General features: G+C 37.8%; 2 protein-coding genes and 1 long non-coding RNA gene across 8 annotated transcripts; 2 read left to right on the top strand and 1 right to left on the bottom strand.

Annotated features, from left to right (window-relative positions):
• The first annotated feature begins 1,641 nt into the window (after window positions 1–1,641).
• CNN3 (calponin 3) lies at window positions 1,642–35,214 on the top strand. 2 transcript variants are annotated; one of them, XM_039339777.1, is made up of 7 exons: window positions 1,642–1,844; window positions 28,077–28,198; window positions 28,819–28,885; window positions 29,826–29,963; window positions 30,629–30,745; window positions 32,381–32,527; window positions 34,086–35,214. In XM_039339777.1, the coding sequence occupies exons 1-7, from the start codon at window positions 1,788–1,790 to the stop codon at window positions 34,431–34,433; spliced, it is 996 nt and encodes a 331-aa protein (XP_039195711.1). In that variant the 5' UTR covers window positions 1,642–1,787; the 3' UTR covers window positions 34,434–35,214. The 2 variants fall into 2 exon arrangements, with proteins under 2 accessions (XP_039195711.1, XP_039195712.1); XM_039339778.1 differs by lacking the exon at window positions 1,642–1,844 and adding an exon at window positions 3,985–4,003.
• A 3,473-nt stretch (window positions 35,215–38,687) lies between these two features.
• Window positions 38,688–79,926, bottom strand: SLC44A3 (solute carrier family 44 member 3). Of its 5 annotated transcripts, none has more exons than XM_039339776.1 (17): window positions 79,581–79,926; window positions 76,868–76,975; window positions 74,334–74,476; window positions 72,402–72,538; window positions 71,827–71,920; window positions 70,873–71,042; window positions 69,019–69,108; window positions 65,650–65,774; window positions 63,791–63,977; window positions 61,032–61,197; window positions 49,294–49,450; window positions 46,554–46,637; window positions 42,384–42,521; window positions 41,288–41,524; window positions 41,040–41,109; window positions 39,929–40,024; window positions 38,688–38,922 (listed from the first exon to the last, which is right to left on the bottom strand). In XM_039339776.1, exons 1-16 carry the CDS (start codon window positions 79,605–79,607, stop codon window positions 39,975–39,977), a joined length of 1,983 nt encoding a protein of 660 aa, XP_039195710.1. In that variant the 5' UTR covers window positions 79,608–79,926; the 3' UTR covers window positions 38,688–38,922; window positions 39,929–39,974. The 5 variants fall into 5 exon arrangements, 3 of the variants coding, with proteins under 3 accessions (XP_039195710.1, XP_039195708.1, XP_039195709.1); XM_039339774.1 differs by lacking the exon at window positions 79,581–79,926 and adding an exon at window positions 79,338–79,540; XM_039339775.1 differs by lacking the exons at window positions 41,040–41,109; window positions 79,581–79,926 and adding an exon at window positions 79,338–79,536.
• A 53-nt stretch (window positions 79,927–79,979) lies between these two features.
• Window positions 79,980–111,618, top strand: LOC120306477. Its single transcript, XR_005556303.1, has 3 exons — window positions 79,980–80,081; window positions 109,418–109,588; window positions 109,700–111,618. It is a non-coding gene; the product is annotated as an uncharacterized LOC120306477 (long non-coding RNA).
• The last annotated feature ends 10,278 nt before the right edge of the window (window positions 111,619–121,896 follow it).

The raw sequence follows: 121,896 nt of genomic DNA, 5'->3' as shown, positions 1-121,896 counted from the left end.
AGGCTGTATATAAATTCTATTCACATGCAAGACGTTTTATGGCAGCTGACCAACAGGGACATAATTTAGAACTTTTTAAAAAAATTTTTGACAAAAATCCAATATCCAAATTATATGCATCTAAGAGATGCAGCAACAATCAGTTATGCAATGGATTTCTGTCAGTCAGAAGTACAGAAACCCTGCTAAAAGGACAAAAAGACATAGCAATCTTATTTGTAAAACCAGAATTCCTGTGATCCAGGCAAAGGACAGCCTAAATACAGAGGCATTCACATGTATCGTGTATGCTTAGTTTATATACAAATATTGTATGTTGGGGAAAAAAGCTAACCAACTATTGATCTAGTTGAGAAACTTTTAAAAAGATTCTATCCCTTCTGTAGCATGTGTTAAAAATTAGTGGCCATTTTAGGATTCTTAAAACAAAGTTTCCTGCATGTTATTTTTCCATAATGCTGCTACAAAATTCTGAACAGCAAGTAATTCCTTCCTGCTTTCTTTGATGTTTCTCTCTTCCTTGGCAGAAGTGCTAAGCAGACTCCCTTCCAGTTATTAATAACTGCCAATTCTCCCTCCAGCAATGATCCAAATGTACAGCTCTCAATATGTTTTCATAATAACTTTTTCCAATTATCCATAAGAAAATGTTATCTTCTATTCCACTGTACCCTCTTTCTCCCAGCAACATCCCAAAATTTCCAACAGCCCCTTCATCTACAATACAGCCTTTGTTAACCCATATGGCTTTAATTTATAATATGAATTTGGAGGAAGGAATAATTGCTCCAAGAGATGATAGATAGATAGAGAGATAGAGAGACAGACAGACAGACCATGTATTGGTGGATGCATGGCTAAAAGAGAATGAAGCACATATCACTAAGCACAAATAATATTTCACATGTTTAATTGCCTCCATGTGCATTTTAAAGACTTCAAGCGACCACGTTTTCTATAACTTAAGCTAGTTTAGATTACTAAAGGAGCAATCCTAAACACACTTGTTAGGTCCTTGCTCCTTCTGAGTCAAAACGCTAAGGAATTGCCTTTAGGATTAGAAGAATAAACAACCATTCTTTTAATCTTTGACAGTTTTCCCCATCAGGTGCCCTCCAGTTTGGTGCTACACCACAACACCGATCCTTCCCAGTCCATCTGCCCAGGCAAGCCACTCAGGGTAGGATTATTAGCCTACCACCCCGAGCTCCGTTTGGGATGGGCGGTGCTGTAATAGCGCACCCATCCTTCAGCGAGTGAATAACCCGGCGCATCATTAACGAGCGAACTGCGGTTGGTAAATTAGCGCGGGTCGTAAAGGGATTTATTTGACACGAGGTTAATGAACGGGCTTCCATGATTAAGCCAGCATTATAAGGGGTTTGTGTGAAGCTCACGCAGGCGAAACGGCTAGCAACTGGCCGGTCCTTGAAGGCTTTTCTCAGGACTCCAAAAGCGGGAGACTCGGCAAGCGGAGCGAGAGACCGCCTGACCAGCTGGGCTCCTCCCGCGGCAGGGACAGGAATGGTTCTTGGGCTGGGAGAAGGGGCGCCAAGGCTGCTCTCTGGGCCGGGGCGGGACTAGAAGTTTCGGAGGCCGTCTAAGCCGCAGCGGGCGCCGTCAGCCAGCTTGGCCCACGTCCCTCCCTCTCCAGCCCGGCCCGCCCTCGCGCGCTCGCTCGCGCCCCACTGGCAGCCCGGAGCATCCAGTCGAGCGCGCAGACAGGAGAGCTTCAGCCGCGTCCCCACCTCGGGCACCGAGACCGACCCGGCGCCGCTCCCGCCGCCATGACTCATTTTAACAAGGGCCCCTCTTACGGACTCTCCGCCGAGGTGAAGAATAAGGTAAAGCACCACCGAGGAGAGGAAACTGGAAGCGCCGAGGTCAAAGCCCTCCCTCCCGCCAGCCAGCCAGCTAGCTCCGCGGCTGGCTTTCTCTCCCGCTTTGTTTGCGCCTCGGAGGGGGAAGGCGTGGGATGGAGGCAGGCAGGCGCGGGAAGAGTTGAGGGAAGGAAGGAAGGAAGGAAGGGGGTCGTCGCGGCGGCTCTTCCCTGCGCGCTTCGTTGAGGGAACGGAGTCCGGCTCCTGCGCCCACCCCCCCCTCTTTTCCCACATAGTTTCAGGTTTTTGGAAAGCCTACTCCTGTTCTCAGCGTCTTTGATTTTCCCCGCCTCTTCTATGACTCCCCCCGCTCCATTGTTTGGTTTAAGTGTGTAGGGGAGAGTGCGCAAAGAAAGAGTAGCTTCAGAGGAAGATATTTCTCACGTCCCTAACCTTGTCCTTAAAGAAATTTGTTGCTTCGGTTTGGGGTGGGGGGAGAGGGAATCCATCCCGGTCTTATCCCGTGGGCTGGAACCTCGGCGAGAAATGCTCCTCACGTCTTACTCGGTTTATGGGGAAAAACATTAACGCAGACGCTGAGGTACGCGTCCCGGGGTCACAGCCTATGCAGAAAAAAAAACCCCTCCAAAACCCGGGCCTTTGAGGCTTCCACTCCTGCACCAAAACATGGGCTCCCTTGTCTCTTCCCCCCTTTTATTTCCCCCCCCCCCACAGAAACCCTACCGGTCTTTCTAGTTTGTTAGACATTCTCCCTACGGGGTTTACTCATAAGCGATGTCCAGGCGCACACCTTTCGCGTAAAAAGATCCCGGACACCCATTAGGTTCCACACACACTCCTCCTCCTAAGAAAATGCATTTGTCCCGCGTTTCTCCTGGCGTCCCCTCGGTCGCCAAGCTCCCTTTACTCGGCCTTCTCTTCCGACCCTCCTCGCCGCCCGCTTTTCTTTTCGGTCTCGGGGGGGGGTGCAGAGAAGGATTTAGGATTAGGGTCCCCTCCCCCGGGAGATTTCTGTTGGCTTGAGTGGCGTTCCTCTATTGAGGCTCGCTTTTCCTCGTCCTTCTGCATCGGCTGGAGGAGACCTGCTCGTCGCTTGCCGGGTCGACCTGAGCTGGGGGAGGCCTCCTGCTTCCCTTTAACTTTTCTTGGCCTCTGCGCTGCCTTCCCCTCGGAGTGGAAAAGTACTTTCCCAGAAGGGGAAGACGGGGAGAAAGGGGCCTCCCTCTCTTCCTCTCTCTCTCGTACCCTCCTTTCTTTCCAACTACTGTACTGCAGATGCCGAGGTGAACCTCAGTCCGGCGAACCGCTGAAGGACAAGCTCCGACTGCTGGAAAGAACAGACAAAGGCAGCAAAACGCTGCTGCCCGGTGGCTTTTTTGCTCGGGAGTTGTGCTCTCTTGAGGAGGACTTGACAAACGGAACGGGGGGGGGGGCGAGGAGGTTTGGGGTTGGGACTGGCTCTCCTGCTGCTGCCTGTGGGACCCACCCAAGCTCGGGAGATGGCGGCAGCCTGGGGGGGGGGGAAAGAGCGGGAGGTGCTCCCAGCCTACGTGGCTCCAATCTAGCGCTAGCGAGCGCCAGGCGAGGATGGTGCGTCGGGGGGAAAAGACGGATGCGCGCCTGCCTTTCTGTCCCTTCATTCTCTCTCTCTCTGTGCCGCAGCGGGCTTTCGCTCCAGGAAAACGATAAAACAAACAAAACGGAAAGAGCAAGCTCCCAAAGCCCACAACAGTGATTTGAAAAGCCCCAAAACAGTTGTATTGAGGGCAGGCTGTTTTCTCCTTTTGAACCATTGTGGTCTCAAGACTGCTGGATTAAAATGCCAACCCAGAATAAAGTAGGATGGTTGCTGGAAACTAGTAGAGGATATCTGCAGAAAACAGCAGGACACAGAACATCCTGCCTCCCCACTTCCCACCCCCCCCCCTCCAGCATTGTAACTCATTTAAATCCTTCCATCGTATCCTGCTAGTTTAGGGATAATTTTTTTTAAAACCAACCCCTGCACTTTTATTTGATATGTTGCCTAATTTATATTCATTTCCTGTCTTAGGCGGTCATATTTCCCCAGATAACAGTGATGTACTGATTCAGGAATGGGGAGCCCTGTCTCAGGTTTTCAAGAGGAACCCTTCCATCTTAAATAGAAAGTATAGGAAAAGGTAATGAAAACTTGGCAGATTACTGGCTCTGTCATGTTAATTTGCTGAACCTCTTTAGTTTGCCAAACGGATGAGAAGTGTCATCTCTGTCCCCTCCCAACACTTCCAGCTCAAAACCCCAACACATTCCAATTGCATTACATCATAGGGTACTGGGGAGAGACCAGCCAATCCATGTGGGTGTTGTGCACAGAATATTCATTGTCTCCGTACTGCTGCTCTGAAGTCCAAAGTAGTGGGGAGGGATGGGGAAAGACATACAAAGGAAGCTTCTTCTGCTTGGGCTTAAGTTTCTCTTAAATCTCCTGGGAAATGAAGTATTCTGAAATATTCCCACTCTTCCTCCTGGAAAAAAAAGTGCTGTGGTGGTATCTAATTCCTACATTGTAATATACCCCTGTCATAACAGCAAGGTGACAGTATGACTTTAACAAAAGTTTTTTAATGTTACAAAATGCAAGTTTTTGGTGATAGTGGCAGAAAACTAAAAAAAATACTTACTTTATGGTTCTTCAATACTGCTTGATCCATCTTGTTTAAACTTGGATCACCCAATTCTGTGCATGTTTATTTGTAATTAAATCCCAGCTATTTCAATAGGGCTTACTCCAAAGTAAGTATGGATAAATTCTATTTCCTAATTAAACTTCCCCATCTGGTTCTGTAAATTGTTACCTATCTGTGATAAGCCATTTTTTGTTCTTGGCATTTGCTTTCTGAACTACCTGTTGGAACAAACATCACTTCTGCTATTGCTAAGATGATACATTATTTCTCATTTAAGTTTTTAAAACTGCACATAAAATTGGTTTGTTTCAAATAGTCATTCCCAAATATAAAGGTATTTTAAATAATTAGTAATGTAGTCTAATAAACTCTTCATTGAAAAATCATTTGTTGGCATGTATTGGAAAAAGAAAGATGTATACTCAAAACACTTCTTAAAGGTTAATTCACTTCTGAGAATTGAACGATCACTCTTCTTTATTATGTGTAAGGAAGTATCTAATACATAAAACATTTAGAAAATGATATATGTAGTATTATATTTCTCCTTTTACCATCAACATAGAAATTCAAAGCAGCTACTACAAGAAATATAAAACACAAGTAGGTCAAAATAGACCAACCTATAAGGTCTTTCTCTCCTATAGACAGATGGACAGATAGTAAAGCTAGGACAACTACTCAGAAGAAAGTAGTTCAAGCTTTCCCCTTTTTAATTTGTGGGGATGGCAAGATAACAGGGCTAGAAAGGGTTCCTTATGCTCTAGATCAGGGCTGTCAAACTTCCGGCCCGCGGGCTGGATGCATCACCAGGAAACCGCGCCCACCCCATTGCCGGCAATGGGAAAAAAGCTCCAATACATTGCGTGACGTCACGAGTTTGACATGTCTGCTCTAGATGCTTTACCACTCAATTACATGCCCTATTTTCTCCAGTAGAATTCATAAGATTAATGTGGTTGGCAATGCATCACTATATTTAAATACAATTTTTAATAATGCATGTTTGTGTTTAATCATTGTAAAACATTGAAATAAGAAAGCACAGTATGTGATAATCAGTTTTCTTGTCTGCTTGAAAGTAGCAGCACAGCCCAATATTTTTACTGGTACCTAAACCATAACTGAAGTCTTCTCGTACTGAAAAATATTTTGCTATGTGACATAAAGGGTTGCACTCTTAAGAAATTCAGCTTAACTGGTTGTGCCATTCTGACCGTATTTGTTGCACGAGGCAACCTTGTTAGATATTTTATACAAAGGATGTCTATGGAGATTCTTAGTCATCCAGGTCGTAATTATCCCAAAGATGCTTTTTCAGGAGGCAACTGGACTTTCTTGTTTTTCTTTGAAGACGTTTCGCTTCTCATCCAAGAAGCTTCTTCAGCTTCTTCAGAAGCGAAACATCTTCAAAGAAAAACAAGAAAGTCCAGTTGTCTCCTCAAAAAGCATCTTTGGGTTTGTAAAAGAACCTTTCCCATAATTTTTAGTTTTGAATAATATTCTTGATAGAGTAAGAACTATGTACAGGTAGTCCTTGACTTACAACCACAATTGAGCCTAAAACGTACGTTGTTAAGTGAGACATTTGTTAAGTGCCCCATTTTACGACCTTTTCTTGCCACAGTTAAGTGAATTACTGCAGTTGATAAATTAATAACCTGGTTGTTAAGTGAATCTGGCTTCCCCATTGATTTTGCTTGTCAAAAGGGGATCACATGACCTTGGGACATAGCAATGGTCATAAGTATGAAACGGTTGCCAAGCATCTGAATTTTGATCACATGTCCATGGTAACTGTGAAAAATGGTCATAAGTCACTTTTTTCAGTAGTGTTGTAACTTTCAGCGGTCACTGTTGTAAGTTAAGGACTAGCTGTATTCAGGCAGGAACATTTTAAATATCCTCTTGCATTTTAACTATGGCTTTTCGTATTCTAACATTATGGATCACTCCTGTAGTAGATCTCTTTATTTCAATGGAGTTTATTCTAAGAAGAATTTTGAATCCCAGAGCCAATGGATTTACTTAGAAATAAGTCAACAGAACTTAGAAGTAGGTGTGCTCGAAACTATAGTCTTAGTGGAGTTTATCATTTTAATTTGTTAATACCTATGCGTGTAATACTGACCTTATTCAAGATTTGTCCTTCTATAGTTAGTTTCTAGTAACATGCAATACAGTGCAAAATCAAAGGAAACAGGAAGAGACCGGCAAGTTATTGAAGAGTGAGAACTATATCCTCTCGAACTCCTTTCAACAGAAAATGATGTCTAGCCAGATTCCTGTCTTTATCTATTTGTAAAGGCTCCTTCAGCAGGGTAAATGTATATGCTAAAGCAGAGATGTCAAACTCAATTTCATTGAGGGCCACATCAGCATTGTGGTTGCCCTCGGGGGGGGCAGGTGTGTGTGGCCAGGGTGGGTGCAGCCTACTGAGTGGGCATGGATGGAGTGGGTGTGGCCTACTGGGTGGGCATGGCCAGCTCTACATTGTTCGCGTCAAGGGTGCCTGTGGGGGCCTGGGCAGAGTGGGACAGATCTGAGGGTCTCTGGCAGAAGGGGGTGGGACTGGAGCAAGCGCCAAGGCATGGTCCATTTCTTCATTGCTCACAAAGGGTGGCACCTCCCCAGCATGCACCCAGGGGGCAGGGCCGACACAGCAAGGGCTGGTTCTTCGCTGTTTCTAGATGGCCTTGTGGAGCTAAGACTGAATGCGTTTCAGCATAGATGGCCACCACAAAATTGTACATTGGCTCCCGGCTGGCTTGGGCCAGGGCCAAGGCAGCAGGGGCTGTTCCCTCACTGTTTCCAGAATGGCTTCGTGGGCCACATGAAACCACTTCGCGGGCCGCATCCGGCCCCCAGGCCGTGTGTTTGACATGTCTGTGCTAAAGCAACAGTATGTATAAACCAAAGAATAATTTGAAAAAGAAATCTAATTTATACCTTAAACCAGTGATGGCAAGCCTTTTAGAGACCAAATGCCCAAACTGTAACCCCAAACCCACTTATTTATCGCAAAGTGCCAGGGCCGCATCAGCATTGTGGTGCCCTAGGGAGGGCAGTGGAGAGGCATGGCCCACTGGGTGGGTGTGGCTGCAGTGGTCATGGCAGATTGGGTGGGCATGGCCACCTCGATGTTGCTCATACGGGGGACACCTATGGGGGCTGGGCAGGATTGAGGGAGATCCAGGGGATCTCTGGTGGGTGGGGTGATGGGCAGGAGGCTTTTCCTGCAGGGTGAGGCAGGGGGTAGGGCGGGGGTGCCATTGCTGCAGGGCAAGGCAAGGTGAGGCAGGGGCGGCTGCTGCCTAACACCATTGGCCCCTGCACACACAGGCCAGTGAGCACATGGGGGCATGCTCTACCACTTCTACTCAAGCTTGCTAGCTGGCTGCTTCGCCTCCTTTGTGCTGGATGGGGCTATTGCTCCGGGTGCCAACGGTGGCCTAATGGACCTGCTGGTGGTGGCGGGCGTGCCCATAGAGAGGGCTCTGAGTGCCACCTCTGAGGTCCGCCATCATTGGCTTAAGCCAATGCAGACTGTGATGTGCGGAAATCATTAATTTCAGTAACATTAGATAGAACCCCTCTGTTAAACAGTTGCATGAACAACTAATAGCTGTTATGATATGTGATGGTAAGGGCTGGTTAATAATGGTTTACTGCCGATCTAGGAACACTTCACTAATCTCTCCCTCTCCCTCCCTCTCTCTCTCTCTTACACACACACACACACACACACACACACACACACACACACACACCAACCACAGAAAAGTCTCACAAACCCTGTCCAAACATCTCATAACTTCAATAATTTGGAAATCCAATTTCAAATATTGTTACAAGGATATTCAGTTGAAGTATGGTTGGGAGAATATAATGTTAGGTCGTATTGTCATAAAAGCCATGGTGAATCCAAAAAAAGAATTTTACACGATGTAGGTTGGAGGTTTTTAGACTGAACTGTGTGTCCAGCTGTAATGAGCATTTAAAATATTTTTAGGACCTTCTTCTCCAATAAAATCAGTGTGTCCAAGTTGTTTTTCCCTAGAGAAATTGCCTCTGGCTCTTTAGTGAGATGAGGGAGAATGAGTCCCAGTTGTGCTTCCTGTTGTAATTGCCTTCCTCCAGCAATTAGATAAGTTTTTGACTGTCTTCCAGAAAACGTTGAAAAGAGTTTTTCCAGAGTGTTTTCACAATAGGATGACACCATCTCTGTATTTTTTTTGTTGCTGAAGTTCTATTATATTAATTTTGATTTGAACTCTAATGTAATTATGTTGCTGTTTCCTGCAGGTGTTTTTATTATCTTGATGTACATATGTAATTGTTGTTAACTGTCAGGAGTCCAAGGCAATTGTGGCAGTTGCAAGATTGATAAATAAAAACAATAATTTTCTGATATAACATGAAATGTTGAATATATGTGCAAGTCAATAAAATACCCAGTACGTTTAAATAATTGTAATAGTAAACTAGGACAGGGCTTTTCAACCTTTTCACCCATTGTACCACTTTTAGGATATGGCAATATCTGAGTACCACCAGTCGCCTAGCAAGGTTTCAAAAACTTGATGACCCCCCCAAAAAAGGAAAAAAAGTGATAAAGTACAGGTAGTCCTCGACTTACAACAGTTTGCTTAGTGACTGTTCGAAGTTACAATGGCACTGAAAAAAGTGCCCCCCAAGCCACAGCCAAGCAAGACACCTGCCTGCCTACCCGGCGGTGCTCTTCCTCCTGTTCAAGGTTTTCATTGTTGTGAGCATTTCTGTTGAGGATTGGCAGCGGGGGTAGGGTGGGGGCTGTTTAGTTTTTAGTCCCCCCGTCTGCTGGGTGGTTGCAGCCGGTTTTGGTCACTTCACATGACCCTGGGACATTGTGACCGTCATAAATATGAATCAGTTGCCAAGCATCTGAATGTAAATCACAGGACCCTGGAGATGTTGCAACATTCCAAGTGATCGGTGCTTCTTCTGGGCTCAGCAGAAGGGCCAGAATCAGCGCCGAGCTCCAGTCATCTCTAGCTCAGGCTTGTGCGGTGCTGCCACCTGTTCAGCTCATTCCCCTCCCCCACTTTTCTAGGATGGTTGCGTACCATCTGCCAGGTGCCAATGTACCACAGGTGGTACCCGTACCACTGGTTGAAAAGCCTTGAACTAGGAAACATATATAATGTTGTCTCATTAAGGAACTGAGGTTTTTTTTCAGAATCTAAGTAATACGGTGCAATACGGATGTTAGGGAAAGTATTAGCCAGCAACTTATGAGGGCACTCTAACATTGTTCAGTTGAAACTATATATTTAACTATTCTTTTGATTGGTATAATACCCAATACTTGGACTGATGATTATGTAGTTCTTTCTCTTTTTATATGTCATAGTTGAAGCCTTCTGCTTGATCATCATAATAAGACCAAATATCAAAAATAATTGTAGAATTAAAAAGGATTTAAAGTCTAATAGTCCATTTCAACTGTATTATAATGTACAGTGAATGGAGAGAATCTCATAAATAAATGGAGTGAGAGGTTTGTACTAGGAAACATCCCACAGTATTTGCTCAATGGAATAACAAAGGAATGTCTTCCATATTATTTAATAGGGCTCTATAACAGTAATGGCGAATCTTTTAGAGACCGAGTGCCCAAACCACAACCCAAAACCCACTTATGCATCGTTGGGTGCCAGGTGGGTGTGGCCCATTGGCTGGGCGTGGCCCATTGGCTGGGCGTGGCTGCGGTGGTAACGGCAGACTGGGTGGGACTAAAAAGTTCAATCAATCAGTTCCAACTTTGCAAGATTTTTTCTCCCACGAGAAGTTGAAATTGACTGAATGATTGAACCTTTATTTTTTTTTGCACATGGTGGCGGAGGCCTAAAGCGAAAAGGTTTTATAAAGCCCAGCTGAAGGCCTAGGACTGGGGCAACAGCGCGCGTGCCCACAGAGAGGACACTGAGTGCCATAGGTTCGCCACCACTGCTCTAGAAGGACCATGTCACTTGCTTGTGATTAGATGTTTAACCAGAAGAAGCTGAGACTAGATTATATCAGTTTAGGAAGTAGCCTGTCCTAAATTGTTTCCAGTTTAGGAAGTTGAATCCAGAAAATTGAATTCTACTCGCAGAACTTTTTTAAAAAGCCTTTCAACCTAAAAAAGAAGAAGAATCTTGTCAGGATTGTGTACTTCTTCTTTGTTTTTTAACTGAGAAAATAGCCAAGCTCAGGCACTGATAGGCCACCAGGTCCCTTTTCATTCCCCCCTCCAGCACATACATACATTTTGCCCAGCAGCCAGCTCTTCAGAATTTCTGTAAAATTATTTTAGTATTGAGATCCTGATCTGGAGTTTTCTTTTTACCAATTGTCTTTTCTATATGACTCTGTAACCTTACAAGTTCCAAGTCTGTATAAGCTGGCCATTTTCAGAGGGAAGGAGCAAAAATGACATTATGATACCACCTGCTTGTTGTTCTCACTTAGGAAACAGTATAGGGTTAGGATTAGCACTTAGACTTAAATACCACCCCATAGGGCCGGGGTAGGCAATCTTGGCTCTTTTATGACTCGTGGACTTCAACGCCCAGAATTCCTGAGCCAGCCAATTCTGGGAGTTGAAATCCACAAGTCATAAAAGAACCAAGGTTGCCTACCCCTGCCATAGGGCTTTACAGCACTGTCTGGGTGGTTTATAGAGTCATCTTATTTCCCCTAACAATCTGGGTCCTAATTTTACTGACCTCAGAAGGATGGAAAGCTGAGTCAACTTTGAGCCAGTCGAACGCCTGGCTGTGGGCAGAGTTAGCCTGCAATACTGCATTCTAACCACTGTGCCACCAGGGTATCCCATATCCCCAACTGGATGTTGTTCTGACATAGAAGAAAATAATCTTGCAGTGTCCAACCCAGACCATGTCCCTTTTTTTCTCCATATGGAAAACAAATGAAACAAATATATGGTACCAGTTTAATAATTATTTATTTTCCTCCAGTCAATTGGTTGCTTTTTAACAATTGTCTTTCTGTGCCTGGAAGGACTGGAAATACTGTAGCACCCATTGTGTGTAGAGTACTGATCATATCAGAACATGTCTAGATAAATTTGCCACTTTTAAATCTTGTCTTCTGAAGGTTAATATTGAGTAGGACATAAGAAATTGACTATAATGAGTGGTTGACTCCAACTGGGAGACTCATAAGATTCAAGTCACTAGTCAGTCATGAAATTCACAATGACTTTGAGATTGGATAAGAGGATAAAATTAGAGTGGGAATATTATGTGTGTTGCTTTTAATTCCTAAGGAAAGGCAGGATATAAACACAACAAATAAATTAGCTCATTAGAGAGCCCAGATTATATCCTTCTTGGACATGCCTCAAGAATTTGCAATTACATAAGCTGTCCTCTGGCTAGAACTGCTCTTAACGGTATTATTAAATTGCTATCCTATCACAGTTAAGCTCCACCACATTTTGGACACACACATGTTAAGGGAATAAATAACTATTCTTGTAGTTTCAACTGTGCATTTAAAACTTAGTAATGATAACCTTTTGTAGTTTCAATCTTCATATCTATATACATTTACCTCTGGGAAAATCTTTGCTCAGACTTGAGTTCTAAAGGTATTTTGGTTTATTCCCACCCAAAACGAGGGAAAACAGAATAATAGAATAACAGAGTTGGAAGGGACCTTGAGGTCTTCTAGTCCAGCCTTCTTCTCAACAAAACAGAATAGAAAATGAACTTCCAAGACCCCAACTGGATTCTGAAACAATTTCACAAATCGTGTCCCAAAAGGAAATTGCTTTAGGAAGAGAGACTAGTGAAGAAGGATCAATGATGGACTTGTATAAAAAAGAAATCTCTTTATATACTTCAATCTCACAGAGGGAAAATACAGAAGCAACACTATGAGGGGTGACTATAGGCAGTCATAATGATGATCATTCTTAGTAAACTTTTCTTCTTCAAAAGTCCTATGTGAGCATATGATCTGAATCAACAGTCATGGTATATATTTCCCTCTTGAAGAAGGAAAGGGGGAAAAGAATGGGTGCTAACTTGATTTTACTTGTTTACCTCAGGACTGCAGATTTATTTATGGGAAAATAAATAAAGATTCAGGGAAATCTATAAATGCTAGACAGGAAGCAGTTCTGACAGCCTAAACTGTTAGTTCATTCTGTTCTATGTTTGGTGCTTATCCTTGGTGCACTGCAGGGGGCACACTAGCTTATACTACAGTAGCTGACTAGCAGTGCTCAAGTCGCTGGTTCTTCCGGCCTCCTCCATCAGTGTCACATTGCCTTGTGTTGCATTGCCTGGCACCCAGCCAAGTCCAGTGCTGGCTTCTGTTCTCTGCATACATGAATGCAGGATTTTCCTACCAAAGTGGTACCCATTTATCTACTCACAATATTGCATGCTTTTGGACTGCTGGATGGGCAGGAGCCAGGGAGCAAGCAGTGCAGACCGTTTCTGGGTGCAGTTCCAGGATCATTAAGCCACTTGCACCATCGCATCCCCTAGGACAGCGGCTCCCAACCTTTTCTATCCCCCACACCCCTAGAACGCTTCTGATATATTCTCGCACCCCTTACAAAAGTTCGAAATAACGGCAACGAATTATGCATATACACTATAATTTTGAAAACCTCAAGTTTTCGCACCCTCTGGAATATCGTCTTGCACCCCCGGTTGGGAACCCCTGCCCTAGGACTACAGAAAGCAGCCATTAAAGACAGTATCTCTTCCCTCAAGAGGTACTTTGTAGATTCTAAAAAGTACAAAATGAAGACAACAAGGAAGAGCAGCATGTTCCAATTATCCTTTTGGAACGACATATGATTTGGGAATTACAGGGGCTCTGTGCTTAATGTGTAATTTACAGATCTGATGTCTAGTGGGTGGGGGAGAAAGGGGTGGGTGCTAGTTTGCAAAACCCTATAATAAGAAGTGAAACTTCTGTTACAGCAACCAACCAGCAAATCTTAATTCAGTTCTCTTCCTTTTCTTTTCCTATAAAGTAGCTGTTATTTCCATTATCTTCTCTTAAGCCAGTGAAAGCCATCAAGCTTCAAACTTAAAAGAGCGTAAAGGTAGTCTTCAACTTACAATAATTGAGCCCAGAATTATATTCATAACTTATGGTAGTAAGTTGAGACATCACATCATTAGAACCATTTTTTAAATATTTTTTGCAGCAGTCATTAAGCAAATGCATTTTTCCCAATGGGAATTTTTATTTTGCTAGAAATTGGATGCAAATACCTGAAACTGGTAAAAAAAATATTGCAAATTCTGGTCATGTGACTGTGAGACAATGGAAAGATGAACCAGTTGCCTAGTGCCCAAAATACAGTGATGAGAGAGTAGTCATTGTAATTGGAGAGTGCAGCCATTTTTAATTTCAAAAATGGGTTACAAGTAGCTCTGGGGAGATCTGTTGTAACTTTGAGTAGTTGTTAAGCGACAAGTCATAAAGTGAGAATTACCTGTAGTTCATTCCAAAGCCAGCGGTTACTTAACTTTGCTTTGCATAGGAGGCACCAACAGAGAACATGCTTGCTTTGTAATCAGGCAAGTGTAGACAGCTACACTGATTCCCAGTGCTCCCTCTGACATAAGGCAGGGAGGTGGATTTTTAAATCTCTAAACATTTGAACTCAGTTTATGTATAACACATCCTAAAAGAAAGAATCTGTCAATAAGAGCTATACATAAATAAAAGGAATGCATTCTGTCAACATGAGTGACAACCCATGAGTGGCTCAGTTAAATTATTGGTTTTACTTCTACTTGGTGACAGTCACTAGTGCTTGATTAATGTGGCCACCGTGCTGCAGCTGACTCAATGGATTACAAATTATGCATACCTGAAATATAAGCATAAGCCTATTTTACCAAGCAGCAATTTGTAATTTGTAGTTATCAAGATAATTGTGAGGTTGCCTACATGCAGTAGTGTTCCCAAGTGCATTTGCTGTGCATCTGCATATTAAAGGGATCCCATTTAACTAGATGCCTTCTGTAATAGTTTTTCTGTGTTGTTGAAGAGAAATACAGTTTGATTCTGAAAGGACTATCCCTCTTGAACTGTATTCTTTTAAATAGCAGTCCTATGCCTGTTTATGCTACCAGTTATTCAGGTTTCCCGAAAGGTAGCAATGAGTATGTCTACAGTGTTGCCAGTTTTTATACTTTCAGTGTAGCTTCAATACAGACATTTCAAAATTAAGTCTCACAATTAAATAGAATGTACAAAATGGTAAAAAAAAGGCATATCTCAAATAAAATGTTACTTCCAAAGTCATGATGTTGCTTGATTACAGGAGCTGAAACGCACTGTATTGTTACACTAAAATTATTTGATGTTAGAACAGTAAGTTAATAAAATACATTCTGCTTTGCCCCAGTACAGGTCGTCCTTGACTTATGACCACAACTGATCCCAACATTTCTGTTATTAAGTGAGACATTTGTTAAGTGAGTTTTGTCCCATTTTACGACCTCTCTTGCCACAGGTGTTAACTGAATCACTACAGCTGATAAGTTAGTAAACGGGTTGTTAAGTGAATCTGGCTTCCCCATTGACTTTGCTTGTCAGAAGATCGCAAAAGGAGATCACATGACCTTGGGACCCAGCAGTGGCCATAAATATGAATTGGTTGCCAAGAATCTGAATATTGATCATGGGGATGCTGCAAAGGTAACTGTGACAAACAGTCGTAAGTCACTTTTTTCAGTGTGTTGTAACTCTGAACAGTCACTAAATGAACTGTTGTAAGTTGAGGATATCTGTAGCTCATTTCTGTTCTTTATATTGCAACATTCGTAGACTCTGTTTCATGCCTATTATGTGAGCCAAAACATCATGGCCAGCTTCTCTTCTGCCCTCTTCTGTCTCTTCCTTATTCAGTCCAATGAAGAGTTTTTTCTTGTTTTGTTAATTTAAGCTCATAAAAATAAGGGTGAGAAGAGCTAGTGTTGTTTAAGTGTTTAAGGTACTTGACCAGGATTAAGGAGATACAGGATTAGCTCTGCCTCTCGGCCATGGACATTTTGGGCTATTCTTGGTCAAGCCTATCTCACGAGATTGTTGCTCCTATGTAAAAGACATTGTGATATACTTTAGAATTATTTAATAATAAAACGTACAAAAAAGTTGCAAGAATTCAATTACTTGTCTCTGCTTTTATGATATCTCGACTAATTTTAATAAAAATTTCCCACTAGATGTTTTTCAGTTGATTCCTATGAACAACATAGTTAGGAGAATTTTGTGTAATTTATCCAAGTTTGTGTTTCTTATTTACCATTTTCTTTTTTTCTTTTATGATTTTATTTATTTTGGGTGCTGATAGTCTTATGTAGAACCTTCGTTAACTTTTCTCTTGCTATTATTCAAGTTGTGATTAAGAGATGAGTTTGAGGTAGGCAATACTTCTAATTCTGACTTTTCAGAGAAGCCTCAACTATAAAGATAGATCAACCTCAATTTCGTTTTAACATTTCAAGTTAATTTTCTAAACAAACGCATCCTTATTTTTTTAAAAGTATTTTTAAAGTTTTATTACAAGGTTTGGGAGGGGTTTTTTAATAGTCTAAGTAGTCCACCAGTATATTGGTGAAGTACAGGTAATCCCCCAGGTACAAATGTTCATTTAGCGAGTTTTTACAAAAACCAATTTATTCAGAAAGGGTACTTACAAGTTTACATGGCTTGCAAACATTAGAAATTCAAAATTGCGATTAAAAAGAGGCCTCGGTAGCCATGTGACTTGGATTCAATCACTGCTGCAGTGGCGGCCATTTTTAACTCTGTGACTTGCCTGTGCTGTTCGGTTACCCCAGGGGTAGGCAACCTTGGCTCTTTTATGACTTGTGGACTTCAAATCCCAGAATTCCTGAGCCAGCATGGCTGACTCAGGAATTCTGGGAGTTGAAATCTACGAGTCATAAAAGAGCCAAGGTTGCCTACCCCTGAAGCCAGAAGGGTTTGGGGTTTTTTTGTTTGTTTGTTTGTCTCTGGTCACGTGGCCAAACAACAGCCAGTGATTTTTACAGCCAATGCTGCCTAGACTTGAGGACTGGAGTGCTAGAATTGCTTCTGTCAGTATTTTAAAATATTTTATTTTGGTTACTGTATAGTGCAGTGATGGCAAAACTTTTAGAGATTGAGTGCCCAAACTGCAACCCAAAAACCAATTATTTATTGCAAAATGCCAGGGCCGCTCTCGGGGGGGGGTGGGCCCACTGGATGGATGTGGCTGTGGTGATCACTGCAGACTGGGTGGGCGTGGCCACCTTGATGTTGCTTGGGGGGGATGCCTGTGGGAGCTGGGCAGGATTGGGGGAGATCCAGGAGGTCTCTGGTGGCTAGGGCGGTAGACAGGAGGCTCGTCCTGCAAGGTGAAGCAGGGGGTAGGGCGGGGGTGCCATTGCTGCGGGGAAAGGTGAGGCAGGGGCAGCTGTTGCCTGACATCATCGGCCTCTGCACACAGAGGCCAGCAAGCGCATGGGGGCGTGCTCTACCACCTCTACTCGACTTGCTAGCCGGCTGCTTCACCTCCTTTGTGCTGAATGGGGCTGCAACTCCAGGTGCCGGCGGTGCTAAATGGACCTGCACAAGCTGCTGGCAGCAGCAGCAGGCATGCCCACAGACAGGGGTCTGAGTGCCGCCTCTGGTACGCGTGCCATAGGTTCGCCATCACTGGTATAGTGTTTCCTGCCTACTACTACTACTATTACTACTACTACTACTACTACTACTACTACTACTACTACTATTAAATTCAGATGTTTGATAACTGACTGATATATATGATGGTTGCTCTTCTTTTTAAATACTGTACTTTGCAAACTATTCTGTTTGTAAGTTCAGTACTTTGCAAAGATAAAGGTTGTTTGCATTGTCCTTCAAACTGCTTGTAGAAATGCTAGTCAGCATCTACACACAGCATTCTATAACATTGTGTTCCCTTGCTTTTATTTTGGAGATTAGCATATATTACTGTAGTTTGTAGGTTTTAAATTTAAATTGCCTCCAGAAGTTGTGGGTGCCCCATCACTGAAAGCTTTTAAGAAGAGACTGGATAGGCATTTATCAGAAATACTCTCTAGTGAGAGGAGTGGGTTAAATTAGATGACCTCAAGGTCCTTTCCATCTCACAGTTCTGTAAACTCCTCCCCCATCTCCCTCTGGGTGCCTGGTTGGAGACTCTTAAGCTAATTAGTGGCAAGTGATTTTTTTTTTAAAGTAGACTAACAACAAATGGGTTTTTTAAAAAAAAATGTTGCACCAGAAACAGCTGATGGGTGGTCACAGGGGAAAGCCTCTCAGTTCAGGCAGCAATCAATTAACAAATAGGAAATAGTAAGTCAGATCTTCGTTCATTTAACAATCCATTTGATTCAATTAATGAGTTTGATTTTAAAATTTTGTAAAATTGAGTCTGATTTATTTAACAATTTTTTTGACTTAACAAGCCTAATGGGCAGGCTCCATTAGGCTTGTACCTCAAGAATTACCTGTATTTTTTATTATGTCAAACATGAGCCTGAAACTAATGTTACACCCCCCCCCCTTTAAGAGTCACATTAAATGCAAGCTGCTTTATTGATTTGGTTCATTAAGGAAGTACAGTCTTTTTCTCAGGCTTATTTAAAAACTTGAAAGAGACCTGCTATAATGAATAGCAGGGAAATGCTATGTTCATGAAAGAAAGTTCAAAGAAATTCTTCCAAATCATTTTCAAAGTGTGCCCAGCCTTACTGCCTGCATCATTTTAACAGTGTTTTTGGGTTTGCATTTCTTCATATTGATGTATTTGGAAAAATGAGTGACTATTGTCTAGTACAAGAATGTCCAACCCATGGCAGGTGTGTGAGAATGGGGCTTTCTTTCCCATTCTTTTTGGAAACTACAAGGCCACAGAAGAGCATTTGCTGAAGTTCCCAGGCTTCATACAACCAAGAACTGCCTCAAGCATATTAAAAATATTTACATTTATTTATTAAATATATTTACATTTATTAAATAATAAATTTTAACAGTTTAATTTATTAATCTTCACTGTGAATTGTTTCTCTCTCTCTCTCTCTCTCTCTCTCTCTCTCACAAACACACACACACAGTGTGTGTGTGTGTGTGTGTGTGTGTAAGTGTGTGTGATTGGACAAAAATGGGTAAAATGGAAAACTGATTGATGGGGGAAGATGAGAGTTGATTTTGGCCGATCCCAAATCAAAGGGATTAAATGGTCTGGTTCTAATTGTTTTAATTCAGTTGAATGCGTACGTACATTTTGTTAATGTATTAGTTAAACTGGCAGATCAGGGCATCTCAGTGTTGTTCCTAAATCATGTTTAATTTCCAAAGCCAAAACCTCTGTAATTAGTGCTTGCAGACAATATTGACATGAATTTTGTCTTTCAAGGACCTGTTTGGCAAAATCATGTTTTAAAGTTATCAAATGATCTGATCTTGGACATTCCTACCCTATATGTGATTGTCAAATTGTGAATGCTGGTTCTTGTGGATATAATCCAATATCAGTCTTCATTTTTGATTTTGATTAAATGTTAACTTTATAAGAAATTGTCATCTTTGGATCTTAGGGAAAAAAAGGAAAGAACTGAATTCAGACTTGTAGCCCCTATGTTTAATTTTTAATTAAGTGGTGATTTTTGCCCATATTTTTAAGGTCTGTGTGATTGATTATGTCATAGTGATCCTTTTTTGGAGCCAAAATGACAGATTTTCATTTTAGAAACCTAGATATGCTTCCTGTACTCTCTTCAACTACTTGTGTTTTGTATCCTCTTCCCAAAAATTCCAGTACTATTGGCTGTTACTTCATATTGATTAACGATACGGGAGAACCTATGTTTGAGACTTTATAAGACATTGCTATTGAGTGTATCTCCTCCACTTAGTTTTAAAAATTGTTCTGGAATGCAGTGTTAGAGATGAGATTTGAAATATTGAGACTTCACCTCAGATGCTTTCCATTACTTGACAGGCACACACATACAAACACAGAGATTCCATCCAGCTGCTTGGCAGTTTTACAAGAAGAGATTGTTGTTTACGTTATTTTCCTTTTTCACAGGCAAATTAACAGAAGTGGTCATTCTGTTACCTAGTTACATGGCAACTACCTCATATGTTTTTAACAGGATTATTTTGACCCTAACTCTTCTGGATGTCTGTCCATTTGAGAACAAAATTGTATGAGAAAAAATAAAAGGGAAAAATTTGAAATATCATACTTCGGTGTTCGGAAATATAATATAGAAAGTGGATTTTTCCTTCAATATTTTCAAGCTCTGGTTGACATTTAGATATGGAAGCATTTGACTAGAAAGAAACAGAGTCCAGCCTGGGAAACTCAAACTTGAAGAAACTAATAAAAAGCAATTTTATTGTTTCCTTAGGCACTTTTAAAAGAGGAAGGAGGCAGATCTATTTTTCTTTTAGATTTTAGTCATGTTATGTTGTGCTGCTGACTACACCAGTCCTGGAGATTTGCGCTGCTTTATATACTCCTTATTAGATTTGTGGCTGGATTGAATCTGAAACAGAACAGTTTTTAATAACATATATTTTCACTGAAATCTTTAAAAAAAATTTCACCGAATGCAGTTCTTTTGCAAATGTCATCAGATACCAATTGGCTTAAAACTTTTTTTACAAAGTCTGGAATGATATGGCTGGCAGCTTTTAGGTGAAGTAAATGTGTAGTATTAATAATAATTTATTAAATTAGTATGCCACCTGACTTCCAGCAACCCTGGGTGGGTTAAAATTGTTAAAACATTTAAAAACAAAGAACAATGCAGAAAAAATTGTAAAAATAGCAGAACAACAATGGTGAAGAAAACAGATCTGGAGGGGACAAAAAGAAAGAAAAGAGCATCAGTTGGGAGGTGGCAACACTCAGGATTGTGAAGCAAAGGATGACTTCTGTCTAAAGGAGTCAGAAGGGGACAGCCAAAGCAGCACCCCATTTCAAATATATATTGACTGATGTTTAATAGAAGATATAAACTATTCCATAGTATTTGTCATGTATCAATTTCTTCTTAAGCATCTAGGCAAAAAAATAATAATACAGGTAATCCTCGACTTAACGACCACAACTGAGCCCAAAATTTATATTTTAAGTGAGACATTTATTAAGTGAATTTTGCCCCATTTTATGACCTTCCTAATCACAGTTAAGTGAATCATTGCAGTTGTTAAGTGAATCTGGCTTCCCCATTGACTTTGCTTGTCAAAAGGGGATCACATGACCCCAGGACACTGCAACGGTCATAAATATGAACCAGTTGCCGAGCATCCAAATTTTGATCACATGACCACAGGGATGCTGCAATGTGATAAGCGTGAAAAATGGTCATAAGTCACCTTTTTTGGTGCCGTTGTAACTTTGAACGGTCACTAAACAAACTGTTGTAAGTCAAGGACTTTCTGTAACTATCCACAAGTACCCGGGCAACCATTAGATGATACTAGAAAAGATACAGAAAAAGCTGTAACTTTGTTGCCATTTTAAAAAGGATTCTCTAGATTTTTGCAATCCAGATCTGATAGGCTGAAGCTTCATGGGATCAAATAATCTCTTTTGTGTGCTAAATCACTAATTACCTATCATTGTACACTAACTATAATTGCATGCAATGCAACATTTAATATGCAAAATAATTGGTATTTCCTATTTTTTTTAGCCTGGCAAAATCATGTTAGTTGTAGCAGTTGCTCCATCAAATTTTTAATAAAGTCTCTGTGTGTGCTTCATTAAAAAAAAAGAAAGGTGGATATGGTAAAGTTTAAGGATTTACAATATCAAACAAAGGAGGAGTTAAGTGCATAACTCTTTTAGCTACTGATTAGTACTATTGCACATATGTAATACAACCCAAATGATGTAATTAACACACATGATACAGATATTCAGAAGTCATGGACACTTGCTTTACATATCTGTGGTCTGGTAAAGCAAGAGTTTATTGTATTTTTAGATAAGTGTTATCTAAAATATTTTTATCACTAGAGATAATGAAGAATTCTTCAAATAACAAAACATTCTGGCTTGAAGGTAGCCACCTTGAATGTTCTATCTAGTGGAGTGGTGGTGCTCCAAATGTTATGAAATTTTTTTTCAATCTATTTTCGACCTCACCAGCATAATAGTAGGTGCTGTCTTGTCCCTGTTTTTGCTTGAATTGCTTGAATGATTGATAAAGGCTTTGAAAGAAACGAAGCAGTTAAACATATGGCTAGATTGGAGAAGGCTGCTTACAGTTCCATGCTTGCCAGTTTGGCTGGCTGAAGATCACTGTTAAAGCAAGTACAGCTTCAGATATGAAAAAGTTAGAATTTATGTGGATGGATGGGCTGCAAGTGTTATGCTGTGCTTTTTTTTCTCCAGGCAGAGAGTGCAAAGATGTTTGCATGCCTACACTACCATATTTCACACTCAAGTGTTGCTAGGCTGTGTATGTGCAGAGTTACTAGACTAGAGTGTTGGTTAAATTTTGAAATGCATGTGACATTTCTGCATGCTTTTGTATTAATTGGATATTGAGTTTCAGAGTACGTTAAAAATACAACGAAATACATCTATAATGAATTGAGTTGGTTTATTGAGATGCATTAATAGAAAAGAATATTAAAGTCATAGCTTGTTCTCTAATCTGCTAGCTGAGTAACCCAAAGGGGTTCTTTAAAGAAACTGAAAAGCTTGCCTTCTGTTGAGAAGGTAGGGAAGGAAAAATTGAGAACAGTTTCTGATCCCAAACAGATGGTTTCACTATGGTAAAGCAGAGCTGTATTAATATTGTAATATGATTATTGTTTTCTATGGGAGTCATTTTGGTGTTCAGAAATGTTTTTAAAATAATCCCTCTGGCCAAATTTTGTGATTTTCATGATTTGCAGTGGACTACAATTCCACCTACTGTTTCACCTAGTGCAGGGGTCGGCAACCTTGGCTCTTTTATGACTCGTGGACTTCAACTCCCAGAATTCCTGAGTTGAAGTCCACGAGTCATAACAGAGCCAAGGTTGCCTACCCCTGACCTACTGTGAATACAATGGAGCTGTAACTTGCCCCATGTTCCTATTTCTTTCACATGGAACTCAAAATTGTCTTCCCAGTATTTGTGAGGTACGCAGAATCCTATGAACAGAACTAAATATGTTTACTTAAAAAAGAGAAGGAGGGGTCTAAGAGGAGACATGGTAGCAATCTGCCAATATTTAGCCATCCCTGGAAAGAGAGTGTGGATTTATTTTCTGTAGCACCTGAGGGTAGGACAAAAACCAGTGGGTGGATATTTTCCAGAGATATCCAAGCTCAAAATAAGGAGTAGTTTTCCAATCATGACTACCTTCTGGAATTATGGGTGCTGCTCCACTGAAGGTTTTTCAAACAATGGACAGTCATTTCTCTGTGGTGGGCAGGGGGCTGATTAGAAGATTTCCTAGGTGTTTTTGACTCTATGGTTTTGGTTGGCTGATCCTGAAATAAATGAAGAAGAATTTGGCCTTGGTTAATACCACCATAAATTCAGAGCTGTAGATTAGAAGAATCCTGAAAAGAGCCAGTACTTAATCATTTCAATACTGTTGCCAAGAACACAAGATGGACAGACCCAATTTGTCAGTGGGAATTTAGGAATTTAATTTTTTAATGAGAAGATTAACAAAATATGCTGGCTACAACAGGGCAGCTGTAGTGTAGCTAATCTATGACATTGCCAATAAAGTAGAATTATGCAGAATAGAAGGGAATAATTGTAGCTCAGAGTTAAATTGTGTGGTCCTTGGTGCTCTCTGAACTTAGTTGTTTTCTTGCAGATATTTCATTACAGACCAGGTATCATCATCATCAGTGCTGGAAGAGGGTGCAGTTTGCTCCCCTTCTTCTAGCACTGATGATGTTACCTATTTTGTGTAATGAAAAATCTACAAGAAAAAAAAAAACCTCAGAGCACCGAGGACATCAGGCAGATTTATTTTGCTTGTCTTTTATAACAATAAAATCATGTCATAATAATCACATTTCCAAGGGCTTCAGCTTAAACCATACCTGCATGCTACCTGTTGAACTTACAATTTTTTTCTATCAATGTCCCTGCTTAACATATGTGGACTGCTTTTTGATAGGCATTTTAACACCATTGATTTGAAATTTGGGTCCAATATAGAATGACAGTCACTTAAGTCTAAATTGAATAGGAATGAGTATAGTTTCAATGAAATATAAATCTGCAAAAAGATAGCAGGATGTTCTAATTTGTATGAAGAATAATTGAATAGTGCTACCTGCATAATTCTTGGAGACTTTTAAAGAAGCCTGTTTTAAACATGTTAATTTTTCCTAATGTAATCTAGTTTTGGTAGCAATGAAGACAAAATAAGCTTAGAATTTAGTGATCTTGTGCTTTTTCAGACATTGCAAAGTTTCTCAATTGCCTGAGATTACTTTACCCCTACTTAGACCTTCACAGAGGGGAATTCCAGAGAGGAGATAGAAATAGGGCTATGTCTACAGTGTGGTATATCTTGCTTATCCTGTTAAAACAGGAGTGAGCAACCTATGCTCCTATGTTTTTTTTTTCTTTCAACCTCAAATCACTCTTTAATTATGTGGAAAACTGGTAGCAAACCTTTCAAGAAATTGGAGACATATGGTGGGTGCCCAAAAGGAACCCCCTAAATGTTCCCTGAAACTATGCCCACATAAGTGATGTATTCCTACCCCCTTTTTACCCTACCCACCTCAATTTTAAATTTGATCTTTGGCCACCAAAATTGCTTCCTTCTGCTGTTGCGTATCTGTAACAATATCCAAATAGAGCCTTTTTCAGACTCCCACAGGATACAGTAGGAATCGGGGAGAGCAGCTTCATTCCACTTTGCCTCTCTTCAGTATATTCACTATATGCACACAACATGCTTGAAATACTTTTATGTAGTTGCAATCATAAAATATATAAGCAACGAAAAATAGAATTTCAGGTTTTGCTCCCCTCATCCCCCCCCCCACCCCGAGAAATACAGCATTGTAAGCAAACCCATAAATTAAAATGCCATTTAGGACAGCCATTCACTAATTTACTGGGGGAGCTTTCCCTTAGTTTTCTATCTTATATTGAATCATGAATAAATACCCCAGCCTGCTAAAGATGATGTAATCCCACACTGTATTATATTTTTTATTTGCAGATTAAGCTTCTTGGTAACTTCATGATCACATCCGTTCAATATATCTGGGAATATACTGAAATTCCAGTATAACTATTCTTTTTTTAAAAGATCTTGCACATGTATATGAAGCATCCGTGCATTGCTTCGGACAAATAATATATTTGGAAGAAAAGTTGAATTAGGTGGGACAAGTACGGAGAAGTTTTGCATGTATGTTGTCATGACATAACATAACAACAATGTGTCAAAACAGAGAAAAGTATCCAAAGAAATGATGAGCATAAATGGGAATAGATGGCTTGGATATTATGTTGGAATTTTAGAGACAGGAAAGCAGCAGACATAATAATAAACACATCCTATGCCTACACAATTATTTTGTGTATATTGGAGTCTCTGAAGCTCTAATGTACACATTGAGAAAATTTAGAAAAATGAGTGAAGTTTCATAGCACAATTTGTCTGATACTTCATTGGAACTACAATATAAATCCTTTAGAAACATTTCAGCAATATTGTAGAAAACAAATTTCATATATAAAAGTAAAATACATATTTGCAGCTTTTGGTAACATTCCATATGTTTAGCCCAGTATTGTTACCTTTATTTTTTTAAGTTTTATTAATTTTATTGTAATTTGATAGTTGTGAGCCATGTAGAGTGATTGAGAGTAGGATAGCATACAAGTTTATTAGACTACTATTATTGTTGTTATTGTTGCTGGAACACTGATGATAAATGCATCTCAAGGCAATAAACATTTTATTCCATAATGAAAATATTGAAATTCAGATGTAATACCAAACTAGCAAAATAAACATTGAAAAATTTTCATTTTCCCAATAGGTAGGGAAGTATGTAAGTAAATAAATAGGGATAGAATTCGATTGCTGGATTTGCTTTACTAACTTTTACTAATATTGCTCTTTGTGGTCTTCAATGTAGAATTCATCTCCTTCAAAATGTCTCTTGTGTTGGCATTCTCTTTTAATTCTATATCTCTTTTACTAAGAAAGATTCCAAGCTTGATAAAGAAATAATGAGCTCAAAGTATATTTTTAAAGGCATTGATTTATAAAAGAATTATACAGTGTGGTTCTGTACTACTGCCAAAACAGAAACAGAGATTCATTGACTGTGAATGTGTTTTTTTAGTTTCTATAGTCACCCTTTTTTGTATTCACTGACTGTTTTTCCTCCCATATCTGTGCATGTAGAGGGAAAGCTGGTAATGGCTCCTTTAAAAGCCAAAGTGAGTTCAAGATCAACTGTAGAGAATGAAAGAAATAAGAACTTAATTACTTGTGGGACTTAAATATGAACAACTGGCTTGCTTGTTTTATGCAATGTATAGGAGGATACAGTTATAATGAAATGCTTGAGTATAATGGCGGGGCTGTAATTTACTCCCACAGAAGTCTTGAGTAGTGGAGGAGTAGAAGGTTTCTTTTTGGCTCCAGTGAAAATCCATTTTGTCTGTGCAGTTCACTGAGGAAGAAGTTTTGTTGTAAAGATAGCTCTTCAAATACTTAGCATTTTAACTGAATTATTTTTTTCTTAGGCACTACCCATAAACTTAGATTCAAACTTTTTAGTTTGCCATGGAAAAGACATCTTAGCTTGGGAGTAAGTTGGCAGAATTGCCAAGAGCAAAAGGTGTTGATTGCTATTATGCACATACCTCAGTTGTGTATTAGATTAAGGTTGTGCATTTTAATTTATGATAATTTCAAGGTGAGATAGCAAAATCTGTGAACCCAGTAGGGGATCTCCTAATTTGCTCAATCCAACTTCTCACCAACTACAGAAAAAAAAAAAATACCAATCCTGAGCCATTGTAACAACAACCATGATGTTCAGTCGTGATATTTGGAATAGTATTGGATTGTCACAATAGTTTGCAGTGACATCTTGTATTTAGCAGATTTATTTTTTTTAAGCAGTCAAATTCTTTTTCACTTTTCAAAATGGTCTCCTACATTATCGTTTTTTCTCGTGACCCAAGTTTAAGCATTGCCAGAAATAGAAAGTCCTTCAAAGGTTCTGTTATATTTTTTGGCCATTTCTTTTATCTTGCTGTATCCATTGTGCCTGGCATAGACTGTCAGCAGCCTGTTTGTTTGTTTTACTTATTGAAAACCTGCTGAGTTCTGGGCCTAGTTTTGTGCAGCAGGATGTGATTTAATTGCTTTTTTTTCTGTTTCTTTTGCTGCCTGCTACGGTGCTTTTCCTTAGTGTACTATAATGATCCTGGGAGCCAGGAAGGCAAATCATTACAGTACTACTTAAATTCTTAGCCAATAATCGTGTTTTGTCCAGTTTTCCATCAATTTAAAGCAGATGTTTATCTCTAGGTTCTCTAATATTGTTTAACCTCTGCTTGGTTTCCTCATCACTGAAAGCGTTGAAAGGGATAATTCTTTCTAAATATAATAATTACTGTATTGCTCTCAAATATGGTTGATCTCAGATAAATATTGATTCTAGAGCCTATATTCTAGAACTGTGGGTAATTAGCATTGCCTTGATAGTCATTGGAAAGGGGAGACAGATTTCCACTCTTTTTGATACCATCTTTATGCCTGAATGCTTTGTAATCCTCTGTTGTTTTCTCTCCTCATTGCTCTTATGCAGAAAAATAAGAGTCTTATGTAGCAGAAGAATGGCAGATATTTCTCATTAATTTAACTCAGCTTAAGGTTGGAATTGGTTATTCAAATAGCCACTTCCAATTTATGCACACCATCAACTCTCAAAGCCTTAGCAAAAATACATGGATTTCATTTGATAGTAGTTTTTATTTTATTTTATTTGAGAATGGTGCTCATGCAACCTCTTGAGAATCAGACATTTGCCTTGGTAAGAAGAAGAGATGAGAGCCTCTGATTTTGCATATATTAAGCTAAATAAACCACAGGCAAAGCCATATAAGTTTGTTAGTCAGGCTTGCCTGTGACAGGTTCCTCTGGGTGTACGGTATTTAAAAGACTTACATCAGCATAATGCAGACTGGCTCATTATCATACAGTCTAGAAAATCTGATTAAGAATGAAGTGAAAGGGAAAAATGATCCGTGGTGATTTAAACTCTTAAAAGGAAGTCAGCACATACATTCTAAAATGTCCACTAGTTTAATTCCTAATTTAGAAAAAGCTTTAGAGATAATTACACATTTATTTTTATATGGATTAATAATAAAATCAATGATTAAAATAACATCCATTCCTAAAGGGGGTGTATCTCAAATATAATTGCTTAAGCAAATGTGAAATTAATTAAAATTTGAGAAGAGACATTAATCCTTTACTTTTTTTTTTCCTTTTGGTTTTGCAGATTGCGTTGAAATATGATCCACAGGTAGAAGAAGATCTCCGCAACTGGATTGAAGAAGTTACTGCCATGAGCATCGGCCCAAATTTCCAGCTGGGCTTAAAGGATGGCATTATACTATGCGAGTAAGCAACACTTTTTAAATTTTCCTTCAGGTAGATCTGTTTAAGTCTGAAACAGCAGCTGTCGGGCACAGATAAAAATGTATTTTTGAAACGTTATGTACACATGTCTGTGTCTCAGAAAGGCTATATATGTTTTCCAGAGATGTGTATATTACGTAATTGTCAAAAGTGCAGGGTTGAAGAACTGAATCTACCAAAATAACTCTGCAGCTCTTAGAAACAACAGAATAGCGTTCCCCTTTGTAACTGTCTCTTTAGCTGAATTAACATTATCAACGTTTTGTGCATTTTTTGTTCTCAACGAAATAAGCTTGCCTATTACTAAAATACCCTATAATTTTCATGTCAGGTTTTTGAAAATTGGAACTTTAAGAAACTTCTTATATTTTGCATATAGGAAAATGCAATATAATGATTGAACAAAATTATAAGATAGCTCCATAGAAAATGTAAAACTTATGCAGCTTGTACATAAGATCATTTTCTTGTACGAAGAAAACATGAAATGCCTTTGATAGCAGGATTAACCCCCTTTTTTTAGCGTGGTGCTAAAATAGATTATGGCTTTGTGAAAAGAAAGGAAATAGAAAAAGGCCCTTTATACTTCATCACTTTTGCAGGCTTATCAACAAACTCCAGCCAGGATCAATAAAGAAAATAAACCAGTCCAAATTAAACTGGCACCAGGTAAGCTATGTTTTATTTTTTATTTGCCTTTTCTTTAAGGAGAATTGTAATGAATAAAAGTTAATGGCCCATGGTTTTCAAAAAAAGACCATTCAAGGTTTATTTTTCAAGAACCACAAATGGTTTACAATATTAATTACTGTTCAAACGACAGGATTACTAATTTTAGTAATTAGAAAGTATCATCCCTGTATATTTATTTCCCGCAAATATAAAAGCAAGGAGGAAGAGAAATCAGAGAAGCAGAAGTTTTGTTAAAAGCTTTCTCGGGATGGGAGAAATTTCTATCTCTTGGCAGTTTTTTTCAAAATTTTGATAGCTGAATGAATCTGATACTGTGCACTCACTTTCCAAATAAGGGGTCCCCGTAGTAGTACAAGAATGAAAACCAATAACGGCATCTCTTTTAAATTAGAAGTTTGCCCCATTTTCTAAAGGAAATGATTTTTCACATTATACTGTATGTATCAGGAAAGATTAAAAGGATGTATTCCCACATCCAACAAAATAAACCTTCAAGTACAACATATGCTGAAGCAAAATTATTTTTTGAAACTGTGGTATAAATATGGGACCATATTAGTTGAGTAAAATAAAATTGCACTGTTCTGATGCCATGTTAATCAATGAAATATTCTCTTCCTGTTTTCTGTTACGCTTGATTTGCAAGCTTCATTTAAGTACCATTTTCCTCAATTAAAAATATCTTATTTACAAATATGTGTGCCTAAATCATAACTGTCATTAAAAACAGCCAGAACAATGATTTGAAGCAGGATGGTGGCAACTAGCATTTCTCCTCTCCAAGTAAATTCCACCTCATTTTGCTTTTCTCAAACAATAGCCCTCCACAATTATTGGTTTCAATATGTATAGCTCTACTTTAAGTAAACAAAAGTTAACAAGTCCTAAGAGTGTGACTTCCTACATTTGTTTTTAGCTGGAGAACATTGGAAATTTTATCAAGGCCATACAACATTATGGCATGAAACCACATGATATTTTTGAAGCAAATGATCTCTTTGAGAATGGAAATATGACACAAGTTCAAACATCATTGGTGGCACTTGCAGGCTTGGTAAGTATATTGATCTATGGAATCCAATGCACAATTTACCATTCTTAGTAAATAACAAACCTTATAACATTGGTTCACATCATTTGTTACCTAAAGAAATATACAATAGGCTTACTGATGAATTTCATAGTTTGAGTTTGATTTTTGTACTAAGGTAATGGATGCCTTAAGAATTAAATTAATGAATCCCATTAATTTGTCTGCACAAAAATCATCACTGTACCATCTAACAAAGCAATAGTTCAAAGTGTCAAATCAAGGATCTGATAACTAATTTTGAATAAACATGATAAACCTTCATTTTTTCACATGGGCTGACAATCATACAAATGCCATGCCAGAAGTTGGCTGTTGTGAGACCAGGGTGTTTTGGGGGCATTTGCATGACACCATGATTCTGTCATTATTGCAGTTGGTTACAACCACCACTATATTGGATATTTGTATCTCAATAATAAGTGATTAGAAAAAAATGCAAGGAATACTGAGAGGTCCTTGGTGCTTTCTGAGCTTGGTTATTTTCTTGCAGACATTTCATTACCCAAACTAGGTAACATCATCAGTGCTACAAAAAGCCAACCAAGCTCAGAGAGCCCTCATTTCAACCCCGAATTCCAAATTCATTGGTGCAAGAAATACTAAATGTAATTTTCACCTATATCTAGGCAAAAACCAAGGGATTCCACACTACAATTGATATTGGAGTTAAATATGCAGAAAAACAAGCGAGAAGTTTTGATGCTGGAAAACTCAAGGCTGGACAAAGTGTGATCGGTTTGCAGGTAAGCCAAAAGAATAAAAGGTACTAAATTAAAATACAGAGCAAGCCTTTGGGATTGTCTATGATTTATACCGTATTCTAAAAAAAGTAATGTGATTTACATTATCACAGAGTGGTTTTCCAATAGTTCCAAGCTGAACTACTTTTAAACCGCACTTGGCAAGAAGGCAATGTTTTTTTAAAGGCGCTCCAGGTAGAATCTTCATCTCAGAAAAGACATGCCATAGTAAAGCAGCTGTTTGTTCCAGCATAGGCTACTTTATTTGTTACTGTCAGCCCTTCAAGATGAGATTGGGAATTCAAAGTTATGGATACTAATACTACTATTATTATAAAATTACAGTAATAGAATCTTGCACGTTGTCTCCCCACTTATCTTCATGAGAACCAGGGGTCATGTCTGAAGCACTTTATGCTCCAGACTCAAATTTCTGTCATCCGAACAGGTTATTCCTTATGCTAGTTGCATTTGCAATGATGTTTACCAGATATATGACTCTTTGCATATGTAAGATTTTTGGGGGGGGGGGCAGAAAAGACAAACTGTGTTTACAAGGAGACAGTTGTCCAGTCCAACATGGCTTTTGCTTCATATTGGATGTATAGATATTGCCAAAATATATCCGAAGCGGATTTTGCCATAATTTGGAAGAATTCCAGCATCATCACAGAGACGTGGATGTTGATGGTTTTTTTGTTTTGGTATCATTAAGTAATGTTTGCCCATGAATACCATTTTTGTAAGCTAAGCACACAAAATTAAGCTGAATATAACTAAAGCCAAGGAATATTAACTGTACAGGGAACAGAAAAGCTAATGGTGATGGTAATGAGTGATAGCGTAAGGCTTTGAGGTAGAGGTGAGAACATCCTGAAATTTTAAGATGGTGGATATGGCAAGGGCAGTTTTTGTTTCTGGTCAGTACATCTTGTTCTAAGCCTTATTAAAAAAAAATAATAAGCTGGGTTTAGTATATTTTTTCTTTTTTCTATATTTGGCATCCATGATTATTTATTTTGGTTCTATTACCATATGCTTGTGCATACTTTTTCTAAACATCAGTTTCTGTTAGATGAATTTTTGGGCAAGGCAAGTATTTTGGTATCATTTGGGGACTGCGAGCCCCCCCCCTTCCATCTTAAGGTCAAGTTCCTTGGCTTCAATTGTTTTAGCTATGCAGGTAGTCCTTGACTTACAGCAGTTCATTTAGTGACCAAAGTTACAGTGGCACTGAAAAAAGTGACTTATGACCATTTTTCACGCTTATGACCATTGCAGCATCTCCATGGTCACGTGATTTACATTCAGATGCTTGATAACTGGTTCATATTTATGACAGCTGCAGTGTCCAGGGGTCACGTGGTTGTCCTTTGCGACTGTCTGACAAGCAGAGTCAATGGGGAAGCCAGATTTACTTAACAACAGTGTGTTACTAATTTAACAAATGTGGCAAGAAAAGTCATAAAATGGGGAAAAACTCACTAACAAATTTCTCACTTGCCAACATAAATTCTGGGCTACCTGTACTACTTTATTCTCTGTAATAGATGCTTATTTGGATATTAGTCATACCTATCACAACAAACATTTGGGGAAATTGTTTTCTTTTAAATTGTATTCTCTAATTGATTGTAGATGGGGACTAACAAATGTGCCAGCCAGGCAGGAATGACAGCTTATGGAACTAGGAGACATCTCTATGATCCAAAGATGCAAACAGATAAGCCATTTGACCAGACAACAATCAGCCTTCAAATGGGGACTAATAAAGGAGCCAGTCAGGTAAGAAATATCTACTCTCTGACCTAGATTTCCAAACTTCCACTTCTGAATTATATTTAATAGTCTAATTATTGGAAAGGTCGGACTCTGGTTTAGTCTCAGTACATTTTTGACCCTTCAATTAAATCTTGGGGAAATGCAGAATATCCTGAAGACTTTTCTTTGTGTTTTTTGCATTATAAGTACTGAAAAAGCAAGATCCAAATAAATTAGTTCCCCCATTCCACAATCTGCGTACAACTATTGAACAACACTGTTTAATGAACCTTAGTTTTTCAGTCTTTCACAGGTATCCTAGTTGTACTATTTACAGATACAATGGTTCCTTGGTACTCGTCATTAACTGGTTCCGGGGGGTACGATGGGTACTAAAAGCGAGCACCAAACAAACCACATGACTTACCATATGACCCTTTGAACTTCCTGTCTGTCCCTCTTCCTATGTCAGTGGCAATTCCAGCATAGCTGACTTCCTGTCTGCCCTCTTCAGCCATCCCGTTTCCTTTTGCAATGACCTTCCCACCATGGACAACTTCCTGTCCGTTCTCCGCAGCCGTCCCCCTCTTCCGATCATAGAGTGTCAAGTACTAAACAATCAACGAATACTGGGACATTTTTGCATCAAAATACGTTGAATACCAAATTCAGCGAGTTTTGAAGCAGTTGAGTACCGAGGTACCACTATAGTCCTCAAGTTACAACCACAATTGGGACCCAGATCTCAGTCAGAGTAAAATGTCACATGATTGCTTCATTCAGTGACCACAATCTCTGCACTCTGTATTGTGGTCATTAAATGCTGTTGCAGATTGTTAAGCGTAAGGAATGTGGCACGCCTTGGAGGGTGGGAGAAGCCTGTCTCAGGCCTCTTGTGAGAAACTTCCTGCTGAAACCTAAGCAGAACTTTCAGCCCAAGCAGAGACATTCACGTACAACCTGCACTGGATCAGGAACTTCTTCACCCTCTAGAGGCACCTCACACGCCTTACCATACCACCCTGCCTCTCCACTCAGGCGCTGAAAATCCTCCCCACCAGCCAAGCAGGATTTTCAGCCCAAATGTAGCGATTTGCACACATCTTGGGCTGGGCCTTCCCCACCCAGAAGCACCCACATTCCTTACCTTAAACATGCTTCTCCACTCAAGGACTAAAAACCTTGCTGATTCCAGCTCACTTTTGTCTCTGAGGGCTGGCTGAAAGAGCACCCTGTAGGATTTCAGCTCTGTGGCTGCCTGGATTTGGCATGGAGGTTTTCAACCAGTCGCCAGAGAGTCCTCTTGGCAGGTGGCAGCAGCTTGCATTGACTTTCTGGGGAAACCAGAAAAATTTGCAAACGGCAATCACATGATCACGATGTGCTTGGCAAACAATCAGAAATGCCAACAGGTTGCCAGGCACCCAGATCATGATCAGGGAGGGGATGCAGTGCAACATTTTGCGATGGTCAGAAGTGCTTTATAGGCCTTTTCTGAGGCCATCCTTAATCTGAGCCAACCTTAAGCGGGCAGTCTTAAGTACTAACTATATAATCGCTAAAGTTTTGTTTTGTTTTTTAGGCAGGGATGCTTGCACCAGGAACAAGGCGAGACATCTATGACCAAAAGCTCACGTTACAGCCCATTGATAACACTACAATATCACTACAAATGGGCACCAACAAAGTGGCTTCGCAGAAGGGGATGAGCGTATATGGGCTTGGACGTCAGGTGTATGATCCTAAGTATTGTGCTGCACCAACAGAACCTGTCATTCATAATGGGAGCCAAGGAACAGGAACTAATGGCTCAGAAATCAGTGATAGTGATTATCAGGCAGAATATCCAGATGACTATCACGGCGAATACCAAGATGAATATCAGAGAGATTACCACGGTCAATACAGTGACCATGGCATTGATTACTAGATTGGCCTCAAAAGCTCAGTATTAGTTTATTATTTTATTCAAGCAAAAAACGAAACTAGCCTTGTGGAATTGTTACCCATCCTTTTACACATTATGCTTCATGTACTTAAGGAAATATTGCCTTAACATTCCTTTTTTTTTTTTCCTTTCTTTGCCCTTTTCTTCTCTAGTTGCCTTTAGTGCTGTAACATTTGCCGTCTACAGCATAACCAATAACAGCATTTATGAAGTAAAAAGGAATACTGTGAAAGGGAACTTCTTGTATACAGCCAAGTCTTTTAATAATAAGGAACTATGCATTTTTTTACACTCTTGTTCTGAAATAGGCATTTTACGTACTATACCGAGCTCTTCCTTTTAAACTTTTTTTATTTACAGCTCCATTCTGTGGAAGACTGTAGATGCTTTTATTCACAAAGTTAATTCTGGACCATGCCATCAAAATAAAGGTTACAGTTAATAGTTTAAAATGTTGGTTATTTTATAAGTACTTGCTTGCTTATCTCCTGAAGTCATAGTAGAAATAATAAATGTGCATTTGTAATTGTGTATGTTTCATCACAATGTCTAAATTCACCAAAATTATAGGAAAAGCTTTCTTTCTTAGAAGGGAACTAGTATTAAGTTCTGAGCCCACAAAAATCTTTACATTTTGAAGGTCATTGACTTTATTTTCTGTGCCATAATATATCCTTTCCTTTGAATTGTATTTATTGCCACATTTCTCATCATCAACTGATCTTGTTGTATTTTTTATAAATAAATGTTGTTTTCTTCAAGACATAGAAGAACCTGTATTATTAAAAAAACCTGATAGTCCCAGAATTATCAAGGAGTCAGATGCAGCCACGCAGCTCCAAAACCAAATTAAATTGTAACATACAAAACAGTAGAAGGCAACTGCCCATAGTAACGGTGTTCAACATGAAAACTAGAAAAGTAAAAATTCTACATTATGTTAATACAACAGCAAAATAGGATTTTATTTAACATTGCTACTGAGTAAGAGGTCAATTTGCCTATTACAAAATACAATTATTTTCTACTAATGTTGGATGTAGAGGCCACACAATCAAACTTTGTATTTCCATTTTCTATTGCTGCCAAAGGATTTTTCCAGCCTAGCAGCCATACTTTAGATTCAATTGCAGGTTTAATAGAAGACACATTTATTGGAGTCTATTGGTGGTTTTTTAGCTTGCTTATTATATTGAAAATCTGAAACTAGTATCCCAGAATTTCTACACCAAGTACTAAAGGGCTACAAATACCTACTTCAAAACTTTAATTGAAGGGCAATTTTGATTGTCTGGTCTTCCAAATAAAGCAGGGTCTTCCAATTTAATCCCCACCTATGTTGTGTATACACAAGTATATTTTCTCCATATCAAATCTGATTTGACTCACACAGCTCTATAAACCCATCTTTCTTACAGAAATTCAAGAAACGTTAAAGAAAATGCTATCAATTCTCTTCAGACTTTATTACAAGTGTATTATTCACTTTATCAGATTGCACAAGGGGGGAAAATTGTCAATCTGTTGGGAGGAGGGGATTGTGGACTTATGAAAACATACCATCCGGTGTGTATATCAGAAATTACTCATTACTGCTTTCTTGTTCAGTTTATCACTCTCGTTGTCAGGCACACTTCCAAATATAGTAAAACCTCAGTATAATGGACCAGTCACAGGAAGGATATGTAAGTTAACTCTCTGTGCGTATTAAACATAACTTTGTCATTTGCTTCAATTTATGTCATTGACCGAAGTATGTGGTTGAGGTAAATAGTATCATTTGTACTAAAACTTTTATGTAAAAGGCAATGCTTTCATAATATCTGAAATCTGCTAACCCAAGGTCTAAACCAGTGGTTCTCAACCTGTGGGTCGGGACCCCATTTGGGGTCGAACGACCATTTCACGGGGGTCGCCAAACAACGCAGTCCACCATTTTTTTCCCCTTTTCCTTAGCTGTGCTATTCCCTTTTATTCTATTGGCTTTTGAAAGCCAATAGAATAGACTCTCTTGAATAGAGTCTAATTCTATTGGCTTTCAAAAGCCAATAGGAATTGGCCAGGCTGTCTCTGCCCTGCTGACCGCCAAAAGTCCCATTCTGCAAACGGTGCTGCACCAGTTGAGTAGTCCTCGACTTACGACCGGTTGGGGGTCGCGGCATTAAAAAGGTTGAGAACCACTGGTCTAAACCAAGGATTTATTTCAGAGAACTTCAGTCATCCATTCTTTATTTCCTGTAAATAACTTTGGGGTCACCAAGAGTCCCATGGGCATTTCTGTAAAAAGTATCCTTGGTATCATATCAGGTTTCCATTTAATTTATTTATTAAAAAAAATTCTTACAATACACAGGCAACCCTACCATAGGCATTTCTACAGTGTGAAAATAGAAAATACTTGTAGCTCGAGTTTTAGATTTTGGCAGTGGTTTGCTCTTCGAGCTTGTCATTTAACTCCTGAACGTTTCATTACCAAGTTAAGTAACATCACTAGCAGGATTATCAAAGTCCCATTGATGATGTTACTTAGCCTGGTAACGAAACATTTGGGAGCTAAATGGCAAGCTTGGAGAGCAAACCACTGCCAAAATTCCTAGTGTCAATGTACTCTCAATATACATTTGTACACTATTTTTGCAATTCAGCAGTTTCTGGTGCTTCTGTAGTGTCTTTGTTTTTATTAATTTTTTAAATACAGTTCAACAGTGCTTATTCAACAAACTAATCATTCATCATTCACTAATGCAAATTAAATTCCTAATCCCTGGTTCGTTTCTCCAACCATTGGTAAAATAAGTCCCAAGTTTGAAAATATTGTTTCTTCTTTTTCTTTCAATCTCAAAGTTTTATGTCTGTCCGTTTTTGCACAATCTAGTATTTGAACTTTGAACGCATTCCTCTTCAATGAATACAGAGTTAAGGAATAATCGCACAATCATCTTGATTCTACTTGCTGCTTAACAAGTTTTGACAAGGGCATTTTTTCCCAAATCAATTTTTTTAATCCAAGTAATTGTAAATACTGTACATACTGTATGTGAGGTGGGCAACTCAAGGGGTATTCCCAACCACATATCCCACCATTTTTGATGTTGCCTGACCCGTCAAAGAACATTGCCACTGATACTCAGCATCAAATCATCCATTTTTTTTGTACTAAGTTATTTTTTAAGCTTGTATGTAGGTAAAGGGTTGAAAATTCCATACTCTCCAAAGATATCCCAAGTGTCCCAAGACACTTATGATCCTTAGAAACATAAGAAAAGCTGTCTACTCTTGATCCATATAGAGAGCTGGATTACTTTGTCTGATTTCTGCATAGTTATAAATAAGAAACATTGTGTCTCTCTCATAACCTTGAAAACTGGGATTTAAGTTGAAATTAATAGTGAAGTACAGGTAGTTCTCTATTTATGATCCTAATGGAGCCTGCTGTTCATCTCATTGTTCGGTATTGGTCATTTTTGCCAAAGTAATGCTGATTTTCCGCAAAAACATGAAAGGAGGCCAGTTGCCAAGTGTCTAACATGCAGTCACCTGACTGGGGTTAATAGCCATCAGAACTTCAGAACCAGGTTGTAAGTAGCCCTGGAGAGGTCTGTTGTAACTTTGAACAGTCTCTAAATGATTGCTCATAAGTCAAGGATTACTATTGTACAGCTACATCTAAATACTCAGAAAAAGAGGAAAATAAGTAAACATTACCTTTGTGATATGAGAGGACACAATCCTCTCTGTGCAATCTTTGTTCATAAGATCTGTAGCAAGGTGGTTGTTTTCTATAAATGTTCCTCAAATTTACTTACATTTGTCCAATTTATATATCTGTCCACCTCACCAAACAAGTGATTCTGGGGAGATAATACATTCTTGATTTTTAACATTAAAAATCTCTGAATTATTTGTTTTCATTTTCGGGATGTCTGAAAATAAAACCATAATCTTCAGGGTTCCTACTGAGCTGCTACTGACAAAGGATGTGCAACAAAAAAAACCCCTACATGATCACCTAAAAAAACATCTTGATTTCCCAGTGTATCCTTTAGAGAAATAGTGTATCTGAGAAAACTGCAGAACTTGTGTAGCAACACGACCCCCTCCCCTTACGCACTTGGATGCAACATTTCAACTGAAATAAGAGGGGGCCGAACTCGTGACACTGGAACAGATGTGCAGTCATTTTGGCAATGTGGCTAAGAATTGATGCCTCAGATCCAAATGAAACCATAAAATGGACACCATAGTTGATCATTACTTTAATAAAAATACCTTAAATAAAATTTTAACAAAATCATAAAAGCTGAAGACATTTTTTTTAACAAAGTGAAAGTGGAACAAATTGTCTCTCTTAGTGCAAAATATATGAATCAATTCAGAGAATTATTTTTTCTTAAAGTACAGGTAATCTTCATCTTATCTTTGCTGCTTGTAGTTTGCTGCTTGTAGTTTTAAAGCCATCTCGATTTCAACTCTACAATAAGGAAAATAAAACATGAAATTAGCCATATTGATAAAAACGGGGGGGGGGAGTTTAGTATAACAGTATTTTTGCATTCTATCACTGCCTGTGTAACTTTTTGAGGATTTTTTGGGTGGAGGCAGAAATGCACAAAGAGCTGCATATGATGAAATAAACCAAGCAGAGGCATATATAAACCTAATCAACTTAAAACCACAGATTCTCGGCAGCGCAACCCACCTACTGTATACTATTTCCAAACTTCTAAAATAGACACAAGGACCTACTAGGCCCTCCAGACTGTGCAGCATGAATAAAAAAAAAATCCAGAAATATGATTCCTACGTGCAGATTTTCTTTTCTGGCATGAAGAAAATTGGCAGAAAAATGATGGCTGCTACTGTTAAATCCCCTGACAGCAAAATGATACTTTGGGAAGCATCACAATGACTTATTTTGCTCAAATGCCAAAAACGCTGCACAGATGTTATTTTAAAGATTGTGTTACTATTTTACAGTGAAATTACGTATTTGAAGTCGACTTTATGACACTTGGGAAAAGATTAATGCAGCCAGCAATGCAGTGATCATAGCAGTGTTAATTTTAACAACTTGATACTACTGGAGTCTTGTTATTTTGTGCCTTCTTATATTAATATATTTGTTATAACTTTCCAAGTAACAACTTGTCAAACTTCCCAAATCCCCAGGGAATTTTGCTTTCAGTTCATCCCAGTGGGAATTCTTTCTACCAGATACTTAGGTTTGGTTATTCTGATTAAAAATGTATACTGGAACGATTTATTTAAAAATATACTCCCATGTTTTGTTCTGTCCAGATTTTAGATGAAGGGAGGTTAACATCATACTCAAGAACAGATATTCTCATCTCCTCTCTGTTACTGACCCACATTTGGTTGAGGGACTGTCTGTTATCCAATGTTTAGCTATAAGAGAATAGTACAACACAGTGCAATTAGCAGTATCTACTGATGTTTAGAATTGGTTTATCTCTTACCATTAGCTGGAGTTCAATGCTGCATTCATTGTTATAAAATATTCTTCTATTTCTTTGTTTGGTCTTTGCAAGCTTGCTGTTCTGATAGACAAAGCTCTGCAAATAATAGCAGTTCATTATTCAGACTTATTATATTTAATACTATTATTATTTGAGCAATCTCAAATCAATAGATTAAGATTACCAAGCAAGGATTAAATTTTAACTCTACTTTAACCAAAGGTTCTTTGTATTCTGGGTGAAACACATATCCTGTAGTAAATAAAAATTATATATTCTTGATGGGTTAAAAAAATACATGAAATAACAGTAATAGAATTACTTTCCTATAAAAGGCTGTTTTATTTTGCCCTACAAAACAATTACATATGACATATTTTGTTGCACAAATTTAAAACTAAGATAACTTTTCATCAATATAGAAAATATGTAATTAAACCACAGTTCTAAGTAGAATGATTCTGAGCAACTGGTCTAGGGTTGGGCTTGAAAAAAGAAATTCTAAGTATTATTAAAAGAAATCCCCCACTTAGTTAAATGAAACTTATATCTAATTAGCAATAGCACTTAGACTTATATACTGCATCATAGAGGTTTACATCCCTCTCTAAGCAGCTTACAGAGTCAGCATATTGCACCCCCAATCATCTGAGGCCTTCAACCTCAGAAGGATGGGAGACTGAGTCAACCTTGAGCCAGTCAGGATTGAACTGCTAAATTACTGGCAGTTGGCAGTCAGCAGAATTAGTCTGTAATACTGCATTCTAACCACTATGCCACCATGGCTCTTTTATCTATTTACCACTGCATTATTATCTTGCAAACTTTAAAACAGATATGTTTAGAAAATCACCTTATATGCTTAGTTATAAAGACATAGCATTTGACAGCAACAGGAAAACCCTTTTCATTAATATATTTTTTTAAAACAGTTTTAATAAAAATGGCTCAGTTATCTGAAGAATATTAAAAAAATGTTATAGGACAATGTTAAACTTTAATTTTGGGGGAAATTATTTAAAAGAATATGAAATGAGAAGAAAATAGTTGTGACAATTGTAACATGTTTTTTTAAAAGCTGTAGTTTAGTGGGGAAATTCTTGAAGCTTACCTTTATGACAGTCACTGAAGCATCTATGAAATTCTGAAAACCTAGAATAGATTCTTTCTAATAGATATTCCTATTAGAAAGCGGAATAAGTTTCACAATATATTTGCCACCATATTTAACTGGAAAAAAAGAATACTAAACTACTTAGGAATACAGTTGTTTCTAAAAATGTTACTATCAGCATTTGACACAATTACCTCATTTTAAAGAATGAAGGCATTATGTAAAGTGCTTTTGGGAGTGCTTACCATTAAATCTTGATCCATTAGGTAGGGTTTATCTGAAGAGCCATCATTTGTTTCTACATCAACAGCAAAGCAAAGGAACAGAACATCCACTGTGGTCTGAAATACTGATAAGAAGTTATGGGCAATGAAATAAGCCAAAACAGCAACCAGCAGCAATGGCAAGGCCCAAACTTTTAATTCCTGGTGGTAGTTAAATGCCATCAAGCCCCCAAAAACGGTGAAACATGCTACGAACACCTATATTAGAATAAAATCAGATATATTTTAAAAGGTAACTCATCCAAAGAAGGTACCAACTCTACGTAAATGCTTAGTATTAATATCAGTATTAGGGTTGCTTGGATAGTGAGATTGGGTGACATATAAATTTGAATAAATAAGTAAATAAATTAGTATTCAGATTATGACTGTTTTCAAAAATCTGCTGGGACATTTTCACCTAAACCTTCTGTTTTGTCTCAATAAATATTGGTTGACTATTTTCTTCTCTTTTGTTTGGCTTGTCAGTCCTGCCATATGTTGCTTTAAGTTAACGGAAGAAAATATCTTTATTGTTTTAGTTCATTCCATGAATGAATCTGGGTTTCCCATTAAGAGGCATCTGTTCTTTCCATCACTTGAACAATTGGTTATCTTCTTTGAACTCCCGCCCCCCCCCCCCCCAAATTCACAGATTGCCAGTGTGATGGAAGCAGCTACACTGTGGTGCAGGAACTATTGTCAGACCCCATTGGATACCACAGTCAACATATGTATGTACCAACTGTTGTAGGTCTAATCTAGCTACAAAATATATTATGGTTAGATGAATAAAAAAAAATTAAGGGGGGGGGGAGTTCTGACAATAGGACCCAAGACTAACATAACATCCCAATGCATACTATACTTTGACATAATTACCAGCACAAACAATGCTTTTTTGCTTGCTCAGTGATCAAGTCCTAAATATGGTGATGGATTATTATATATATCTTCTACTGGCTTCCAGAGAACAATTTAACTTCCATAAAAATTTGAATTTAACCTTGAATCTGACTGATGCATCATATAGACTAAACAAGATTTCCAATGAGAAAAAAAGTTAATAAATCTTTACCTTTGAAAGAAAGACAGCAAAATCACTGAAGCAGTTGATTGCCATGGTGTTAGTTACGTTTTTTGATAAAATAACACTGGCATCTTTAGCCGAGGTACAAAAATTTGTCCCATTTATGATAGTTGCCGCATATGCGTTCTACAATCAGAACGTTAATTGGTAAAATAGCAGAAGTAACAAGGCAGAAAGTAGGAGGTACTAGGCCAAATTTACTTTTATAAATATATTTTATCATACTGTGGAAATGAAATTATTTGCTTAACTTTTAATCTATTGTCAAAACCTATATTTCGTTCAATTAGAAATATTTTTTACTAGGAGGACAAACTTTTCTCTAGTTTTATTTAGAACTCTGGAGATCGGTAACCTTCATTCCTCAAGAACCAAATTAATTAAGTATCTAAACAGGAATATACAAAAATCTACAATTACTTTTCCCAATACGCTATAAACATCCTTATTTTATATAATGAAAAATGAGCCATTCTTGTCCTCTTTAAAAGAAGAATATTCCCACTGACATATTTAATAAGTACCCAAATCTGCAAAAGTTATTCTTAAAAAGAAATGTTTTGTCTTCTAATGCTCAATTTGTAATTAAAATTCTGATTGTGGCATGAATGGGTCTGAAAATGCTCACAGCATCTGTTTAAATACATCCTTCAACAACCTAAGATTAATACTCTGTTTTTACTTGTTTCCTGTGCTTAGACCTTTGTAGCCTATGAAAATTAAGTCAATGCATACAATGATTTATTTTCATAAGAGAGTTCGGAAATATTAATACAGAAATATAAATCCACATGTCTATAATAAATCATACTAAAATATTACACTGTGAAACACACATACATGAAATCAATTGTAACCCATGAAACTTCTACATAATATTTATGCTGCAGTGCGGGGGGTAATATGACAACGCCTTCCTAGACATAGGATACACACAGCATATCTTTCTTTAATTCATGCATCATAGCTAAATATCTTGATCAAGGGAACATTACAAACCAGTCAGCCTTCATTTGTGACAAACCAGTAAGCTTCAGATATTGACCGTTTATATTTGGATTTCACTCTGGGCTTTTCTGCATTAATATGCATGGGAACCAAAGAAACAGATAAATAAGGAATGGGATTGTTTACATACTTCAAGTTTAGTAGGCAAAGAAAATGTTTAAGGAAAAAAATACATCTATACTTCCCAACACAGACAGAATGTCAAAGGTCTTGAAAAACTGTCCTGATAGCTTCATGAGAAACACTATATGGCACAGGTCCAACCCTTGAAAAATCCTTCTTGTGAAAAATAATTGTACTTGGCATAATAGCCAAATTCTATCTTCCATTCTAAGATTCTAAAAATTATCCCAGTAAAAGGAACAGCACCATAGCAACAGAATCTTCTTTTGAAAGAAACCGAAAATAACCCAGGCATAAAACTACACCCAGCTTCCAATCCACAGCCTGCCTGCATTTTTCGAGTGGTTGGCTGTCTCCCACTATATAGAGAGCTCTCCCAGAGACCTAATCCTGCAGCAAAATGAAAAAGTAATGATCCAGAGACTGTGACAGATGGAAGCTGTAGAAGGAAGTAGGGTTTTTTTTTACAGCAGGAAAGGAAGATATTAATGGGATAATAACACAGCCTCTTTCAGATTATGAGCAGGGAACAAAACGGCTTTAGCGTGAAATAGCAGGATTAATTGCCCCTGCATATAAGGTAAATATATGCAGCCCAATGGCCTGTTCTTAATTGAATAATGTGGCTTCTTTCAAGTGTCCTTCCTTGAGTTTGTAGAGATGCCAGAAAGTAGACATATTTGGAGTGTATGACGTTGGACACCGGAAAGAGTACAGCTTCCCCAGAGTACTCATAAATTGTTAGCTAGAACTGAAGCAATACCGCTAAGAAACCCGTCAAATTAAGAGAGAACATAACAACTGTATCTCTAGAACAGAAGTAGGACAAAGTTATGCATGACTTACAAGGTAACAAATTTCTGCTCTAATCCTAAGTAGGCAATTATTTTCCTCTTTTTATCTTAGCAAGCCTCCGATACCTTCCGGACATTTAATCATCATTAATGTGTAACCTTCCCTTGCTGATGACCAAACTAGGCAATTCCAGGAGCAGATGGAAGGGCTATAAATTAAAGTTTCCCCTTTCCAGAGAGACTCTCTACTGCTTGGACTCACTAGATTGGGATTTGGAAGGAAACCTGGCACTATAAGAAATTATCGTGAACAGTTTTATTAAACAGGATTCAGTTTATGGCAGTCCTAGTGCCTTCTTTGATGTCTTCCGGCTTCAGTACCTGTTCTGCAAATTCTAAATTTTCCAGCAACACAGGAAATTCAGAAAACAAGATTAAATGATCTAACTCACTGAAGTAGGCAGTCTTGCAGATATCCACGGTCTCAACCACAAAGGGATTTATAGGGTAAAGCCCATCACCTTAAATTGTATCCAGAAACCAACGGGTAAAGAATGCTGGATCTGCAAACTAGGTGGTTATATACTCCCAATGGCAGCAGCCAGGAAGCATGCAGGCCACTATGTTGGACTAACTGTGGGTTCCAAGTAGTTTTTAAAGGCAGACTCAAACAGCGCACTTTACTGTGGTCAAATTAGGTGGTTATTGTAGCCACATGTTTACATAAAATCCTATGAAGATGGACCTAGAAGTATCCCCAATGAAATGTCTTCCTTATTGATGAGGAGAACAGCGGGAACCACTTTATAAAAAGCACCACTCCTCCACACAAACCACCGACTAACTGAACTCCTTATCTGAACCGAGTTTTAGTTTATTGCCTTTTATAACACCTATCACAGTGGTGGCGAACCTATGGCATGGGTGCCAGAGGCGGCACTCAGAGCGCTCTCTGTGGGCATGTGTACCATCGTCCCAGTCCTAGGCCTTAAGCTGGGTTTTATAAAACCTTTTCACTTTAGACCTCCGCTGCCGTGTTCAAAAAAAAAAAAAGTTCAGTCAATTTCAACTTCTCACGGGAAAAAAAAGATCTTGCAAAGTTGGAATTGATTGATTGAACTTTTTAGTCCCACCCAGCCTGCCGTTACCACTGCAGCCACACCCACCCAATGGGCCACGCCCACCCAATGGGCCACGCCCATCCGGCACCCGATGATACATAAATGGGTTTTGGATTGCAGTTTGGGCACTTGGTCTCTAAAAGGTTCACCATCACTGACCTATCATATGGTCAGATATTAATTAACATTTCTGCTGCTTCAACTGAAAACACTGCTTTGGAATGAAGGGTTGGGCTTCCCCTTTCACGGATACAGCTTGAAATTCCTTCTCAGCTTGCCTTCATATTGCAATTGTCATCTCCCCTATTTTCCTTATTGCATTAAACAAGGAAATAATGTTTCACCAATGCAAATCCTGCAGATGCTGTTTCACTGATTTTTAATTTCTTTCCTGCCAGAAAAAGCAACGTGAAAATGTTTCCTGTATATCAAGGAATGGCAAGCAGCAATCTTTAGTCAAAATAAGCGGAAGGCTTGCAGCCAGCCAATGTGCCCACTTGTAAAAATCAGGACTCAAGGCATTAATTATATTATTATATTAATTGGCATTCCACCAAAGTCTAAAATAATTCTGTGGAAACACACACCTGACAAAAATGCATGGAATAATAATACATATTCCCAGGTTTGAACAGCTCAGGGTTTTATAGAAACAATGCCATGAATGACACTGATTCCAGCCAAGAGGTTTTCTTTTAGATTTTTACAGAAACAGATTATATTCTCATTTTGTGGACTATAATTCACTAGGTGCTTATGTCTGGCAGAATGAAATAATCAGATTTAGATGTATTCTACTTTAGTCAGGTTAGTTAAGTCAGTCATTATAAATCAGAGTGGCTATTCTATCCCTATGTATCTCTTGAATACATATACTGAACTCAATGTGATTTATTTCAGCTAAAATTTATAGCACAGTACTGCATGCTTTCTATAAAATCAGTTGGAATGAAAAGGGTGACAGGTTCTTAAATAAAGACAATCCTTCTTTGCTGATTGCCACAAAACAGGGATAGTAACTGCCTTGGAAACATTACTCATCAGCATAGCATTTCTTTTTCATACAACTTTCCTTTTTAAGCATGTGATAGTATCCAATTTATATAATATACCTGGTTTAAATATCCAAGAAATCTTTCTAGGCACCAGAAACTGCAAAAACAGCATTTGTAAATACACTTTGCACACGTGTTCTCCTGGGGAAAAAGCACAAGTTGTAATTAATCACCAAAGATGCCAGAATTTAAAATGCAAGGGTTTCACATTCGTCTAATATTTCGCACTTCCCATGCACAGAATAGAAGATTCATATTCACCAATTATATTCATAATTCATGAAATATCTTGAAAAGACTTTGGAATTTTGGAATTAAGGCTCTGGTAATAATAGATGGCATCTTTGGTTTTTATTTTATTTTAGAAACGTAAGATTCAATCTTGCAAATACTTGTAATACCTAGGATTTTTAAATGTAATTTCCCCTTAGTTCAGGACCATTTTCAGTGTCACATTTCTGACATACATACATACATACATGGCTTTTTTTCTCATAGAATGCCTAGAACGGAGTTCTGGCACCTTTTTTGGATGGAACCTTGTAGGGTAGGCAAGGCGGGTTGTATGATGTGTGTGAGTTCCGGCACTTTTTTTTTTTTTTTTTTTTAGAAAAAAAGCACTGCATACATACATTACATTCCTGTCCCATCCATCTCCCTCAATGAGGGAGTCATCATCCTCTTTACCATTCATCAATGTTAAATTACCCAAACTAGGCATGTGTCTACCTGGCAGTCATACCAAAGAGGCTTCTGTTTTAATTTTTACATTAATAATAAGCTTTGAAGTATAAGATAGGATATTTCCCTTTTCTCAATGAGAAAATTCCTTCTTTTTGCCCTGTTCACTGCCACTGCTTTTCCTGTCTAGAGGTGCTTCTGCAACATTTGCCTCTTTTATTTTATTGCTACTTTCTTCTATCTGGGGAAGTAAGATAAGCAATTCTAGGCAAATAAGTAAGTTTAAATGGAGTAACAAAGTCAGATTTAATAATGGAAATATCACTGACAATGATCAAAAAGGCGACAGAATACTAAACAGCAATGTATATGAACAAATAAACAAGTTCACAGTTATGGCTGAAATATATTTAAGGGATCTTTGAAAAGTTCCAGCACTATAGGGAATAATTTTGGTTCTTCTACAAAACATTTCACTCATTTGCTACTGAACCAGAATAAAGGAATATAGTTATCTAAAACACCACAGGGAGTCTCTGAGTTAGGACTGTAATGGAGTCTGCCCACTATGATCATACGTAATGATCATAAAACGGGTCATTTGCGTGGTCAACCCGATTTTTACATTATTTGCAGCAGTTGTTAAGTGAATGTAGGGTTCATAAAACGAAGACCATGGTCATTAAATAAACAATGGTTCGTTTATGGGTGTGGTTTTGCCAAAAACCAGAACTGCTGGTTTTCAGCAGAAATGCCATAAACATCATCCAGGATGTTAAAAACAGCCATAAATGTTTACATCATGGGGGAGGGGAGAGGAAGACCTCATCATCAGAACTTCAGATCTGGATGATAATTCCCCTTTTTTGGATCCATGGTAATTTTGAATGACCGCTAAGCAGCCAACTGTAAATCAAAGACTATCAAAGAGTTTATATGTAACTCACTTTATGAAGGGTTATGAACCCAAAGAAATACTGGCCAAGGTCATGCAACGCATTTATTTGGATTTAGGCTAACCAAATCCATGGAAAGCAATAATCAATAAAAGATAAACTGCTCATTGTCCAGCCCACTTCTTCCTTTCTGGCATCCGAATAAAAACTTCATGAGCTCCATTTAGCAACTGTCCCCACTTAAGTTTTTTAAAATCTTAAGAAAGAGATCCAGAGAGCCCTGATTATGGCCAAAATTAGCAAGAAAGGAAAGTAAATGTCTATCTTTCCTTTACTCTTTTTTTTTTCCAATTTAAAATTCCATCATATGCACATGGAAAATTTCAGTATGATAAAGGGGAAGAAGTGGTTCTGGTTTGTCACGCAAATACTGTACATCCAATAAAATGGTATAATCGGTTTTCAAAATATTATCAAAGCATACTTGTCTTTCCTTGACACCTAAATTATAGCTAAGCACAACATGAATGAGCAAGATGCAAGACTGCACATTTTCCTGTTACTTTCTGGTTAGCTCGATCTATGGGTATAAACTTGATATTGCACATGCAAGCTAGCTTTCCATTTCAATATATGAAGTTGTAAAAATCTTTCTCATTATGTCTCACTGGAACCTTAAGAACTCAAGGGGCATGAGAGTTTACAGGTGTCAAACTTGCCATGTCATGTTATGTGTTGCAACGTATTGTGACCTTTTTTGCATTGCCGGAGCTGGGGTGGGCATGGCCTCTGCATGATGCCACCGGCTGACAGTTTGACACCTCTGGTTTATATGAAGAAAGTTGAAACATCAACCCACATACCCTCCATTTCTGATGCACTCATAATAGACATTTTCATCGTCTCCTCAAAGGTAGTTAGTCCCTTAGTGTAAGCAAACTTTGTAGTCTGTGCAGTATTTTTTTTTTCTAGTTATCAGGGATTAGGAGTAAATCATTAGGATATGAATCCTTTTCATAGTAAGCCTGTTACAATGGAATTTATTGTTTTTTTAAGCTGTTGCCTGCTCAGATCCTTTGAATAACGCTAAGTAATAAAAGTCCAATATAAAATTAAGCAAATAAAGACTGCACTTGCATTTCTTACTCAGATATTAAACGTCTACATTTGTTTGCTCGATTGCTATGCTATGGTGTTAGAAAATGAAAGTAGGAGCCTACCTTATTTTTCAGAATGTTATAAACAGACAATAGAATAATTCTTGGGACCCTCACGATTGGGATTATCAGGGATCCTTTCACAACTGTTCCCAGATGATAACAAAAAAGAACTGATATGGAACATAGGATTGGATGACTTGGTAGTTTACTCTTATTTCTACAATGAAAAATAAGCAAGCATGAAAAACTGTACAGAAAATGAAATATAAACACAATATAACTATCAGAATCTTCATCCAATATTGTTTCCAAGTGTTTACAGTACTCCATTTTTTAATGCATCAAGAATGAATTGGGGTTTTATCTTTGCAAACCGCTTGAAGTCACTGAGAGTGAATTGGGTGGCCATATACATTTTGTTAATAAATGAATAAATAAAATATCATTTTTGATCAATTTAAATTTTGTGTAATTTTATTATTTCTGTTCATTCAATCAATTCCATTTCAGAAGCTATACTATATAATGCAAGGACTCAATTGCATTATGCTGGTCTTTGGCCATAATAAAGTTTTTAATCTGTTGGACTCTGTTGCTCTCAAAAAGCATGTGTATGATACCAGGACACACTTAATTTCAATATGTGAATTTTTCTTTATTTAGATTCATAAGATTCCACTGATTTAAAAAAACCTTTGGTTTAACTACTACTTACACATAGCAATCAGGGAAAATCTGAAAAATGGCTACTTCAGTTAACCTTTTCTCTTAAAAAATCTACATGCATTCCTGCTGCACTTAATCATGATATGAACATTACCTGGAAATAACCGTTTTCTACAATTATTTTCTTCATGAAGCTGCCTTCATTTCATCCCCATCCCCATCCCCATCGTGTTAGACAGCCTTAGATCCTCCTTAATTAAAGGTAGTCTTCCACTTACAATAGTTCATTTAGTGACCGTTCTAAATTACAATGGCACTGAAAAAATGACTGGTGACCATTTTTCATATTTGCGACCGTTGCAGCATCCCCAGGGTCACGTGATCAAAATTCAGATGGTTGGCAACTGGCTCCTATTTATAACAGCTGCAGTATCCTAGGGTCACGTGATCACTTTTTTTTTTTTTAACCTTCTAACAAGTAAAGTCAATGGGGAAGCCACATTCACTTAACAACCAGCCGGTCAGCCAGCTATGAATCCATCTGGTGGTGATACTGTCTAACTCATATTTTGCTAACTTATCAAGTAGTATGTTGTGATCTACTTTATCGAATGCCTTACTAAAGTCCAAGTAAATTATATCCACAGCATTCCTCTGGTCTACTAATTTTGTCACTTGGTCAAAGAATGCAGTAAGATTTGTCTTGATCTGTTTCTTACAAACCCATGTTGGCTTTTAGTAATGACTTTATTTGTCTCTAGGTGTTCACTGATTCGTTGTTTGATTATCTTTTCCAGAATCTTCCCAGGTATTGACGTAAGGGTGATAGGTCTGTAGTTTCATGGATCTATTTTTTCCTTTTTTTGAAGATGGGAAGCTCTTTTCCAGTCCTCTGGTAGTTCCCCAGTGCTCCAGAATGTTTGAAAAAATATATTTCAGTGGTTCTGAGATCACATGTGCCAGTTCCCTGAGAACCTTGGGGTGTAATCCATCTGGTCCTGGTGACTTGAACTCGTTTAGGCTGGACAGGCGCTCACTTACCATTTTCTTGCCTATCTTGTGTTTCTAATCTGGTTTTTATGGTACTGTTTTTGATAGGTTGAACTGTTTTTTCCCTTTGTGTAAAGACAGATGCAAAACCCGAGTTAAATAGTTCTGCTTTCTCCCTGTTGCTTGTCACCTTCTTGCCACTTTACCCCACTAATGGACCAATGATTTACTTAATTTTTTTCTTGTTTTTTACATTTTGAAAGAAGCTTTTTTTGTTATTTTTGACTTTGGTCACAAACCTTAGTTCATTTGGAGTCTTAGCTTTCCTCACTTCATCTTTGCAGGCTCGAGCTATTTGCTGATATTCTGATTTAGTTATGTGCCCCTCTTTCCATTTTTTATACTTGTTCTTTTTCTTTCAATAAAAAACAAATGCTTTTCATACCTTCCCTGGACTTTGCCTGCATCTCCTCAAAGCTCACAATCTGGGAAAACCTGCTCTAGAGACTATTTTCCCATAAGAAAAGGAAACTATTATTGAGCTGTAAGGAAAGAGGAGAATAATGTAGACTTAAATTCTGAAGAATTCTGAACAGAAGAGAGCAGGAAACTAACAAACTAAGATGGAGCTAGACCAGTGGTTCTCAACCTGTGGATCGGGACCCCATTTGGGGTCAAACAACCATTTCTTGGGGGTCGCCAAACAAGGCTGTCCGCCATTTTTTCCCCTTTTCTTTGGCCACGCCCCTGGCACCCGGTGATATATAAGTGGTTGGGGGTCACCACAACATGGGGAACTGTATTATGGGGTTGCGGCATTAGAAAGGTTGAGAACCACTGAGCTAGACAATACTGGTTGTTGAAGATTGACTGGGAAAAGATTGACAAATTATCATGGGAAAAGATCTACTCTTTACAGACAACCTTCATGGAAAAGCTGAAAAGAGGGAAAAAAGTAGCCATGTGCAAAGAGCAACAGCCAAGCCAAGAGAGAGAAAAATGCAAACTATTGTAATTTCCTCCCATCTGTCTCCAAGTAATCTCACCTTAGCCATGAAACTGGCTAGGTAGCTATGAGCCAGTCATTCTCCTCTCAGCCTAACTTACTTCACACAGGGTTAAATAGGAGAAGGAAAGAGCATTAGCCGCTCAGGGTTACCTTGAATAGCAAGATGGGCAGCTATTTAATAGTGGATAGGAAGACCAGAAAAATAATGACAATGAAACATACCCTTCATCCTTGCAATGATGTTGACCGTCTCTACTTACAAAAGAAAATAGATGGACATGGAATGTTGCAAATACATCAGAAAATAGAGTAACAGAAAATGAAGAAGCTAAAGTGCTTTGGGACTTTAGAATTCAAACAGACAGCACCTGCCACATAATATCCCGGACTTAACAACTGTCAGTAAGAATGAGAAAAACATCTGGATAGTGGACATGGCATTACCTGGAAACAGCAAAACAGAAGAGAAAGAATTGGAGAATATCACAAAATACAAGAGTCAAAAAAGAAGAGGCACCAAGTTTATAGGTGACAGGCAGGGGGAAAAGTTCCTAGTCACTTTTCTTTCTCCTCCCCCTATTCTCCCCTCCAAATCAGAAACCCCAAGGGAAATCTTACCAGCCTACACACAACATAGAAATAGATTTGACTGTGGCAAAAGAAAGCAAAGATGGTACCCATAGCAATATCAGGCTGGGTGGTGCAGGGGTTAGAATGCAGTATTGCAGGTTGATTCTGCCCACAGCCAGGTATTCAATTCTGACTGGCTCAAGGTCGACTTCGAGGTCACTAAAATGAAGAGCCAGATAATTGGGGGCAAGATCATTGTGAACCACTTAGAGAGTGCTATAAAGCAGTGGTCCCCAACCTTTTTGGCAGCAGCGGCAACGGGGGCAGGGATGATTCCGTGTATGTGCAAATGAAGCTGCCTAATCCCGTACGTGCGCAAATGAAGCTTCACGTGCTTGTCTGACACTTGCGAAGCCTTGAGGCTTTTTTATAAAAATGGTAAAAAAGGAATAAATTAAATAAAGTAGGAAGAACAGAATTTAGAATTAACCACACTCCTGTTTAGCCAATACTGAATACTACAACATACCAAAGTAGACTACACTAGATTCAAGAAACCTTATTTTGTCAGGACACCCAGTAAAATGCCTGTTACTTTTTATTTTAACATAAAATCCCAAGGACTCACAAAAATTTCTTAGTGCTACATTACAGCTAAATGACTGTACTGCATTCCTGTGTTTTAGTATTTTCAACAGGAAATACCATAAAAGTGGTATGCATATATTTTAGTTATTTCAGGTTAGAAAACTATTTAAGGGTAACGATTGGATTTTTGTATAAAATAACTATCATACTTCAAAGGATTTTAATTTTCTCTGTCTTAGATTTTTTTTTCTAAGTTTCAATTGAGATAAATCAAAATGTCTCTTGATCAGCACTCACATTTGAAACTTCACATTAACATCTGAAGATATTATGATCTGATATAAGAGGGATTATGCATTCATTTGTAGTTAAATTACAGACATTAAAAGAATTAACTGTCTTTGCTTGATTACCTTTTACTTGTAAGAATAAATAATTAATGTGTGCAAAAGGTCTAGGAAAAGGTCTAGAAATTCTTTAAGTGATTCTCACCAATAATTTCCTTTCCTTTTTCTTGGCAAGGACCTGATATTCTTTGTATCTACAATCAAACTAAATATACAAAAGGAATAAAGCAAACGATCCTTATCAAAAGTAATAGGACTTAAAGAATGCCATAAGCTGGTCTACTGACACATAATCCTTTGTAGAATTACAGATTCAAGGTCATATAATATGCTGAAGCTAGAAACTAGGGCAATTCTCATGGTGTTTCTAGTAGTGCAATCATGTAAATATTGTATGACATTTAAGAGGGATTGAAGGAAACATCACTATGAGAAAATGGTCTTGGCCTGCTCTTAGCAACATATTCCTGAACTGTCTTTGTGATTGATATAGTATAACTATTCTTAAACGCGCTCTATTGTTCTTGTTGTTATGATTTTAAAAAATACATTAATAACATTTTCTCTTTATTTGTTTAAATCTGAGAAGTACTTAGCAGCTTCACAAATTTAAAGCTAGCTTCCAGTATTCCTATTAATGATTTTAGTAGGAGAGAATTATATAGTGCTAATTTTCCTCAGAGATCCTTAACAGTCAAGCAATATTTCTGCTACAAAATAATACTGGGAAGAGCATAATTCAAATGTTAGAAACAGAATAGTGATATAGAATAAAAGCCTTCCTCCCAATGAAAATCAATAAGTATGATGGCTGAGTTGGAATTTCAGTGCATGTTTACTGAAGTCTTCTACCAATCAACTGAATTTCCAAAAATGCATTATCTATTAAGGTAAAAGCTATATATTTGAATACGCAGAGCCCATTTGCACAAGCTATATGGCACGCTGTTATCTGAACCTCTCGTTTTCATTACAGTTTCTAAGGAATGCATCTTTCATCAAAAATAAAAGAAAGCAAAGCATGTTTCATTATTATTGTTTTAGGTCAAACAGATGTCTCCTGAATAAGTAATCCAGCTGAAACAACTCACAACCGTCCCCAGTTTAATTCTGCTTAGGAGAAGACAGCAGAGTGCCTAATGGACTATGTAGTAAGGAAGCAGATTTGCAAAATTGAAAGTCTCTCCAGTTTCCTGTAACTCCTTTCTAGCTAAAAAGGAAAGCTTTACACAGACTACAATAAACAAAGCTCTTGTTCACGTCACTCCCACTATGTGAATAACAGTTGTTTTTCTTTTCTATATTTATGACATTGTTCTACTGTATCGATTCATCTCATTTTCTACACGCTGACCAAGCAAATAATAGGAAGAGAGGTCAACACCAGGGGAAGTGTAAGGTTTTCAATTCAAATGTCTATCACGTAACTTTTACAATTATCAGTGGTATTAAGATAGTCAAGTTTAGTTCTGACATGATACAATCATATTTGAAAGAGATTACTGTAATGCGCTCTACATGGGGCTACCCTTGAAGAGCATTCGGAGGCTGCAGTTAGTTCAGAATGCAGCCGCGAGAGCGATTGTGGGTGCACCAAGGTACACCTACGTGTCACCTATCCTCCGCGAGCTGCACTGGCTTCCTGTGGGTCTCCGGACGCAATTCAAGGTGTTGGTTATCACCTTTAAAGCCCTTCATGGCTTAGGACCAGGTTACTTACAGGACCGCATACTGCCGCATAGTTCCCAGAGACCAGTGAGGTCCCACAGATTGGGCCTCCTTCAGGTCCCGTCGGCCAGACAATGTCGGCTGGTGGGCCCTCGGGGAAGGGCCTTTTCTGTGGTGGCTCCGACCTGGTGGAATCAACTTCCCCCCAAAATTCGAACTACTCCCACCTTGCTGGCCTTTAAGAAAGCCATTAAAACTTTCCTGTTCTGGCAGGCCTGGGGTTGATGTCCCCCGGGGGGGGGGGGATACGATTGGGACATGCTGTATGAATGCACTTATTTTACTGTTTTATTGTTATATTTATTGTTTTAATTTTGTACGCCGCCCTGAGTCCCTAGGGATTGGGCAGCATATAAATTTTATTAATAAATAAAGGTATTCGTTAGAGGACATATTGGTAAAATCAACATTTCCTACTGGAATTAAACTAGTCCACAATTATTTATCCTATACATTCTGGTTAAAAGGATGGTAATAGGATACAGTATTCAAAATTAATGTTTTATGAAAACTTTGCTATAATTCTGTGTGTTCTAAAAGTATCTTAGGCAGTATTTGTCTTGTGTAGATGCTCAGAATCCATAGCTATGTTCTAAAAGAATACGTCTGAAAAACGAAACTGTTGTTCAGACAGGAGACATAATATTTGCATTACTTTGCAAATTGAATACAAATCTAAATTACATATTTTCTAGTAAGACAAAATTAAAATATTATGCATCACTGGATATAATTACTGTGAATGCTTTCTTTCTCCTCACCAAGCTACTGAAGTAAAATAATCACATCATGTTGATGTTTTATGAAAATTATGAAAGAAAAAGAATTTAACCAAAATCCTTCATATCCAACAGGGGTGAGACATCCTTGCTATAAATAGAATTGAAACCTTATGAAGTAGTGATTCTGTAATGCATGAGCTCAACCAAAATTAGTGGACCAGAGGAATGCTGTGGATATAATTTACTTGGACTTCAGTAAGGTATTTGACAAAGTAGATCACAACCTACTACTTGTGAGATAGAAAAATGCAGGTTAGACAGCATCACCACCAGATGGATCCATAGCTGGCTGACCGGCTGTACTCAGCATGTGGTCCTCAACAGAACCACATCACATGGAAGGAAGTGTGTAGTGCGGTGCACCAGGGTTCTATTCTGGACCCAGTGCTCTTCAACATCTTCATCAACGATTTGGATGAGGGGATAGATGGGGAACTCATCAAATTTGGAGACGACATCAAGCTGGCAGGAATAGCCAACACTCCAGAAGACAGGCTTAGGATACAGGAAGATCTGAACAGACTTGAACACTGGGCGCTATCTAACAAAATGAAATTCAATGGTGAAAAAAGTAAGGTTCTACATTTAGGCAAGAAAAACCAAATGTACAGGTATAGTATAGGGGGTATTTTGCTCAATAGTACTAGCTGTGAGAGGGATCTCTGAATCCTAGTGGACAATCATTTAAACATGAGCCAGCAATGTGCTGCAGCTGCCAAAAAAGCCAACACAGTGCTAGGCTGCATTATCAGAGGGATAGAATCAAGATCACGTGAAATATTAATACCACTTTACAATGCCTTGGTAAGGCCACACTTGGAATACTGCATCCAGTTTTGGTCACCACGATGTAAAAAAGATGTTGAGACTTTAGAAAGAGTACAGAGAAGAGCAACAAAGATGATTAGGGGACTGGAGGCTAAAACATATAAGGAACGGTTGCTGGAATTGGGTATGTCTAGTTTAACGAAGAGAAGGACGAGGGGGGACATGATAGCAGTGTTCCAATATCTCAGGGGCTGCCACAAAGAGGAGGGAGTCAAGCTATTTTCCAAGGTGCCTGAAGGCAGGACAAGAAGCAACGGGTGGAAACTAATCAAGGAGAGAAGCAACCTAGAATTAAGGAGAAACTTCCTAACAGTTAGAACAATTAACCAGTGGAACAACCTGCCTCCAGAAGCGGTGAATGCTCCAACACTAGAAGTTTTAAAGAAGAAACTGTGGAAGTTTAAAGAAGAAACTGGACAGCCATTTGTCCAAAATGGTATAGGGTTACCTGCCTGAGCAGGGGTTGGACTTGATGACCTCCAAGGTCCCTTCCAACTTTTTTATTATTATTATTATTATTATTATTATTATTATTATTATTATTATTATTATGGATCATCACACAGTCAGCCAGATGTTCAGACTGGATTTGGCATTTTGTCTACCTATCGAGTCCTTACCAGGACCTGGGATAGGCAGATGTGGATGTTTGATGATATTACAGATATCGTCGCAGGATGGAAGCAGTTCCTTAGTAAGGCCGCCTTTTGCAATTGACTAATAGCGAATTTGTCAATGCCAATGGTGTTCAAGTGGTGCTCCAGTTGTTTTGGGATTGCACCCAAGGAGCCTATTACTATTGGTACTACCCTTGCTTGCTTTTGCCACAGTCTTTCTATTTCTATTTGTAGGTCTTTGTATTTTGTTATCTTCTCCAGTTCTTTCTCTTCTATTCTGCTGTCTCCAGGCACTGCCACGTCCACTATCCAGACTTTTTTGTCTTTCTTATCGACAATTGTTAAGTCTGGGGTGTTATGTTGCAGGTGCTTGTCTGTTTGAATTCTGAAGTCCCAGAGCAGTTTAATTTTATCATTTTCTATGACTTTCTCTATTTTATGATCCCACCGCCAGGGCCTTTTGCACGGGAAGCAAACAATAGCAACAATACAGAAGCACTTTACCAGGGTCCTCTTCTGCATCTTTTCTAAACTTTCCAAGCTTAGTTTACATTCCTGGGATTGATTGGAGATTCCCACTCTGGTTACGAATGAGTTATTGGGGCCGTTAAAACCCTCCTGTTCCGGCAGGCCTGGGGCTGATGTCCCCGGGGGGCCGGGATATGATCGGACTCGCGGTATGACTGCTTTATTTTATTCTTTTATCATTGTTTTAACTTTGTACGCCGCCCTGAGTCCTTTGGGATTGGGCGGCATATAAATATTGAAAATAAAATAAATAAATAAATGTAAGAATATTTAAAAACAGAACCACCTGCCAAATGAAACTATAGTGTTCATAATCCAACAAATCACAGACTACCCATTCTGCATAAGCCAGGCAGGTTAATTCAAACAAACAAATCTGTTTACCTATGCAAGAGGATGAGAACTACAGGAGAAACTCTAAACCTATTAATACAACTCAAAGCACATCGCGCTATTAACCAAATAGTAAAATATAAAAATTAGAATTCCCAGTTCTAATTGTGGATAACATCAAAGTTTCATGAAAACAACAGAAAACTGTGAAACCTTTGAGGGTAGAGAATATTGCACGTTTACAATATTTAATGAAAAAGAAGCTTTTAGGGACTGTCTCTGATAAATCCTTCTGATAGTACAGATAGGCCTTGACCATAACTGAGCCCAAAATTTATTTTGGTGAGCAAGACAGTTGGTTAAGTGAATGTTGCCATTTTACAAGCTTCCTTGCCACAGTTGTGAAGTGAATCAGTTCTTTCCACAGTTGTTAAGTTGGTATCACGGTTGTGAAGTAAATCTGGCCTCCCCATTGACTCTGCTTGTCAGAAGGTCCCAAAAGGTGATCACATGACTTCAGGAAACTGTAACCGTCATAAATGCACGCCACTTGCCAAGTGTCTGAATTTTGATCAGTGACCGTGGGGATGCTGCATGCTGGTCTTGTGAAAACTAGTCATAAATCACTTTTTTCAGTGCCGCTTGGAACAGTCACTAAATCAGGGGTAGGCAACCTTGGCTCTTTTATGACTCGTGGACTTCAACTCCCAGAATTCCAGAGCCAGCATGGCTCAGCTTGGAAACCTTCATTTTTCCTCAGCATGGCTGGCTCAGGAATTCTGGGAGTTGAAGTCCACGAGTCATAAAAGAGCCAAGGTTGCCTACCCCTACACTAAATGAATGGTTTTAAGTCAAGGACTACCTGTATTTCTTCCGGGCTAAAACTCAATAAATCTTGCTTGATGCCAGAGGCACTGATGCCTTTCTTCCTTTCTGACAGAATTTCTAGAACACAGAGCCTTATCACCCACATTCACTCTCTAATACATTATACACATATAGCTAAAAAAAAAACCCAAGCAACTTATTATACATTAAACAGACCATTAGAAGTAATTTATTTATTTAGGCTTTTATATAACTCTTTTAAGGTATTAAATGTGTTGGGCATTCTGTGTCCTGTTCATGCATAATATTAAGCTGTAATATTAACTGATTTGTTTTGGTGTAATGTGAACCAAGCTACTATGGTTTATTCAAAAAAAACCATGTTCATAAAGTAAATACTGGTTTAATGTTATGTGTGAACCATGCCATATCACCCTAATCCCAACAAATCTTATAGTTAAGTATTACCGTATTTTCCGGAGTATTAGACGACTCGGCGTATAAGACGACCCCCGACTTCGGAGCCGATTTGCATGCTTTAGAAAGTCATCTTATACGCCGGAAAATACGGTATTTCAAAATGAAACAAAGCAAGCTTGATTGATTTAATTCTAAATCACTGCTCAGTATCATTTGCAAGTCTGATTTCTCACGTGTAAGTTAAAAGCATCTACTTTGGTTTTCTGCTAGCTCTTGTGTTATGTTTCAAAAAACAATATGCAATTATTTTGGATGATAAATAAGTAAACATGAATGGCTAATTTATCGTCCTACTAGAGGTTTCTCAAGAGAATGTAAAATAAACTCAGACGATTTGACAATAAAAAGATTACTTATCAGTGATCTTATATACAATTATCAGAAAGATCTGAAGTGGATAAAAGATGTTATTGTTTGAACATAGGACTGTGTTTGAAACAGAACTATGTATTAATGATCAAGATGCTATTGCTAAAATTTATAAACTTTTGTTGAAATATATGACAGAAAAACAAGTAAAAGAATGTATGCTAAAATGGATTAAAATTTCTGGTTATTATATATAAATAGAGCATTGGGAAAAATGGGTCATTGAAAGGAGTGGAATTTATCTGGGGGACATGTAAAAAGGCTAAAAACGTTTAGATATAAATAATAATTAATTCAAAAGATTTTAAAGATTAAAGTATAGCTGAAGCCAAAGGCAGTAGCTATAGTTGACTGGAAATCCTTAATAGATTTTTTTTTTTTGCATGAAACAAATTGTGATTTGTTGTTTTAATTAGAAATAATGGGTAAAAGAAAAAAGTTAGCTTTTCTTGGTAACCATACAGCAGAAGAAATCAGAAGCTTCCTTGTCTGTATTTTTGTTTTTCCTCCCTCTCTATCTTCTCCTTATCCTGTATCAGTTTGTTGGTTTTTATATTCTTTTCAGTTTTTTAAAAATTAAATTTATATAAAACACAATCTGCAATATTTAATTACGGTTTAATAACAGTCTTGGATTACAAAACATGATTTGAGCTTTCTGGATGTAAACAAACCATTAATTTAAAGCCAGTTCTAGTTTTCTATCCAATGGAAAACTGCTATTAGTTGAAAACACCAAATGTTTCTAATCTTTTCCCCAAAGTCATGCCAGAGTAGCAGAAGTAATGTGGGAAAGTCTAGAAGTCTGAATCCTGTTGATGTACTACTAAATTATAGATTCTGTTAGGCATGAATGCAGCCATTGAATTAATGAGACAAGCAAGATTTGAAAGAAAGCTACTTAGTTCACAGAATAGAACATCAACCAGTAAAGATCAACTTCTCTCATCACATTCCTCAATAATTATATAATCCTGTTTATACTTACACAGAAAGGAATCCATTGACTTCAAGAGGGCTTGTTTATATATACTTAAGAGGATTGTTTGATTTTTTTTCCCCTAATCCCTTAAAAACACAATAAAAGCAAGCTAAGAAACAAGTTTCTGGCAATTAGTTTAACTGTTGTACATACCGGTTGAAGAAACAGGTAAATATAGTCCCAGCCACAGTCATTTGCTGACATGCTAGAATAAATTCAGTGGTCCAGATAAGCCCCAGTAAATGATACCACCACATGTAGCGGATTCCAAATCGAAATTTGTATTTCACTTGGCCCCCAGAAATGACTTGCGCATTGCCTATAAATTTAAGGCAAAAAGAATAGACATCAATATTCTTCTAATCTCCTTTTTTAAAGTTTGGCCAGCTGTTATTCAACTGTTTACCGTATTTTAGAGACAATTTATAATGAAGATATTTGGAACTGATTATAGATTAAAAAAATAAGATAATAAAAACAAGACTAAGAACAATGTTCATGCTAAAAAAAATAAAAACTAGGGATAGATTAAAAACAAGGTGCAGCCCCAAAATGTTTAAGTTACATCAAAATAAGATATAGTATAACTATAAACTTTTAAAACACCGAGACAGCTTTGTATATACAGGTAGTCACAATTGTGACTAGCAATTATTCCATTATTAGGTGAAATGGTCACTAAAGTGAAACAGCAACTGTTCCTATGATCTGGATGCAGCTTTCCTTTGCTTTACAGACCAGTGAAGGATGTGAGGATTCATCAGAAAGTTACTTTTTCATATACCATAGTAACAGTCGCTAAACGGACTGCCTGTATCAATTAGAACTTAAGGTATTAAGTTAGCTAACATAACTTCAACATTCCATGGAGAGAAAACAAAGATTTACAAAATTAAAAAGATTGCAAAAGGAGATAAGAATATGCACCTGTACTAGAAAATACGTACATATAGAGAAAAGGGTAATGTATTCGTGTCATACTCTATTTTTTTTTCTTTCCCTTACCATGGGAAAGAAATGCAAAAGGAAACTTTCTAACAGATCTAGTGGCTGTTACCGTTCTATCAATTTCAGACATTAACATGTCCATTATGAATTAGAACCTCTAACTGCTTCTAAATGGATGGCTGGGCAGGGACTGAAAGAGAAAAAACTTTGTAAGTATTCTAAGTGAAGCACATTGTCTAGGAAATATGTGACCTTCAAATCAACTCCTACATATAAAGGCGAGCTAGCTGTCTTTTCAAGGTTATAGAAAGTGTTTCCTTGCAACCTAACAACACATTAGCTAAGGTCAGCTAAAGGAAAACTGCACATGACTACTGATAATGCCAATTTTCTTTTTCACTCACACTAATTTGTATTTTCATGTTAAAGCGATAGAACACAATAAATAGAGTATTAAATAGTCATTTTAAAATATCTACTAGAGGTTTAAGTGGTAGAACAGAAAGAGCAGCATTTAATGTCAGCTTTCAGAATCCCCCACTTCAAGCAATGGTTTGGCTTAGATTCTCATACAGGGAGGAGCAACTCACATCCATTAGTTTTGCGGCAATGAATCCAGACTCCAGACCTACTTGAATCCTGAAACCTAAACCAGCATGTAATTAAATTTAGATTGCAACAGAGCAAGGTCACTTGAAGATAAGGCTCACATCCCACTAAATGACTAGCATTGTGAATCAAAGGCCACTTTATTTTTTCAGGAGGATGGCATCTGCCAAGGATACCTATATCCTGTAAATATAGGTTTCACTGTAATATGGAAAATAAATCATGCTATTTTTTTTACACATCACCCCGTTTTCATTACCTTAATTGGCAGACTATAATAAAATTAATTATAATGTTTCGCTTCAATCCATAGAGTATTCTATAATCATTTTTAAATATCAACAAATAATTTCCCTCATGGCTTTATTCTTGCAGAATTGTCTTATTATTTAAATTTGGTTTTTAAATCCTAGCATTGGCATTCCTTTTGGAGAGGGGCACAAATGCAGCATATAAAACTAAGCTGCATGGATACATCAAGTTCTATCTCACACAATGTAATTTTAACAGAAAACCTCATACAGCAGAAATATTAATAGGCATTATCTGTTTGACTGCAAAGTTTTGATAAAAGAAGAGAGTCATTTTCACTTTATCCCTCAATGTTCTTGTTTTTTTTAATTTGGGAAGGTTTGGGGACATATCTACCTCAACTGAATAGTTTTTTCAATTACTTTTTCATTCTGAAATTTTGCAAATAGAAACAAAATTAATAATGGTTCCTTCACACTAGAGAGGCAACTAGCTGGCTGATTGTTAATTTCTGCATTGATAATGTATTCTCATACCATTGTACTCATACTTACCTTACCTTATGTGTGATCTGTGGACTTTGACACTCTCCTTTATTTCCATAGTAGAAACAAAACACTGCCTTAGCAGGTGTATTAAATCATACAATTAAAATTAAGTTTTCTTAATTCAAGCAAATACTATGCATTTTGAAGAAGTACAGGTTCACCAATTTTACCATCCTTGCTCAAGACCATAATCATCCAGGCCTCCTTAATTGCAAGTAAGAGAAAATGAATATTCTTTTTGCAGGAAATGCTGTTTTTATCTTAAGGTCAAATAAGGGGAGACCGAGAGAAGTAAATATACATGGCTAGGATATGCTGTTCATAAAAAGATAACTTAAGCCAATATCTATGTTAATCAGATAAAACCAATTTAGGGTCTAGCTTGATTGGTTCTAGATCAACAGTAAAGTAGATCCAGATACTAGAAAACAAAATAGCTTGTGTAACACTCACGCACCAACATACTTACACACCTCGACAATTTTAAAAACTTTTGATCATCAGGGGAAAATGATATATTTATGTAGCAAAGAGGATTGTTGTAACATTACTGACCTGCAGTTCCTAAGCTCAGGAGCACAGCCACCCAGTTCATCCAGAACAAAATAAGTATTACAAACGTCCAGATAGGTTGAAAATACAAAAAAGGGGCCTTGCCAATTATTTTATTGGCAGCCTGAAACAGCTGAATAATCAAATGAATCTTCTTCCTTAATAACACTATCAGGACAATTAGGATCACCTATAAAAAAAAATAATGCAGTAAAATGGTTCTATTGCCAAATGAGAAACAGTCTTTAGGAACTGAACTCAATAATTTTGAGATGGGTAATCTTACAAATCTACTTTATAAATACACCAACACAGAGAGTAAAATTTCAATGTCGTATTTCAAAATCGTACAACACGCCTGCCCAAGAAAATGTGTAGAAGATACACTATAAAAACCACAGCTTCTACACAGAAAGAGCTCAAATATAACTTCAACAAATAAGGGTGGTTTTTTTTTGTTGGATCCTTTTTTAAAAACTTTTTTTTAAAACTTTTTTTTAAAGTTTTCTTACTGATCTAAATATAAACAGCTACAATTATACAGCAGGAAAATGCAACATGAAGACCAGTCATATATATGATTATATGTATGATTAAAAATGAGGTGCAGAAAGATCTCTGTCTTAACAGTACAATGTTAAATGTTAAGCTTATTCAAAATATACTTTTGTGTATTTTATTGTTAATACAGCTCTCTTCCTCGATGTATCTGCTGCCCCCTTCTGCCAGCAACTGGGTATAGTAGTTAATGAGGCAAAAACATTGCTACTACTGACTCTTGGGGCCCCCAAATCTCTATTAATTGAATCTGATGATGGACACAAAAGCCTAATTCACATTGGTACAATGCACATGTACAGCAACCGTGCGCATTCTCTCCCTACAGCTTAAATATGTCCTATTCCACTGTAATCTGATATTTATTAGCTGGTACAAACTATCAAGTAATTTGATTTTAAAAATGAATACATTCCGAGGCCTATACTACAAGGTTTGAGTCAGTCATGTTGAGTATATTTTATATCAAGGTTCCAATTGGATCTTCTAATTGTCTTCACTAAAGATTCTGAAAAGTATAGATCAATTAAAACAAATATGTTGTATCCAGGCATCCCTGCAATCTGACTTATTTGGATATTATGACTGATGCTATTACTTTTCATGTATCAAATTCTGAATGTCCTTAAATAAAATCTTAGCAGCAATTAATATAAGAAGGCTTTAGTGAAAAACAAATGTGTCAATCAAATATAATTTGAAAAGTTTCAGATTGATAAACATGAGATGTGTTTATGACTTAAAACAGCAACACCTTAGGTGGATCAGCTTTTCACAGCAAGATCCAAGGTAACAGGATAGCCCCTTATCTCCTAGCATTCATTAGTGTGCATGTTTCTATGTTATTGTTGTCCAATAATAGCCATATCAAGGAAGGATAATTCACCTGAAGCAAATGCTGATTTGTGTATGTTGCTTTTTACAGGTTATGTATACCTACTAGAAACAATTTAATTGCTAGAAGCAATTAAAAATTTATTTATTTATTTATTTATGAGACTTATATACCGCTTTAAGTGCAAGCACTCTCTAAGCGGTGTACACCAGTAAGCAATGTATATATATATATATTTACATTGCCCCCAACAATCTGGGTCCTCATTTTACCTACCCCAGAAGGATGGAAGGCTGAGTCAACCTTGAGCCGGTGAGATTTGAACCGCTGACCTGCTAAACACAGTCAGCTAAAGTGGCCTGCAGTACTGCACTCTAACTGCTGCGCCAGTTTAGCAAATACTTCTGATGAAGTCCCATCTTATCCTATATCCACAGAATATTACTGATAATATACACAGATGTCTTACCGCAACAAATGTAGATATAATAGAAAGTCCGCATAATAATTTCATATTTTCTTTTTCAGTTTCTAATTCTATGATGGGCCCGCTGCTGTTATTGTAATAAATCCACCACATAACACCTGAGACAACTAGAACAAACACAGAGACCCAGCAATGTTTATTTAATTTAAAAGACAAAGGGCAGCACTGGCATATTAAGCTTATCATCAAGCATTTACTCAGCATGATTCAAACTGGAGTTCCAAAGAGACTAAAAAATTAAGTTGGCACAAAAAAAGGTAGCACAAACTAAAATTCTACTCTAGTTTGCATTTTTGTGAGACAACACTGTCGATGCATACAATATCACCTTCCACTCCAACTACCTGCTAAGAATGTTTGATTATAACTGGGTTCTTTACTTATGAAGGCACAGGTGGATCTGCATCTCCTTAGATCTTCAGCCAAGGAATTTCAGCCAGCAGGGTCCAGAAAAAAGCTTTCCTGCCATGGCACATCCTGCCCTCTGGCACATCTTGCCCTGCAAAGTCAGATCTGCTCCCACCCTTTTGGCCCTCCAAAAGGCCTTGAACACCTGGCTGTGCCAACTAGCCTGGAGCCCCAATTGGGATGTGGCACTTTGGAGGTGGCTAATGGAGTAGATAGTAGATCCTACCTTTTCTCTGTGCACTTTGCTCCCTCTCTCTCCATCCTGCTTAATTTTATTTTATTTTATTTTTTAAATTTAAGATCCTCATGTATTGTTTTAATGTTTTATAGCACACTTTAATCAACGCCTGTAAGCTACCTACCCCATACCTTTCGCGAGATGGGTGGCATGCAAGTTTAATAATAAATAATGTCAGTTACAGATCATTCTTGAGTAGTAGAAAAATTGTTGAAAATATGGCAGGAAGAACTACTAACTGATTTAAATGGAAATCAAGCACTACTTTTGAGAGGAAATTTTAGGGAGAGAATCACTTCCTCTCTTTAGATGCTGTAGAACTGAATGTCTGCACAAGCAAAATTTGCAATGTTCACGTGAATTTTAGTAAAATCCTTTTCCTCCTTACTGTAATATGTGGTAAAGTTAGGTAAGATTTCAAGTTCTTGGTAATGTAGCATGTTTTTTGGATGCTGAAAAGCTGATCTATTAGTTCAGAATTTAACAATAAGGGAGAGGTTCAAATTTTCCCCCTTTTTATTTCACACAGTACTGAACAGGGTGATCTGTCTTATGTTGTGAATTTTCTTGCATTATTTGAATAAAAGACATATCGTCATCATTAGATTTTTTCCCCTTGATCTCAATATTCCGGGCAAGAATAAATGACAAAAAGAGATAAGAATATAATCAATAACATCTTCTCCCCTCATCGATAAACAACTACATTGATCTATATGATTACCACAACAAATATAATTGTAATTATCATCCCAAATTCAAGACTGATTCCTGGAAATCAATTCATAGCAATAGGTATACAGCTTTTAAGATAATACACCTCTTAAGATTATATTCAAAATGGTTACATACAGCTTCCCAAATGTTGTGTTTGATGGATTCTTGCAAGTATTGGCATATCCTATAGTACTTTAATTGTATGCAGAAAGAAAATGTTTTAATCACATTACTTATCTCACCTAAGAAAGTTTGTCTTCTGCATGAGGGGTATAAACTTCAACACGATATAAAGTAGTGCCTGTTTATCCATTTTAATAGGAGAATTTGAAAAAAAAATTGATGCAAAGATCTATAATTTCTGGGAAACTAACATAGGGGCAATTCCTAAAAATGAAATATCCCAACACGATTCCCATAGGTATTAACTAATTGTGGATATCGATCCTAGAATTGCTAAACTGGACACCTTCCCTGAAATTGCCCTTAAGTTTTATTTCCAATAATTATGCTTCTTTAGTTTTGCTTCTGTAAAATGGAGCAAAATAAATATATAAATCAAATGAAATAAATAGCTTGGTGTTTGGAACTTCATTCCAATTTGGCACTTCATTAGTCAATTTACTTTCCTTTACATATATTTGTCTTTTGGAATACATGTATTTTTTTACTAATTCTCTCTACCACCACCCTACACTCTGAAAAACACTTATGTTAAATATATTCAAGAGTTAGGAATGCCTTATTAAATAATTAAGAAGAGAGCAAGAGTTCTCCAAGATCTAATACAAAGTTTTCTTATGCTTCCGAATCCCTTCAGATGCCAGAGACTTTAACATTCAAAATATATGTTTGGGTACTAACCTATGAATCCTATTGAAATTATTTTTCATTTGTTAGTAATCTAGGTGACAGAAGAATCAGATCTATTTTTTTCATTAAATTAGTGGTTTTTGAATGAAATATAGAAAGAACCATGAATGTTCAAAGATTTTTTTTTCTACACGTAGTTCTTTACACTGTACGTTTTCTGATTATGTTTTTTCAGGGTATGAGAGTTTTTCATCAGGATGAAAGGAAGTGAAATGCCCTCATGTTAATGTATAACTGGTAAAATAATTTGGCATGAAGGCCAGCCAACACTCCAGAAGACAGGCTTACGATACAGGAGGACCTGGACAGACTTGAACATTGGGTGCAATGAAATTCAATGGTGAAAAAAGTAAGGTTCTACATTTAGGCAAGAAAAACCAAATGTACAGGTATAGTATAGGGAGTACCTTGCTCAATAATAGTAACTGTGAGAGGGATCTCGGAGTCCTAGTAGACAATCACTTAAATATGAGCCAGCAGTGTGCTGCAGCTGCCAAAAAAGCCAACACAGTGCTAGGTTGCATTAACAGAGGGATAGAATCAAGATCACGTGAAGTATTAATAACACTTTACAATGCCTTGGTAAGGCCACACTTGGAATACTGCATCCAGTTTTGGTCACCACGATGTAAAAAAGATGCTGAGACTCTAGAAAGAGTACAGAGAAGAGCAACAAAGATGATTAGGGGACTGGAGGCTAAAACATATAAGGAACTGTTGCTGGAATTGGGTATGTCTAGTTTAAACGAAGAGAAGGACGAGGGGGGACATGATAGCAGTATTCCAATATCTCAGGGGCTGCCACAAAGAAGAGGGAGTCAAGCTATTCTCCAAGATGCCTGAAGGCAGGACGAGAAGCAACAGATGGAAACTGATCAAGCAGAGAAGCAACTTAGAACTAAGGAGAAACTTCCTGACAGTTAGAACAATTAACCAATAGAACAACCTGCCTCCAGAAGTGGTGAATGCTCCAACACTGGAAGTTTTTAAGAAGAGACTGGACAGCCATTTGTCTGAAATGGTGTAGGGTTCCTGCCTGAGCAGGGGGTTGGACTCGATGACCTCCAAGGTCCCTTCCAACTTTATTATTATTATTATTAATTATAAATACTTACATAATAATCCAAATACAAGTAATGTAAGAAAAATATGGACCACGAGCATATTGATGCATCTGAAGGCTAGCATCATTAGGGCAGACAAAACTGTAACAAAAACAATTGAATAGATTGTTTATTTTAACAAGCTAAGTGGAGTATATAGAAAATTTCTTTGTATCTAGAGATGGAAATTGCACTTCTTGCCAATTTAACTGCCAAATATTACAGGATCCAATGATAGCCTCACTGTGCACATACTGTCTTTGATTTTAGCAATAAATTCTATATATCTTCATACAGGTCTTATCACTTTGAGATAGAAATTAATTCAATTTCTCTTCCAATTCAATACAATATTTTTATTTAGATTCTATTATATTTATTGTTGTTGTTTATTTTTAAGGATACATGATCAACTTTCCATTTTTCTTATGCTGTTCATTTCATTTGCATTTGTATTCAGAATTAGTTCTCTTTGTAAAAACTGAATTACATAATCTTTAAATATCATGTATTAATCTTTCTGAACCAACAAAAAGTGTAATGATAATCATTGATAAATATATAGGTGCATTTGTATGTGTAAGAATCATGTAAGTGTGTATTTAACATTAGCAGATTATCAATTGCTAAATTCCGAAAGAAAGTAAAGGATGTAATTAAGGAAAAGGTCAGAATTCATGATATTTTAATGATTAAACTACAGGTAGTCCTCATTTACCAACATATGACTGGGTCATAAAGTTCACCATAACATGATCGCACCAACTTATGACAGCATTTCTGACAGTCTCAATTGCTGTTGTTAGGCAAATCCTGTGTGTCAAATTTGACAGCCATTTGTGACCTCCTTGTTGGAAGCCATCAGTGAAAGTTTCAAATGGTGTTCACGTAATCCTGGGACTCTATGACCACTATAATTGTGAGTTGGTTGCCAAGCGACCAAAGCACATTACTGTAGGGATGCTGCAACGACTGCAATGATGAAGAACTGTTGTAAGTCCCCCTCATTCATCACTATAACCTCAAACAGTCACTGAATGAATGGCCGTTAAGTGAGAACTATTCTCTTTCTTGAAAAACAAACATTTTAAAAACACAACATACAATTGTTAGGATAATTCTTATGATTAAGAAGCTCTTGTTTTGTTTTTAATTAATCACATCAATTAGCACTGAGATAAAAGTGTTTTCCTACTTTACTTTTTGATATTCATACTGAATATCAAACTACTGAATGTAACTACTGTGTATGCTCACAAGCACTTCAAATTTATACCTGAATCTCATTTGCTTCTCACTTCTGAATGTGTTAGAATGAATATTTTTACTGGTAATTATCATGCACATCGTAAATGGTGAAATTCTCTCCAACAGCAGCTATTTTATGAAGTGGTATTTTAAAAATTACCTATGAGCTCCTATTCTTCCCTTTCTACTCCATTTTTTTGTAATGTATCATTCAGAGAAATTTCTGCAGAATTCAAAAGTTTACACACCTCTCTGGATTCATCTGATCAGTCTTATAAAACTCTGGCTATGATTTTGGATAGATTTTGTGTCCCCACCCCTCCCGTTTGCGCAACATTAATATGGGCATATTTTTCTTTAGGATAAATATTCTATATCTTTTCTACACTTTAGCAAGAAGAAAATCTTCTATTACTTATTGAGATACATTACTGATATGTAGAATGGAGAATTTTCCAACTAAAATATATGATCAGATATATTTTTCTTCACGGGTAATTTTATCTTTATTTGTTTGAAGGTAACAGAACAAAGTTGCCTATATCCTGTAATGCACTAATAACTTTTTAAAATATAAAAATAATTAATGTTTACATGAAGCAAACAGACTCAACTTACCTAATGAAAGGATGCACAATCCTGTTACTGTATCTCTTCCTGCCATGAGCCCACCCAGAATACGATGAAAGAAATCCACCTCATTTACCACATCTATCAATACAGGTGCGAAATTGGAATAGCATTTGTGGTTCCGCGGAACACATCGATTAAACAGCGGAAAAGATAAGCTGGGATAATTAAAATGTATATATAATAAATGTTAAAAAGTCTAATTACTTTATAAGTTGTTTATGTATTTAGATATACTTATGATTTATATTTTTTCAATTTTTTTTTTAAGATTCTTAAAAATTTTAACTAAGCCTATACTCAGCTCTGGGAAGGTTGGGGGGGATGGAGAGGGAGGGTTGGGGTAGGTGGGTTAGGGTTGTTTTTTGTTTTTTCTCTTTTTTTTCTTTTTTCTTATTTGTAAAAACTTTAAAATTTTCAATTAAAAAAAAAAGTGAACACACTGGAATGAAAGTCGCACCCTCCCTTGTACCTTCACACACTTTCCCCACAGCCTCTCATGCACCTTCCCCTGCACCCCTTCTCTTATCCTCCCCATCGGGTAGCAGCCACTGATTGTCTGAGAGCCTGGGACTTGCAACTTCCTGCTGGCTTTCCCATTGATTTTGGTGTGGGAAGCTGGCAATACGTTTTTTCGCCTAACAATTATAGAACTTAGTGAAAGATGGCAAGTGGACTGCAGAAGTTGCCATCACTAAGCAATATAGTTCCACTGCTAAGTAACGTACACTACTTAGCGACAGAAATTCCAGTCATAATTCCCATTGTAAGTCAAGGACTTTACAATGCAGAGTACTTAGAACAGGCAGAACATTTAAAATATTCCTTCCTTGAAATTATTGAGTTTTGTTCTGAAAAAGAGCAATTTTTCAATGCAGAACTAGTAAACTGAATGCAAAATGTGTTTCATTCTAGGTAAATAATACCCACGGTTGTTCTTACCTTGGTGGCACTGGTAGGGTGGGACAAAGTTCAGAAGCTTTAGATCCATCTATACAACTGCTAGCATTCAAACCATAAACACAAAGGCAAGATCCTACAGAAAACAGAGCCATAAAATAGGTTCATTATCATGTGCAAAGTATTGGAATTATTTTTACTGATTTGTTCCATTTTTTAGGAAAATATAGATCACATTTTATAATTTCTTAAAAGATTAAAGTTTTAGAAAAATTAAAATATAATTAAAAGACGTAAAAATGAAAAAGGGAGAAAGCAGAATGAGTAAATTGGGCAAACTATTCATTACAAAAATCTATATAAATTAATAATTTTAAAACCAATGTTAATTTTTAGAAATGTTAATAAGCAAGATGGCTCTGACCATCTTGAAGAAATTATTCCTTACAATGGCAATAAAATAATGCGCAAGGGCAAAAATTGTTTTCAACCTTGTTTATATGAAGTTTATATAATTTTATTCAATCTTTTATTAAGAAATTATATTTTTATCAGACTTCAAAAGATATATACACAAAACCAAGCATATAAAGGAACCCATATATTTGGTCTCATACCATTGTTATTTGCAAATAGCTGAATATCTTCCAAAGAATTCAGTTGCTCCTGTGGACAGCTTGATACACATAATGCAGTTGATTGGATATTATGGTTTTTTATTTTCAAACCACATGAATTCAAATAGAACACAAATCTAAGGATGAGAGAGAAAAATCGTTATTTAAAAATGAAATGTGCATTTTACTTTACCTACAATTTTCACCTAGGCATCAAAAGCAGATTGTTTTTCGGTTATAAAGGTTTTTATTGAGTTTTATAAGGTTAGGGATGGAATAGGATCGGGATAGGGATTAAGATTCAGGGTAGGGTTAAGATTGGGATTGGGATTAGAGCAGGATTGGGAACAACATTGGGGTTACCCCCCAATATTTTTAAGCTCTAGCAAACAGACTGTTCTCCGGGTACATAGGTTCAGTTAACACTAATTAAGCAGATTGTTTTAAAACTGTAACGAAAAATGGATTTCTATTTAATATGTTGCATACTGCATACTACTGCAATTTTATTCTGACCGATACTGTATATAACATAAACTCTAATATTTTATTAAACAAGAAGATGATTTTAAGACTGAAAGGATTTCCAAGTATACTAGATCTTAGCAAAATATTGTTATAGATCAGTGTTTCTCAACCTTGACAATTTTAATAAGGTGACCAACCGTCCTCCTTTTGGAAAGACAGTCCTCCTTTTTTAGTTCTGTCCTCCCTTGAAAAGTGTCCTCCTAAATGTCTTCCTTTTCCATATACCGTCCTCCTTTTGGGAGGACAGTCCTCCTTTTGGGAGTTCTGTCCTCTCTCAAAAATGTCCTCCTAAATGTCCTCTTTTTGATGACTAATCTGCAGGGCTTTTGTTTCCTCATAGAACGCTCAGAAGGCGTTCCGGGACCTTTTTTTTAATTTTTTCAACTTTTACATCTACTTCCCCTATTGGCTTTCGAATAGGGGGGCGGCTGCAGGGCCAGAGCTGGCGCGGCTGGTGCTTTGCAAGGCGCGGGGCCGGCTCTACGGGGATGCGCAGGGTGGATGGTGGTGCTAGGGGGCAGCTGCAGGGCTGGCGCGGCTGGTGCTTTGCGAGCTGTAGGGCTGGCTCTCCACGGCAGGGTAGCAGTGCTGGCGGGGCGGCTGTGGGCGGGGGCACGGCGGGCAGTTGACCTTCCATGGGCTGCGCCAGCTGGTGGTCTACGCAGTGCTGACCTGCGCTGCCACCATCTCAGCCTGCCCATCTACATGGCCATCCTGGAGTGCCTGGCTCACAACACCTGTCTCCGCCGCCCACCCTCACGCAGTCCAGCCGTGTAGATTTTTGAACAAGTGAGAAATCGAGATTGAATATTGATACTCTAGCTGCAGCACTTGCCGTAAAATTCAATATGAAGGATATTTCTTGTTCAGATATTTCCAATATATTGTTAGAAGATGATACATTGACAAAAAATATTCATTCAATGGAAAAAGTACTCATTTAAATAATTAATAGGCATGTAAGCATAATTACAATATAAAATGTTATTGTTACAAATGTTTTTTATTATGCATTTATCATATTATAGTGTATTCTGTATTATTGTTGCAATAAATACAATGTTTCTTTTATTTACGATATTTTTTTCTTAAATTTATTTGTGTCCTCTTTTTTGTTGTAAAAAAGTTGGTCACCTTAATTTTAAGGCATGTGGACTTCAACTCCCAGAATTCCACAGCCAGCAATGCTGGCTGTGGAATTCTGGGAGTTGAAGTCCACATGCCTTAAAATTGTCAAGGTTGAGAAACACTGTTATAGATAGTTGTGACTTTAGAATATTTATGCATTTTTTCTTTGTGTAAAATACCTGTAGCCCCACCAATTATGGATTTCAGAGGAATCAAATTTCACTTCAAATATAATGGAGGTAAAGGTTAAAATAGTATAAATAATAATCTGCTCACTTTTTGTTTCTCATATCTTGTCCTGACAAAGGTGCACCAACCACAGGTGTGTTCCTCCGACCACAAACATTTCCATAGCTATCATATCCAAATATAAGCCTTTCTGTAGCTCCAGCTGTTACAGCATAGCCTGTTATAAACATCTGTAAGCACATGGACACTACTTTATTCTTGGAATTCACATCAATCTGCCATACTGATATCATTCCTTCTACTGAACATTATGGGTCATCTGTTTCAACCTTTAAGAATATTTATGATTCCTTTATAAGGCAATTATGTCAAGTGAAGTATTTATCAGAAGCTGTAACAAGCCACTTAATGACTTCAGTAGCTGATAAGATCAGCCTAAAGAATCCCAGATAATCACAAACAGCAAAATTACTGACAACTGGATTCTCAACTATTTCCAGGAGTCAGTGATTATACTGAAAAACAGTTTTGCTTTACATACTTGTTACTGTTTACAATTCCATAGAGAAGAAAATAGAGAGGAAGGATAACAAAATGTTCTGCTTACAAATATAGGGGGGTGTACGATAAAGTTGAAACATTTTCTTCTCTGCTTATATGGAGAACTTTAACATATCAGGAAAGACAAAGATTATTTATTGATACCCATAAAATCTCTTCTCCAGATAAAAAGAGAAATAAAATGTTCAGATTAGTAACCAGCACCAGTTTAACGGAAAGTGACAGACTGATTTTTCTTTCCATTCCCGAGCTTGTCCCAAACATGACATTAAAATTACTAATAAAGGAAAATATCTCTTTTATTGGTAAATTTAAGCGGGGAACAGCACAGTGGAGACGGCTGATGGAGTAACAAGAAATCCCACCTCCCCATCTTGCCCTCATGTGTCCTTGGTTTTTAATTCTTGCTTTTAATTTATTTATGTTTTAGCATATACATTGCTAGACGGTTTAAGACTCCCAGAGTTACCTTTACCCAAACTAGGCAACATCATCAGTGCTAGTTAGAAGTAGGGTTTGCTTTCAGTTTATATTCTAGTGCAGAGGTGTCAAACTGCCGGCCCATAGGCCGGTTTCATCATACCAGAGCCGTGCCCACCCCATTGCCGGCAATGGTGAAAAAGCTCCGATATATTGCGTGACATCACATGATGTCGTGAGTTTGACATGTCTGTTCTAGTGGCTTGCCCTGTCAGCATTGGGGGGGAGGGACAGGCTTAAAGGTTCTTTGGTTGGGCCAGGGGTAGGCAACCTTGGCTCTTTTATGACTTATGGACTTCAACTCCCAGAATTCCTGAGCCAGCTGTTGGGTTGGGCTGTTTATTGTTAGCTTGTTTAGCTGTTTCTTGATTGGGATATTGTTTACATGATTGTTGCTCTGATGTTAATTTTGGAGTTAATTAAAGTGTTTTCATTAGGTCTTCTGACTGCTAGTTGATGTTCACAGATGCATTCTGTCAGTCTTCTGTCTGTTTGTTCTACGTAGTGGCTGCTGTAACATTACACTATATGTTGTAGTTGACTTGTTTTTTTCTTCTTCTAGGGCTGCAGGGTCTTTTGGTTTACTCAGGATGTTTTGAAGAGCTTTAGTTGGCTTGTGTGCTATGCTGCTTCCATGTGGTTGCAGTTAGAAGACATGATGAAAGCTCTTTGATTTCAAAACATTTGGACAGACTTAACCATAGCTTCAATTGAGAAACTGTGAGCGTCCCAGACCAAGCCAAGTCTAAAAACGCTAGGGAATTTCTAGAAGCCTGACATACTTATGACAAATTAGCCATCAATAGACACATAGACATAAACAATATCTATTTACTATCTATATGCAAAAGAGACAATCAGCAAGCCAAAAAGGGAACAAAAACACTAAAACACTTTCCCATGGGCAATCAGGACCCAAATGAGCATAGATTAACTCCAAAATAAACTGAGAGCAAACTAACTAGCACTGATGATATTACCTAGTTTGGGTAATGAAACATCTGCAAAAAATAGCCAAGCTTAGAAAGGACTAAGGACCCCTGATCTTATAATTATTCTAGATCAGGGGTAGGCAACCTTGGCTCTTTTATGACTTGTGGACTTCAACTTCTAAATTCTCCAAATTCTGGGAGTTGATGTCCACGAATCATAAAAGAACTAAGGTTGCCTACTCCTGTTCTAGACTATAAGAATCTGGGAGAAAGGGAAGGAACTCTTACTAAAAAGGATTAAACAATCTAATGTCAAATTTGTTTTCCCTATATCTATATCCATATATATAGCAATTTGGCAATGAATTGGGTCTACTGGCAAACAACACAACTATTTTCTTAAGAGAAACATATTCAACTGCAGTAAAATACTGAAACAGCTAGGTTACTGCATCCTGCTATAATATAACCAATAGACAGTAGCAAAACCAGTTTAAAATATATTGCAAAATTTTGCTTCCAGAGAAATTTATATGCTCAAAGATCACCCACTGCAGTTGAAGAAATATTTTATCAGATTATTCACTAACAATTTCAATCACATCTCATTCTTTTCAACACATTTATTTCAACGGGAACTCTACTTACCAAGCCTGCCCAAAAGAGGAAAAATATTATCAACCAAAATTTATCTGTGCATTTCCTATGTATCAATGGTCGCCACTTTCTTGATTCAGGAAATCTATCTTCAGAAACCTAAGATAAGGATATATTTTAAGGTAGGATATATTTTAAAATTCATTAAACAATACATCTTTTGTATGCCATCCAATGGATAGATATTGGTCACTCAATTTAATCTGCACAAAGCAGACAAGCGTCAGATTATAATAATTTTAGTTTAATCTGTATCAAGCACACAAGATTATAAACTTAAATGTTAAGGGTATTAACAAAAAAAAATAACTTTGAGTCCCTAAATGAACTGGAGGAATTACCTCAAGAAGTAACTTCTCTAATAGTTATCCTATATTTTAAGATTTTTGTATAAGGTCCTTATCTCTCCTGCCAATTGAAGCGTGCTATATGGTTTTAAAAGAAAATAATCTTCAATAGGAATATCCTTGACTTCTATTGTAATTGAGATGCTAAACTTTTGCTGCAGATTTTACCAATAATAATTTTTTACAATTCATACAATGCATTCTAGCGGATTTGTTGTATGCCTTAAGAAGTGCTGTTTGGATATGTAATATATATATAAATGATCGATGGACATGGTTACTTACAACCTTTTGTTGTACCATAAGGCTAAGTAAAGCATCAAAATACAAGCATGTACACAGCAAATATTTTGCTTTTCTCTCCTGCAAAGTAGCAGTGCATGTGTATGCATGCAGAGACACATGGGAAGTACTTCTAAAGCAGCCTTACAAAACAAGTGACTGCTATAAAGCTTCAAAGAGTTTCTGTTGTTGTTCCTACTCCTGCATATTGCAAAGCACCTCTTTCAAATACTATGAACAGCTTTACTGTATTGCATAATTGTTCATTATATGTTACTGAAACAAACAAGAACTTACAAGTAGTCCTTGACTTATGACCACAGTTGAATCCAAAATTTCTGCTGCTAAGCAATACAGTCAAGTGAATTTTGCCCTATGTTTTGGTCTTTCTTAACACAGTTGTTAAAAGTCACTGCAGTTAAATCAGTAACACAGTTGTTAACTGAATTTGGCTTCCCCATTGACTTCACTTGTCAGAAGGTTCCAAAAGGTGATCACATGACCTCCAGTTGCCAGTTGCTAAGTGCCTACAGGGATACTGCAAAGGTTGTAAGTGTGAAAATGGTCATAAATCACTTTTTCAGTGCTGCTGTAACTTCAAATGGTCACTAAACAAACGGTTGTAATTTGAGGACTATCTGTAATCTTAAAACAGCATTCTCTAGGACTCAACTGATACGACATCAAAAGATATTGTAAATAAAATTACAGCAATTATATTGCACGTAAATGTTTTGACTAATATAAAGTTTCAGGGCAAATCACTCCATGCCACTCATGACCCCAAAGAGCTAGAGACCCTGGTTCAGACTTCTCTTTATTTTTATTAATTTATTAAATTTATATGATGTCCACCTCATTCTGAAAAGCAACTCTGGGCGGCTTACAATTAAAATTTAGCTATGGGGCTCTTGGTGCTCTCTAAGCTTGATTGTTTTCTTGCAGAGGTTTCATTACCAATCTAGGTAATTTCATCAGTGCTAGAAGGGAGTGAAGTTTGCTCTCATTTTATATACTCTCCAGACCACTTCTACCAACACTGACAGGGCAAGCCATTAGTATATAAAATGAGAGCAAACTCTACATCTTACTAGCACTGTTGACATTACCTAGTTTAGTAATGAAAGAAAACAACCCAGCTCAGAGAATACCAAGGACCCCGCAAATACTACAAATATTCTCTTATATCCGTAAAATAAGAAGGTAACTTGAGGCTAGTCACTAACTCTCAATAAAACTAACTATGGGGGAAACGTGGATTACAGAATGTGATTTCCAACATTTTTAACTCTTGCAGAAAGCATGGGATAGGCCCTTAATGGATAAATAAATAAGCTACACAGGTCATGATCTGACTGAAGCAAGAGTAAATGTTTACCAATTACATTATTTTTATACCGTCCCTCCCCCCCCAATAAAAGAGGACAAGGCAGTGTAGACGGTACTTCTTCATTCTATCAGCACAATTTCGCCAAAACGATTAGTCTGACCACTAAGGATGGATCCAATGCCATTCAGTGATTATTACAGCTCAATGGGACCTAATCACAGATCCACTGAGGTGCAAGGAGCCAGGGCAGGGCAGGGCAAGGCAAGGCAAGGCAGGGATCCTTCTTTAAGAATCCCTGAAAAATAATCGATCTTTGCTAATCGCACCCACTGACATACGGAGAACTCTGCTTTTCCCCACATTGCAACTCCCCCCCCCCTCAATTTGCAAACCGAATTGAGTTCCCTTGCAAAACCAAGTGGGGCTCGTCCCTTCCTCCCGCGCTACAAATGCACAAGAGGAAAAAAAACCTCCCCGTGGAAAGAGGCCTCGTTACATGCACCTGTCGGCTTGGGAGGCACCGCAGTCCGCTTTCGCAGGCAGTGCCGCCTCCGCGCGTAACCATGGGGGAAGAAAACGCGACTTTCTCGTTGGCGACGTCCCGGGCTGCTGCCAAGCGGCCGAAGCCGTCTTTTCCTCTCAGACCTGCCCCAGAAGTTTTTCCTGCAACGGTGAGGGGGGGCACTACCCCATCCCGCCACCCCTCGAAGCTCCCCTCAAGGAAACGGCGCGCTTGGTCTCTTACCGTATACTCGCCTCTGTAGCACGCCATGCTGCTCCCTCCCCTCCCAGCTCCGCCGCCTTCGGCGCTGGGATAACTTGGGCGGCTCCTTCCTGCTTTGCCAGCTCCGGGAAGCCAGGCCCGGAGGGCCAGGTCGGCCGCGCTACAGCTGGGCGCGGACTACGGGTCTAGTCAAACTATCCCAGGCTCCGGCTAGCGCGCTGCCCTCCCGGTCCGCAAACCGGCACTGAAGGGCTGAAGCGCCGCCCTGCAGAGTCGCAGCGCGCCTTTGCACCCGGGTTTCTCCGCGAGCCTTGTCTTTGTTTGCCTTGCTGAGAACAAGGTGTTCGCGGCGGGTGTTGCGGCGGCACCCGGGAAGGAGCGGAGTTTTTTTTACCACAACTCCGCGTTCCAGGGAGAGGCGGGGACCTTAGAGCCCGCTTGTCCCGCCGCCGCGAGATGGACGGCACGTAAATGTCACACATAACTAAGAATAAATGGGACCTTCTTGGCGAAGGACAGAAGGTAACACGCTTCCCGTTCTCGTGATTGGACTTTAACGTGTCTTTCGTCGGCGAACAGTGTGAGTGTGTGTGTGTGAGAGAGAAAGAGAGATTGCAGCACCTTTTTTACCCCCCCTCCCCGTGCAAGCGACGGAAAAAAGAAATGCCCACCCAGTTAGTAAAGAAAATCCTCTCATAGCCTAATAAGCACTTTTTATTGCACCCTGGGTGAAAACAGGTATTCTGACACCGTGAAGGTGGGCAAGAGAGAAGGAACGAGAGCCGCCAGAGCTACGGAGTTATTCCTCTTGAATAGTTTTGTAGTCCTGTCGTTACTCTTGTAATGGGGGAAGGGGAGAAAGTCTGCTCTGGACGCTTATACAGCTGCCTATGTGCCTTCTAATCTTTTTAGTTCGCTTAGTGACCTTCGAAGTTGCAAAGGCACTGAAAAAAGTCACTTAGTTGACCATTTTCACACTTAACGACTGTTTGCAGCATTCCCATGTGATTTACATTGGGATGGTTGACAACTGACTCACCTTTCTGATGGTTGCAGTGTCCTGGGGTCATGTGATTAGCTTTTGCAACCTTCTGGCAAGCAACGGGAAAACCAGATTCATTTTAACAACTGCAGTGATTCACTTAACAAATGTAGCAAGAAAAGTCATAAAATGGGGCAAAACTCATTTAACAAATTTCTCCCTTAGCAACACAAATTTTGGGCTCAGTTGTGGTCATAAGTCGAGGGCTACCTGTACTTATTTTTATTTATATCCTGCCTTTATTATTTTTATAAATAATTCAAGGCAGTGGACATATCTATTATTCCTTCCTCCTATTTTCCCCACAACAACAATCCTATGAGATGTGTTGGACTGAGAGAGAATGATTGGCCCAAAGTCACCCAATCGGCTTTCATGCCTCAGGCAGGACTAGACCTCACAGTCTCCCACTTTCTAGCCTGGTGCCTTAACCATTACACCAGACTGGCTCACTTTTAATGCCTCCCTATTAGAATAGTCCTTGCAGTTTTCTTGGCAAGTTTTTTTTTCTGGAACTGGTTTGCCATTGCCTCCTTCCTAGGGCTGAGAAAAAAATGACTGGACCAAGGTCACCCAGTTGCCTTTGGTCTCCTGGTTTCTAATTTGGTCAGTAACCACTACACCAAACTGGCCCTCTGTTCTAATCTTAGCTTCTAATGTTATTTTCAAGTTTGGCAGGAAAACATTTCCCACCAGAATTATTCCCACTATACCTCTGCACTTGGAATAAAAAGCATCCTAGTTAAATTTGGCTCCTAATGACTTGACGGACATATCCATGTAGTTTGAATGTGGGTCGCCATTGCCTTCTTAAAACAAAATGCTCATAAGTCAAGCTCAACTTCTATAGTTTTATTAGGACTGTACAGAAGGGAGGTGTCATTGCCTTTCTCCAGGGATCTTCTCGCAATCTATGCTACAGGTTTGGACATTCCATATAACTAGGGATGATCCTGCTTAGGCTTTGAAATTGGGCAGTTTTGACTAGGAGCTGCAATCTGTTCAGTTTGTCACCTTTGACTGGGATGATGATGCTATTCACCTCTTACTGCAAAATGTATCTGAATGGATGACCCTCTTTTCCAGTCCTATTTTCTTTTTTGCTTATCCCACGCCCACCCCACATACATCTATATTTTGGCACTTTCTAAAATGTTTCTCCCAGAACACCATGCCATTTGGGCTATATAATGGTTTCTGAAATGCTGATATTTTAGCCTTGTTATAAGCAGTACAGATAGTCCTTGACTTATAATCCCTCATTTAGTGCCATTGGAAGTTACTGGAAAAAGTAACTTGCGACTGTCCTCGCGCATACAACTTTACTTGGATTTATTTTTAAAAAATTGGTAGATCAAACCCTGTGTTTGGAGATGGGATTTTGAAGTATAATGCTCTTTTTTAAAAAACAAAGAATATACTCCCAATTTTAGAAGACCATGGCTTTTTCCCATGGTCACGTGATTGCATTTTGAGTGCTGGATAACCAGATCATATTTATGGCCATTTGCAGCATCCTGCAATCTCTTGAGTACAATCTATGATGTGTTTTTTTGCCAGATACCAATGTTTACTTCCAGTTTCCAGCAAAAACAGCCATTGTGAACAATGAGTTCGTTGAACAACCACAGTGTTAGCTTAATGACTGTTGCAAAAAAAGTTTTAAAATTAGGTTGGTCACATGATGACCTGCTTAATAAAAAGTATGACTTATGACCATAATTCTGGGCTTAATTATGGTTGTAAATCACAGACTACTTATAGACAAAATGGTGAGGGAAGCCTAGAACATTTTGGTTCTTGCAAGCTTGATCAATTTTTTTTAAAAAAAATGTCATCACCCTTCTCGATAACTTACACAGTTTGAGAATTCCTCCATCTACTTGGATTCTGCATAATGCTTTCTAAAGTTTATCTGTCTAAACATCACAACTGACTTTACTTATAATTGCATTTATCACTGGAAGCTTTTCTGAAAAAGTTAAATTCTAAAAAGCAAAGAAAGGAAAGTGTTCTACAGTTTGAAATTATGCAATGTGATTGTGAAAGCACTTAAAACTTGTAGATTTCTCCCACTCCAGAGCTGGGATCTGTCTTGTCAAAACACCCTCCCAGAGTAACATTAAGATGTATATTTATGACTCAAAACTTGATGAAGTACATTTTCTTTTACTGAACTTTGACCTCATGTAAAAGAAAGAGCCGGTCCTAGAACATTCAAACTGCAATCTGGTTATAATTTCTTTCCGGCTAAGAGTAAAAGTACAAATCTAAGTTATGCACTGCTTGTTATAACATTAATCTTTGCAGTAGGAAGTAAGGTAGCAAAACAATTATGTCTGTTTAACATCAAGTTGCTAATCGTTCATGCAATTTAAGTAGAAACTAAAATTTTGCCAATTATAAAATTAAACATACTTCATAACAAAACTGTTTTGATTAATATGCATTAATTTTTATGTGGGTTTTATGACTATAATATATACTATAATATCTACATCACGTGTTCTGTAGTGCAATCCTACATTCTTAGGAAAATGAGATTGCACACTACCCAGAATCCTTGTTTGAAGGAGATGAGCAGTTCAAACATATGAAAAATCAATGAATACGTAAATAAAATGGAAAATGTTTTTCTTTGTTTCTGAGTAAGACAAAAAAAACCCCCAAAGATTTAAAAGAAAATAGAAAAGGCTTAATACTGGGAACAGTGGAAGGAAAAAGAAAAAGATGACCAGCATCAAGATAGATAGACTCAGTTACACTGGCAATAAGTATACAATTTGGAGATTTGAAAGAACAGATTAGGGACAGGTTGTCATGGGAAAAATCACAGTCAAAAATGACTTCATGGCACATAATAATAATGAGAAGGAGAAGGAGAAGAAGAAGAGAAAAAACTGGAGAAAATCATAAAATATAAAGACCTGCAGATAGAAATAGAATGAGTGCGACAAAAGAAAGCAAAGATAGTACCAAAGATAGACTCCTTGGGGGCAATCCCAAAACTTCTGGAGCACCAATTGAACAGCATCAGCATGGACAAAATCATCATCAGTCAATTGCAAAAGGCAACTTTACTGGAACTGTGACAATCCCTTTAACATCATCAAATAACAACATCTGTCCCTCCCAAGTCCTTAGGAAGGACTCAGTAGGTGAATAAAAATGCCAAATCCAGTTGAAACATTCAGCTGACAGTACAGTTGAACCATAATGAATAAATAACAACAGTGGTTATTAGCACACACTGTATCGTACCAAAAAATGTAGGACAGCACTTAGAAAATCTGTGCATTGATAACATTTATGTCTGTCAGTTACAGAAGGCCATTCTGTTTGGATGTGGAGATATACTATGCCAATATATTATGACATCTTAATTTCTTGGGAAGAGCTTAATGTGTATGAAGGCTAACACCAGCTAAAGAACTGACAGCTGTGATTTCACATTGTGTATATTATAATAAAAGGTAAATGCAGCCTAATATCCATTGAAATTTATGGAAATATAGCTATACATAAAAATCAAGTTGATACCTACTGTTTCTGGATTCTGCACAGAACATTTCATGATTACAAGCTTTGAATTAATAACGTAAGCTAGTGAAATGAAGTGAAAATATATGAAATATTTTCATGTTAAAAACATGCCTCATTCTGACTCAACTTTGTAGAAAACTGGATATTTCTAAAGGTGCACTTTTATGTAAAAGTAATTATTACTATGCTGTTTATTAGAATATGTTTCTGCCAATGCCATTATGTTGAGGTCTTTCATTTGTATCTCCAGCTAGATAAAAGTATGTTGAAAAACTCATAGGTTTTGTAAACATTTGTATTTTGGGTTTTCTTCCACAAGGTGGTGCTATCTATCACAGAATATATAGTTGTTTAACTAGGTTGGCAAAAGAAAACAGGAAAAGTTTTTATATCACTATAGAATTAGGGACTATGTTCAAGATATTTAGAAAGGTTTGCAAAGGGAAACAAATTCATTTTGCTAACAGATGCTGGTCTATGATAGATTTCCTGATACAACCCATGGTCCATAATCTGGCATTGAATTAAATAGACATATTTAATTGTGTTTTTGATTCTCCTGAACAGTTATTTGAAACTAATTTTCTATTTGCCTCTAAGTTCTGACTAATGGAAGGAATTTAAAATGTTGATGTCTTTCATAGAATTTTGAAAACTTGTCCCCGATTTTATTTGCCAGGTTGTTTTCGAATCTGTAAATATCACAGCAGGTGGTAGCAAGAAAGTTCAAGCATAGTTTTGATTTGGAGAAAATTCCCAAGTAAGTTTTATGACTGAAAAGGAAATGCTTCAGCAGGAGTCACTTTGGCAAACACAGAATGTTAGGGTTCAAGGTTTTATTAGTAATGTAATTTATGCAGAAGAATTTTATATAAGCATGTGGGCAGTAATCCAATATTGAAAGTGCCTTCAAGGAACTACAAGAATCTGAGACAGCGAGCTGCTTGTCCTTCAAAGTCCTCATCTCTTTGGAACTTGAAATTCTGAACATGTTCATATTTTGTTTGCAAAATAGGTATTCAGTATATTAAGAGGTAGTGAAATTGCTCCATAACGTCTGCCCTAACGTTAGGTTACTGATTATCTAATTGTGTCCAGATGACTGTGCATAGAGTTGTGGATGTCTGCCAAAAGCATTTAGGCTTTATACCCTGATGGAAGCTTAAATGGGCAAAGTCTGACAGAACATACCAAACTATGAACATGCAGTCTTTCCTGGGATTACCTTTGCAGAATTGCCTATGATCTCAGAAAAAGATGCTGCTCTTGCAAACAGAAGCTACATTCATGGTCTTCATGTTTTGAAACGTGTTTTTGGAACTGAATTCAAAATATTGTGCAGGTCTCAAATGTGCTCCACATAATTTTCCCTTTTTGCAGATAGCATGCAACTACCATAATCCTGGCATAACAGTCTCTACAGTGGCTACAAAGTAAATAAATAGTCTTTTGCACATGAGAGGAACTGTGTTCCAAGCAAGCTAAGAGGTTTGGGTTTCTGTTTCTCATTTAATAATAATAATAAAGTAAGAAGGGACCTTGGAGGTCATCTGGTCCAACTCCCTGCTCAGGCAGGAAACCCTATACCATTTCAGACAAATGGCCATCCAGTCTCTTCTTAAAAACTTCCAGTGTTGGAGCATTCACCACCTCTGGAGCAGGTTGTTCCACTGGTTAATTGTTCTAACTGTCAGGAAGTTTCTCCTTAGTTCTGGGTTGCTTCTCTCCTTGATTAGTTTCCACCCGTTGCTTCTTGTCCTGCCTTCAGGCGCTTTGGAAATAGCTTGACTCCCTCTTCTTTGTGGCAGCCCCTGAGATACTGGAACACTGTTATTATGTCCCCCCCGCATCCTTCTCTTCATTAAACTAGACATACCCAATTCCAACAGCCGTTCCTTGTATGCTTTAGACTCCAGTCCCCTAATCATCTTTGTTGCTCTTCTCTGTACTCTTTCTAGAGTCTCAACATCTTTTTTACATTGTGGTGACCAAAACTGGATGCAGTATTCCAGTGTGGCCTTACCAAGGCATTGTAAAGTGGGATTAACACTTCACGTGATCTGATTCTATCCCTCTATTAATGCAGCCTAGCACTTTGATACTGTACTCCATTAACTGCTATCACCTTTGTTTCTAGAAGTCCATCATGTCAATACCCATTTTAAAGCTGAAAACATTAAATGTGAAGAGAAGTCAATACGCATGTAGATGACAGGTAGTTCCCAACGTAAGTCGTTAAACAAATGGCTGAAAGTTGAGGACTATCTATAAATATAGCTGGGGGACAAGTGAAATGCAAATCTGTACCCCTGGAGACAGGAACTTTCTGTCAATCCCTAAAGACTGCTCTCTCTCTCCCTCCCTCTCTTTTTCTCTCTCTGAATGCAAGTTGGAAGCTAAGCGAAGTTTAGTATGCAGAGGTGGACATGGGAAAGTGACCTAGAAAAAAAAGCCAAAATGGGCTGCCCAGGGCACACCAGCCACTCGCACATTCTCTGGCTATATCCACGATGCGGGACAAGGAGTTCTTGTCTGGTAATTGAGTAGGGCTTCTGTAAGCCAGCACCTAAATCAATAAGTATTCATCTCAAAGGAATGCAGCTGAACTGGACAAGGACCAGCTATTGGTGGCTGTTTGTTAATAAGTAAGAAAACAAAAAGGCGAAAGAGGTCCCGTGCTTTAATGATTTTCATTCTTAGAAACAAATTTCCCCTTTTTATTTTTCCCTAAGTCTATTCATCCAGTGTCTTTTCGCACATTAAAAAAAATGGAAAATTCGAAGCGGTATCTTAGCTTATAAAACATTTGTATCAATAGAAGCACCACATACCATCCGGTAAACACTGTGATTACAGATTTTCCCCTGAAGGAGCCAGCACAGGGTAGCTTTAATCTGTAATAGAATTAGACGATTTTGGTTATCTATTTAGCACTTTCTTGAGAAGTACTTCTTAAGTTTTTCCATTTCTGAAAATGGAACTGAACTTAAAATTCAGGAACAATGGTTAGAATGTCATATTTGCTAAACAAACAGGAACTCGCAGGGGTAGGAAAAGGTCACTTAAGAGTCAAGATTAATGAATAAAGAATGTAACCACTCTGGCCCTCCTAAAAATTACTGTTTCCCCAGGCTATTGTTTCAGCAGGTAGACTAATCTCCGATCCAGATACAGTACCTGAGCAGAGTAGGGGAAAATCTTTCTAAACAATTACTTAGAAGAATCTTTTCTTCCTTAGCAACCAGTCTCCTGATAGAGATCGGCAACAAAGTCCTACTTGAGATTAAATGTGTGGGTCTGAACTGGAATGTGGTGATTCAAGTTAATTAGAATCTTGGTAGTGGAAGTTTCTCAATCATTTTCAAGCCCCTTCCATTCTCTGTTAAAGGTAGTCCTCGACTTAACGACCACAACTGAGGCCAAAATTTCTGTTGTTAAACGAGACATTTGTTAAATGGGATTTGTGCCATTTTACAACCTGTCTTGCCACCGTTGTTAAGTGAATCACTGCAGTTGATAAGTTACTAAGTGAATCTGACTTTCCCATTGATTTTGCTTGTCAAAAGGTTGCAGAAAGTGATCACATGACCTTGGGACACAGGAACGGTCATAAGTATGAACCAGTTGCCAAGCATCTCAGTTTTGATCACATGATCATGGGGCTGCTCCAAAGATCGTAAGTGTGAAAAATGGTCACCTTTTTTCAGTGCCGTTGTAAATTTGAATGTTTACTAAATGAACTGTTATAAGTGGAGGACTACCTGTATAATCAATACTTATTGTAAGAGGCAAGGACTTACCTATTCAATCAGTTCTTTGTTGCTATGCTTTTTGATATTGTGATTTTGTCCTATTTTCTGAAAATGCTGTTTATTTCGTATGAAGGATAAGTAAAAAAATCTATGGCAAGATGGGCAGCATAGAATATAAATAAATAATAAATATTTTTACTCTGTATTATAACTCTAATAGCAAATAAATGCAACTATAGGGAATAAATTAAATCTCATTTCCTACAATATAGTTATTCTCAACAAAATCTTCCCCAGCTTCTTGTTAGTGGTTCTATGGAAAGGCAGAGTTAAGGACCTTGTACAACACTTGTAATGTTCTGTCCTGCCCTCTAGGATTCATTCAGGATGGTTCAATTTCAGTGAAGTTGGTTGTTGTAATGCAATCAGGATTCATTCAGGGTGATTCAACTTCAGTGAAGTTGGTTGTTGTAGTACTAAAGATGCAATCAGGGATCATGGTCAAATCCCTGGATGCTTTACAGGTGTTCTTTATCACTCACATTTGAGAAGGGAGGAAAGAACAAATGCCTACAATTGGATTTTGTTGGACTATCTATAAAAAAAGTGTACAAGGAATCAACTCTAGTTCTACTTCCAGGCATTTCTTCTCAAAAAGTCAAGTCCATATCTTGACTATTGGCATTTTTGTCAAAGGATATCGAAATTTGGGGAAAGGTATGCTGGGGGGCACACTTTTTAGAAGTTGCCACCAAACTATATAGTTTTTAGTTTGGCATAATAGTAGTAGTAGTAGTAGTAGTAGTAGTAGTAGTAGTAGTAGTAATAATATTGTTAAATATAGTTGAAGTGCAGAAATAGTATCAGTTGTATTTAATTACTTAAATCAAATTTATGTCCATGTGCAGCACTTGTCTTCTCTTTTCCTCAGAAAAATAGCACCAAAAGTTATACACTTCTATTTACTGTTTTTGCAGTGGGATGTCAAGATGAGGATCATGGTACAATGCAGTAGGCATTCTGAAAAACTTTACCTGGCTTCAGTTATCTATGCCTTAATGTAATATGTCCATGCCTTAACATAAATTACTGCTTTATGCTGTATGTTAAATCACGTCCTCCTTGCTATAGTTCCAAATATTTTGGACTATAACCCTCATTCCCAGTCAGCAACATCGCTAGCCCAGACTGGGGAAGGCTGCTATATTTGCTTACATATGAATGCAATCTAGACGCTTCAGTTTAGAACAAAGTAGGTGTGAATGAGACTAAATAGAAATAATATTGTAGAGAAGCAAAAACCTTATCATTTTGCATTGCTAATTTTTCATACTGTTTAATTTACTGGTGAATATTAGCTTTGCGTGTTTCTAACAAGTACTCATTTTGGAGTCTGTGTGATCATGAATGGTGCTATTACACCATATATTTTACAAGACATCTATCCAGAGAGTAAGATTTTCTAAAGAGGAAGCGCTTGCCTGCAACATAGCGTGCTTTTTAATAGATATATTATTTTTGGCAACAGGATGTTGCATAGTTTTTTAAACAGCATGTTAACCCATGGCAGAACTTTAAAGCGATGGGTACTGCATTGCCACAGTCTTGGTTAAATCATCAGAAAATGACGTTGATAAACTCGTGAGAAAATTCTGAAAGGCAGTAATAACCTAATAACCCCCCTGGACTCTGTATTCTTAATCATACTAAAGTTTATTATGAAGGAAATCACCCCATTATGGGAAATGACTGGCCTTCACGAACTCATTCACCTATGCAAAATGTTAATCATGGGATTTTCCCCCATACCTTCTGCACAGGTTGCCTACTTTTCTACTCATTGGAAAGGCTATCACACAACTGCAAATGCAGGACAGCTGCTTCCTCGTTATGAAGGAGGGGGTCCAGAAACAAGGGTGGGATGGAGAGCTTCCATTAGTCATGGTTCTGAAACATTATTCTGTCAAATGGAGAAATTCCAGTTTCTTTGTAGAGAGAGGATTCAAAAGGAATTTGTTAGCTTGAACACTCTTCTCTTATCTCCTGATCTCAAGAATTTTCCTGGAATCCTCAGTGAAGCAGAAGGGAAGGTGGGAACATCTCCCTCGTTTGTGCATCACATTCTCTACTTTGAAGTCCTGGTTTCTTTTTGTTTTTTTTTCTCTCCCTCAGCCCAGCTAACTCTTCACCTGACCTCATCTCCTTTCTCTCCCCAACTTTATGTCCCCCCCCCCAATTTCTTCCCCTCACACTATCTCCATTCTGATTTCTTTGCTATTTCTGAAAGAATGATTTGTATGCATACATGCAAATAGCAAATGAATTTTACAAATCTTATTTTATTGGCAAATATGGTTATTCCGTTTTCAAGTACAAGTAGTTCTCGACTTATGACTGTAATGGAGCCTGTCATAAATCATGATGGTTTTAAGCAAACGTTATGTGATTAGACATTAAGTGAATCAACGTGAACGTTAAGTGATTTTATGGTCATTGCTCACTATGGGGCATTTTTGCTAAAAAAATTGAAATAAACGTCTCTTTGGTAAAAATGTCATAAATTGCAGTCACATGACTTTTGAATAGATAGAATATCCTAGTGTTCTTCATTAGGAGCATAAGAAATCTGTTAATTGAAATGAACACAAAAGTAAGGACATCCAAAGGCCATGTTGGCAGTTGGCTATGAGACTTTTGGTCTAACACATTTGATGGACCTCAGGTGAAGATGCTAAATTGTACTCAAATAATGTAATTTAGGTATTGTGTAATGCAGTAATGTTTATGTATTATGTTATTTACAATTGTGAGCCAGTTTCCTGCAGTGGTCTGGACTAAAAATTGGGAGAGGGTGATCCTAAGCCTGTCTAAGTGATCTTCTCAATCCTGAGAAGAAGGCAAGCCCCTTCTGAAAATGATACCAAGAAAACTGCTTGCATTTGCCAACTTGGCGGCCAGGAGTCAAGATCAGCTGGAATCATCATCATTGTCATCATCATCACCACTGATGAACACAGATTCAATGAAAAGAGTTTTTATTACGAGTTAGATGCCTTCCGTTTATTTTGCCTCTTGACCTCAATGGAATATCATTTCTGAAATTACTTAGTTGTAATATTCAGTAACAGCTTAGACTTTTCCTCTCATATTTGCCCAATCTCTTCTGAAACATTCTTTGGGACAAATCAGAACAAATAATAATCTTATTTTAAGGACTATAACAGAGGAAGATTTTCATTGGCACTACAGCACAAAGTAAGCAAGCAGTTATTCTCTCTCTCTCTCTCTCTCTCCCTCCCTCCCTCCCTCCCTCCCTCCCTCCCTCCCTCTTCTCCCGTTATCAATCTAATGGCAGAAAGTGAAGAGGAACTAAAAGGCTTTTTGATGAGGGTGAAAGAAAGGAATACAAAAGTTGGTGTGAAATTCCACATTAAAAAAAAAAGTAGATCATGGCATCCAGTCCCATCATTTCCTGGCAAATAAAAATGGAAGAAATGGAAGCAGTGACAGATGTTATTTTCTTGGGTTCCAAGATCACTGATACGGTAACTTTGGGAGGAAAACTATGGCAAACCTAGACATCACATTAAAAAGCAGAGACATCACCTTGCCAACAAAGGTCCTTATAGTCAAAGCTATGGTTTTCCCACTAGTAATGTATGGCTATGAGAGTTGGACTAAAAGGAAGACTGAACACAAAGAAATGATGCTTTCAAATTGTGGTGCTAAAGAAGACCTGGACACTGATGGTATGGTTGGTAAAACACATACAATTTTATAGGTCTTGCAACTGTCACTGAATAGGAATAGCACTTAGACTTACATACTGCCCCATAGTGCTTTACAGCACTCTCTAGGTGGTTTACAGAGTCAGCATATTGATCCCAACAATCTGGTCCTCATTTTACTAACCTCAGAAGAACGGAAGGCTGAATTAACCTTGAGCCGGTCAGGATCGAACTCCAGGCTGTGGGCAGAGTTTGCCTGCAATATTGCATTCTAACCACTGTGCCACCACGGCTCATGCTGTGAGCTTAAGAGGAAAACAGTACTTTGACATTAGTACAGCTAAGGGTGTTTTAGGACAATCTTCTTCACTGGTTGAAAGGAGTGTCATGGCAACAAACCATAAAAAAGATGTACCAGGCAGCTTTGTACCATGGTTCGCAGTGTGGCAGGTTCGTGCTGCAAAATTCAGAGTATGTTAGAGAACAGGAAGGCATTATATTTTCCTATATATCTTTGCAGCCGTTCAGTAGACACTGGATTTATGCAGCCTAGATATGGTAGCCTTAACAGTTAGCTACAAGTGAAGAGAGCCCATAAGCACAATTAAAGGTAGTTGGGGGGGGGGGTTGTTATTTAGGAAGGCCCGAAGGTTTCAGATTCTCCACCTCCAGATGGAAGTATAGTATTAAGGAAGGAGTACTACCATAAACAAATCAGATAACTATTTCATTTCCTTTCTCTTAAAACTCACTCTCCTGCCCAAAATTGTCTTCCCACAAAGAATCTAGTGCAACAAGACCTTGGGGGAACACATCTGGTGTGGTTAAATATGATGCTTTACTGTTGACACAGCTGTGATCCCTGAAAGAATCAAACATTCTACTCTTTTCATTACTCTCTTTATTCAATTATTGTGCATAAGCAATAATCATGGTAGGGTCCAAAATAAATACATTAGCATCTCTTCAGCAATATACATTCAGCATGTAGGAATCTAGCTGGAAGAAACTCAGAGTTCTGGTATTCATCTCTAATACCTTTGCTAAACACTACTGTGTTTCAGATCTCTGGAGCAGCAGTGTTCTAGTAACCTTTTCCTGAAATGGTCAAATGTGGAATATTTTTACATTTTTCCCAAAATAAATCCATCCTACAATTTATACAACACAAGCATTACAATGGGTGCACTCTGAGCAAGCAATTATAATTGACTTAATTCACTTAATAGGCTTTCTTGGAAATTCATCTTTTTAAATCTGATATTGCAGTAAATCATTTAGCAGGTTGTCTTTAGGAAAGCATAAATGCTATTACTTCTTGATTGCAGTAAAGATATGCTTTGTTTGGCACAGGATTAATTCTTCAAATATACAGTTACAATTGTTCTTTTGATCTCATATCAGATGAAAGAAGCTTGTTTGTGTGAATAACTTGTTGGGAAAACAATGCTCAGTAATGTATGAAATGCATTGTAATTTAAGAGTCCTGAACTAGATAATCAGGACTACTACTTCTGGTCTGCAAAAATCCAGATCATCATTAGATGAGATCAAAAAGATCCAGATTTTGGCAGCTTAGAAAGGGTAAGTCATAGTTATATCAGGATTCTTAATCACAGAAATGTTGGACGTCACTAGGTTTACTGCAAAATTCAGCAATCATTAGAAGTTAAATAGGTACAAGCAAGTACAGAAACTTTTGCTACTGTCTGATGGTCATCCAGATCTTTGTATGCCACATACGGTAACCCTGTGTTTTAGCAATGACCAAAAATTCTTTTGCACTAATGAATGCAAGAATGCCAACATTATCCATTCCTTGAAATGATATACAGGCAGTTCTCAACTTACAACCATTCATTTAGGGACCGTTTGAAGTTACCACGGCACCGAAAAAAGTGACTTATGACTGTTTTTCATACTTATGACCATTTCATCTTCCCCATGGTCGTGTGACCAAATTCTTTGCAACTGGCTGATATTTATGATGGTTGCAATGTCCTGGGGTCATGTGATCACCTGTTGTGACCTTCAGACAAGCAAAGTCAATAGAGAAGCCAGATTCACTTAACCATGTTAGTACAGAATCTAATGCTGCCCTTGATCTCCCCATACCCGCCATCCCATCTCTCCTCCAAAAAAAAAGTTGTCTAGATCTTCCAAAAACCAAAGGTTTAGGAGAGAATTCTGCAGAGTCATCTCTCTCTTTTGGAAGGAAGTCATCCCCTAACTGAAACTACTACTCTGAGCATAGCCCAGTTCTAAGGAGTGTAGACCACCAAGAATGCAAACATAATTAATGGTTGGGAAAGGCATGCCTATCTGAAAAAAAAAACCTCTTGAGAATAATGGTTTCCTCAAAAGTAAATAATTTCTTGTCAGTATACAGTAATTTCAGGCAGATGATCTCATAATTAAGCCTTGCTGGTTTGAAGAGTTCAGGAATGAGCCTTTAATTTCAGAGTAATAAAACTGTCTGATCTCTCTGCCTTATCCAGGCATTTTCCCCCTCAGGGACTATAAAAATCAGTACAAAATCAATGAAAGGCAACAGAGTTAGGGTTTTCGCCAGCATTTTACTGCCATCTTGTGATTGTCCAAGATTATGCAGCTTTAGACCTGGTAGTCTAGCTTCGCCATTCTAGATTTTGGACTTTTTTTCCTTATCAGATATCATTTTGCCCCAATGAAAACATTTCCTTTAGATATAGTATCTAGATTTCTAGCATCTCACATCTGCGGAGTTTTCCTCACACTGAGGCATCCCATGAAACATGTTAATTTGGAAATATATTGCACTTCTTAATTGGCTTTTCTTGTTTGATTTTAAGCTAGCAGGGTGTAGTCCTTCTGCAAGAAGCCGAGAGAGCTCAGCACATGGACTTCTTAAAGCTGGTCACAGGATCAGTTCCAGGACGAAGTCTTATACTAAAGAGGGAAAAGTTGGGGAGTAGCGTAGATTCAGTAGTTCCTTCTGCTTTTGTAAATGTATCTGCTTGCAACTTTTCATTTGATTTCGATGGTATTGTTCTTTATATTATGTATGCTTCCCTGAGAGCTTTATTTATACAGTGGGTCTTGTTGAATGAAAAAGAAAACAAGACTGTCTCCTTGTTTACACATGCACTTAGGGAAACTCGGCTGCCAGTTATTGACTCACTAAAGTTGAACTGCTTATTCTTCCAAACAACTTTATTTTTATTTTTTTTTTAAAAAAGAAAGAAACAGAGAAGAGGGCATATGAATGGTGGCCTTCTCAGTTTCCTTTATAGTCTTTGAATTGCAATCTGTCTCTGATTAGGTCTTTTGGCACTTTCTGTCAAAAGAAAAAACAATAATGATGCAGAGGAAACAAAGGAAGGCAATGGGGGTGAGGAGGTGAAATGGACAGACCAGACTGACTCATCTCCACTTGCATAATATCAAAACTTTCTCCCACCCTCACCCTCCTTAAATAAACCATAAATACAGATAGTATTTTAAGAAGCAAAAATTGCAAGTGCTGAATAATCAACAGGATATTCTGTAGCTCATTTATACACAGCTTGAATTCAACATGCAGTCATACGTTCAATGTTTAGCGTATCTGTCTTTAAATAATTACCCCCTGATGATGTGCATATACAGCAAAGATAAAGCCTGTAGAATCTAGGCAGGGATGGGAAATTGTGTAACAACCCTGGTCTTTGTACAACACTAGTAAAGATCCCCCACCAGAAATTAGCCTTTCTTTCCAATGAAGGGGCAAATTTCAGGGAGGTCTTGCATGGGCTGAAAAATTAACCTTTTATTCCCCTGCAGCTATACAAGGTTTTAAACAGAATTAAATCTGAGCTTGTGTTTGGAAATGGGGTGACTATATTTTATTTGTATGTTTATCACATTTCTATACTTCCCATAACACCTGTGTGCCTCAGGGCAGTTTACAGATAATAGTAAAATGGTACAAAAGCTAAAGTTAAAAGCAAAGTTAAAAATCAGACTAAAACAAAGTTGAAATGAACAATTGCAAAGTTAAAAGGCAGAGGGTGCCTTCAATCCACTACCATCCCAAGGATTGCATGGCACTCTTGGAGCCCCCCAGACCAGCTGGCACAGCCAGGACTTAATATTCTTTTAGGAGGCCAGGAGAGTGGGGGGCTTGTCCTGCCACTGGGGGCAAAGTTACCGTATTTCCTATGGTGGGGGCAATAGCAGAGAAGGTTCTCTTCCTGGACCCTGCCAGTGGAAATTCTTTAACCAACTGGGTCCATAACATTCCCACTCTGCCTGCCATTTCTATAGCTGTTAAACAATGCTTAAAGCCTCTTTTTACATGGTAGTGGGTGTGGCTATAGTTATGTGCAAATAAACAAGGTAGTCCAATTGACCTTGCACAAAAAGAGGTGGGACTTTGATCAGAGCGACAGAAATCTTGACTTTTTGACAGTTTCCCCCCTCCCTTCACACACACGCATTTTATAATGCCCTTGTTTGCATTCATTCATTTGAGACTCCAAATCTTTATTCTAACGTTTTATCGTGACAGTAATGTTGAGTATAACATAATTCTAGGAACAAATTCATGTTGGTAGTTTATACATAAAGAGAATTCATTTCAGAGTCACCGTTTGTAATCACTTTATCGTGCAATTTCAATGCAATTATTATATTTTACTCTTGTGGTTATGGTTTTTACTGGTTCCAAACCAACTGTGGGAGGTGCCTTTCTCCCCTCCCTTTATTTAAGATCACTTTTAATTATGGAAAGACAGTTTGCCTGGAAAACCTGTAGGAGTACTGACTGAAGATAACCTCAAGAATAAAATGTAATAATCAAGTTGAAATTACATGACAAAGTGATTGAAAAGGATTGCTAATTAACTTCTTTCCTGGAAGAAGTAGTACATACTTTTCTCCAGATAACTTTAAAATGCCAGATGCACTTTCTGGATTTCTATTGACCAAAAAATGCTAAATGTAACATTTTTCTGGTTAGGTAGGCATTTTCTTAAAATAGTAACTAATGTGAGTCAATATAAAATCTGCATTTCACAATCACATGCTTCATCAACTCTTTACTCTTAATTCACAAGAATGGCTGGCATATTATTATTATTATTATTATTATTATTATTATTATTATTATTATTATTATTATTATTATTATATCTACCTCTTAGGGTATTAACATATGTTCTTGAGAAGGTCCAGATGTATTTGGGAGCAGCCTGTTATTTAATAGGATCAAAATGGACAGGAAGAAAAAGAGAAGAGGTGAAAGAAGGTAAGAGTTAAAAGCAGAGTGAGCACAGGAAGAGAAAGCACGAGTCCCATAAGAGAGAAAATACTAGAAAATAGAGTAATGTCCCAAAAGAATGGATGGAAAGCAAGGGTAAAGAAAAGAGATGTGGAAAATGCTTGAAAGAGAATTGCATTACAAAACACTATGGAAATGTGTGGAACCAAAGTTATGCACGGCAGAGAATAACTGCTGCAAAAAATAAAATGAGAGTAAGATATTGTATAATGAATGGGGATGGGGGAAAGAGCTACAAAGAACGTACCGGTAGCTAAGAAGGAAGAGTGAAGTTGGGAACTCCTAAACTGAATATTTGCCTTATGTTCTTATTCCTGTGAGGCTTAGAATTGGGCTAGTAAGATTTCTAGGATGGCTCAACAATTTTTATCTAGTCACTTTTGGTAGTTGCTGTTCTGTTGTGGTTTTCATGGCAATGTTTTTGGAAGTGGTTTGCCACTGCCACCTTCCTAGGGCTGAGAGAGTTCACCCAGCCAGATTTTCATGCCTAAGGCAGGACTAGAACTCACAGTCTCTTGGTTTCTAGGCCAATCTCTACACTACACTTGGTTTCTAGGATGGTCCGAGAATTCAGCCAATGGCCCAATAAGACTGCATCTAATAAAGACTGTATCTAATATTGCATCTAATGGAGCAGTTGTCTTTGGGAAGACTAGCTGTCCCTTCTGTCAGTGTGCTCCAGATCTTCTGGAAGAATTTAATTTCATCCCCCTGGGAATTTAGAAAATTGATCTTATAATCCAGAGATATAAGGATGGCATTCAAGACTATCTGTTGCAATTATAGGGTCTTGAACAGTTCCTCTGATTTTTACTGGAGAAGCTGGTGGTTTACAGATCTGGTAAACAAGTGGAAAATTCCTTCTTAGATTAAAAACAATTGGGGCATTATGAAGAGGAGTGATAAAAGTAAGCTGGGACTATCTTCCTATTGTGTCCACAGGACTTTGAGATGAGACTAACTGGCTACCTCTTCCTTTCACCTATTGTATATTTCTGAAAGGAGGTAATAAAAGTAATGGACACTTCTAATCACTGTCTGGGATACAACTTTAGCCTCCTCTGATATTGTTTCTCTGCTAATAAAGTACTAATGTTTAGAATGGATCATCTTTTTTTAAAGAAGGTAGTTAAAGAGAACAAGAACTGATTCAGATGCAAGAACACACTTCTTTTTTTGTTCAATATTTTATTATTTTTTTATAATCACAAATCCTTAATATTTTATCAGCAACATATTGTCTGGGTTACAATGTTTAATTTACTAATACATATTAAACTCCTTTCTCTCTACCTCGTTTTTCTAGCCATTGATAAATTGCATCCCATGTTCTAAAGCAGTGGTGGCGAACCTATGGCACGCGTGCCTGAGGCGGCACTCAGAGCCCTCTATGTGGGCACACGTGCCGTTGCCCCAGCTTTGCCTCCTCCCGTGACCCCCTTCTCACCAGCACTCCCCCTGGAAAGTTACCCCTGAGCGTGGCCCACACAGAGGGCGTGGCTGCAATGGTACTGCTGGGCTGCCTGGGTGACTTGTGGCGGGCCCTGGAGGGGGTGATTGGCCCTGCGGGCAGGCGGGGTGGTGCGGGGTGGGGGTGTGGAGTGGGGATGGGGCGAGTTTTGGGGCATTTGGTCTCCAAAAGGTTCGCCATCACTGTTCTAAAGTATTCTGAATCTTCTTTCTCTTTCATTTTCAGTGTTGGTCTGTCCATTTCTGCACAATCTAAAATTTTCTTAATTATCTCTTCCTCCGCTGGTAATTCTTCATCTTTCCAACTTTGAGCAAATACAATTCTCACTGCAGTTAATACATGTAACATTAAATATACACATTCCTTCTCATAATTTCCTACAATTATACCTAACAAAAATAATTCTGACTTAAAGTCTGTGTTTTTTAGTCATTTTCTCTAACCATATATGTATTCTTGACCGAAATCTTTTGGCTTTAGGGCATGTCCACCAAACATGATAATATGTGCCTGGTTTTTGTCTACATTTTCAACAAATGCTAGACATATTTTTAAATATTTTCGCTAACCTTACAGGTGCTAAGTGCCATCTGTAGAACATTTTGTATAGGTTTTCTTTGTAGGTCACCACCTTTGTTATTTTAGAATTTCTTTCCCAAAGGCTTTGCCAGTTTTCTAACTCTATGTTATGCCCAAGGTTTTTTGCCCATATTATCATTGTTTCTTTAACTTGTTCCTCTTCTATCTTTAAACTTAGCATATATTTATACAGTTTCTTAATCAATTTTTCATCTGATGTCAATAATATCTGGTCAAATTCTGTCTGTTCTTTATAAAATCCAGATGTTTTAACATCTTTTTCATATCTCGTTTGAATTTGCATGTATGGCCACCATGATAGATCAAAGCCCTGTTTTTCCAATTCTTGCCTGGGTTTTAGTTTCCCTTCAGTATTCAAAATGTCTTTATAGGACACAATTTTCTCATAGTTAATTAAGTTTGGGTAAACAAATGCTTCCATTGTTGAAAGCCATCCAGGTATTTTCATGTAGATTTTTGCTTTTACTTTTTTCCATTCTAGAAGTAGTATGTTTCTTATGTAGTGGTTTTGAAAGTATCTATGTATTTTATTCTACCCATACCATAAGAAGGCATGCCATTTGAGTTGTAGGTCATGCCCCTCTAGGTATAGTAATCTTTTATGTCTAAGAGTTATCCATTCTTTTAACCAAGTTAATACATAAACTCAGGGCTTTTTTTTGTCATAGAATGCCCAGAACGGAGTTCCGGCACCTTTTTTGGATGGAGCCTTATAGGGTTGGCAAGGCGGGTTGTATGATGTGTGTGAGTTCCGGCACCTTTTTTTTTTTTTACAAAAAAAGCACTACATATGCTTGATAATATAAAGCCCAATCTGGCAGCCCAAATCCTCCATTTTCTTTAGCTTCTTGTAGCATTTTCAATCTAATTCTGGCTTTTTTTTCCTTGCCAAATAAATTTCAAAATCAATGTATTCATCAAAAAAATTCCCCCCAGTTTTATAGGTATTGTTTGAAATAAAAAGAGTAGTTTTGGTAAAATATTCATCTTCACCATTGCTATTCTCTCTAGTATTGAAAATTGTAGATTTTTCCATTTTTCCAAGTCTTATTTTATTTGTTTTAATAATTTTACGTAGTTGTCTTCTTTTATTGTTGCACATCTTGCTGTTAAATATATCTCCAAGTATTTGATTTTCTTAACTATTTGAAGGTTTTTTTTTCTGACAGTTGATTTTTTTTTGTTTATTTCACATGCTAGTAAAGTTATGCTTAAAATCCTACAAGCTAGACTCCAGCACTTATGTGGATCGAGAACTACCAGAAGTACAGGCAGGATTTCGAAGAGGCAGAGGAGCTAGAGATCAAATTGCCAACATACCCTGGATCATGGAGAAAGCTAGGGAGTTCCAGAAAAACATCTACTTCTGCTTCATTGACTATGCTAAAGCCTTTGATTGTGTGGATCACAACAAATTGTGGCAAGTTCTTAAAGAGATGGGAATACCAGACAATCTTATTTGTCTCTTGAGAAACCTATATGCGGGTCAAGAAGCAACAGTGAGAACTGGACATGGAACCACTGATTGGTTCAAAATTGGAAAAGGAGTCCGGCAAGGCTGTATACTGTCGCCCTGACTATTTAACTTATATGCAGAGCACATCATGAGAAAGGCAGGGCTAGATGAATCAAAAGTTGGAATTAAGATTGCCGGGAGAAATATCAACAACCTAAGATATGCAGATGATACCACTCTAATGGCAGAAAGTGAAGAGGAACTAAAGAGCCTCTTGATGCAGGTGAAGAGGGAGAGTGCAAAAGTAGGCTTGAAACTCAACATTAAGAAAACCAAAATCATGGCATCCGGCCCTCTCAATTCCTGGCAAATAGATGGGGAAGAAATGGAGGTAGTGACAGATTTTATTTTTCTGGGCTCCAAGATCACCTCAGATGTGGACTGCAGCCAAGAAATTAAAAGACGCTTGCTCCTGGGGAGGAAAGCTATGGCAAATCTAGACAGCATACTAAAAAGCAGAGACATCACCCTGCCAACAAAAGTGCGTATAGTCCAGGCCATGGTTTTCCCAGTTGCAAGGTATGGCTGTGAAAGTTGGACCATAAGAAAGGCTGAGCGCCAAAGAATTGAGGCCTTTGAACTATGGTGCTGGAGAAGACTCCTGCGAGTCCCTTGGACTGCAAGGCGTTCAAACCGGTCAGTCCTAGAAGAGATCAACCCCAACTGCTCTTTAGAAGGCCAGATCCTGAAGTTGAAACTCAAGTACTTTGGCCACCTAATGAGAAGGAAGGACTCAATGGAGAAGGGCCTAATGCTGGGAAAGATTGAGGGCAATAGAAGAAGGGGACGACAGAGAATGAGATGGCTGGATGGAGTCACTGAAGCAGTAGGTGTGAACTTAAATGGACTCCAGAAGATGGTAGAGGACAGGAAGACCTGGAGGAACGTTGTCCATGGGGTCACAATGGGTCGGACACGACTTTGCAATTAACAACGACAAGGTTTTTAGTTATCACTTTGGTCTTTTCTCTATTTATTTTCAATCCTGCCACTTCTCCAAATTCTTCTATCTTTTTCATAGGCTTGAGGCTTGTCTCAGGTGGCTCTTCTAATACAAAAACCAAGTCATCTGTGAATGCTTGTAATTTTTCATACTTTATCTCCAGTCCTTTAATTTCTGAGTCTTGCCTAATGCACCTCCAATGTTAATGTAAATAATAATGGGGATAATGGACATCCTTGTCTTGTGCCTTTTTTAATAGTAAAGTTTTCTGTAAAGTCTCCATTTACAATTACTTTAGCTATTTGTCTATGATAAATGGTTTTAATTATATTTATAAAGTTTTCTCCAAAATCCCTTTCATTTAGTTGTTGAATAATAAATTGCCAATTTACTTATCAAAAGCCTTCTATGCATCTAGGAATATTAGCGCCATCTGCTTCCTTGAGTGCATTTCACAATATTCCAAAATATCTAAGATCATTCTTAAGTTATTTTTTATTTGTCTCTTACGTAAAAATCCATTTTGGTCTGTATGTATAAATTCAATCAAAAATTTCTTTAATCTTTCTGCTATTATTGAAGCAAAAATTTTATAGTCCACATTTAATAGAGATATTAGTCTACAATTCTTTATCTGTGTCAAATTTGAATCTTCTTTGGGTATTAAAGTAATGTTGGCTTCTATCCACATTTTTGGTATTTTAGCCTCTGAGTGTACCTCATTATACAGTTCTTTCATTAGTGGGTTTAATATATCTTGTAGACATTTATAAAACTCTGCAGATAGCCCATCTGGACTTGGAGTCTTATCATTTTTTTGCCTTTTTATAGCCTCTATTACCTCCATCATTGATATTTTTTCATTTAGCTTATTTTGTATGTTTTCTGGAATTTTTGGTAAATCAGCTTTTTTATGTATTACTTTATTTTTTCTTGAGAAGTTTCTTCTGTGTCATAAAGTGTCCCATAAAAATCTTTGATTATTTTTTTAATTATGTCATTTTGGAACTGTAAATCGTCTTTTGAGTCTTGCAGTTTATTTATCAATTTTTTCTCTCTTTCTTTTTTCAAGTTTGTATGCTAACCACCTACCCAGTTTGTTAGCATTTTCAAAGAAATTTTCTTTTGCCCTTTTAATTTGTTGGGCCATTTTTTCAGCGTCAGCTAAGTTTAATTTATGTTTTATTATTTCCATTTGTTTTTAAAGTGTTTTCTTTTGTGGATCTCTTTGTAGATCTAATTCTAATTTCATAAATTCCTCCTTTAACTTCATTTATTGTTGCTTTTTTTCTTTGCTCTTTTTTGCCATATAGGTTGTAGTCAGCCCTCTAAAGTATGCTTTAGCCATATCCCACACATTTTGAAGAGATGTCTGTCTCTTCTTTTTTGTTTATTTTAAAGAAAAACTCCATTTCCTTTGTTGATATTTGTATAAATTCTTTCTCTTTCAATAAAGATTGGTTCAGAGACCATCTTAATTTTTTCTTACCTCCTCTCCAGGTTATCTTTATTGGATTGTGGTCTGCCCATATATTGGTTTCTATCTCAATTTCTTGTATAATCATGCTTAATTCAGGAGATATCCATATCATATCAATTCTGGAGCATGATTTATGGCTGTTTGAGTAAAATGTATATTGTGGGTTTTTGGGATTCTTTCCTCTCCATATATCCTACATACAGATTTCTTCTGCCATTTTAAAGAAAGTTTTAGGTAGTATATTCTTCCTTTCCCCCCTATTTTACTGCTTCTGTAATCCAGCTTCCCGTGTACATTGCATTAAAGTCTCCCATTTAGCAAATATTTTGATATTCCAATTCCACTATTTTTTATGTAATTTTTAATAGAATTCTCCTTGTTTGTTATTGGGTGCTTATATTGTTACCATCAGTATCTGTTTTTGATTTATCATTATTTCCACCATTAATATTCTTCCCTCTTCATCTGCATAGATTTTTTTGGGATTCATTGTTTCTTTAATATATAAAGCTATTCCTCTTTTTTTTGTTGCGCTAATGTGAAGTGGAGTTTCCCAATTTTCGGTTGTTCCAACAGTTTATCATGTTGTCTCTTAATATGTGTATCTTGGAGACAAATTATATACATTTTTAGTTTTTGTAGTCGTGTACAATTTTTTTTATTTTTGTAGGGGTGTTCAATCTGTTTATGTTCATTAAAAAATCCCATTTTCCTTCTCCATCTCCTTCAATTATATTTAGGTTTTATTCTTCTAATTGTTCTTATCTGTCTCTGTTCTCTTGATTTTGCCCCTTCTTCTGTATTTGTGGGGTTTTTTTTTTTTTTTTGGTTTTGTTTCTTCCTCTTCTCTTGGTTTGGCTGCTGCTTCTATTGCTGCCTCTTCTTGTTTCTTTGTTTCTCTCTCTGCATGAAATTCCGGACTTTCCCCTTCCAAAAATGCTTTGTATTTCTCATAAAATTCCATTGCCTTGACTACAGTGTCCAATCTGTATCTTTTCATGTCCCAATTAATTAAAATCCCTTCCGGAATCAGCCCATCTAAAATTCATTCCTTTTTCGATTAATTTTCTGGTCAGGAATTGATATTCTCTTCGTGAATCTTTTATTTTCCTGGGGATCTGCATCAAGAAAATGCATCTTGATGGAAACAAAAACTGTTTGTATGTGCTTGAAGAGGGCTAAACAAGGAATCCCTAATGCAGTAAACAGAAATAAAAATAAACATTTTAGACCAAATGTTACTATTACTATGTTACTATAAAAAGCAGGAGAACGTCTTTGAGAATGAAACAAAAACCATAACAAATACATTAACTTCATAATCCAGCATGTTTCAAAATCCATTCTTGTCTGCATGAAACAAATTCAGCTCCTTCCAGTATTGATGGTGATAATGTAAAATATTTCTGAATTTCCAGATATTTCACTAGTCTAATTCTTTAAATACATTTTTGATTGGTGTCAACCCAAACATTTGCTTATAAGAACTTAGATCTGTATAATATAAAAGATTCAAAGATAAATTCAATAGAATATGTGCAGAATAGGTGATCACTTCCAGCATGTAAAACATGGAAAAAGTAAACATCCTCTTCTTAATAGCTTAGCCGGATCCACAGTATTATTTGAAGCTACTGTTTGCTTTTGCTACACAACAGCCTAATCTTAGTAACAAAAGAGTAATTCTATGTTGGTGGTTTATGGGAAGCCCCAGCACTGTTAAGATCGAGTGAATATTTTCCAAATTGTGGGCTGAATAGCTCATATGCTGGCTTTTTTCTTTGTACTGTGGTTACTACAAAAAGCCTACGTATGAACTTTCAATGTGGGTTATAAACTTATTATAGTCAACTAAATTAATCCATGCCCTGAGATCCTGGCTGTGTAATAGTGACAGAATAGGAGCCAAGCAAGAAATCCAGAAAATATGAAAACCACAGACTTGTCAGCCTTAATAAAAAAATGAATGGATAGTGTAAGTCACAGAGAATTTGTGGCTAGAATTCAAGGACAGATGGTGGACATGAGCAAGCACCTCATTAGTAGCTAGCTGTCTTTAAGCAACTGTAACCAGAATTTAGGACTCATCAAAATTCAGTGTTTTTTATGATTCTGCTCTCAAACATTAGAATAGCTGAATAGAGTACTATGTGCTAGCTCCAATCCCATGTTAATCACCCATTTCTTTATTCACAACAGCACTGTTGTGCCTTAAAGGGCCTTAAGCAGACTTAGAGGAAGTGATTAATACCTAAGTTGTCCCATCTTTGTCCAGGAATTAAAGGCAGCTTTTAACTGGTCTCCCTTCATTTTGTCCTCCCATCAATATTCCTGTGAGGTGAATTAGATCAAGAGAGAGTAACTAGTCCAAAGCTTTCATGCCACAGGATGGACTTGAACTTGAATCGCCCAACCTGCAACTACAGATAATCCTTGGCTTACAACCAGTCAGTTAGCGACTGTTCATAGTTATGACAACTCCCCGCTCCCTTCAAAGGTACAATCTGAGTTCAAAGTTTCTGTGGCTGTGAAACTCTCCCCAAGTTAAGTGATTGCATTTTGGAAGCTTGGCAACCTGTTCACCTTTGCATCTGCTTAGTGTCCAAAGTCATTGGACCATAATTTTTGACATTGTTTTTTACTGCTTTTTCCAGTTGCCAGCAAAAAACTCCCACTGGATAATTGGATTTTCTTAATAGCCACTGTGTTTGCTTTATGATCACCACATTCACTTAACACTCACTACAAAAAAGTTTGGAAAATTGGGTTTGATTAACTATGATTTTAAGTCAAGGATTACCTGTATTAACCATTCTGGCTCTTAGAAGATATTTCAAATAGCCTACTGTGTTTTTGTCATTTTTTGAAGCACTTCGTATGTTCCTTTGCATGTTCCTAGACTTATGGGATGGGCCACCACATGGAATAGTATATGGACACTAAACATTTGAATCCCTGTGGTTGGTAGTGGTATATTGTGAAAAATGTCTGTTTGAAACCTGGGAGAACAGGTATGAATGGATTGTGATAGATCACTGGTGGTGGTGAGGGGGGAAGTTGTATATTCAACTTCTTGCTAACTGTGGAAAGTGGTGTTATCATGAGATCTGTAATAATGTGATACCAAAAGAATGATTGGCCACTGATACATTCACAGTGGAATTATATTATTCTTTCATCTTCTCAAGGTTTACTAGGCTGAGGAAGAAGGTGGCTTCTGGTTTAGAATATCCTTAATCAAAACTGAATAGCATGGTTTATATAATTTAAACCTCTGGATATATTGGAGCATAACTGACTTCAGTGCAACCACCTTTTTTTTCTAAATTTAGATAAGTAACATTCTTCACCCACTGGCAATACTCTAGAGCCTTTCTCAGAATGAGCACCTAATTATGACAAGTTTCTCTGTGCTGCCTTCTTCATTACATGCATATTTAATTCCCCCAGGCTCAATTATATTGTTATCAGTGCTACATATCTAGTCCATTAAAAAAAAACACTTTAGTCCTATAATTATACTAACAACCTCACTGTTTAGACAAACACATGCCTTATTAGGATGAATATATATTTCTGTTTCTAAGAATCTGAAGGAAGTTTGAAAGGATAGTTCTGGGTGTGGATCTAAGTAAAAAATTCTGGCTACATAGCAGAGGAATCTGTTTCCCAAACAGTCACAAGAAAAATTACATAATCATTAGATGGAATGAGTAGGCAGACAAACTTCTAAATGATTCCTGATGTTTAAATATCAGAAGAGCTCACTACATACAATTTTCTCACGGATTTAGGGAAGAGGCTGGAAGAAGATAGATTTTTTTTTCTATAACATACATTGGTATGGGACTAGATGACCTCCAAGGTCCCTTCCAACATTATTATTATTATTATTATTATTATTATTATTATTATTATTATTATTATTAAATACTGAAACCACAAGTACTTTAATACCCATCCTACTTCCTGAAACATTAAGGAATTTCAACTCTGCAGTAATTATTCATTTAATTTTATCACATCTTTATTGTTTTTATAATAAAAGGTCGCAAACATACGTAGTACTCCTTCCTCCTCCTATTTTTCCCACAACAACCTTGTGAAGTAGGCTGGGTTGGCAGGTCCAAAGTCACCCAGGCGGCTTTCATCCCCAAGGTGGGAATAGAACTCAGCCTCTCCTAGTTTCTAGTCTGATGTCTTATCTACTAGACAAAATTATAAAGATTGATTCTTCTTTTAGATTTCAGGCACTGAGATTTAAGATATTTTGTAATATGTTAGCTTATTTACACATATCTCTATTGATAGCGGCAAAAGCAGAGCCAGAACATTCTAGTAAAATAGCCAAATCCACTCTTCCACATCTAATGATGTGACTACCAGAAGAAATGTTTTGAATTTATAATTCTGTGAGTCCTATCTGAAAATTATAGTTTTCCCCTATTTCCTTCTCAAATAGTTAACCTATTCTGTTTTTACTTTGTAGGCCCACTTTTGTCCCATTCAGAACTGAAGATAGTTTCCATACACATGTAATAGAAATAGCTATTCAAATTCCTTTGAGTCTAAAGTTCTGCCAAGATACTGTCTAAGAACAATACAAAGGATAATTCTGCTCATGTTCTGGACATGAAAATAGTCCAGAAATAAGGCTGAAACACAATATTTAATAGAAAATCTGATTTCATCACACTACAGCCTATTCTGGGGTCCACTTCAGGGTGGCCATCATAATTATGGGCTGGATAGCTGCAGAATCATTTTTTTTCTTATATACTTATCAAGACCCAGCAATTTCTGGAAGCAAAAGAACCTCTGATAAACAGATGATGTATTGATAAAAAGAAACAGCTCTTGGGTGATGGAGTCCAGGCTATTTAATTCCAGAGATATGCTAATTTGGAGACCACCTACATGTCTTTCTAGTATCAGGCAAATATCCCCTATCTTCCCTGGTCTTTTAATTTACCTTAGCTTGGAATGGTTATCCTTTCTCTTATCATTTATCTGCACTAATATAATGTTTCCTTTTTTAGAAAAAATAACCTTATTTCTGCTGTGAGCTGTTTTTGACCTTTCTTATGGAGAATCAATCTATCTATCTATCTATCTATCTATCTATCTATCTATCTATCTATCTATCTATCTACCTACCTACCTACCTACCTACCTACCTACCTACCTACCTACCTGTGTGTGTGTGTGTGTGTGTATGTATGTATGTATATATGTATGTATATGTTATGATATGTATATATATATATATATATATATATATATATATATATATATATATATATATATATATATGAGCTGTGGTGGTGGTGTGTGTGTGTGTGTATCCATTTATTAATTTTATTTTATATATACATTTTATATAAAAATTTATTAATATAAATTAAAAAATGGAGATTCTTTTCCTTAAAGAAAAAAGTTTTAATATCTATGTTGAGATCAGGAGCTTCAAAATGCCTCTATAAGGCAAAATAGATAAGAGGCACAATCATCCATTCCAGTAATTATAACACATCAACACATAACATGCTCAGCCAAATAGTCAGAGATGCAAGGCAACTGGCAAAGCACAAAGCATTTGCAGTTCTTTAGATGTTTCTACAGGATCAGGGTAAAAGCATAAGCTAACCAACTCTATACTTGAATTACTTGCCCTATGCATGAGGGTTAATGCTGGTTTCTACCACCAGAAGAATCATAATAGTAAAAATTAATCCTAGATCTGTTTTTTTAAGTGTGTAGGCAAACTCTCATACTCAAAACTCCCTCCCAAAAAAAAAAAAAACATTTCCCACAAAAGTAGAATACTAATGTGGGAAGCCATACCCATATCTGTAGCTGCTACTTGGCATGAAATATTTAATCTGAAATTAAAACCAAACTCTTAATGATAGATTGCACAACTGAAGTGATTCAAAACCATCTGCAAAGTAAGTCTCTTATACGCCTCTCCCACACAGTTATTTAGAAATCAAAACAGGCACATTAGACAAATACACAAGCAAACATACAAGTCTCTGGGAAGCAAGACAGGGGAAGTCTGTCAGAAAATAAATCATTGTGCCATATGACTTATGTAAAAAGAGACAAAAATGGAAGCAAGAGGGATTACATAAGGGATTATTCAAACATCTAGCACAGTGGTTCTCAACCTTTCTAATTCCGTGATCCCATAATACAGTTCCCCATGTTGTGGTGACCCCGAAGTGGGTGTGGCCACCAATAAGAGGGAGTAGGACAGCTAGGGAAAAGGGAAAAAAATGGCGGACAGCGTGGTTTGGCGACCCCCATGAAATGGTCATTCGACCCCAAATGGGGTCCCGACCCACAGGTTGAGAACCACTGATCTAGCACATTAGTGAATGATACAGTCAGTTAAAGCATAAGTAGAATCAATCCTGTCCTCTTGGACCAAATATACTCTCCAGAAAAGCTTCCTAAAATCTATACACATGTTTTATTGCAGGGGTCCCCAACCCCCAGTTTGTGGATCAGTACCGGTCCCTGGCATGCCAACAACCGCACAAACAAGCAAAGCCACATCCGTGGGATGCAGACAGCATACAAAACCATGCACTCTTCAGTCTGCGGAAAAACCTTTCTCCATGGAACCAGTCTCTGGTGCCCCAAAAGTTAGGTACCTCTGTTTTATTGGCTATAGAAAAGGAAGTATTGTAAGCAAGCAAGGTCCACATAATATTTTGTTGCTTCCTGCCACTTTGCCTTAATGTAGCTTATTTCCTTTTAGGTTTGTAATGATGATGGAATTACATGTTCAGCTTCTGAACTGAAAGAAGCCCAGACAGTCACGTCCAAAGGGGAGCAGTACTTATGTCTGACCAGCAGAATCAGAGTCAGGAGAAAGCAGTGCTGATGGGCAGCAGTTCACTTATCCTGCTCAGCTTCTGACAACATTTATTGAAACGGGAGAGGAGAAAATCGTATCTCTGAGAAACGTCTTCAATCAGCCATAGGCAACTGAGTTTTGAACCTCTTAGGGTTCTGAGAGCAAATATGACACAAACAAGTGTGGAGAACGTGAGAACTTACCCATTCATTCACTTGGCATATCACCCCGTGCCATTTTGCCAAAACCGAAAGCCAGACAGATACACATTTGAAACATTTTATTGCCATGACACAAACCTTCTGATACTGTATTACTCAGGAATTGTGTAATTATCCAATTACTAAGGCAATTAAGCTTTAGAGGTTCACAGAGAACATAACTTGTCTTGTAACTTGAACAGTTGGTGATCTGCCAGCAGAAGAGAGGCAGAGGCAGAGCAGAATCTCTGGTCTGTAAAAGTCTAGTCCAAGCCCTACAAATTTCCATGAGCTTGTCTAAATACAGCACAAGGAGGAATAAGAATGCAGATGCAAAATCAGAGACGCTGCTGTTATTTTTGTTTTTCAACAGAGGGACAAGAGCCTGGAAACTGTTCGTATATGACACCATATGCTGGCATGCCTTTATTAGTGGCCTTGCTGTCTGCTTCAGGGAAATATGTGGATTCCCCTTGTTCAACCCAGCTGTGTGCCTGCCAAAATCTGACCCCAATTAACTCATTCAGGTCTGATCTACTCAGAGTCATTGTTGCCTGATGCTGCTATAGGTATAAGATGACCATCCTGGTTCTTTGGGTTGATTGCCTGATTTCTCTCTTCAGCTGCGGTCTCAGAGAATTCAGAGAAGACCACAGCACACATTCTGAACTGACCACAGCACACATTCTGAATTGACCATATATATTAGCTGATTTCATCTATGAAACCTTATCCATCCAGTCCGCATTCTTGGTGGGTATCCACTGCAGATGCTCATCCAATGGAAGGTATTTGCCAGCACAACCCAGGAGATGGATTGGTACCAACTGTTTACCTGCAGTCTCTATTTGTCTCCTAAATCTGATCTTTGCCAGATCTACAAACCCTGCAAGTGGGAGGTAGAATTCCTGGGGGGGGGGGGAGTCTCCTTTCCCATTGCAATCAGAGATAGCCTTTGATGCATGGTAAACACATCTGGAGACAGTTTCTCACATTTCCCTGTGATCTCTAGAGTAAATATAACCTGAATGTGGAGGTGGCCACTGGGCACTGACCTCCCGATCCGTGTTTCATGAGTGAATACTTTTTTTTTTAATTAATGGGTCACACAGACATTTTAGAATTTAAATATATTCTCTGTTCTCGCATAAAGCCATTAATATCAAAAGTGCTAAGATTTCTCTGAAAATCACTGACTTGTTTAAGGTGGGTAGTGGCAGGGAGGATAATTATTTCTTGCTCTGGCATACTTGCAAGCATTTTAAACAGCTATACTAATATTTAAACAGTGAGAATTTTTGAGATTTTATCTATTCATGTGTTTCAGTGTAAAACATTCAGAATGGCCAACAAATAAGGAATGACAGAGGGACGTTATACTTTTAAAACCATCATTGAATAAATGTACATAGTATGGAATAACCATAGGTAAATAAAAAGCATAAGACTGTTGCAGAATATTTTGTAAATTCAAAACATTATGGTTAGCCATTGTTCTGTCTTTTAATAAGAATTAGTAATATTTCTTCTTTTTTTCTTTCTCTTTTTAAGTATTTTTTCTTTTTAATGTTTATGTCATATATATTTTATTATTAACTATTTTATAAGTTGTTAAAATTTGTTTAGGTTTTTAAAATTTTATTTAAGCCTATATTCAGTTCTGGGAAGCTCGGGGGGGGGGATAGGGGGGTGGTTTGGGAGGGGTTGGGTGAGGGTTGTTTTGTGTTTTTTTTTGTTCTTTTTTCTTATTTGTAAAAACTTTTAAAAATTTTCAATAAAAAAAAAGAATTAGTAATATTTCTTTTTAATTCATTAGTTATTATGTCTGATAAAGTTTAGTGTTCAACTGCACTTCAACTAATGTTGGGCTTGAATGATAAATTTAGAGTTATATTAATTTCATAATGCTAATTGAACTTTTAAAAATTATATATTTTTTAATAATTATAATTTGTGAAGTGGCATGCAGTTACATTATGCAAGAGAAGGCTACTAAGTAAGTAGACTGAAATTCACATTGTAAGAGAATGAATCACACCTTTGAGAGAGACTTCTGTGAATGAATTCTCTTCAGAGAAAATGCTCAGGACAACATGTTCCCTCTGTGTGTGTATGTATGTGTGTGTGTGTGTGTGTGCGCGCGCGCATGTACTGAAGAGATGGTTTGGTTAGAATAAAATGTGATGTCCAGATGTGCACATTTCCATCAGTCAACCTCTTTTGTGAACACAAAGTAGACTCATACTCCAAGATGCTATTATTCAAGGTTTTGCTCAGAGCTATAAATAAACTGGTTGCTATTAAAAATATTTCTAAATGCTTTGAAAGGCTAGCACTATTAGCCTGTTACTTTTCAAGATCCTGCTCGATTCATGTACTGTAACAGTTTCTAGAGGGGCGGTCAAGATAACTTGAAAATACAAAGCCAAAAAGTCTTACTGAAAATATAAAGCTCAGTAGCTGAGGAGATTGTAAAGCAACACTCTACATGTTTTACAGTCTTAAAATATATATTGGAGATTAAAAGTATCTGTTGGGGAGTTTTAAAAAGTCAAGATAATACCTATGACCATGTGATCAAAACTCCAATCCTTTTGAATAGATGCATGTTTTGATTTTGCACCAATATATTGACAAGTTCAAGAAACTGCTAGTCAGATTATTTATGAAATTCCTTCATTTTCACTATGAAGCATCTTAGATCTCTGGGTTGGAAGATATTTCACTTGTATTATATTCACACTCTCAACAATCCTACTGGGACCTTGAGTAAAGAAGGACACGAAAACAACTCGACTCAGGCAGCAGCGGTTTACTTTAAGGCAAATGTTGGCATCAGCAGAGACCTACAGTAACAAGGCTCATTGCTATGCAAAGTTTGTGCTGGGAGCAATTGCCTCCCAGTGCTGTTTAAATACATTTGTGCTAATGCTACCCCACCCTCCACCCAATTAGCTAGCAACTGCACCCCTGCCCAACAAACCACAACCCCACCCATCAATCATCCCACATCCCCACTCTCCTATCACCCAATCAGCACCCGGCAGTAATTAGAGGAAGCAGCTGATCCAGTTTGTCCACATGCCAGTTTGTCCGCATGAATGTGGTTTCTTCTGGGGACGCCCCGCCCCGACAGCGCACTCTCCAGTTTGCCACCCATCAGCTATCCGGCGGTTCACCACCCGTCAGCTGCTTGGCGGATCAAACTCAAACTCCTTCCGTGCAGGCACGGCTTCCCATGCCTTCTGGAACCGCCCATCAGCTGTTTGGCGGCCCAAACGCACCACCAAGCCTGGTGCTGGTTTTCCACCATGCTGTTCTTCATCTTCCCCCCTCTTGTATGTCGAGCCAGGGGGGGCTTGACACACACACATTTGATCTCCTTTTCTTCTTCATTCCTATCTTCCTAAATTGTGGACCGCTAAATTCAGATTCTGAAAATCAAGTTACTTAGGTATTTCTCATTGTTGTGCAGAAGGAAATCAGCCTAACAAAGCAGGGAGAGCTCTCTATTAAAGTGATCTTAATCCAGCTAGATCAGGGGTAGGCAACCTTGGCTCTTTTATGGCTCGTGGACTTCAACTCCCAGAATTCCTGAGCCAGCCATGCTGAGGGGAAAGGGAGAGGTTTCCAAGCTCAGGAATTTTGGGAGTTGAAGTCCACGAGTCATAAAAGAGCCAAGGTTGCCTACCCCTGAGCTAGATTCACTGACTTTTGTGGAAGATGAGTACACCAATGAACTTCAGAAATTGAGGAAATGAATCCCAACACCAGAAGAGAGATAATAGATACAGCCTTCCACCGGTCCTAACTCTTAATGTGGAAGCTTTGGATCTCAACCTGGGACTAAGGCCCATCTTACTGGTGATGGCATGTAGAGCAGGGGTCCCAACCCCCAGTCCATGGACCGGCACCACTCCACACCATGCCAACAACCGTGCCACGCAAACAAGTGAAGTCCCATCTAAGGGATGCAGACAGCACACAAAACCACACCCTCTCCAGTCCATGGAAAAAGCTTCCTTCATGGAACTGGTCCCTGGTTCCCAAAAGGTTGGGGGCCTCTGATGTAGAAAGTCATATTGACATTATTTTAATTCTAGAAAGTAAGCATTGTTGCTGGATTCTACAACTGGGTTATTGAATTAAACTGAAAGCTTCAGATCAAATAAAATTCATTATTATGATCAAATATCAGCCTATTAAAAAGGAAAAAAAGAAAAATAATAAAATTAGTGATATGAGTCCAGACTGACAAATTTGTCACATTTGTATCAATTATTCTGTGTTTTCACTGCAGCTATACAAAATTTGGCTACTGTGTGGAGAATAGCACAGTTGGAGTCTCAAAGAAAAAGATGTTTCTGTCCTTCCTGAAAAATGTTACTGCAGAGGTGGTATATCCTGTGCATAGGTTCCTGTAAAAATGGCAGAGAAACTGTACACATTAGACTATTTCTATTTACCCAGAATCACATGGTCTGTTAGTGCAGTTTTGGTAAATCTCCCCTATAGTAAAGTAGATTGACACATTGTGCCTAGCCCTAAAACTCTCCTTTCTTAAACTGCAAAATATTAATGTATAGTTTGCAAATTATTGTAGGCCTATGTGGTCTCTGCTCTTCCAGGAAAGTATGCTAACCCCAATAATTGAAGGTTTGTTTATCAGCCTACCTTATGATTCAGAGCAAATTAATGGACTTCTTAAAGAAAGGAAAAATAAGGCTAATTAATTCTGCAGAGGACAAAGTTAGAATTCCATGTTTTATAAACTTTCTTCTGGGACTGTTTGTTGAAACTCATTTATTGACGTCAACACTGACTCCATGGTACACAACCATAAGTTCAGATTAATATAGGCTGGAGTTACAAAGAAAATGTAAAAATATACACTCCACAGATCTTTATTGAGCCATAGGAAAAATTGTACAGATTTTAAGTTTTTCAGACAACTCATCGGCAAAAGAGAGGTGAAAGAAAAGTAGGAGATGAAGGGGAAACAATTCCCAACAATTCCCATAATAATTCTGATATTCTACCTGTGAGTCTCTAGATTAGTTTCAAGAGAAATATTGTAATTGGTGTATATTAGCAATAGCACTTGGACTTATATACCGCTTAACAGTGCTTTACAGCCCTCTCTAAGTGGTTTACAGAGTCAGCACATTGCCCCCAACAATCTGGGTCCTCATTTTACCAACCTTGGAAGGATGGAAGACTCTTGAGCCAGTGAGATATTAGTCACTAATACTGTGTATTAGTAAAAGTTGTCAGATTACACTTAGCATTTAATTATTATATTATTTATATTTCACCTTACAGCCTGCAGCTCAAAATGGCCTATTGTTACTTTTTCCACAATGACATCTGAAAATACCCAGTCTGACTTCCTCTCTTAGTGGGTGTGCTCAAAATTGAGGAGGAGTGAAGAGAAAAACTAACTTGAAAAATGTTTCAAGGGGACAGTGTTCCAGTGGAACAAAACTAAAGCCACCTCAAGGCACCATTTTTAATTCTAGATCTGTTTGTTTATTAGAATCAAAGCAAGGAATAAATAAACAATAAAGAAGAGCGGTGATTCATTGTTAATGGATGCTGTCTACCATCCAACCTATGGCTCAGGGCCAGGCTATTTGCGAGACCGCCTACTACCTCATAGTTCCCTTCGTCCGGTTAGATCCCACAGGCTGGGCCTCCTTCAGGTCCCGTCAGCCAAGCAATGCCATTTGGCGGGGCCACGGGGAGGGCTTTCTCTGTGATGGCGCCCACGTCTTGGAACCAGCTCCCCCCAGAGATTAGGACCGCTCCCACCCTGTTGGTTTTCCGCAAGCTGCTTAAGACCTGGCTTTTCCGGCAGGCCTGAGGTTTATAAAATCTGACCCCTGGATGAATGTTATTGTATTGTTTGTTTTGTTAAGTTATGTTGTGTTTTTATTGTTAGCCGCCCGGAGTCCTGCGGGAGTGGGGCGGTCTATAAATTTTAATAAATATAAATATTAGCCATGAGAATAATTTTTAAAATTGTGTTAAATATCACTGCAAGAGTTCCTTATTGTTCTCTATTGTTTCCATTATTTGATGTAAAAATATAAAAAGTGAATTATTATATACTAGACTTCCATGGTTACTTTTTTTCTATGAAATAAAAACATTTACTTCTTTAAATAAAATAAATTTAGTGTAATGTCACTATATCTGATGCATTCTGACTTGTAATAGTAAATACTGCTTGATTACAAACTCAATTATTCTAAAATATTACTGCTATTAATATTTTAAAAATAAGAAAAATACATCCCTAAATATATAGTATTTCAATTATATTCTGTATCTAAATGCAATTACTCATCATTAGCCATAATGAGAGAAAAATTGTTTTTTTATGTGGGGAAACATTAATGAGGTATGTGAAATTATTCATTTTCTAAAAATAGATGTTCCCAATTATAACTGAATTTGAAATATTACTACTACTTGTTAACAACAGCTGTTAATACTTGAAGTAAAACATGAATAGGATTTTTTTAAAGAAAATGATTTTAATCACAATGATTCTAAATGTCAGCATCTCCAGGCTAGAAAACATGGAAAAAGAGAGTATGTTTCTGATGAATTTCACTCTATGATTTATAAGAAATATATTCACATTTCCATTACTGCTTTTTAAATATGTGTTTTATCCACATATTCGAAAAATAACTATCTTTTTCTATGTGGATGGCTAATAAAAAAGCTGATGCTTGACCAGCATATAAATATTTTAATATTAAAGACAAATGGGCAACATTATCAGTTGGATGATATAAATATGTATTAACTGCACTCTCAAACAAAATATATATCAACAAGAGCTGCAACTTGCCATGTCACACATATGCCATTTATAAACCACAAAGAAATGTGATCTAACCAGTCGGTGTCTGGAAAGGAATTAAGTGTCTCTGAAAGGAAATGTCTGCCTAACTTAAATCAGAATATTGACAACTGATAAAAATTATCTCTCTGTTTACCCCACACAATGTTCCTCTTCTCGTCAAGTGCTATGGAGAAGCAGAACCAGAGTATTCAAACAAGCAATGACTGTGAATTGTCGCCATTCTTAAGTGATTTTCAAATATGCAAGAGAAGGATCACAAGCAAAGTGAGTTCTAGAGAATTCTGGTTTGCCCTCCCCACCCCCCATGCAGGGGATTCATATGATAAATAGAAAAGCAGACAAATGGGGCTTGCCAGAGCAGCACTATAAGAGCAAGTTAAGTCAAGAACATAACAGTGGGCTTTAGACCATCAATGTTCTTTCTTTAGGCAAGTTTTAATTAAGAATCCAGATTCCCAATCCAAGATGGTTAATGAAACTCAAGCCTAAAAGCCTTTTCCCACAGCGAAGCTGAAGTGGTCTTCACCCATCCTTGAGTAAGCACAGATATTTGCCGTGCCCATTGCCAATCCTTACATTGCCTTGACTGTGTCTGTTTCCCCACCGCCACCCCCTTGTTTCCAGTCACTTGATTTCCTTCCAAGATGAAACATGACAAAACACAATATCTATCTAGATTTTTAAGAAAATGGTACTTCGGCAGGGGTCTAGCTAAGGATAATTTAAGCCTATACAACTCATAGGCTAGGGATGAGAGACAGGCATCAAGTGGAGATGTTAGGAAAAAAAATATGTTGTTGGGATGTAGTATGGAACAAGTGGGAAAAAGATTTTAGAAGAAAATTGAGTCTTCCCACTCTGTCGTCAAATGATGAATAATAGACAAAAGCAAGACGCCTTTTCCAAATAAATCTGCGTGGCTCTGACCAATTAATGCTGCTCAGCAAATTTGTTTTTTAAAAACAGTCACGGGTCAAAGGATATTTTTCTCATTTCCTAGAAAAGTAAAGCTTTCCAGTTAATGATGATGGTACGTTATAAAGGCAAGGGGCATTCCTCTATCTGACTGGGCAGTGATTTGTCCTATGGTGGAATTAGAGTATTATAGAGACTTTTGTGGCTTTGCAAATACGACAGCTGATGTTTACTATTGCAGTCATTCACATCTTTGCACCAGACAGCAATTCTGATTGTATTTCCTGAGTAATAAGTTCATCTGTTCAGGTTTTTTTTTCCTATTTTTTTCCTTTATGCATTCACTCTTATTAAAGCCGTTGGATTAATATTGAAATAAGCTGCTCCAAGATGGTACTGAATAGGGATGTTGCACAAAACAGAAAGAGTGGTTCATCTTGCGTTTAAGCAAAACGTTGCATCTTGAAAGTTTCACTGAACCTGTGGATCACGGTGTGTAGCAGGACAAAACTTTTATTGTTTGGGGGATGGGGAGTGGACTACATTCATCAAGACAAAATGTTAAATTTGAATGGATGGATGAGGTAAGAAACACTCAGCTATTTTTCATGTCTCATCTTCCATTTGAGCCATGTCCAGCAAAACCCACCAGTGCCTGTACCCTGGGAAATGCTGAGGTACAGTATCTACTGCAGTATCTACTACTATGGTAGATAGTCTTATTTTCACCCAACCCCAATGCATGATGAGGAAGAAGTACAAAGCATACACTCATGACTAGAACAGAAGTTTAAGGTAAAGTGCTCCTCACTGTTTAGATTTGGATACTCTCTCTCTCTCTATCAGTGATACAGGGAAAGTACCACCTGCTTACTGAAGGGGGTAAATGGGGAGATCTGGTAGAGAAAACCAGGTGGAAGAAAAGTAGGAAAACATGATTTTCTAACATGTTGAATGGCTGTTAATACAGACACATCATCTAAGCCAGTGGTTCTCAACCTGTGGGTCGGGACCCCATTTGGGGTCGAACGACCATTTCATGGGGGTCGCCAAACAACGCAGTCCGCCATTTTTTCCCCCTTTTCCTTAGCTGTGCTACTCCCTTTTATTCTATTGGCTTTTGAAAGCCAATAGAATAGACTCTCTGGAATAGAGTCTAATTCTATTGGCTTTCAAAAGCCAATAGGAATTGTCCAGGCTGTCTCTGCCATGCTGAGCCCGCCAAAAGTCCCATTCTGCAAACGGTGCTGCACCAATTGAGTAGTCTCGACTTACGACCAGTTGAGTAGTCCTCGACTTACGACCGGTTGGGGGTTGCGGCATTAAAAAGGTTGAGAACCACTGATCTAAGCAGTACCATGTGTCTCATCTGGTTTCTTTGGACCATCTTGGCACTTGTTGCCTGATGGCTATTTCTGCCTCTTCTTCCATCCTTAAGACATCAACTCAACTGGGTCATTCAGAACCGTTCACTCACTTACTGAGATGAAGCCTGGGCTCATAACAGCATTGTGTTGCAATGTGCTGCACACCCCTAAAATGCCTGCTGCTTTGCTCTAAACCTCACCAAGGTTGGTGTAAATTAAACATCGCTATATCTCCATCTTTTCTTATCTGGCATTTGACATTTCTTTGCTTCATATTTCTTAAATCATTTTCTGCACTTTGCAAAATTTTTGCCTACTCTGAAAAGGAATAGGGTGATGGGTGTAGGAGTCATGAAAGGTGTATTTCTCTAGAAGAGGCAAATGGACTCTTTTATAAGAGGGGGTCAATTTATTTTCCAAAGCATCAGAGGGCAGGACAAGAAACAGTGGATGGAAACTAATCAAGGAGAGAAGCAGTTTGGAACTGAGGAGAAACTTCCTAACAGCGAGGACAATTAACCAGTGAAACAGCTTGCCTTCGGATGCTGTGGTTTTTAAGAAGAGACTGGACAGCCACTTGTCTGAAATGGTATAGGGTCTCCAGCTTGAGCACGAGGGTTGGACTAGAAGACCTTCAAAGTCCCTTACAACTCTATTTTGATTGATTGATTGACTCCTTCTACGAGCAACTATTAGAATACCTAGAAACTTTGTCTGATTATTTCCTCATATCCTGCTGTGAGAGAGTTCATATGGTTATTTCCTCATATCCTGCAATGTTAGAATGCATCAGAATGCAAATTTCAAAATGTAGCATTTTTCGGAAGAGGTGGCAGAGAAAAGAAGCAGAGGACATGCAACAATGGCCAGTGATGACAAGGGGTCCTAGTATCTCAAGCAACGGCTCCCATTTAGATCACTACTGGCAAGAGTTTTCCTGCCTACTTGTATGGAATCAATTCTTGGTCATTATAGGCAAGCAAATACACAGATATTTACAAACCTGATTTTAAAGCTTTCCCAAACTATATATGACTGCACACTTCGTGTGAGCGTGCCATTTAACAGCTTGTTTTGAAAAATACAATTTGATGAACCACTCGTAGGAAGTCAGTGACTCCATTTCCTCTTGGAAATTTTCACATTTTAAAAGAAAGAGGAAATGTTTTTATTAGTCATGATGTCATGATCCTTGTTGGATTTTTTAAAAATATTTCCTAGATGTGTTAAGTATTTCAGAGAGCTACAAAGCAATTCTATGAAAAAAAAAAACAACACACGGATGCACATGCTTGCATGTATTTGGCAAGTTGGAAAATAAATAGAAATAGAAAACTTCTGGAATTAACCCAGGGCTTAATCGAAAGCAAAATTTGGAGAGTCCAAACCTTTGCACCTCACTTCATTTGTTTTTAAATATGTTTTATTAATTTTTAGCACAATCACCTTAATATTTGGTAAACAGCGTGTTGTCTGGGTTTTTATTTAAAAAACAATAACAATTTCTATAATTCTATAGTCCATATAATAGCTTTGCTTGATTTTCTCTTGTTCCAATAATATTCTCTTTTGCCAATCTTAAATTAATACAATTATTATTATTTGAATAAATGACAATTAAATATAGACATCTTTCTCATGTTTCTTCAAATAATAACCACATCAATATAAAGCTTCTTTTCTAATTGATCATCTTGATTGCCTTGTCATAGATCCTGTTTACAAAATTCTTATTTAAGTTTGTTTTCCCCACAATATTCAAAATATTCTTACTGGTTGATTGAAAGCAAAATTTGGAGCGTCAAAACCTTTGCACCTCACTTCAGTTATCATGCAAAATATTTAATTATCTGGACCTTTATATTGTTGATTTATTTATTGTTTACTTTTAATAGGTTTGTATAAGATTTCCAGGAACATTTAAGCTTCCTGGAAAAATACAGATCTCCTTGACTTAGAACAGGTCAGCTACTTGTGACCTGGATTCCAAGTTCCAGTGGCTGCCTCCCCCACAGTCACATGATCACATTTTGAACTCTCGGCAACCACCTCCCATTTACAGCTGTTTGCAGCATTCTACAATCATATAACCACAATTTATGACATTTTTTTTTGCCAGATACCGATGCTTCCTTCTGGTTTCTGGCAAAACATGTCAATTGCATACAATGGATTTGCTTAACGACCATAGTGTTTGATTAATGATTGCTGCAAAAAAAAAGTAGTAAAATCAGGCATGGTCACATGGCGACCTGCATAACAAGTGGCATGACCTGGAACCATAATTTCAAGCTCAACTACAGTCATAAGTCAATCTGTGTAACATCTCACAGTAGATATACATGGAAGTTAAATTCCCTTAAATGTCTAATTTTTTCAATAAGTAAACAAGTAAAAATAGTTTTCATTGTATCTTAATCAAATAGCATTAAGGCAGTGGTGGTAAACCTATGGCACGGGTGCCAGAAGCAGCACTCAGAGCCCTCTCTGTGGGCACGTGCACCATGCCCCGGAGATGGCAACTGTCCCTCTTCAACCAGCCGCCTGCTAACTTACTGGGGTCCCACGTAGCCAGATGCATCACAGCACGGCTGGTTTCCCTCCCCCCCATCCCATCCCTCCTGGCCTCGCATGCTCTCCTTTTCCCGGGCACGACCCACTGCATTGCCTCCTCAGCTGTCAGTCAGCCATCCAACTCAGAGTCGGCTTCTTTGAACTGTTGGCGGTAGGCTGCGGAGC

This window comes from Crotalus tigris, unplaced genomic scaffold (assembly GCF_016545835.1).
Source record: "Crotalus tigris isolate CLP2741 ecotype Arizona unplaced genomic scaffold, ASM1654583v1 scf7180000017739.2905288, whole genome shotgun sequence".
NCBI classification, from domain to species: Eukaryota; Metazoa; Chordata; class Lepidosauria; order Squamata; family Viperidae; genus Crotalus; species Crotalus tigris.
The sequence above is the reverse complement of the archived record's forward strand: the minus strand, read 5'-3'. Positions and strand labels throughout refer to the sequence as shown.

Coding starts and splice junctions, on each gene's coding strand:
- CNN3 (XM_039339777.1), top strand. CDS start 1,788: ATGACTCATTTTAACAAGGGCCCCTCTTACGGACTCTCCGCCGAGGTG. Junction 1,845..28,076: donor CCGCCGAGGTGAAGAATAAG/GTAAAGCACCAC, acceptor TTGGTTTTGCAG/ATTGCGTTGAAATATGATCC. Junction 30,746..32,380: donor AAAGTGTGATCGGTTTGCAG/GTAAGCCAAAAG, acceptor AATTGATTGTAG/ATGGGGACTAACAAATGTGC.
- SLC44A3 (XM_039339774.1), bottom strand. CDS start 79,400: ATGGTTACGCGCGGAGGCGGCACTGCCTGCGAAAGCGGACTGCGGTGC. Junction 69,109..70,872: donor ATTGTGCATCCTTTCATTAG/GTAAGTTGAGTC, acceptor TTTTTGTTACAG/TTTTGTCTGCCCTAATGATG. Junction 49,451..61,031: donor TTTACCTGTTTCTTCAACCG/GTATGTACAACA, acceptor TTTTCATTGTAG/AAATAAGAGTAAACTACCAA.